Raw genomic sequence first — 144,179 nt, forward strand, 5'->3', positions numbered from 1 at the left:
TTGCATTGGCTTTAAAATATTTGCTTTTTGAAGGCTTGGGAACTTTATTTTTTGGATAATTCGGATGTACCTAGAACCAAAGACCTTCCAGTTATGCCATTCTTGATATCCCGAGCTCCGGTAAGATATTTGCTTTTTGAAGACTTGGAAACTGTGTTATTTAACATGAATTTATAAACCAGCTACAGGAAGCATATCCACTGAATCGTTGTCCGGCAAAGCTTCTACAAACATCATCTGCAAATTGTTTCCATCGCCAATTTGTTACCTGCTCTGCCGCATCTATCGAACCGGTAGCTTGCAGGTAGGTCGTTTATTTTCCTTTGGTTCTTTGGCGTGGATTTTGCTTTAGTTTGGATGATGAATCTTTGTTTGAGATCATGATTGTGTTTACATTCAGAGACTTCACCCAAATTTCATCTCCCCACATTGCCAATAATCATCATCGTCATACATCGTTGGGTATGTGTTGTTGTGACAAGCCGATAGCGTCGTATGGCTGTGGAGGCTTCTGATCGTCGATGTAGTGGCGGGAGTGTATAACCGTCGTGGCCGACCTACAACCTTTTTGGTGTGGCTGCTATGCGCCCGTCCAGAGGTAAACAACAACTTCAATATCTCCGGTAATAGGTTTGATGTTGATGTTTTCATCAGATTCATGTTTTTTCGTCTCTCTTGATCTCTCTAAAAACTTATACATCTATATTTATGTGAATTAATATTTGGTACTAATGTTATATAACTTATAGATAGAACCTGGGCGTCAAGAAAGTGACGCTTCTCTATCAAATGCAACTGGAAAAGGTAAGTTTGGAATGGTAGAAATGTGAAATGGTTGTGGGTCTAGGGTTGTGAACAATGGAGGTTAAGGGTGGATTAAAACTGAGATACTTGCTTAAGGACAAGGACCCAGTTTAGATGATGTGTTCTATGAGTTGTTTATTTTTTAATCATGAATATATGGTTTGTAATGAAATGTGCATCACAATGTAGAAAATTTTCACCTCCTTTGATGATTTAGGTAATCTGCTATAAGGGATGAGGCTCTCTATAAGTTCATATCACTAACTATACATATCAAAATGGGTCGTGACTCTTACTGATGTAGCATTACTCCACCCAAAAGTCACCATGGCCTCATAAGTAAAGTTTATAGATCTGTCACTAGAGGTGCACAAAAAAGGGGCTGGGAACCGAACCTGGTTGTGAAGCCGGTTTGAACTCGAACCTAATCGTAGGGTTACAATCGGTTTTAACTCTATATAGTGGAACTGGTCAACCCAAATTCTTTGGGCATGAGAGAATGAACAAAACAACACTAGATTTTGAGCACTATGTTTGTTTTGATATAGTGGTTTGCTTTAAAATAAAGTTGCTTTAGTAACTGTAGTGTTACTTTCTCACCTAATATATTATATGATATGTGACTACATAAAAGTAAGATGATAAAACATATGTTTGTTAAAATCAGTTGTCTTTCTTATATGTTGTGCTATAATCTTTGTCTTTGTTGGATGTTAGTAAAAAAAAAAAAAACAAATTCTAAAGTTTGTTTATTATATAGGCCTGTACTTAATTGAAGACTTAGATCCACCATCAAAAAAGCCTGGTAAAGGCGGATTGGCGGAGTAGACCACGATGCGTAGAAGAAAGCTCTTTTGTCCACCGATAAGAAGCAGCCAAGGTGGGATAGCAGTGAAGAACCAGAATCGCTAAAGCGTTCCTTTTATTCAGACCATCCTTCAAAGAACAACACATCTGCGTAGATAACCAGCCCGATGTATTAGCTAGGGAAACTTGAAATTGAGTGTCAACTGTAGACTAACGACAACAAGGTATATGCCTAGGCATACGGCATACCTGATTTTGTTCACTACATATACAAAATGCAGCATGATAAACTAATGACAAGTCGTTATTAACGTATATACGAATCTAACGTGTAATGTCGTGCGACGCGCGACAGCGAATACCCCTAGCTTGACTTAAATTGTATGAGGCTATGACTGTATTTTTTTTGGTGCATGTTGGTTTTCTTGGTGACTTTCTGTTAACAGTTGGTTAACAGAAGTTTATGTAATAAAATTTGTTGACCTTTCAAAAAAAATGTCAACTTGTCGAAGGTATGAACTATAGCTAATTACCAAGATTTATTACATAGGGGTGGGCCACGTGTACTCGAAGCTAAGAACCTAATTTTGATGAATTACCATCAAAACTGCCAATATGAGAGGAATACCTATGGTCATTAGATATGGCGTAAAAAAGAAGACTAGTGAGGTAATATTGATTGTGTTTATGAAGACACTTTGGAAGATTTGGCACCGGAACGACAAGGTTTTCCAAGGCAAGTTCACCTCTGTTTGTACAGTGGTGGAAGGGATAAAAGAGGTTACGTACCGATGGGCAAAAAGAATGTATAGATAGATTATATGAAATAGGCAATATCTATTTGTTAATTATATATAAGTTTGTCAAATATTATTTTAGGTAGTATCTAATTTCATACGTGTTTTGATAATTTTAGAGTGAAATTATATATGTAATCGAAGATTTCGCTCATTTCAAAATATTTTACGTAAACACTTATAGATAATATAATTTACTTTGAGTGACCCATATAAGACACGGGTGCTTAAACTAGTAGACATATATTTTAAACCCTTCCAAAGTAGACATATTTTAAAACATTCTAAAGAAGTCAACCCCATTTCCACTTATCATAGGCTTGTCATATTAGCTTCGTTAGCTAAAACGACTAAGATTTAGCCTACACTTTAAACAGGATGACTAAGACGATAAGAATTCAACTTACACGTTTTTTGAGGCTACAAAAACAATTATATATATATATGGAACCCATTAAGTCTAACCACCTTCCAAATCGATATCCACCGTTAGATCTTGCTGAAATGAAATCTGGACCGTTTAAACTCACTAAAATAACCACACTTGTGGCAGTTCCAAGAGGTTATGGTTGGTTTTTGTATCAGGTGGTTACCTCCACCTTTTGCTGCCCACTATCTCCATAAATCAACCACCTAAATGTCACCTTTAACCGTTTTGAGTATTGACACCATATCTTGTACAATCTATGGTGGCAGTTAAGGGAAGTTCTTTGCAGTTTCCTCAGTTGGTGGTTACTACATCTTTTCCTGCCCATTATCTCCACAAATCAAAACTCCTACAAATCTGGGTAGTTTTCTTAATTCAGTTGAGAAGTATTGTTATATAATCTACATGCAAATAGCAATTCGTATTTTCCATTTCAATTGAATCATTCTTATGATGGAGCAAAGTACAGGTGTTCAATGTAATTCTTGCAAAGGTCTTTACATGGTACTTTTTTTTTTCTTAAATTCACTATTTTTGCTCACAGTTTTGTTGTTCTTCATGTAAAACTACTACAGGTTGAAAACAAAATTCCTTCTGCAACAAAATCAAGCACTTCGTTAGTAATATATAGAAAACATTGACTGACTGTTGAGGCGTCTTATCAGAATCTCATTGCCATGGCTGGGTGGGTAATTCTAGCCTTTAATCATCATCTTTTTAACAATTTTGTTCGTGGTTCGTTAATTCGATAATTTAATTTTTTGTAAATTGGGAGAACTGATTTGGAGTTTTAGTTTTGGATTTTAGTCCAGAGCTTCGTTTCATGGCGTCACTTGCTACCAGCTATATATGAATCTCTTCAATTTAAAAATTACAAATTAACATGATCTGATACTTTGTTTCCATCCCTCAATTATTGAAATTACAATTCGATTATAATGTTTCTAAACAGAGTTTTTGAGAAATATGTGCTTGCTCTTCTGATAGATCTGCTACTTATGAATGATGGGTGATTCCATTGCAATTTCAAAAGGCATTTCCTACGATGTTTGAATGCATTTCGATTTCATATGTAATCCTTTCGGATTTTGGGTTTGCGTTTGCGTTTCAGTTATGGCGAATTTGGGGTTTTGGTAACAAACGGAAAATTTTATTTCATGATTTTCTTGTCAATGTTTAGATAAAAGGTTATTGTCAATGTATCTTTGGTTTCTGTTTTCATGACTAACTCTTCTGATTGCAAAATTGTTTTTACTTTTTAGATTCCTCCTTGTGATTTTAACAATTTGTGAATTCTGATGAAAATTTTGGGGGATTTCTTTTTTGATATGTTGGAACATTGTGGGGGACTCAGTAACATGCTTGACGGTTTTATAAATAGTCATTCTACCTTCCTTGAAGAACACCAGTCACAATATGAGCTTCAACTATTTGAAAAATGTTAGCAGGCATAACAATTAGTTTGTTATTTTGCAGACCTAATGACATTTAGCAATTCTCTATAAGAGAGTCGGGCTTGCGTGTGTTGCAACGTTAATCGCCACTGTTTTATCTATAGTTATAACAATCCTGTTTGCAAGAGTTGAAGAACTTTATCAAGATAAATTAATGGTCTAGAGGTGACAGAATGAGAAAGACTTTTGAGTGTCTTAGAAATATGAGGATTTTGAAACCACAAGCATGGGAAGATAAGTATAAAATAAGATTGGAAGAAATGAGAAGTGTGGAGTTTAAATGGCTCAAAAAGAGATTATATTCACAAGCATTTATCACTTCTAATTTTGGAGCTCACCTATCATCGTGGCGGTGGTTACTTTTGGGCTTTAATCTTGATTGGTGGTCAACTTACAGCGGGAGGGATGCTTTCGGCGTTAGCCACTTTCAGGATTCTTCAAGAACCGTTAAGGAATTTTCCTGATTTGGTTTCAGTGATGGCTTAAACAAAAGCTTCTCTTGATAGAATCATGGGTTTTCTGCAAGAGGAAGAGTTGCTAGAAGATGCAACGATTGTGTCACCACACGGGATGTCTAAGGTGGCAATTGAACTTAAAGATGGTGACTTTCAGTGGGACCCAAGGCCGACATTGTCTAATATCTAGATGAAAGTTGAGAAAGGGATGCGTATGGCGGTTTGTTGCAGTGTGGGTCCGGAGGATAGAGTTTTCTTTCTTGTATTCTTGGTGAAATTCTGAAAATCTATGGTGAAGTAAGTCTTAACTTCATATGTGAAATTAACTTTTTAAGTCTTTAAGGGGTGTTTGAACTTTGGATTTGCATTTTGAAACTGTCAAACATTCAATAATGCCCTTTATGGTCATTTAACTTTATTACTTTACACCTCTTATTAATTTAATTGATTCTTACAAAACAGCAGAAGCACACCCAAACACTAATTTGACAACCAATGTTACTCAACTTATTTTTTAATATCAAATATTCAACATCTCGCAATCACTTTAAAAGTATGTATCCAGTTAGTTCCTTTTTTGGTGCTTTGAAGGCATATTAACTTCACTTCTTTTGGTTTCAGTTATGGTTTAGTTTCGAATATGTGGGTTTGCAGCTTACCTATCCCAGTAAGCATGGATACAATCAGGAAATAATGAAGAAAATATCTTATTCAATAATCCAATGGATAAGGCTAAATACAAAAAAAAAAAAAAAAAAAAAAAACAATTCAAGCATGTTCAATGAAAACAAATTTGGAGCTTTTTTACATGGAGATCAAAATATTCAAAACCATTATTGGTGATCTAGGTATAAACTTGAGTGGGGGCCAAAAACAAAGGATAGCAAGGGCTCTTTATCAAGATGCTGATATCTATATACTTAATGATCCATTTAGTGTTGTGGATGCACACACTGATATAACCGAAATATTTAAGTCATCATAAAAAAGCAGAACCCATTTCACCATTATGCTGCTGTGACCATATATGTTATCTTTTTTTCTCAAGTTTAGTTTTGTGTACCGTTCTTTGTGTTTATAGGTTCATTCAAGTTATTAATATATAGTACATTAACATAACCCGTCCACCGGACGGGTATTAAACTAGTTGAATGTCAGAGACGGCTAAGTCTACACTTTTTACGAGATAGTTGAGATGCTAAACCCTATCTTTCACTACTTTTGAAAATGTTAAATATGACGTCTATATTAGAAAATTTTTTTTCAACATATCTATTTCTTTTATTATCTTTTTAATAATAAAACTTGAAACACCTTAGAAAATAATTCGAAGCTTCAACAATACGTTATATCGTCTACAAGACTACAACTCTACATCCATAGGACTGTAGAGAAACATTCTAAAGCAGCGGCCTGCAGCATGTCGCCACTGAACCACCGTCGCTCCATCCATCCTGTCTCGCCGTTCAAGGCGGCGTAGCTCCTTCACTACATGTACAGCGTAAGACTCTCCCCCTAAACCAGATTTAAGGTTTTTTGTTTTATAATTTCGGGTTCGATTTTAATTTTGAGTTTGACACATTTGATCACGCTCACCTTTTATGAACCAAAAGCTTCTAGCATAAATCTGTACTTTAAGGTATGATGAACTGTCTTGTTTTCAGTCGATTGTTTTTGGCAAAATGATAAAAGTTTTTAGTTAGAAAGAGTGAACTTTTCTTCAATTGTTTGTTGCTGAAGAGTAGGATTCCAGATTATAAGACTGGTTTGTTGCAGACTGTTAAGCTGCAGCAGCGATTCTTCATCTTGAGGCGTCCTTTTCCAGTTCCAACTAAACTAAACTGAATTTCCATTTTAGTCAAAATACTTTCAAACATGCCATTTTAGTCTACTGGGTTTGAAATCTTGCCATTTTAGTCAAAATACTTTCAAACATGCCATTTTAGTCTACTGGGTTAACTATATCCATTTTTTTTTGTATGAGAAGGACAATTCGGTCATTTTACATGTAATTTTGTTAACTAAAAGGGTAATTCGGCCATATAAAATGACCGAATTGATGACACATATTAATTTTTTTCTGATTAAGGGTAAATAATTTAATTAAGAGAAAATTACTAAAATGATCATTTTGTTCCAAATTCCCCCTTCTCGTTAACAGAAAAAATAGATTAAGTTAACTCAGTGGACTAAAATGACAACGGTGAAACTTTTGGAACCACAAGTGAAAAATGAAACCTTCGAACTAAACTGACAAAATGACCAAACCACATGGACTAAAATCGCATTTAACTCATAATAAAACTTGAAACACTTCATAAAATAATTCGAAGCTTCAACAATACGTGATAGTTACATTATGTGGGTGTTTGGATTAACTTATTTTGGGGCTACTTTTGACTTATGAACTTCTTAGAAGTTAAAAGAATGCCAAACATCCCATGAGAAGGACTTTTAGGGTTAAAAGGAATCACTAACACCTTCACAGAAGGACTTTTATGCCTTGAATTTGCCTTAAAAAGTAGAAATTGAGAAGTTAGAAATTGTGTTTGTTTTTGCTTAAAACATCTGCAAGGAGCATATGTCTTCAGGCGGCCAGACATAAGACGTTGAAGACTGTTTGTTTTTTTTTTAAAGAAGATCTGAAAAGTGCTTTTATTAGCTTAAAAAAAGCTTATGTCTATCATCTTCACAAAGTCTCAGATCTTCAAAACCCACATCTTCCTTCTCTCTGTCTCCCTCTTTAAAACCCAGCACCACCACCACCTCCACCTCCAACCCACCTCCACCATCACCTTCAACCCACCTCCACCTCCACCTTCAACCCACCTCCACCGTCACCTTCAACCCACCACCACATCCACAATTACACTGCCACCACCACCTCCACCTCTTTCTCTCCGGCTTCTCTCTCGACGACCATCTGATCTTCTCCGTTTCGTCGTCACGCCACCACGAGACGGTGGTGGTGGTGGTCGGCCGATTACACAGATCGAAGGAAGGGGGGTTTGAGATGTTCGGTGTCTCGCTGCCGCCAGTGTTATACGCCGGAAACCATAGAGTCAGGGGGTGTGTATCGGCGGTGAAGAGGAGTGAGTGTGGCCGTCGGCTCGCCGGTGGGAAACCCGGCCGTCGGTCAGAGCATCGAGAGGGAGAGGGGCAGAGAAATGAGAGGGTGTTTTGGCTTTGTGGTTGAATATATTTGAGGAAGATGATGTTCATATTTGATGTGGGCTTTGTGTGTGTATCTGCAGTATGATTCGAGACAGAGGGAGAGCAGTATGTGTGTGTGCTTTGTTTGGATAGTTTATGTAGAGAAGATAAGGTGGGGAGGTGGTGGTTGTATTATGTTTTTTTTTTTATATGTTATACAGACGATATCCAGTTTATAAAACAAACAGTATTATATTTTCAGTTTGCAGACCTTCAGACCATATCCTCAGTTGCAGACATAAAATCAGCTAAAATCAGACTGCAGACAGTTTTTGTCTGCAAAAACAAACAACACCTAACTTCTCACTTTTGAGAAGGACTTTCTATAAGTTAGAAGTTAAAAAGGAATCCCAAACACCCCCTATATCGTCTACATCCATAGGTACACTGTAGAGAAACATTCTAAAGCAGCGGCCTGCAGCACGCCGCCACTGAACCACCGTCGCTCCGTCCATCCTGTTTCGCCGTTCAAGGCGGCGCAGCCCCTTCACTACCTGTACAGCGTAAGACTCTCCCCATAAACCAGATTTAGGGTTTTGTTTTTTTTTGTTTTATAATTTCTGTTCGATTTTGATTTTGAGTTTGACACATTTGATCACGCTCACCTTGTATGAACCAAAAGCTTCTAGCATAAATCTGTACTTTAAGGTATGATGATCTATTACCCCAAATTGTTAAAATCAAATTATTATTATTCATAGTTTAACATTGCAATTTTCATAAATTTGTTTTGTTGTTCTACTAGTCCTTGGTTGATCTGTTTCACTACTGTAAATGTGTTTCCAGTCATTTGGTTTTTTGGCAATATGATAAAAGTTTTTAGTTAGAAAGAGTGAACTTTTCTTCAGTTGTTTGTTTCTGAAGAGTAGGATTCCAGATTATAAGGTTGGTTATTGTAAATTCATCCCAAGATTATGTAGAACAATGTTTTTATTTGTTGTTAGACACCATTTATTTGAATTATGCAAGCGCTTGTATCTTGAGTGTTTGGTTTGTCCTAACTGTTGCACGTAACCAAATTGCAGCTTTGGGCTCGAAAGGATGCTGGTGGTATAGCGAACAGAACTACTGAATAAATGGAAATTCGAACAAAGGCATAAGAGATCTTATTTCTGTAAAGGTAGGATTATTAGGAGAATGGATTCTCGGTGTGGTAAAATTAGAATGAATGTCGAAGGTGATAGATTAAGCAGCTTGCCAGACGATCTTATTCTTAAGACCCTCTCTTTTATTGACACTAAACATGCAATCAGAACAAGTGTTTTGTCATCTAGATGGAAGTATATCTGGACTTCAACGCCCCGTCTCGATTTCTCAACTCGGGATTTTCGTACGTTGGCCAAGTTCTCCAAATTTGTTACAGGTGTACTATCTATCTGGCCGAAAGAATCAAATAGACGTGTCTTCTCTCGAGCTCACTTTACTTGGAAGGGCTAGCCAGTTGTTTACCAAAAGAATTTCGAACAAAATATTGAACTATGCATTATCCCATACTGTCCAACAACTGAATATTACTTGCAGCCAGGGATGCGAATCCCTTCTTTCTCGCTTTAGTTCTCAGTCTCTCAAACATCTCACTTTGATGGGGCTTACTTTCAAAAATTCCATTACGACCCAACATACTTGGGACATGCTAGCTTTAACAACATTAAATCTCTATGGCATCACATTGTATGCTGATAATTTTAGCGATTCTGGTTGTGCAAGCTTGAAGAATCTCACCTTAAATTCCTGCAGAATGGGATGGGGTCGTTTCAATATCTATCATCCTAGACTATCTAATCTAACACTTGAATATAGTCATGAGGGTGGTGATGTGGTTGCCCCTCAACTCAAGAATCTCACTATAAGGAATTGGAAAGGGATACATCTAATTTTTGTACCTAACCTTGCCACCTTGCGGTATGAAGGTCTTTTTCCTTTGAAGGTTTCTGCATTTGGAGATGGTGGATATATGTCTTTTGCATCCCGGTGATAGTAGGGCAGATGCTCATGATATTGTTTGCCTGCTTCAAAAGCTTCATAATGTCAAATTTCTTAAACTCAATCCGGAAATTATCAGGGTAGGCTTATATTAAGAAAAGACTTTCAGCATAAACAATGGGGATACTTTTATGATTATGAAAAAACAATTAAATAACTATTAAGAAACACATATTCAGGTAAATAGACCTTTATATCTTTACTTATCATTCCAAGATTGCATTATATTTTGTATTTTTGCAGATTCTTTGTTTGCATGTGGAACTAATCTCACATCAATCTTCTCCATTTGCCAACTTAAAGAGTTTGAAAATTCATCCAGGTTATTATGTTCCTCTTCCTCATGAAGAACAAACACAACCAAAAGTAACTATGGTAGTGTTTGTTTTTTCAGAGGTAAAACGTCTGCAGTCTGTGGACCACATATGCACACATCTATAGCTGAAGAGGTGGACCAAACCTCTGCAGTTTGCAAGAAGAAGACTGTTTGTTTTATAACTTCTGCAAGCTATTAATCAACTTATTAACATAATCAAAAATTCAGAATTTCAACACCTAGAATCAAGTTATTAACATAATCAAAACCCATATAATCAAATCAAAATAAGTTAACATTAAAATTAAAGAAACAGATAACCCAAATCAAATCAAAATAAGTTAACATTAAATTAAATAAAGGTTGTCATCAAAAAACACACCAACCCAAATCTAATCCAATCATCATTCCCCCAATTTCTTCTTCAAATCCATTTCATTTGATCAAATCGATTGTTCTGTTTTAGATAATGGCGGCCTGTATTCAGCTGCGGTCCGTCCAGGCCTTCACTTCATCGGTTTATTAACAACTCCCCTTTGTTTCCAATCCATCTTCTTATCAGAGCTTTAGCAGATTTGATTGTAGGCAGATCTCTCAAATTGTTCAATCTAACACGGGGGTGTGGGAGGAGAGGTGGTGGCGGCGGCGGTTTGGGGGAGGAGTGGTGGTGGCGGCAGCACGACGGGGTTGTGGGAGGAGAGGTGGTGGCGGTGGCAGGGAAGAAGAAAGGAGGTGGAAGAGGGGTTAGGGTTCTGTGTGTTTTGAAGAAGAAGGGAGGTGGAGGAGGGGTTAGGGTTCTGTGAGTTTTGTGAAGAGGTTAGAAGAGTTGAAAAGATGGTAGTCCATGTCTGCACCAAAAAGTGGTCAGGCATAGCTTTTTGAATGATTTGTCTTCTAAAAAACAAACACACTTCAGACCTCTACGTCTGCGCGTGGTCTGCATGGGGAAGACAAAAGAGGTTCTGAAGTACTTTTCTTAAAAAACAAACACCACCTATGTGTACCGAAGTTAAAAACTATTTTTCTGGATGGGTCTCCGGGTGCCACCTTCAAAATGGTTTCACATGAGGTTTGTACACCATGAAGTATATATTTGTCTTCTACGTATTGTATTTATTCAAGTATAGTATATGCATTAAATATATAAAGTGAACCATCTACTATGCTCTTAAGTGAACCATCGACTATGCTCTTAAGTGAACCGTCGACTATGCTCTTAAGTGAACCATCGATTTCTACTAGGAAAAGTATTTAATACAGGAGCTTATGATGATAATGGAGAGCATTTAATATACGATGCTTATCATATTTTTGCAGTTAACTTATCTTTAATTTTGATGATATTATATTGCTGCCAAAAGCCTTTTTTGTTTTAAACAAAAATCACAACTTTATATGTTTGCCTTTGGGTGAATTTTGTAGTAAAAACTTGTATAGATATATATCTTTAAGCTGAGAAACTCACTATGCCTTAATGTTTATCGCAACTTTAATGTATATATAGAAAACGATATGCATTAATTTGGAAAGATCTGTGACAAATGGTAAGTAATATTTTAGTTTCTAAAATCTTTTAATATCATGGAAACACCGCAGGATATTAGAGCTATGAAGAAGACCATGTTGGGCCAAAACCTTATTACAGAGTTACGGGCGCTGCTAGAGCATGAGAAAGCTAGTATAGAGACCAAAACGGTAAAGATGCATGAACAAGAGAAGGCGCATATTGATGATATTGATGGTTGTTGGAAATATATGAGTGGGCAGATTAAGAAAGCCAAAGAAAAGACTTCTGACATCATTTCAAAGTTGAAAGAGATTAAAGAATTACTTGGAGAACTGCCTGCATCGAACAGGGATATCATTCAACCATCTTTTTCTACTATGTGCGCAGAGGCCGACATTGTTATCAATAAATAACAGATTAAGATGCAATTGTTTTCCGGCTTTCGATCAGGATTTTGGGTAGGATAGACTCGAGTTCCAACATCGGTCAATCAAAAATAAACTAGAAGCAAAATCTTTTTGGATTTTATAAAGTTTATATTAAAACACACCTAAAATCTTTTTCGTATTTTTCATTTTTCAAATGTAAAGACGGAAAACAATAAATAAATATATACAGAGATGCTGAAACTAAAAGAAGTAAATAAATATTTACAGACATTCTTTTTGCGAGTTTCGAGGGAAAGAGAACCATATCAGTGTACGGTCATGCGAAAACGTTCTTGTTCTTCAATTAGTTAACATTAAGATAAGCATCCTATAACAATTATCGGTATTGCTGTCAACTTAAGCTCAAGTTATCAGATGTAATCATGGCGAGGGGATACGATTAGTGTATGATTTATACTTACCGACCGGTGTTCATCCACACACGACACATTCCCGTATCAAGGTATGCACGAGGGTTCATCTTACCGGTGAGTATACCGATTATCATCTGTATCTGTTTGACCGTATATGAGAATGTGAGAAACTCACTTATTTTGATTGAAAACAAGCCTATGTGATAGAATCACTTATTGATGAGGAACTTGATTTTCGATGCATGAGGGCACAGGAGCAAGTCGTGAACAGGTCAGTACTTTCGTACATCAGAGAGACGAACTTGACTCCCGGATAAATGTGATATTTTATCACTTATTTGTTGGACATGTGATTGTTGATCACTTATTGAGGTCGAATGCAATATGTACACGTATGTATAGTATCATGGAAGATCTAGACTTCGTCCCCGTGTTTTTCCGGTAAAAGATACAACCATGATACCCAGATGATAAAACAGCATAAAGACCGAATATCTCAGAACCTCGGCAATCTCTCAAACGAAATTTCGGTACTAAGACCATATGCCAATGAATGGTTCCCACCCAAGTTTTTCTAGAGTAGTCGTCAATGAAGGTGATAAAGTACCTGCATCCACCGATGGACTCCGTTCTCATCGGACCACATATATCTGAGTGAATAAGTTGAAGTGGTTTAGTTGCTTGCCACTTGGCTTTATTCGGAAAAACTTTCCTTGCTTGCTTGCCTGATACACATCCTTCACATATACTTATATCTCTCGAAATCTTGGGCAACCCATATACTGAGCCTTTATTTCCCATTTCTGCTAAAGTATCTAGATTTACATGTCCATACCGTTTGTGCCAGAGTGTAGAGGTGTCCTTAGTTGTCATGGTCATTGCTAGTGTTAAATCTCTTTCAGGATTGAGAGGAAACATCTTGTTGTTTGTCATTCTTATGATACCCAAGGTTTCATTGCTAGCATCCTTTATAATGCATTTATCCTTTTGAAACTTAACTATGTAGCCCTTTTTTATGAGTTGTCCCACGCTCAGAAGATTGTGTCTTAAACCTTTGACATAAAACACGTTTAGTATCCTTTTGCTTCGTCCCTGTATTGTAATCATGACTTTCCTACTGCCTAATACTTCTAACTTCTTGTCATCACCCGTTCGTACTTCCTTTTTTAATAACTCGTCCAATTTTATGAACAAGTCTCTGTTTCCTGTCATGTGATTGCTACAACCACTGTCTAAATACCAGTAATCATCTTTAACTGTCTCTTCTACATTAAAAATCATAAACATTGAGTCATCCGTTTCCTTTCCTTCCGGTTCATCTTCTCGATGAATCGACATATTATCAGAACTTTCATTCTCATCTTTCTGTTTGCAAAAGTTGGCGGTGTGGCCAAGTTTTTGGCAATTGTAGCATCTAATGGAACTTAAATATCGATCTTTATATTTACCACGTCCTCTTCCTCCTGCACTGTTTTGATTTTGTCGAAACCTATCTTGACTTGCATTTTGAATTTGGAATGCATGTTCAATCGGAGGATCTTCATGTCTTTTCATTCGTAACTCATGGGCTTGCAGAATTCCCATCAACTCTTCAGTGGAAACATCCTCTAGATTCTTAGTTTCCTCTACAGCGATTACAACAGACTCAAAATTTCAAGTCATACTACGTAAAATCTTTTCTACAATTCGTTGTTCACTGACCTTTTCTTCATTCATCCTTAATTGATTCACTATTAGGGTTATTCTATTGAAATATTCTTCAACAGGTTCCCCATCTTTCATATTCAACGCATCAAATTCACATCTAAGAGTTTGGAGTCTTACAGTTTTTACCCGATTTTCTCCTCTGTACGATTTGTGAAGAATATTCCAAGCCTCCTTTGATGAATTGGCCATGGCGATCCTCTCGAAAACGGTATCATTTACGGATTGAAATAATATGTGCAGTGCACGTTTATCCTTTTTAATTGACTCACGATATGCTGCAGTGGCTTCATTAGTAGGATTATTTCCTTACTCTTGATATCCGTCTTCAACAATGCTCCATAATTCTTGTGATTCGAGTAACACTTTCATTTGAATATGCCAGTGGTAATAATTCTGTCCTGTAAGTTTAGGAATTTGGGTTTAAATCCCTTGTGTTTGATTCATCTTCGCTTGATTCTACGTGAATACAGTCGTTTGTATTGAAACGATATCGGATCGTTGTGGCTCTGATACCACTATGTTGGAATTCCTTGAATTATACGAATTGGATTAGGGTTTCTACCAGATTTGTTTTGTTCATAAAATGAATTGATAAAACGTAAATGATACATCTGAATGTATATATATATATATATATATATATATATATATATATATATATATATATATATATATCCGGGGGTTCACATACGATAACCGCCCCAACTTATGCTAAATGAATAATAAATAATAATAAGACATATAACCCTAACTAATATATAATCTAATATGTAACATAATCTTGCATTATATCTAGCTTATATAATTAACTATACTTGTCTAACAAGAACAACACATCTGCGTAGATAACCAGCCCGATGTATTAGCTAGGGAAACTTGAAATTGAGTGTCAACTGTAGACTAACGACAACAAGGTATATGCCTAGGCATACGGCATACCTGATTTTGTTCACTACATATACAAAATGCACCATGATAAATTAATGACAAGTCGTTATTAACGTATATACGAATCTAACGTGTAATGTCGTGCAACGCGCGATAGCGAATACCCCTAGCTTGACTTAAATTGTATGAGGCTATGACTGTATTTTTTTTTGGTGCATGTTGGTTTTCTTGGTGACTTTCTGTTAACAGTTGGTTAACAGAAGTTTATGTAATAAAATTTGTTGACCTTTTAAAAAAAATGTCAACTTGTCGAAGGTATGAACTATAGCTAATTACCAAGATTTATTACATAGGGGTTGGCCACGTGTACTCGAAGCTAAGAACCTAATTTTGATGAATTACCATCAAAACTGCCAATATGAGAGGAATACCTATGGTCATTAGATATGGCGTAAAAAAGAAGACTAGTGAGGTAATATTGATTGTGTTTATGAAGACGCTTTGGAAGATTTGGCACCGGAACGACAAGGTTTTCCAAGGCAAGTTCACCTTGCTTTGTACAGTGGTGGAAGGGATAAAAAAGGTTACGTACAAATGGGCAAAAAGAATGTATAGATAGATTATATGAAATAGGCAATATCTATTTATTAATTATATATAAGTTTGTCAAATATTATTTTAGGTAGTATCTAATTTCATACGTGTTTTGATAATTTTAGAGTGAAATTATATATGTAATCGAAGATTTCGCTCATTTCAAAATATTTTACGTAAACACTTATAGATAATATAATTTACTTTGAGTGACCCATATAAGACACGGGTGCTTAAATTAGTAGACATATATTTTAAACCCTTCCAAAGTAGACATATTTTAAACCATTCTAAAGAAGTCAACCCCATTTCCACTTATCATAGGCTTGTCATATTAGCTTCGTTAGCTAAAACGACTAAGATTTAGCCTACACTTTAAACAGGATGACTAAGACGATAAGAATTCAACTTACACGTTTTTTGAGGCAACAAAAACAATTGAATGTCGGAGACGGCTAAGTCTACACTTTTTACGAGATAGTTGAGATGCTAAACCCTATCTTTCACTACTTTTGAAAATGTTAAATATGACGTCTATATTAGAAAATTTTTGTTCAACATTTCTATTTCTTTTATTATCTTTTTAATAATAAAACTTGAAACACCTTAGAAAATAATTCGAAGCTTCAACAATACGTTATATCGTCTACAAGACTACAACTCTACATCCATAGGACTGTAGAGAAACATTCTAAAGCAGCGGCCTGCAGCATGTCGCCACTGAACCACCGTCGCTCCATCCATCCTGTCTCGCCGTTCAAGGCGGCGTAGCTCCTTCACTACATGTACAGCGTAAGACTCTCCCCCTAAACCAGATTTAGGGTTTTTTGTTTTATAATTTCGGGTTCGATTTTAATTTTGAGTTTTACACATTTGATCACGCTCACCTTTTATGAACCAAAAGCTTCTAGCATAAATCTGTACTTTAAGGTATGATGATCTGTCTTGTTTTCAGTCGATTGTTTTTGGCAAAATGATAAAAGTTTTTAGTTAGAAAGAGTGAACTTTTCTTCAATTGTTTGTTGCTGAAGAGTAGGATTCCAGATTATAAGACTGGTTATTGTAAATCCATCCCAACATTATGTAGAACAATGTTTTTATTTGTTATGAAACATCATTTATTTGAATTATGCAAGTGCTTGTATCTTGAGTGTGTGGTTTGTCCTATGTCCTAACTGTTGCACGTAATCAAATTGCAGCTTCGGGCTCGAAAGGAGAAGACATAACTTGGTGGTTTTGCAAACAGAATTACCAAAGCAACGGAAATTCAAAGAAAAAAATCAACGCATATGTGAATTCTTATATTTTTATAAAGGTAGGATTAGGAGAATGGATTCTGGGCGTGGTAAAATTAGAATGAATGTGGAAGGTGATAGATTAAGTAGCTTGCCAGACGATCTTATTCTTAAGATTCTGTCATTTATTGGCACTAAACAAGCAATCAGAACAAGTGTTTTGTCATCTGGATGGAGGTATATCTGGACTTCAACGCCTTGTCTCGATTTCTCAATTCAGGATTTTCGTACGTTGGACAAGTTCTCCAAATTTGTTACAGGTGTACTATCTGGCCGAAAGAACCAAATAGACGTGTCTTCTCTCGAGCTTGATTTACTTAGAAAGGCTAGCCAGTGGTTTTTCAAAAGAAGTTTGAACAAAATTTTGAACTATGCATTATCCCATAATGTCCAACAGCTGAATATTAGTTGCTGGAAAGGATGCGAATCCCGTCTTTCTCGCTTTAGTTCTCAGTCTCTCAAACATCTCACTTTGATAGGGCTTAGTTACAAAAATTCCATTACGACACCACCTACTTGGGACATGCAAGCTTTAACAACATTGACTCTCTTTGGTGTCACATTGTATGCTGATAATACTGGTGAGTCTGCTGGTCTTTTCTCCAACTGTGCAAACTTGAAGAATCCATAGTCACCTAATTCGCGGTTCGCTCCGGTTCGGGTACGCGGTTCGGGTACGCGATTCGCTAGATAGGACGAATTCGGTACGGAGGGGGGTAGGTTCATTTCGGTACGATCCGGTACGGTGAATCATTGAGTCCGGTTCGAAATACACAAATCAAAACAGAAATTACAAATCCAAATAACCAAAATCCAATATTCATATTACCAGATAGAAAACATAAACATATAGTTCGAAAAACACACATTAATTTTTTTATTTGATTTATTGAAAATCCCTTGTCAATTTTTCCACGAATAAGAAAAAACAAAACCTAAAACCCTAGAAATGCTTTAACAGCCGCACACACGAACTATTTCTCTTTTTAGTTCTTTTTCTTCACTAAACAACACAAAAACCCTAATATTTCTACCAGCCGCTCCTTTCTCACATTACCAGCCCGCTACACCTTTTCTTCTTCTTCTTTTTCTTTGTTTCAATCAGACACAAACAACAACAATCAAACATATTCGAATTGCAGACCAAGATCAATGAGCAAATTGAACCACATACGTACCAAATTGAACCTGGTACGCCTAGATTTTTAATCAAATTCGCAGTACCTGATCGAGTTGGAGCGCTGTACCTGATCGATTTGGACCACCGTACCTGATCGAATTGGATCGCCGTACCATGGCGTTTTGGATCGCTAGCGACTGGCGATTGGGTACACCACGATCCAATACGTGGATCGTGGCTACCCTGGCGATTTAGGTAACTATGGAAGAATCTCAGCTTAAGTTTCTGCAAAATGGGATCGGGTCGTTTCAATATATGTCATCCTAGACTATGTAATTTAACACTTGAACGTAGTAACGAGGGTGAGAAAGGTGATGTTGTTGCACCTCAACTCATGAATCTCACTATAAAATATTGGACAGGGATACATCTTATTTCCTCACCTAACCTCACCTCCTTGCAGTATGAAGATTATTTGTTTCCTTTGGAGGTATCTGCTGACCTTCCTCATTTGGAGAAGGTGGATATATGTATTCACCACTGTAATGTTGGGGCAGATGCTCATGAAATTGTTTGCATGCTTCAAAAGCTTCATAGTGTCAAATTTCTTACACTCAACTTGGAAATTATCAAGGTATGTCGGTAGTATTGCCGTATTGGTCCTTAATGTTATCATTTGCATGATTGCATCCAACAAAGATTTTCAGCATAAACAATGGAGATGCTCTTGTTGTTGCGAAAAAAAATATATTAATTAGTACAAACATGGTTAATTCTTTTTTGACAAAAGAGGTATATCGAGTCATTGCATGTGCTCGCTTACATGTCTATTAAGAAACATATATTCAAGAAAATAGTCCTTAATATCTTTACGTATGATTATGAGATTGCATTATTTTTTTTTTTTTTTCTATCTTTGCAGATTCTTTGTTCATATGTGGAACTAATTTCACATCAACCTTCTCCATTTGCCAACTTAAAGTGTTTAGAGATTTATCCAAAGATTCATCCAGATTCAGAGCAAACACAACCAAAAGTAACTACCGAAGTTAAAAACTATTTTGTAGACGGTTCTCCGGGTGCCACCTTCACAATGTTTTCACATGAGGTATGTACACCATGTAGTATATTTTTAGGTTTTTACCCAACGTTCTTATTCAAGTATAGCCACTGCAGTCTGCACTAAATTTGTGAAGTGAACCATCTGCTATGCTCTTAAGTGAACCATCGATTTCTACTAGGAAAAGCATTTAATTTTTTTTTTTTTTTTGAAAAGAGAACTTCATTAACACCAAACGCGAAACCCTCCAACTCTCCAAAGCGGAGAGAAGAGGCCGCCACAAAACTTTACATCAAATACAATTTACACCAATTCTCCCGGTCCAAACCTTTACTATTGTTACTATTACTATACCATAAATATGTTAGCGCCTTGATGTCCGCCACTATCTCCACGACTTTAACCACTTTGTTCTCAAATATCAACTCATTTCTAGCTTTCCATAACCTCCAACAAGACGCTATAATCACCCCTCTAACAATCTCTTTGTGTGTTGTCGACATACCTTGCACGTTATGAAGCTCCATGACATCTTTAAGGCGAAAAGTGAAATAATTAGGAATACCACACCATTTAGATACAATATCCCACACCCCGGTTGAGATACCACATCCAGAAAATACATGGTCTACCGTAGCTCCCCTTCCTCACACAGCACACAACGGATATCTTCTGTAAAAATATTCCTCTTTGTAAGGGCGACTTTAGTTGGAATCCGATCCATCAAGGCGCGCCACATGAAGATATTACATTTGTTATGTAACCATTTGCACCATTCAAATACATTTTGCCGTGTAACCTCTAGATCCCCAACCAACCAATTCCGCACAGCAGCCGTCGAGAAACAACCATCTTTATCACCGCTCCATCGCCAATCATCCTGCCCCAACCGAACCGAAATCTGCTGCAGAAGTTGTTGCAGACTGTTAAGCTGCAGCAGCGATTCTTCATCTTGAGGCGTCCTTTTCCAGTTCCAACTAAACTGAATCTCCATGTTCTCCATCGAAACCACATCCGATACAAAGCATCTTTTCTTATTTTCTAGCCGAAACAAAGCACGAAACTTATCTTTTAACACACTATCGTCAAGCCATCTGTCCAACCAAAATCGAACCGTCGTCCCCCTTCCAATTTTGCAGCCAATTAAGCTGCAGAAATCAGCACCGTTTCTGTTCAGCGACGACACTTCCTTTATCACATTCGACCACACGCTAACCATATTCTTCCTCACCGGATACACGTCCCATGTTCTATTAGTTGCATGTATGGCGTTAACTACTCTCGCCCATAAAGAATCCGGATTAATACGATATCGCCAAGGCCATTTAGCAATCAACGCCTTATTACAATGAAACAGATTCGATAACCCCAAACCACCCTTCTTCTTAGGTTTAGTGACGGTTTCCCATGATATCGCCAATGCCATTTTGTCAGTTTAGTCTAAAGGTTTGAAACCTTGCCATTTTAGTCAAAATACTTTCAAACATGCCATTTTAGTCTAATGGGTTAACTATATCCATTTTTTTTCGTATGAGAAGGACAATTCGGTTATTTTACATGTAATTTTGTTAACTAAAAGGGTAATTCGGCCATATAAAATGACCGAATTGATGACACATATTAATTTTTTTCTGATTAAGGGTAAATAATTTAATTAAGAGAAAATTACTAAAATGATCATTTTGTTCCAAATTCCCCCTTCTCGTTAACAGAAAAAATAGATTAAGTTAACTCAGTGGACTAAAATGCTAAAATGACAACGGTGAAACTTTTGGAAGCACAAGTGAAAAATGAAACCTTCGAACTAAACTGACAAAATGACCAAACCACAGGGACTAAAATCGCATTTAACTCATAATAAAACTCGAAACACATCAGAAAATAATTCGCAGCTTCAACAATACGTGATAGTTACATTATGTGGGTGTTTGGATTAACTTATTTTGGGGCTACTTTTGACTTATGAACTTCTTAGAAGTTAAAAGGAATGCCAAACATCCCATGAGAAGGACTTTTAGGGTTAAAAGGAATCACTAACACCTTCACAGAAGGACTTTTATGCCTTGAATTAGCCTTAAAAAGTAGAAATTGAGAAGTTAGAAATTCTGTTTGTTTTTGCTTAAAACATCTGCAAGGAGCATATGTCTTCAGGCGGGCAGACATAAGACGTTGAAGACTGTTTGTTTTTTTTTTTAAAGAAGATCTGAAAAGTGCTTTTATTAGCTTAAAAAAAGCTTATGTCTATCATCTTCACAAAGTCTCAGATCTTCAAAACCCACATCTTCCTTCTCTCTGTCTCCCTCTTTAAAACCCAGCACCACCACCACCTCCACCTCCAACCCACCTCCACCGTCACCTTCAACCCACCTCCACCTCCACCTTCAACCCACCTCCACCGTCACCTTCAACCCACCACCACATCCACAATTACACTGCCACCACCACTTCCACCTCCACCTCTTTCTCTCCGGCTTCTCTCTCGTCGACCATCTGATCTTCTCCGTTTCGTCGTCACGCCACCACCAGACGGCGGTGGTGGTGGTCGGCCGATTACACAGATCGAAGGAAGGGGGGTTTGAGATGTTCGGTGTCTGGCCGCCGCCAGTGTTATACGCTGGAAACCATAGAGTCAGGGGGTGTGTATCGGCGGTGAAGAGGATTGAGTGTGGCCGTCGGCTCGCCGGTGGGAAACCCGGCCGTCGGTCAGAGCATCGAGAGGGAGAGGGGCAGAGAAATGAGAGGGTGTTTTGGCTTTGTGGTTGAATATATTTGAGGAAGATGGTGTTCATATTTGATGTGGGCTTTGTGTGTGTATCTGCAGTATGATTCGAGAGAGAGGGAGAGCAGTATGTGTGCGTGGTTTGTTTGGATAGTTTATGTAGAGAAGATAAGGTTGGGAGGTGGTGGTTGTATTATGTTTTTTTTATATGTTATACAGACGATATCCAGTTTATAAAACAAACAGTATTATATTTTCAGTTTGCAGACCTTCAGACCATATCTTCAGTTGCAGACATAAAATCAGCTAAAATCAGACTGCAGACAGTTTTTATCTGCAAAAACAAACAACACCTAACTTCTCACTTTTGAGAAGGACTTTCGATAAGTTAGAAGTTAAAAAGGAATCCCAAACACCCCCTATATCGTCTACATCCATAGGTACACTGTAGAGAAACATTCTAAAGCAGCGGCCTGCAGCACGCCGCCACTGAACCACCGTCGCTCCGTCCATCCTGTTTCGCCGTTCAAGGCGGCGCAGCCCCTTCACTTCCAGATTATAAGGTTGGTTATTGTAAATTCATCCCAAGATTATGTAGAACAATGTTTTTATTTGTTGTTAGACACCATTTATTTGAATTATGCAAGCGCTTGTATCTTGAGTGTTTGGTTTGTCCTAACTGTTGCACGTAACCAAATTGCAGCTTTGGGCTCGAAAGGATGCTGGTGGTATAGCGAACAGAACCACTGAATAAATGGAAATTCGAACAAAGGCATAAGAGATCTTATTTCTGTAAAGGTAGGGGGGGGGGGTAGTTGCACGGACCTCCCATCCGCCGGAGTATTTCTGTAAAGGTAGGATTATTAGGAGAATGGATTCTCGGTGTGGTAAAATTAGAATGAATGTCGAAGGTGATAGATTAAGCAGCTTGCCAGACGATCTTATTCTTAAGACCCTCTCTTTTATTGACACTAAACATGCAATCAGAACAAGTGTTTTGTCATCTAGATGGAGGTATATCTGGACTTCAACGCCCCGTCTCGATTTCTCAACTCGGGATTTTCGTACGTTGGCCAAGTTCTCCAAATTTGTTACAGGTGTACTATCTATCTGGCCGAAAGAATAAAATAGACGTGTCTTCTCTCGAGCTCACTTTACTTGGAAGGGCTAGCCAGTTGTTTATCAAAAGAATTTTGAACAAAATATTGAACTATGCATTATCCCATAATTAATGTCCAACAACTGAATATTACTTGCAGCCAGGGATGCGAATCCCTTCTTTCTCGCTTTAGTTCTCAGTCTCTCAAACATCTCACTTTGATGGGGCTTACTTTCAAAAATTCCATTACGACCCCACATACTTGGGACATGCTAGCTTTAACAACATTAAATCTCTATGGCATCACTTTGTATGCTGATAATTTTAGCGATTCTCGAACTGTGCAAACTTGAAGAATCTCACCTTCAATTCCTGCAGAATGGGATGGGGTGGTTTCAATATCTATCATCCTAGACTATCTAATCTAACACTTGAATATAGTCATGAGGGTGGTGATGTGGTTGCACCTCAACTCAAGAATCTTACTATAAGGAATTGGAGAGGGATACATCTAATTTTTGTACCTAACCTTGCCACCTTGCAGTATGAAGGTCTTTTTCCTTTGAAGGTTTCTGCATTTGGAGATGGTGGATATATGTCTTTTGCATCCCGGTGATAGTAGGGCAGATGCTCATGATATTGTTTGCCTGCTTCAAAAGCTTCATAATGTCAAATTTCTTAAACTCAATCCGGAAATTATCAGGGTAGGCTTATATTAAGAAAAGACTTTCAGCATAAACAATGGGGATACTTTTATGATTACGAAAAAACAATTAAATAACTATTAAGAAACACATATTCAGGTAAATAGACCTTTATATCTTTACTTATCATTCCGAGATTGCATTATATTTTGTATTTTTGCAGATTCTTTGTTTGCATGTGGAACTAATCTCACATCAATCTTCTCCATTTGCCAACTTAAAGAGTTCGAAAATTCATCCAGGTTATTATGTTCCTCTTTCTCATGAAGAACAAACACAACCAAAAGTAACTATGGTAGTGTTTGTTTTTTGAGAGGTAAAACGTTTGCAGTCTGTGGACCACATCTGCAGACATCTATAGCTGAAGAGGTGGACCAAACCTCTGCAGTTTGCAAGAAGAAGATTGTTTGTTTTATAACTTCTGCAAGCTATTAATCAACTTATTAACATAATCAAAAATTCAGAATTTCAACACCTAGAATCAAGTTATTAACAAAATCAAAACCCATATAATCAAATCAAAATAAGTTAACATTAAAATTAAAGAAACAGAGAACCCAAATCAAATCAAAATAAGTTAACATTAAATTAAATAAAGGTTGTCATCAAAAAACACACCAACCCAAATCTAATCTAATCATCATTCCCCCAATTTCTTCTTCAAATCCATTTCATTTGATCAAATCGATTGTTCTGTTTTAGATAATGGCGGCCTGTATTCAGCTGCGGTCCGTCCAGGCCTTCACTTCATCGGTTTATAAACAACTCCCCTTTGTTTCCAATCCATCTTCTTATCAGAGCTTTAGCAGATTTGATTGTAGGCAGATCTCTCAACTTGTTCAATCCAACACGGGGGTGTGGGAGGAGAGGTGGTGGCGGCGGCGGTTTGGGGGAGGAGTGGTGGTGGCGGCAGCACGACGGGGCTGTGGGAGGAGAGGTGGTGGCGGTGGCAGGGAAGAAGAAAGGAGGTGGAAGAGGGGTTAGGGTTCTGTGTGTTTTGAAGAAGAAGGGAGGTGGAGGAGGGGTTAGGGTTCTGTGAGTTTTGTGAAGAGGTTAGAAGAGTTGAGAAGATGGTAGTCCATGTCTGCACCAAAAAGTGGTCAGGCAGAGCTTTTTGAATGATTTGTCTTCTAAAAAACAAACACACTTTAGACCTCTACATCTGCGTGTGGTCTGCGTGGGGAAGACAAAAGAGGTTCTGAAGTACTTTTCTTAAAAAACAAACACCACCTATGTGTACCGAAGTTAAAAACTATTTTCTGGATGGGTCTCCGGGTGCCACCTTCAAAATGGTTTCACATGAGGTTTGTACACCATGAAGTATATATTTGTCTTCTACGTATTGTATTTATTCAAGTATAGTATATGCATTAAATATATAAAGTGAACCATCTACTATGCTCTTAAGTGAACCATCGACTATGCTCTTAAGTGAACCGTCGACTATGCTCTTAAGTGAACCATCGATTTCTACTAGGAAAAGCATTTAATACAGGAGCTTATGATGATAATGGAGAGCATTTAATATACGATGCTTATCATATTTTTGCAGTTAACTTATCTTTAATTTTGATGATATTATATTGCTGCCAAAAGCCTTTTTTGTTTTAAACAAAAATCACAACTTTATATGTTTGCCTTTGGGTGAATTTTGTAGTAAAAACTTGTATATATATATATATATATATATAGGGCATGGTTAGATAAGAAACCCCTTCTTTTTAAGAAAACTATGGAAACCCATTCTGAACCATTGATTAGCTTACATCTAAGTTGATCAAAGGCCATGATTATTTTGGTGTTAATAAAAATAAAAGGAAATACAAAAGACTGCCAACTTGTACCATCCAAGGGCATTTTCGGTAGGTAACATAAGCATTGGGAAGACAGAAACCACTGCCATGCAGTAGCAGTCTAATCAAAGAAGTGTAACAAAATTCAAAAATCTCTCTTCTTTTCCATTTTACTCATTTCTCCACTCCTGTTCATATTTCTCTCTCGTCCTTAACCCTAACACAATTCAAAAGGTTTTCTTCTTTACCATTCATAAGAATCAGTGAAAAGCTACTCCCCCCAAACCCTAACACAGAAGCCGATACTGTCCAGCTTGAAGAATGAGGAAGTCGTTCATAATCTTGTCGTCGTCGTTGAAGCTGAAACGCTTACGGAAGATTCAGAGTTCAAACAAAAGGTTAGTTTGTTGTTATCCGTCATGTCCAAGTTGGTTTCTTCAACGGATTATAGGAAAAAGGCACCTGAGTTAGTTTTTTTTTTTAAATATGTAGGACTTCCAAACACAAGTTAGGGCAAAAAAGTTCTGGTAGCCCTAGCGTTGTGATTTTATCCGAGGAACCCAAGCCCGGTCCTTCCAAACAACGATCGGACTTTGGTCCGACCCAACGGGAGTTAGGTTAGAATTTTTATGTTTCTGAACTCTTAACATACTTCAAGGTGATTTGTATGTTGATAGTGTGTTGGATATGAAATTGGGCATAACTGAATTGTGTCGGATGCCTTGCAGTTTATGATGATGCCGATAGTGTGTCAGCAAGCCATGGGAATAGACAGAAAACAGGTAACGATTAAGCAGTAATATTGTTTATAATTTGTATAAAGTATAGTTGCGGTTAATCGTCTAACTTACGAATGTATCGGTGCTAAATGAAGGTTGTGTGGAAAGCAGGCGGGGACATAACAAAAAGAACATGGGTAAGTTCCTTTTTGTTGCAATAGAGGCTAGTTGCGTATCCAGATAAAACTCATTAACATGTTTAAACTATAGGGACAAAAAGCATTGTCGGGGATATTTCCGGGTGCGGAAATAAAAGAAAACGTGGTTAGTTACATACTGTTGGCTTCTGTTAACATGTGTTAGTTGCGCTTGATCCTGAAAACGCATTAACATGTGTTAGTTGTGCTTGATTATGAAAACGCAGTAACATGTGTTAGTTATTTTTTAAGCCCTTCAAAAATGTGGATGTTATGAATGCAAAAATCTTACATGTTATCATCGGATGTTGCAAATTAGACTAATTGTTTGTAATGTTGTTGTTTCGTATAAAATGGTATTTTAGTAAGTAGGGCAGACGTGACGGCTTCATCGAAGGGCGGAGCGTTAAAGACCAAAAAGAACAAGGGTTCTTCTGAAAATGGGAAAGGTAGAGCAGGGAAACCGAAGGTAGTTGGTAAGAAACAGGAAAAGGTTCAGAAAACCCGCAAGCGAGCAAAAAAGGATGAATTTCCAGGCATAAGGACAAGATCTGCGCCATTGCAGTTTTATAAGTGTGTACGAGCATTGACAGAACAACAACGTGACGCAGTCAGGGAAATGGGATTTGGACGCATGCTAACTTTCAGCGTTGATGGTTTGCCGGCTAAGTTAGCTTATTTTGTTGTGGACAATTTTAATCCAGATAAAATGTTGATATGTACGCCTGCCGGTGATATCAAGGTGAACAGGAAAGCCCTGCATAAGTTGTTAGGGATTCCGACTGGTGGACAAAAGTTTAGTTCGATTGGTAAGCTGCCGATGCTGAGTGATGCCATTACGGAATGGAGGGCGAGATACCCGGGGGCAATGGTGCCGCCGACAAAGATGGTGAAAATGATTGATGAGTCCGATGGCGAAGACAGTTTCGATTTCAGGATGGATTTTGTAATGTGTTTTGTGGCAGTGCTGGTGGATTGTCATAAACAAAGTTGTTTACGGGAAGAAATATTGGAGTATCTGGATGAAGAGATGGACTTTGCAACAATAGACTAGTGTGACTTTGTTGTAGAAAAGCTGAGAACTTGCAAGGATACATGGAATCGGCTTGACCCACAGAGTTTCTTTGTTGGTCCTCTAGCGATTCTGATGGTAAACAACTTTAAATAACTTAGATAATTAACATGTGTTAGAATAGTTGATTATTCCCTTGCTGAATGTGTCGTTGTTTCTTGTAGTTGTTGTATGTTGATAGCATTGAGTGCACGGGGATGGAGGTGGACAGTGCGGTGTGTCCTTTAGCCTTTTGGAACTTGAAAAGATTGAGAGAGAGAGAAAGGCTTGAAATCCTTGCGGGTGGGTTTGGAACTGGACGGTTTAAAGGATTAACACGTCCCAGAAACTATAACGTGGAACAATGGGCAACTAAAGAGGTAAAGTTGGATGATCTAACATGTGTTTTTTGCAATTAGTATATGTTCATAGTGTGCAAAAAAATGTTAAAAAACTATTCTCAACAGGAGAGGTTGACGATAGTACGACAGTTAATAAACGTGACAAAGAAGAACAAAGTCAAAATTGAGGGTATGTTAGATTCGCTATTGGTGGAGAGCCATGAAGACGAAGAAGTACAAGAGTTGAAGGCAAGGTTTGATAGTTTGTTTGAGAAGAAAGATAGTGAAAGGGAGGATCACGATGATGCGGTAGATTTAGCGTCACACAAGATCAATTCGGTCTTGGAAGATTTGAGAGATGATGAAAAGAATCACATCAACGAAGGAGAGAACGCTGGTTAGTAACTGTTATTGTTTGTGTTATTTAGTTAAATTTTTTGAAATCCATTGATCGTTGTGGGAACGTTTTCGTAGGGGATGGCATCGATGATGATTTTTCGGATGGGTCACCAATAGCGAGCTTGTACAGGAAGTCGCTTATCCGGCAAAACAAAAAAATCAGTAAAAGTAGGCTGAAAGCAGTAGGATCTTCAGCGATAAACTTCGATGACCAAGAAGGTGTGCTGACGATGTTTATGAAATGAACACGGAACCACGTGTTAAATGTTATACATTTTTTGTTGGTTATCATTGTTAATTGTGTCACTGTAACACATTTTGCCGGTGCTTCAGCCTGTAATGATTGACAATTTTTTTTGGGATGTGCAGCTGATGTGCCGGGGCAATCATTCGTAAATGATGGTGTTGAAAATTATGCTGAAAAGATGGAAGATGGTGGAAACTCTGGTGAGGTGCGGAGATTAGCAAGACTTGAGAACTTAAAGCATGCTAGGGAGACAGAAGAAGGGTTTGTGACGCCAAAAAGGAGAAAGACAACTATGCAGATTGGTGGACAAGGCACGGAAGGTGGCAAAGAAAAAGGTAGATTGTTACATGTTATACCCATTTTAAGAGTACGTTTAAACCGAAAAAGAGTTTATGTACCTTTACTTTACTGTATGTTATGGAATGATATGTCTACTGTAACACACGTCAAGGTGTTAGTTATCGTATAGTATAACCTTCCCTTGTGGTTGCAGCAGATGGGGCGGGGGAATCATGCGTATTTGCTGATGGAAACGAGTGTACCGGAGCGCTGGAAGGAGTTATGTCGGCGCAGGTAAGGAGATCTCCCCGTCTGAATAAGTTGAAGGATGCTCCCGAAACAAAAGCAAGCTTTGTGACCCCGAATTGCCAGAAGTCGAAAATAAAGATTGATCGTGGAAAAACGGATGGTGGCAACGAATCAGGTAATATGTAACATGTGTTAGCAGTATCAACATACATATAGATTTTGAATTAAACGCGTAGTTTGTTGCTTGTTAACCTGTAGTACCGTCTAATATGGGTACGTTACTGAAACCCATTTAATATTCATGTGATGTTATAGGGTTAAGCAAGACTAAGAAGCAGCTGGAAGAGAGAGAACTGAGCTTTAGTGAAGTTGGGCAAAAAACAAATGAAGTCGGGGAAGGTGATAAGAGTGTTCATGATGCTGGTAATTCAAGTGGCGGTGACTGTAGTGTTGGTGGGGCCGAAGAAAATAAAGGAGCAGGAGGGGTGGATAAAAATGATGCTGAAGAAGTGCATAAGCCGCTGGGTTTAATGCGTGCAATACTGCGCATTAAAGCAGCAGAAGCGCAGGGTGCACGTGGTAGTTCCCGTACCACTTTAATAATGATTGACTCTAAAAGTGTGCTTTGTTACTTTATTTTCTTTAACATAGGTCATCTTGTCTGCACAGATTACCATGGTCTGGACATGCAGTTTGTTACACGTGCTGAACATAGAGTGAATACAGACAATAAAGTGGCTGCGAATGACAATGATGAACAGAACACCAATCTTGAAGCGAATGACGTCAAAAAGGATGAGATTTACGAAGAAAGGTTTGTTTGTGATCAAGAGGTGGCCAAAATGGTAGAGATGGAGGCCAAGGATAGGAAACATGATGAATGGAATGAGAAGGAAGGTAAGCTTCGGAAACCGTGTTATTTGTTTAGCCAGGCTTAGCTTTGTGTTAACTCGAAAAATGTTTATGCAAGTACAGATCCTAAGATTGAGAATGAAGTTAGGGCTGCATCTGATGGAAAAAAAGAAGATAGTGGTGGCGTCGTTTTTTCAGCTGCGGAAGGTGCTGTTGATGATAAGGACGAACAGGGGGTTCTGGATGGCGAAGTCAAGGGGGCTGTTGATGAGACTGACCGTGTTTTTTACGGTAAGTGTTTAAGGTTTTTCTGGTAGTAAGTTGTGCATGTGATGTAACAGCATTGTGTTATGCAGCTGCAGAAGGTAAGATTGAGCATGATGGTATGCGTGCTACTATTCTAAATATGCAAGGGTGCAGTAGCGCGGGGGTAGATTTAGTTTCGGGCGACAGTATTGAGAGGGCCCATGTTGTCGATGGAAAAGGGAAAGCGGATGAAGAGGTCCCTCATGCGGAGAATGACGGTAAGGACTATCATGCTCTAACATGTGTTAAATGGTTTCCCCCATCTATCATTTAGTGAGTTAACACGTGTTAGGTATACATACAGTGTGCGCAGGCGAGACCGTTTTTTATGAACGAAATTTAGATGGCCCGAATTGGAGCCTTGGGATGACACAAATTGGGAGCCAAGGCGACGTGTCACAGGAAATTGGTACGATATAGCATTAAGCAAACTTAGTGTGGATGGGTTAGTTCGAGTCATGTATAATATACTTATTTGCATTAAACGTGCAGGTTGCACAAGTGGGAAGATGGATGACATCCCTCGGACAGAAACCGAACGTTCCGGTGAGCTGAAGCACATTCATTTATTGAATCAAATGTGTTGTAATTGTTTATGCGTTACATCAGCTATTTATTTTATATGTGATAGGCGATATGGAGGCTACCACAGACTTGAGCATGGTTATAATGGTAGACCCAGTTAGCTCCTATGACCCGGCCATTGCAATCCACAAAGGTCAAACTGGGCTGGGATCTTGTGGGGGTGATATGTATGTGGTGGAGGACAATATTCCGCTTGCAAACCGTGTTCGTATGTTGGCTGAGTTGGGGGCACAAAAAAGGAAACTCCCCTTCAGAGAGAAGGTGGCAGCGGAGCCAAACAGATCACCTTACTATATAAGGACTGTTGACATGGGCCAGCCAATTAGTAAGAAGGAGACTAATCTGTGGGAGTACATATACGCTGATGAAAGCCCAATGCACCTTTTAAGTGGGTTTTGTCGGAGGAAGCGGGCAATGGAGGCAAACGTGTAAGTAGAACTGCAACGTGGTTTCTTGTTTTATAGGAATAGGGTAAACCATCAACAAAGTTCCACACTATATAATTGTTTTTTTTTTTTTTTTTACCGCAGGAGGGAACAGGGTTCGTCGTCGGGGGCTGATGTAGATAGTCCGATACACATGTCTGTGTAAGTAGGGGCGTCACCGTACTAAATTTTAGTAACACAGTAAATTACATATGTTAACGTATGAAATTTAATTTATGATTTGTACACCTGACACCAGGGAGTTGCTGTTTAGAAGCCCTACCCATGTACAAGCGTCTCGGTCTATGTTCAAGAGTTTAAATATTGGCAATGAGGTCTCGGATGGTATCATTGACTGTTAGGCGGAGGTGCTAAACTTCAAAGAGAAAAGAAAATCACGGGAGGCTTACAGTAGGCAATTCTTTGGTACTAAAGTTGTGGTAAGTATCATGTATATATAGATTACAGTGTGTCATAGTTTTGACCTTATTAATTTCTCTGTTATGCTTAAAGTTTCCATGGATGCTCACATCTGAGGAAGGCGGAGTAGAGGCGCGGATGCACAAGTTTCGGCTTGGGATAAAAGGTGCGGTTAACAGAGTTGATTACGTGCCTGATTTCCGAAATCAAGACATTGTTTTCTTCCCTATATTGGAGCACAAACACTTTTACTTGCTAGTGTTTGAGTTACGTGACCCCGGGATTTATGTCGTTGATAATGACAAAGCCCGACAAGGTCAGTTGATAGAAGATAGTGTCTACTACCTACACAAGGACACAGCGTATAAGATCGTAAGTTACAAAGCTAGCATGTATAAAAAATAAGTGTGATAACACTGGCAAGACTGCTTTTTTTTTTTTTTTTAGAATTACCGACCATGTCTTGTGTATGCGTATGCAGAAAGATATGTTTGTGCAATATCTGCGGGAGGTTGGGAATCCACGAGCCGATGACATAGAGTACTGCAACATCCAGCGTATGCCGGTTCCTTGGGCGACCACCGCAAACACAACTGATTGTGGGGTCTTCTTGATGCGGCACATGGAGTGCTATATGGGGAAAAACCAAAGTTTTAACTGTGGGTTCAGCACGAGTGGGGCGAGGAAGATGGCGGAGGTGAGAAAGTTGAGAAAGAGGTATGCGGCGCACATATTATCTTCGGAGGTGAATGTGCTGCTGCCCAAAATCAAGGAAGATTGCCGGATAGAGTAACACGTGTTAGGGTGGCTAACACATGTTAATGTAGAACAATTGTGCATTAATTTGGCCAGCTATGTTTTTTGGAAACATGTAATGAACTTTGATGGATTTGGGTATTTTGCTTTAAACGTAATGCGGGGTAGGTGTTTTGTTGGGTATGGCATCGTCACGATGTCTTTTTGGGGATACACTATATTTATTCAATATGATGTTTAGTTAGTTGGTAATTCTAAACTCTGAAGATTATTGATGTGTTGTTAAATGGCGTAGAATAGTATTAATCTAGTTTATTGACGTAGTTTATAATGTTATATTAGAAATTGTTTTTTAACCTTATAGAAAAAAAAAATGCTGCTTCAAAGGGGAACAGGATTTCTAAACAGGTAGTACAAATATGGGAAATTGGGGAAAGTTGTTGACAGAATAGTACAAGCATATGGGTTGGGGTCTATAAAAGCAACTTTATTGGGAAAAGGAACAATTGCTTTTTATCACCTTTTGGTCACATCAAAAGTCAAGTCACAAAAGACTATATGAAATGTAGACAGGGAACTCCTCTATAAGTATTGGAGGGAAGAACCAAATTAATATTCTGTAATACTTTACCACTTCAGTTAACCATAAACTGGAAGATGTCCCAAAAGTCTTTTAATGTGATGGACCCGTGTGAAGGTAAGGTCGCGGCTAGCCAACCAAGCATGGAGAAGCTCAAACAAAAGGGGAAGGAAGCATGTGAGGGCCGGTGCGGGGAGGTTAACGAAAGAAAAGGCTCTAACCAGAAAGGAGAGGACGGGAAAACTGGAGTAGCTTCAGGTGAAGATGCTTCAGAAAGCGGAACCAAAAACGTAACTGATGTAGATGGTGTGTCGCAAGATCCATCAGGCCGAAGGGAGCACGTTGTTCCAGATGATGAAAAGTTGAAGGGGCTACCAGATGAGTTGGTTAGGTTGCTGACGGATCCAGACCATGAAATGTGTGGCTGCCCGATGTGTCCATACTCACCAGAAACAATCCAGTCCTGGTGTTACCATGACCCATGGGAGGGTGAGCGCAGCCCGTCTCCTGTGTACTTTCATGATGAGGAATTTCCCACACCATGATTAAAAGCTTGTTACAAATGGAGGATACCCATGGGTAGTTAGTATGCTGAAAATGGTTGAAAATGTGTTAACCTGATGACCTTATGTTGTAACAAAACGACATACGAATGTCGTCTTGTTTGTGTTTTATTATGTTTTTTTTCTTTTCATGTAACCTAGTAGTAGAATGTTTGTTTAAGTTGCTTGAAGTCTATTTCTATAACCTGACGTGGTTTAATATATATGTTGGTTTTATGTGGTTAACACATATTGTTTTGAAACTTTCAAGATTACAGACCCAAAGCATTACGTGAACTAACATGTGTTAACCATGTGTTTTTATTCCAGATTGGGTGGTTAGCAAAGATTGTTTTGATGCTTTCAAGTTCACAGACCCAAGCTGCTTTTTTTATTCCAGGTTGTGTGGTAACAAAGATTGTTTTGATCCCTTCAAGTTAAAAAGAGCAAATCATTATGGGAAAATTAACATGTGTTAAGCATCTGTTTTTTTTTTTTTTTGCCATCGAAAAAAAAATAAAACGCAGAAAAACAGATATCAAAATGCAGATAATCTTAAGATAAACCGCTTAATAGACCACAGCGGTCCACGAATGATCTTCGGGCTAAGATCACAAAAGTGGCCAAAGGCCATAGAGTTTCTTACAATCCTAGTTATAGTTATTGGGACGAAAATAGTTCCACCTTCTTACACACGTAACAGAGAATAGCAGGATGATGTCAAAAGACTATTACATGTGTGTAAGAAGGCCAAAATGAAGAGTCTCCCATGACATAGTACTACATAAAAGATTTTAATCAGATGATCAGTCGACAGTGGCGGACTGCCTTTGTTGTTCAGCAGCTGCCTTTGCTGCTTTCATTGCAGCCACCTTAAGGCAGTTGCGTGAGTCGTGGTCGTCGACATACAGACCACAACGCTTGCATAAGCGAAGCTGCTTTGGACGTTTTGGTGGTTTTGCTTTGGCCTTCTCACCGGGCCCAGAAATGCGAGTATGAGTACCACATCCTTTATTGCGTGCAACTTCTGGATTAGCAACTTCGACTGGAATGTTGATTGGCTGCCCAACTATTTCTTCCATTTGAGACTCATTTGATTCATTTTCAGTTGTTGACAACGGTTGCCTGGAAAGAACATTGATCTTGAAATCCCTGAGTTGGTCAACCAATTTTGCCAACGCATCCTCATCGGTTCTAGCAACCTCAACGCATTCAGTAACGAGGTCGAGGATTTCATTCCGCATAACGGACGGTGCGTGTGGGTTGACTCCGTATCGACTGGAAATTGAAAAAACATGTTTGGGGAGGGCATCTCGGCGCCACCTGTCGTTTATGTATTGTGGTGGAATCCTTTCAACAATTTTCAAGCGATAGACACAAAAGACATGGCGACACAGATATCCAATACGTATGAAATTCCTGCATGAGCAACTGGCCGATTGATCCACATTGTTATACGTAACCTGAATTGAACCTAGACAAAAAAAAAACCCTTTAGATGCAAAATATGTTAGAGGATGGGGAATAATGAAATTGCCTAACATGTGTTACCTGATAGACGTTTGTGATGTTGTTCCTTTTATCCAAATGAGTGACGTCTATCAGAAGGCTGGAATCGCTGGTCTCGCTTTGGTTTGTGATGTAGCATAAAAACTTCCCTTTAATTATTTCTTTTTGAACTTGGGCGAAAACAGCGTTTGTGTAAATGGCGAACGCGTGTTGTTCTATCGCTAAATCAGTACTGCCAGTGAACATTGTGGAAGAGGTTTTGAACTCCGAAACACGTTGACGATATCGTTGGCTGTCTACCCTATTTTCAAAGCACATCATAAATTGTACAAGGGTGTTTGCGCTTGTTGAGTTAACCTTGAAGGCAGCGTTAGAGCTTTCGCAGCGGGAGGTGGTCTTCATCAAGCAACACATGGGCAGTTCTCTAAAGTAGGCTGGTACCCAGAGATGTTTGATGTTGTACATGTCGTTCAACCAGCTGTGGTCTTGAAGCCCAAATGTTTGTAGGAGGTCATTCCAGCGGGACTCAAACGTTTCAGGTTTGATATAAACATTCCAAACCAAACGATGAATGCAGGACCGAAGATCAGTGTTATCGAGCACATCGGCAGAGATCTGAAAAATTTAATAGTTATAACACGAGTTAGATTAAAATAGTTTGAGAAGACATATAAAATTAGTGTTATGTTGAATAACACATGTTAAAGGTTAACAAACTTATGTATACCTTGGAGGGTAGTTTTTTCATTATATGCCACATGCATAGACGGTGTCGTGATTCGGTAAAGACCATAGGAACAGCTTGTAGCATGGATGGGTCTTGATCACTCAGCACGAGAGTTGGTTGAGTACCGTGTGCCTTCAAGAAAGCCTTAAGCAACCACACGTAAGATTCAATTGATTCGGTTGATATCAAACTCGCTCCAAATGTAACACATTGGAAATGATGATCCACACCCGTGAATGGCACAAAAACCATCTTGTACCTGTGAACAAAAAAATTGATTTGATGTTAACAATATGAAGAACATTTTTGGGGATAATATTGGATACTTGGGGATCAGGCCTAACATATGTTAGAGAGGGGGGGGGGGGACTAACCTGTTTGTGCTGTAAGTTGCGTCAAACGCTAGGACATCGCCAAAAGCTTTGTAGTTAAGCTTTGAAATCTCATCTGCCCAGAATACAGAGGACAACTTTCCGTTTGATACAGTGTAATCAAAAAAGAAGTTGGGTAGGTTGTCATAACGCTCACGCAAGCGTTCAAGGAAAACTTGCGCGTCGCGTTCACCAATAAAAATTCGCAGCTGGTGGCTAAAGTTTTTAAAATCGACCGGTGTCCCATTGACATTGTGATGCCCTCCTTTTAAAGCTACAAGACATCTATAAGACCTCATTGGTCCGATGCGGTTTAGACTCATGTTATGAATGAATTGTTTCGTGGAGAATGACAGTTTCCGTGATATCTTGCTAAGATCACGGTTGTAACTCTCAACAAGTTCATGATTATGAATATCATTGAAACTCAGAACTGTGTATGAATCGTTCGAGATCGAGACTAGTATGCTTGCCTTACAGTCACACCATGTGAAGGTGGTCCTCCGGTGCTTAACAGAAGATTCATCTAGGGTGTCAAAAGTCCTCTTTGGTTGGGGTTTTCCATATTTTGAGCATCGGAGATACTTGTGTGTGGGAATTCCATTCCAGACTTTAGTTTGCCCTTTTTTTACAGAAAAACCTGCTTCAAGCGCATAAAGTTCATACATGGAAAGAACATCCTGAAAGGTTGGATAAGTTTTGCCACACACTGGTATGAACTTATCAGCGACATTAGGAATCCAGTAACGGGTTCCCTGAGGGGTATCAAAAACAAAGTATGGATTCGAAGGACCTGTACCATAAAACGAAAACAGTTATAAATCTGCAATAAATGGCATGACAAAAAAGGTTATAAATATGTGATATGAGAATAAAGTGGGCTCCCATTGTCCATTGTACAACCGTCTAACTGGCCGCGTGATGATTCAGCAAACATAGAAGGACCATGAGATGATCCAGAAACAGCAAGAGTCATGGCCTCCATCTGGGAATCTTGGGATGCTACATGTGAACATTATGGAATATGTTTGAACAATGACATATCTGGTGAAGAAATAAAACAAGAAAAGTGTATAGAAAAAACAAACCTTCTTCAGTATCCATAACCTGGTCATCATTAAACGCGTTGTTCATGAAATTGTTGGATACCACAACATCCGGGGATCTAACAGGCGCTTCAGATGACCGAGAACAATCAACATTCATATAAGTGTATGCAGAAGCTTCGAATGCAACAGGTGAACATGGCCATGCAGAATAGGTTGGATTATTAGATTAAAAAGTTGTAAAAGACAAAAAAAAAAAAACAGATCTTCTAGAACAGTTAATTGACATATATGGACAAACCTGGAGCATTAAATTCCTCATCGTTTTGGAAGTCGCTGCAAAAAAACCGGTTTGGGAAACTACGGACCGGCGACAGTTGGTGGATTTGTCTCCATTGATATTAATGGAGATGCTTGCTACTTTGGTGTAAATATGAAGTTTGGTGTTTCTCTGGTGAGTGATGAAGAAGAGATAAAAGGAAAATATGAAAAAGAAATATGGGGGAGAGTGAATGTACGATTTGATGGGTTTGATGGGCAATTAATGAAAAGGTCACCTCATAATTCTTGGGGGTTAAAGAAATTTACTAATATAACCTTGATGTAAAAGTTAAGATAAAGAGATCAGTGCAACGTGGCAACATGCTAGCCACATATATAGTTTGCTAAGTTTCCTAAAAAAATGGGGTTTTTTACCAAGCATTATCCTATATATATATATATATATATATATATATATATATATATATATATATATATATATATATATATAGGGAGGAGCTCATGCGAGAACCACCCTTATTGTGAGAACCTTGAGAACCAATGTGAACACAACCTAAAATAGCTAAAAAACCTAAAAAAAACCTAAAAAAACCTAACCCCCAACCCCCCCCCCCCCCAAAACCTAACCCCCCCCCAAGCTAAAAAAACCTAAAAAAAACCTAAAAAAACCTAAAAAAACCTAACCCCCACCCCCCCCCCCAAAAAAACCTAAACCCCCCCCCAAAAAAACCTAACCCCCCCCCCCCCAAAAAACCTAAACCCCCCCCCCAAGCTAAAAAAACCTAAAAAAACCTAAAAAAAACTAAAAAAAACCTAACCCCCACCCCCCCCCCCCCCAAAAAACCTAAACCCCCCTCCCCCACCCCCCAAAAACCTAACCCCCCCCCCCACCCAAGCTAAAATGCTAAAAACTAAACCCCCAAAAAACCTAAAAAAATCTAAAAAAAATCTAAAAAAATCTAAAAAAATCAAAAAAAAATCTAAAAAATTTTTTTGATTTTTTTAATATTTTTTAGGTTAAAATCGCTACTTTTCGAAGCAAAAAAAAAAATGTTTTTTTTAAAAAAAAAAAAAATTAAAAAAAAAAAATTTTTTTTTTTGATTCGAAAAGTAGCGATTTTAACCTAAAAAATATTAAAAAAATCAAAAAAAAATTTTTTATGTGATTTTTAGCTATTTTTAGGCATTTTTGGTGTGTTCACATTGGTTCTCGCGGTTCTCACAATAAGAGGTGGTTCTCGCATGATCTTCTCCCTATATATATATATATATATATATATATATATATATATATATATCGTTAAGCTGAGAAACTCACTATGCCTTAATGTTTATCGCAACTTTAATGTATATATAGAAAACGATATGCATTAATTTGGAAAGATCTGTGACAAATGGTAAGTAATATTTTGGTTTCTAAAATCTTTTAATATCATGGAAACACCGCAGGATATTAGAGCTATGAAGAAGACCATGTTGGGCCAAAACCTTATTACAGAGTTACGGGCGCTGCTAGAGCATGAGAAAGCTAGTATAGAGACCAAAACGGTAAAGATGCATGAACAAGAGAAGGCGCATATTGATGATATTGATGGTTGTTGGAAATATATGAATGGGCAGATTAAGAAAGCGAAAGAAAAGACTTCTGACATCATTTCAAAGTTGAAAGAGATTAAAGAATTACTTGGAGAACTGCCTGCATCGAACAGGGATATCATTCAACCATCTTTTTCTACTCTGTGCGCAGAGGCCGACATTGTTATCAATAAAATAACAGATTGTACGAAGATGCAATGCGATGAGAATCAAAGACGTTTAAGTGTGTGCGTTCATGAACTTGCTACAACATTGCAGCCGTCTTCTTGATTTACGTTGCACTCACAAGTGATGACTACAATCAAAATGCCAACTCTAAGTGCCATTGTAATCGTACTATCTCTATGTTCAATGCTTCCCTAGTTAAAATGGATTGTGAATGGGACTGGAAAAGATTTATTGCACCATCTTTGTATCTATTTTTTAGATTTTTATTAATTTGGTTTACAAATTTGGAGTTTTGGACACATGATGTGACACCTTAGTTATTTGGTGTATTAACACAAAAGCATATAAAAAATGTTGTCTAGCAAAACACGAGTCATGTTCATGTCCAAGATAGTCGAGCAGTAAAACTTTTAAGTGATATCTTTGTGTTATTGATGGTGTTCTTGCTTGGTTGTGTGTAAACTTGGATTCCGCACTTGTTTTTACATACAACAGGGAATAGGTGTTTATATCGATCTTATAAGGACTTACACTAGCATTCACAAAAGGAACAAAAGTTAAAGCAAGTGGAAGACGGTGGTCTACCTGGTTGCTCAAACTACACTTTAGGTGATCTGGATACACCGAAACGAGGCAGTGTTTAATGCGGACAGATTAACATGACGCGGGTAAAGGAGGATATCAGGCTTTATGGGTTCATGTGGCTGAAAATTAAGGGAAAGCGGTGACGCTTACCTGGTAGAATTGGTGCGCATTATACATATATTAAAAACTAAACGTAATGAACAGTAGTCACGCGTGTAAAGAAGCAGCCCCACACACAAATGACAAAACCACACACAGAAAAGTTGGAGTTAGAGAGACATGGGGAATGAGGGAGAAACCGTTTTAGAGTGAGGGAGACAGAGAATCAGAGAAGAAGAAGGCCGACCATGGTTTCCGACCGGCCGGCCATTCTGTTCTGGTTATGGTGACAAAACCACACACAGAAAAGTTGGAGTTAGAAAGACAAGGGGAATGAGGGAGAAACCGTTTTAGAGTGAGGGAGACAGAGAATCAGAGAAGAAGAAGGCCGACCATGGTTTCCGACCGGCCGGCCATTCTGTTCTGGTTATGGTGGTTGCGGAGGTGGTTATCGGCGACGGTGATATTGAGGGTTCCGTCGGGTGCCGTTGGTGGTTGTGATCGACAATGTTTCTAATTAATGGTGTAACACCCCAAAACCCGAATGTTTATATTGTTGTACGTCCCTTTAGGATATATCATGAAATAAGTAACTAGGTTAATTAACCTAGTTAAGGGAAAGGTAAAAAGCTAAGGAAATAAGAATGAAGTGCAAATTATGTTTTATTATCAAACTTGAGGGACTATTTTGGGCATTATGAAAGATGAAATAAATAAAAATCAATTAAAACACAAAACTCACACACTGATGTGTGTGAGTGTGTCGCCCAGACAAAAGAAGAACAAGGGGAAAACCCTAGTTCATGATGATCAGCCAATTGATGAGGAAATTGAAGATGTATAGGATGCATGTATCAAGATTTTCGATCTCTTATGTGTTCTTCACAATCAAGTAAGTTAAATTTTGTGATTTGTTGATCTTGCATGAAGTGGGTTATTGATTAATCCACGAAGTAGTATGGAATTAAGCATGATTAGGTGTTAGAATCGCTATATAAAACATATATTATGTATGATTTCGGCTAATTGGATGTTCTAAGATGAACCCATTTGTGATGGTGAAGATGGCGACATTGATATATCATCCATGTCCAATTCTTGTTCAATAATGATGTACTATGTTGCGTATGATAAATTCTTGTTAGATGAATTAAAAGAAATGTGGCGCTTGATATGTTTGATGTTTATGTATGAATGATACTTGTTGATTAGTAAGAAAATTTGATTAATTATGAATAAGCTTGGATGAATATACATAAATTAGTTGTACATTGTGCATTAAAGGGTGTACGCACACCAAGTGTTTGATGAAATGCTTAGTATAAGCTAACATGTGAAATTATACGCTATATAATGGATGAACATGTGTAGAGTTGGATAATAACGTGATTGATGATAATTAAACATGAGAAGATATATTTAAGAAGGATTTTGTAAGATGGGATTGTTGGTGGTATGAATTGGGTTGAATTATGAATTAAGAATTTGCACTCTATGCTTGAATGGTGATGGGCATATCATATGTCGGATTAGTGACTAAATGGTAATTTGGATATGGATGTGCACTAAACGGGTAGTTTATGGGCTTACTAGTGAAGAATGATGTAGGGATTATGCTAACTACTAGCTTTGAATGTGGATGACAATTGTAGGATCATGAGACCTTTAGTTTATATTGATTTGGTTGTATATGAGCATGATGTAACTTGATGAATCATTTGCTTAAAAACATATTGCATGATGAATATGAAATGTATATAGTGCCATTAGTATAGCTTAACATGATACGAGTATGAGAAGATGTGATCTTGGGTATATGCCTTATGCTAGTTAGATTTGACTAATGAAAGTCAATGTTAGTAATAGTTGGTAAATGTGTGTCAAATTGAATGGGCATGAATACTAACATTATTATGGCATGACGACATGAAAGAATAGGAACCAAACTAGCATGGACCAAGCATGGAAGGCAAACGGATCAAGATGAGGCAAGGAAGTGGCTACGAACACGGATGCACAAGGTAAGTGATTTCCGAATCACTTCTTAGTTTGTTAAGTAAGGTTATGTTCTAGGTAATTAAGCATAATGGTTGAGACAAATAATGGATGGGTTGTATGAAACCAACGATTTCGCTAAGTAGATGTAATGGGTCAAAAATGAGGTCTTGATGTTATAATGAAATGAAGAATAAGAAATGTCTACGGAATGGTAACCGGGTAAAGGGTAGGATTGGGCATAAGCACGTTAATGGGTGAGTGGAAGTACGGATAATGTAAAGGTTTTATAGCTATAACGTTCTTGTAAGTTTTGGGCTAAATCGAATGTGTTGTTTGATGAAAATATGAACGGGTCAAACAAGTCATAAATGAATAATAAGTCGATAGTTCATAAGTTAAGAATTTCCTTAATTCGGATATGGGATTTGAAGTCCATATGATAGAATGTGAATTTACAAGAATGTAGGAAGAAACGGGAGGTTAAACGGGTAAACGGTTCAAAAGTTATGCGCGTTTTAGTGCGTACGGACGACGAAACGAAGCTGCAGAAAAATGTATTTTCTAGAGGGCGTCGCCGACGGGCATGGGGGCGTCGCCGACGGGCCCTGGAAAGTCAGTTTTTGGCTGACGGGCTATTTGACTGTCTACGGGAGTTTTGGGCTACGGGTATTTGCAAGGGCCGTCGCCGACGGCCTCCCCATGTTCAAAAACCTGAAAAATGTTATCTAAGTTGATTTGGGTATAGTAGGCTTCGGTTTATCATTCGTGGACCACGACGGGCCTCCCAAACATGATTTTGATCGTTCCTTAGACGTCTAGGGGCTATGAATCTAAGTCTAAGTACCATGTAATTAATGTATGGATATATAGGAGGTATGTAGGATCTTGAACGAGTACATAAGGGTATAAGTACATATGTATGACGTAGTAATGTATGTAAGTATGTTGACGTGTATTTATGTATATGTGAATATACGTATGTGTGTATGTACGTATGTAGAGGCGTAGTGATGTGTGTGCGTATGTAGATGTGTATATGGTATGTATGAATGTATACATGTATGTAGGGATATAGGAGGGTATGTACGTATGTAGATGTGTATGTATGCATGTAAGAAAGTATGTATGCATGATTTATATACGTCGAGTATTACATTATTAATAGTGTGCTTTGAGGATGAAAAGTAATGCAGGTACGTTATTGAAGCCTCACCAGGATATGGATACACAGATAAAATGCTTAAAGTTGGGAAAGATAACGAAATGGGAAGTGTACGAGATTGAACCTTGTTTATGTTTTGGTGTACTAATGTTATGAATGTATGTGGTGAATGCAGGTTGTACGAATCCCGGGCGGTTATCACAAAGAATAGAGATCGAAGACCGAGTCACAAGATAGATTGTACGGGAAACATAGAGTATGTGCTTTAGCAAATAGGACTTATACCTTATTTTGTAAAAGATACATATTAAAACAAACTTTCAAGTAGGTCAAGATGTTTGTAATGAAAGAAATTTTATGGTACGAATTTCCGCTGCGTCTTTTCAGTTAAAACGTGTTAGGGCGTTACAAGTTGGTATCAGAGCCCTGGTTTGAGAGAATCAAGTACGAGAAGGTAAGTACTTGAACTCAAACTTGTGTGCTCTTGAGATAAGAAATCCGTACAATCTAAGACTCGATCAAGATCTAAAGGTAAAGGCTAATGTAAGTATGTACTTATGTATACGTATAAAGAAACTAACGGTTTTGTATGTGCAAGGTAAACATAAGTGTCGGAGGAGGATGATCCGTGAATGCAGAATAGGATGAATGCTAAGGCAGGCAAAGATGCAAATAGGCAAATTAACCCCAGGTACACGTTGCTAATATGTATGGGTACCAACGTTAAAAGGAAAAGGAAGAGATCTCCTTGGGAGGGTAATTATTAAAAGAAAGACAATGATGTGGTCTTGGGGAAGTTTTGGAAATATGCACGAAAGTGAAACCCATTTCTCGGACATAAGGTGATGATTACACGAAGGCACGAAACTAGTGTGTGGATTGCGCACCTGGCCAGTACGCAAGAAGCATATGACGTTCGTGAGACCGTGGTAATTGTCGCAGGTATGTCCGGTAGAACTGGGTAGCAGGTGGGCGTGCGGGTGAAATGGGTAATAAGACTCTCGGAAAAATTGAGGATACTACGTAAGAATAAGAAGTAAAAGTGATAAGATTAAAGAATATTGAATCCATAAGAAAGTACGGATCAATAAGATATGAATGCAAAATTTGAATCCGCGAGACGGATTCAAGGAATGAAAGATACGAATGATGCAAATCCTTTGCGGATTTGGTTATGATAGCGAATGCTATAATAAGCTATGCAAGTCGACCGGTTCAAGTTGAACAAGTCGAGTAAGGATAAGGTACCATCCGTTTGGAACGGGTGGTCGTGAATGCAATAACGAATGTATGAATTTCAATCCGTTATACGGATAGAACGAAAGATTATGTTGAAAGCAATTAACCCGAAGTGACCGGGTCATAATTGGTATGCTTGAATCTCATTATGAGAGTATATGTCATTACCCCTTTAATTGAGTAATCAAATGTGTAAAGGAAATGAAAGTATATGAGCGAATGGAACTAACATGTTGGTATTGTAAGCGAAGTGAGTATTATGACTAACTTTTAAAACAGGAAGGGCAAGTGTTTGCAAGAAAACACTGGAACAGTGAAGCGATGAGATCGTAAGCATGTCTGAATCGAAAAGGAGTACAAACATGTACTTCGATATGTATGTATATATATATATATATAATAAGAAATAAGTGGCAGTTTGACCTTGAAAAGTCAAACTGCAGAAGCTGAGAAATAATTTAGTTTCGAACCGTGGGAGCGCTAGAGAAGAGAGGAAAAATGTAGTGTAGTACACCAAATGAGTTAAAGAATTACAAAATAATGGTTATGTATTTATCCATTAAGAACGGGTCAAATAATAAGAATGATATATTAAGAAATGGCCATGTATTGACCCGTTATGAATAGGTCTAACACACTAATGTCTTAAGAAGGAATTGAGAAAGTATTAATATATAAATGAGGTGATGTGATAAACATCATGTCTGAATGAAATCGAATAAAATGTGTAAACCCCTAAATTTTATAATGAGATTGGCAGTAATCATAATGCAATAAATCTACCTAGGACGGTGAAAGAATGCTCATGAATGAGAGCTCATGATACCATATGGACAAGATCAACCCTGTTAAGATACGGATTCGTGAAGAAGCGGGTAGACCTGGTTGCGGACCATCGAATTATGCAACGAAATCGAGGTTAGTAAAAGGTGTAATTTATATTGGATATGTATGATATGGTATGGAAAGCTTAAATTTTAACAATTGGCATAAGAAGAGAGTATGTCAATAAAAGTGAATTTCAAAATGTTTGTAATGATCGTCGGGTGGTATTGAACTTAAGTGCTCATAACTGTGGAAATTCTGATAGAATATAAAAGACGACAAGTGTCATTAAGAAATGCTAATTTTGATGCTCGGCTTGTTGGCCATGTTCATTTGAACAAGACGTTGTAGAAAAGATACGCATGGCGTAAATAACAATAGTAACTATGGAAATAATGCTTAGTCTTCGTGATTTAAGTATGGATAAATAAGTTAAGAAGGGTGAATTTTAGCTATAATAATAAGTCCTCGAATGATTATAGTATGCGTATGGTAATATATCGACCCCTCCTATGAGCTTAAAGGTAAACGGAAGTAATGATAGTAATGGAATGCTTAGGACGGCTCATAGCGGACAAAATGAAAGATAGCATATGATGTATGAGTAGTATGAAATAAATCGATTTATTTCGATTAGCTAATACATGAATGTAATATGCTTAAATAGGAAGTTAGAAACAAACCACAGACTAAGGTTTGTATAATTAATAATTGTATACAATTAGAATAAAGTCGATGAAAGAAACGTTAGTGATGATATGTGTTAAGAGCTAGTATTATAAAGTAAAAGACACTAATAAGAGCTCTGGAGCAGAGTCTGACATAAGTATAATTATGAAAGTAATTTACGTAATATGAGGGCATAGGAACGATGTGTAGAATTACGTTCATGCATGAATAACACCCTTGCCAAAATCCCGAATGCGTTTAGGTGGTAGTAAGTATTGTGAATGAACAACCTGAAAGGGGTAAGAGTAGAAATGGTCTAGCTTTGAATGTGAAAGGTTTCGAGGACGAAACCTCATTTAAGGGGGGTAGACTTGTAACACCCCAAAACCCGAATGTTTATATTGTTGTACGTCCCTTTAGGATATATCATGAAATAAGTAACTAGGTTAATTAACCTAGTTAAGGGAAATGTAAAAAGCTAAGGAAATAAGAATGAAGTGCAAATTATGTTTTATTATCAAACTTGAGGGACTATTTTGGGCATTATGAAAGATGAAATAAATAAAAATCAATTAAAACACAAAACTCACACACTGATGTGTGTGAGTGTGTCGCCCAGACAAAAGAAGAACAAGGGGAAAACCCTAGTTCATGATGATCAGCCAATTGATGAGGAAATTGAAGATGTATAGGATGCATGTATCAAGATTTTCGATCTCTTATGAGTTCTTCACAATCAAGTAAGTTAAATTTTGTGATTTGTTGATCTTGCATGAAGTGGGTTATTGATTAATCCACGAAGTAGTATGGAATTAAGCATGATTAGGTGTTAGAATCGCTATATAAAACATATATTATGTATGATTTCGGCTAATTTGATGTTCTAAGATGAAACCCATTTGTGATGGTGAAGATGGCGACATTGATATATCATCCATGTCCAATTCTTGTTCAATAATGATGTACTATGTTGTGTATGATAAATTCTTGTTAGATGAATTAAAAGAAATGTGGCGCTTGATATGTTTGATGTTTATGTATGAATGATACTTGTTGATTAGTAAGAAAATTTGATTAATTATGAATAAGCTTGGATGAATATACATAAATTAGTTGTACATTGTGCATTAAAGGGTGTACGCACACCAAGTGTTTGATGAAATGCTTAGTATAAGCTAACATGTGAAATTATACGCTATATAATGGATGAACATGTGTAGAGTTGGATAATAACGTGATTGATGATAATTAAACATGAGAATGTATATTTAAGAAGGATTTTGTAAGATGGGATAGTTGGTGGTATGAATTGGGTTGAATTATGAATTAAGAATTTGCACTCTATGCTTTAATGGTGATGTGCATATCATATGTCGGATTAGTGACTAAATGGTAATTTGGATATGGATGTGCACTAAACGGGTAGTTTATGGGCTTACTAGTGAAGAATGATGTAGGGATTATGCTAACTACTAGCTTTGAATGTGGATGACAATTGTAGGATCATGAGACCTTTAGTTTATATTGATTTGGTTGTATATGAGCATGATGTAACTTGATGAATCATTTGCTTAAAAACATATTGCATGATGAATATGAAATGTATATAGTGCCATTAGTATAGCTTAACATGATACGAGTATGAGAAGATGTGATCTTGGGTATATGCCTTATGCTAGTTAGATTTGACTAATGAAAGTCAATGTTAGTAATAGTTGGTAAATGTGTGTCAAATTGAATGGGCATGAATACTAACATTATTATGGCATGACGACATGAAAGAATAGGAACCAAACTAGCATGGACCAAGCATGGAAGGCAAACGGATCAAGATGAGGCAAGGAAGTGGCTACGAACACGGATGCACAAGGTAAGTGATTTCCGAATCACTTCTTAGTTTGTTAAGTAAGGTTATGTTCTAGTTAATTAAGCATAATGGTTGAGACAAATAATGGATGGGTTGTATGAAACCAACGATTTCGCTAAGTAGATGTAATGGGTCAAAAATGAGGTCTTGATGTTATAATGAAATGAAGAATAAGAAATGTCTACGGAATGGTAACCGGGTAAAGGGTAGGATTGGGCATAAGCACGTTAATGGGTGAGTGGAAGTACGGATAATGTAAAGGTTTTATAGCTATAACGTTCTTGTAAGTTTTGGGCTAAATCGAATGTGTTGTTTGATGAAAATATGAACGGGTCAAACAAGTCATAAATGAATAATAAGTCGATAGTTCATAAGTTAAGAATTTCCTTAATTCGGATATGGGATTTGAAGTCCATATGATAGAATGTGAATTTACAAGCATGTAGGAAGAAACGGGAGGTTAAACGGGTAAACGGTTCAAAAGTTATGCGCGTTTTAGTGCGTACGGACGACGAAACGAAGCTGCAGAAAAATGCATTTTCTAGAGGGCGTCGCCGACGGGCATGGGGGCATCGCCGACGGGCCCTGGAAAGTCAGTTTTTGGCTGACGGGCTATTTGACTGTCTACGGGAGTTTTGGGCTACGGGTATTTGCAAGGGCCGTCGCCGACGCCCCTAGGGCCGTCGCCGACGGCCTCCCCATGTTCAAAAACCTGAAAAATGTTATCTAAGTTGATTTGGGTATAGTAGGCTTCGGTTTATCATTCGTGGACCACGACGGGCCTCCCAAACATGATTTTGATCGTTCCTTAGACGTCTAGGGGCTATGAATCTAAGTCTAAGTACCATGTAATTAATGTATGGATATAGGTATGTAGGATCTTGAACGAGTACATAAGGGTATAAGTACATATGTATGACGTAGTAATGTATGTAAGTATGTTGACGTGTATTTATGTATATGTGAATATACGTATGTGTGTATGTACGTATGTAGAGGCGTAGTGATGTGTGTGCGTATGTAGATGTGTATATGGTATGTATGAATGTATACATGTATGTAGGGATATAGGAGGGTATGTACGTATGTAGATGTGTATGTATGCATGTAAGAAAGTATGTATGCATGATTTATATACGTCGAGTATTACATTATTAATAGTGTGCTTTGAGGATGAAAAGTAATGCAGGTACGTTATTGAAGCCTCACCAGGATATGGATACACAGATAAAATGCTTAAAGTTGGGAAAGATAACGAAATGGGAAGTGTACGAGATTGAACCTTGTTTATGTTTTGGTGTACTAATGTTATGAATGTATGTGGTGAATGCAGGTTGTACGAATCCCGGGCGGTTATCACAAAGAATAGAGATCGAAGACCGAGTCACAAGATAGATTGTACGGGAAACATAGAGTATGTGCTTTAGCAAATAGGACTTATACCTTATTTTGTAAAAGATACATATTAAAACAAACTTTCAAGTAGGTCAAGATGTTTGTAATGAAAGAAATTTTATGGTACGAATTTCCGCTGCGTCTTTTCAGTTAAAACGTGTTAGGGCGTTACAAGTTGGTATCAGAGCCCTGGTTTGAGAGAATCAAGTACGAGAAGGTAAGTACTTGAACTCAAACTTGTGTGCTCTTGAGATAAGAAATCCGTACAATCTAAGACTCGATCAAGATCTAAAGGTAAAGGCTAATGTAAGTATGTACTTATGTATACGTATAAAGAAACTGACGGTTTTGTATGTGCAAGGTAAACATAAGTGTCGGAGGAGGATGATCCGTGAATGCAGAATAGGATGAATGCTAAGGCAGGCAAAGATGCAAATAGGCAAATTAACCCCAGGTACACGTTGCTAATATGTATGGGTACCAACGTTAAAAGGAAAAGGAAGAGATCTCCTTGGGAGGGTAATTATTAAAAGAAAGACAATGATGTGGTCTTGGGGAAGTTTTGGAAATATGCACGAAACTGAAACCCATTTCTCGGACATAAGGTGATGATTACACGAAGGCACGAAACTAGTGTGTGGATTGCGCACCTGGCCAGTACGCAAGAAGCATATGACGTTCGTGAGACCGTGGTAATTGTCGCAGGTATGTCCGGTAGAACTGGGTAGCAGGTGGGCGTGCGGGTGAAATGGGTAATAAGACTCTCGGAAAAATTGAGGATACTACGTAAGAATAAGAAGTAAAAGTGATAAGATTAAAGAATATTGAATCCATAAGAAAGTACGGATCAATAAGATATGAATGCAAAATTTGAATCCGCGAGACGGATTCAAGGAATGAAAGATACGAATGATGCAAATCCTTTGCGGATTTGGTTATGATAGCGAATGCTATAATAAGCTATGCAAGTCGACCGGTTCAAGTTGAACAAGTCGAGTAAGGATAAGGTACCATCCGTTTGGAACGGGTGGTCGTGAATGCAATAACGAATGTATGAATTTCAATCCGTTATACGGATAGAACGAAAGATTATGTTGAAAGCAATTAACCCGAAGTGACCGGGTCATAATTGGTATGCTTGAATCTCATTATGAGAGTATATGTCATTACCCCTTTAATTGAGTAATCAAATGTGTAAAGGAAATGAAAGTATATGAGCGAATGGAACTAACATGTTGGTATTGTAAGCGAAGTGAGTATTATGACTAACTTTTAAAACAGGAAGGGCAAGTGTTTGCAAGAAAACACTGGAACAGTGAAGCGATGAGATCGTAAGCATGTCTGAATCGAAAAGGAGTACAAACATGTACTTCGATATGTATGTATATATATATATATATATATATATATATATATAATAAGAAATAAGTGGCAGTTTGACCTTGAAAAGTCAAACTGCAGAAGCTGAGAAATAATTTAGTTTCGAACCGTGGGAGCGCTAGAGAAGAGAGGAAAAATGTAGTGTAGTACACCAAATGAGTTAAAGAATTACAAAATAATGGTTATGTATTTATCCATTAAGAACGGGTCAAATAATAAGAATGATATATTAAGAAATGGCCATGTATTGACCCGTTATGAATAGGTCTAACACACTAATGTCTTAAGAAGGAATTGAGAAAGTATTAATATATAAATGAGGTGATGTGATAAACATCATGTCTGAATGAAATCGAATAAAATGTGTAAACCCCTAAATTTTATAATGAGATTGGCAGTAATCATAATGCAATAAATCTACCTAGGACGGTGAAAGAATGCTCATGAATGAGAGCTCATGATACCATATGGACAAGATCAACCCTGTTAAGATACGGATTCGTGAAGAAGCGGGTAGACCTGGTTGCGGACCATCGAATTATGCAACGAAATCGAGGTTAGTAAAAGGTGTAATTTATATTGGATATGTATGATATGGTATGGAAAGCTTAAATTTTAACAATTGGCATAAGAAGAGAGTATGTCAATAAAAGTGAATTTCAAAATGTTTGTAATGATCGTCAGGTGGTATTGAACTTAAGTGCTCATAACTGTGGAAATTCTGATAGAATATAAAAGACGACAAGTGTCATTAAGAAATGCTAATTTTGATGCTCGGCTTGTTGGCCATGTTCATTTGAACAAGACGTTGTAGAAAAGATACGCATGGCGTAAATAACAATAGTAACTATGGAAATAATGCTTAGTCTTCGTGATTTAAGTATGGATAAATAAGTTAAGAAGGGTGAATTTTAGCTATAATAATAAGTCCTCGAATGATTATAGTATGCGTATGGTAATATATCGACCCCTCCTATGAGCTTAAAGGTAAACGGAAGTAATGATAGTAATGGAATGCTTAGGACGGCTCATAGCGGACAAAATGAAAGATAGCATATGATGTATGAGTAGTATGAAATAAATCGATTTATTTCGATTAGCTAATACATGAATGTAATATGCTTAAATAGGAAGTTAGAAACAAACCACAGACTAAGGTTTGTATAATTAATAATTGTATACAATTAGAATAAAGTCGATGAAAGAAACGTTAGTGATGATATGTGTTAAGAGCTAGTATTATAAAGTAAAAGACACTAATAAGAGCTCTGGAGCAGAGTCTGACATAAGTATAATTATGAAAGTAATTTACGTAATATGAGGGCATAGGAACGATGTGTAGAATTACGTTCATGCATGAATAACACCCTTGCCAAAATCCCGAATGCGTTTAGGTGGTAGTAAGTATTGTGAATGAACAACCTGAAAGGGGTAAGAGTAGAAATGGTCTAGCTTTGAATGTGAAAGGTTTCGAGGACGAAACCTCATTTAAGGGGGGTAGACTTGTAACACCCCAAAACCCGAATGTTTATATTGTTGTACGTCCCTTTAGGATATATCATGAAATAAGTAACTAGGTTAATTAACCTAGTTAAGGGAAAGGTAAAAAGCTAAGAAATAAGAATGAAGTGCAAATTATGTTTTATTATCAAACTTGAGGGACTATTTTGGGCATTATGAAAGATGAAATAAATAAAAATCAATTAAAACACAAAACTCACACACTGATGTGTGTGAGTGTGTCGCCCAGACAAAAGAAGAACAAGGGGAAAACCCTAGTTCATGATGATCAGCCAATTGATGAGGAAATTGAAGATGTATAGGATGCATGTATCAAGATTTTCGATCTCTTATGTGTTCTTCACAATCAAGTAAGTTAAATTTTGTGATTTGTTGATCTTGCATGAAGTGGGTTATTGATTAATCCACGAAGTAGTATGGAATTAAGCATGATTAGGTGTTAGAATCGCTATATAAAACATATATTATGTATGATTTCGGCTAATTTGATGTTCTAAGATGAAACCCATTTGTGATGGTGAAGATGGCGACATTGATATATCATCCATGTCCAATTCTTGTTCAATAATGATGTACTATGTTGTGTATGATAAATTCTTGTTAGATGAATTAAAAGAAATGTGGCGCTTGATATGTTTGATGTTTATGTATGAATGATACTTGTTGATTAGTAAGAAAATTTGATTAATTATGAATAAGCTTGGATGAATATACATAAATTAGTTGTACATTGTGCATTAAAGGGTGTACGCACACCAAGTGTTTGATGAAATGCTTAGTATAAGCTAACATGTGAAATTATACGCTATATAATGGATGAACATGTGTAGAGTTGGATAATAACGTGATTGATGATAATTAAACATGAGAATGTATATTTAAGAAGGATTTTGTAAGATGGGATAGTTGGTGGTATGAATTGGGTTGAATTATGAATTAAGAATTTGCACTCTATGCTTGAATGGTGATGTGCATATCATATGTCGGATTAGTGACTAAATGGTAATTTGGATATGGATGTGCACTAAACGGGTAGTTTATGGGCTTACTAGTGAAGAATGATGTAGGGATTATGCTAACTACTAGCTTTGAATGTGGATGACAATTGTAGGATCATGAGACCTTTAGTTTATATTGATTTGGTTGTATATGAGCATGATGTAACTTGATGAATCATTTGCTTAAAAACATATTGCATGATGAATATGAAATGTATATAGTGCCATTAGTATAGCTTAACATGATACGAGTATGAGAAGATGTGATCTTGGGTATATGCCTTATGCTAGTTAGATTTGACTAATGAAAGTCAATGTTAGTAATAGTTGGTAAATGTGTGTCAAATTGAATGGGCATGAATACTAACATTATTATGGCATGACGACATGAAAGAATAGGAACCAAACTAGCATGGACCAAGCATGGAAGGCAAACGGATCAAGATGAGGCAAGGAAGTGGCTACGAACACGGATGCACAAGGTAAGTGATTTCCGAATCACTTCTTAGTTTGTTAAGTAAGGTTATGTTCTAGTTAATTAAGCATAATGGTTGAGACAAATAATGGATGGGTTGTATGAAACCAACGATTTCGCTAAGTAGATGTAATGGGTCAAAAATGAGGTCTTGATGTTATAATGAAATGAAGAATAAGAAATGTCTACGGAATGGTAACCGGGTAAAGGGTAGGATTGGGCATAAGCACGTTAATGGGTGAGTGGAAGTACGGATAATGTAAAGGTTTTATAGCTATAACGTTCTTGTAAGTTTTGGGCTAAATCGAATGTGTTGTTTGATGAAAATATGAACGGGTCAAACAAGTCATAAATGAATAATAAGTCGATAGTTCATAAGTTAAGAATTTCCTTAATTCGGATATGGGATTTCAAGTCCATATGATAGAATGTGAATTTACAAGCATGTAGGAAGAAACGGGAGGTTAAACGGGTAAACGGTTCAAAAGTTATGCGCGTTTTAGTGCGTACGGACGACGAAACGAAGCTGCAGAAAAATGCATTTTCTAGAGGGCGTCGCCGACGGGCATGGGGGCGTCGCCGACGGGCCCTGGAAAGTCAGTTTTTGGCTGACGGGCTATTTGACTGTCTACGGGAGTTTTGGGCTACGGGTATTTGCAAGGGCCGTCGCCGACGGCCTCCCCATGTTCAAAAACCTGAAAAATGTTATCTAAGTTGATTTGGGTATAGTAGGCTTCGGTTTATCATTCGTGGACCACGACGGGCCTCCCAAACATGATTTTGATCGTTCCTTAGACGTCTAGGGGCTATGAATCTAAGTCTAAGTACCATGTAATTAATGTATGGATATATAGGAGGTATGTAGGATCTTGAACGAGTACATAAGGGTATAAGTACATATGTATGACGTAGTAATGTATGTAAGTATGTTGACGTGTATTTATGTATATGTGAATATACGTACGTGTGTATGTACGTATGTAGAGGCGTAGTGATGTGTGTGCGTATGTAGATGTGTATATGGTATGTATGAATGTATACATGTATGTAGGGATATAGGAGGGTATGTACGTATGTAGATGTGTATGTATGCATGTAAGAAAGTATGTACGCATGATTTATATACGTCGAGTATTACATTATTAATAGTGTGCTTTGAGGATGAAAAGTAATGCAGGTACGTTATTGAAGCCTCACCAGGATATGGATACACAGATAAAATGCTTAAAGTTGGGAAAGATAACGAAATGGGAAGTGTACGAGATTGAACCTTGTTTATGTTTTGGTGTACTAATGTTATGAATGTATGTGGTGAATGCAGGTTGTACGAATCCCGGGCGGTTATCACAAAGAATAGAGATCGAAGACCGAGTCACAAGATAGATTGTACGGGAAACATAGAGTATGTGCTTTAGCAAATAGGACTTATACCTTATTTTGTAAAAGATACATATTAAAACAAACTTTCAAGTAGGTCAAGATGTTTGTAATGAAAGAAATTTTATGGTACGAATTTCCGCTGCGTCTTTTCAGTTAAACGTGTTAGGGCGTTACAAATGGTGATGATGGCGGTGGTTCCGAATAAGGGATGTGGTGGTTATCGACGGTGAGCAGCGTCAGTGGTGGATGTAGTCGGAGACGGTGACAATGGTTAGGGTTGAAGTCGAAACAGAGACGGAGACGGAGTGGGTAAAGACTTCAAGCAGGTTTTATTGGCGGCGGCGGTTCCATAAGCCTCAAGGGCGGCGGCGAACACAGCGTCAGATCCACGTAACCAACGGTCACTGGATAAAATTGGTTCGATGAGCATTCCGACGGGAAAAGAACTAGGGTTTCGGTGATGCTGGACGACGATTTCTGGTATGACTTAAGGTTGCATGAAACTCTTCCATATAGATCTGATTTCTATTACTGCCATTGATTCTGGTTGGATAGGCATACAAGGGATTGCATTCGCTTTAAAATATTTGCTTTTTGAAGGCTTGGGAACTGTATTGTTTGGATAATTCTGATGTACCTAGAACCAAAGACCTTCCAGTTTTGCCATTCTTGATATCCCGAGCTCCGGTAAGATATTTGCTTTTTGAAGACTTGGAAACTGTATTATTTAACATGAATTTATAAACCAGCTACAGGAAGCATACCCACTGAATCGTTGTCCGGCAAAGCTTCTACAAACATCATCTGCAAATTGTTTCCATCGCCAATTTGTTACTTGCTCTGCCGCATCTATCGAACCGGTAGCTTGCAGGTAGGTCGTTTATTTTCCTTTGGTTCTTTGGCATGGATTTTGCTTTAGTTTGGATGATGAATCTTTGTTTGAGATCATGATTGTGTTTACATTAAGAGACTTCACCCAAAAATTCATCTCCCCACATTCCCAGTAATCATCATCGTCATACATCGTTGGGTATGTGTTGTTGTGACAAGCCGATACCGTCGAATGGCTATGGAGGCTTCTGATCGTCGATGTAGTGGCGGGTGTGTATGATGTGGAAAAAGTAGTTCAACTAAATAAACTAAAATTACCCTAAATTAAGACTCAAGTAATAAAAATCTAGACTCTCTAACCTGACTAAACTACTCACCGGCAAGTGAACCGGTCGACTCTAGCACAGAAAAGTAAGTCCGGATGTCGAACCCACAAGGACTCTAATGAATTACGTTAACGACTCTATTTAGACTAGACACTGACACGACTAAACAATTGTTGTGTTTTAAGGGGGGTTTTTTACTAAAATCCTAAAATTGCAATTAAAATGAAATTTAAACTAAGACACGAACGAAGACTAGGGTTTGATTCAGATGAGATTAACGACTACCTAGACTTGAATCCAGTTTAGCTATTAATGGACTTCTAACGGTATTATTGTTGTATGGAGCCGGGATCGTAAAATACTAAACCTTAAGGTATTTCAATGCTAAGACTTCCCGACCCTTCTCAGGAAGAAACCTAGGAAACCCTACAAGGCTGTTGTGTATACCGACTGTTAGACTTCCTCTCAGTCCTCTAACGACTCTAAAAGTGCCCTAATACGACTATCTACCTCTCAGCACGACAATCTAAGGCAATTCTAGGTTCTGACTTGGTTTACTAGACACAAATGCAATTAGGGAACTAAAACCGACTTCTCTCAAAATCTATTTTAGATATATACTGCACCGAGACCTAATAACTAACTCGAGCCTCTCAGCGACAAGTTAAGCAGAATATTTACTTCTAATTGTATTTTAATTACTGTTTCTAAGGCTATCGGCTGATTTACCCAAAGATCCCCGAACCCGCATGGATGCAAATAATCAACACAAATTTATTATGTGAAAGACATTCACCAAAATCTATGTGAAACAGTAAACAATCAACAACCAAAAGTAAATACGCACACGCACCAAATCAGAAATACTAGAACACTTTACTTTCAGAAACCAATCCATAATCAAACAATAAACCGTTAAAAGATCCAAACGTTAATCAAAATATCATCTTGTCTAGGTAGTATCTAGGTTTAGCCAAGAAACATGATGTTCAAAATAAACAAAGCAAGTTCAAAACAAGAATTCATCAGAAAATATTAAAAACACGAAATTAAAGAACACCGAGAGATAAAACCTGAATAATCTTCACTTTCACGCTCCAAGCTTCAACCGAATGATTCCCGTGAGCTAAAGCACTCCAAAATACTCAAAATCTCCTCTCCAAAGTCGCCTAGGGTTTTTTAATTCGTAATTAGAGTTCTATTTTAAGTTTCTTGGAAAATTCTCCTCAAAACCCTAGCTGGGAAACACTGTTTCACGGAGACCAAGGCCGCGCGTGACGCCAAGGGGGTGTCGCGTCACGCGGCGCCTCCTTGAACTGATTTTATTAATTTTTTATTCAATTTCGATTTCCAGCTTCTCCGACGCGCGTACGAATCCCGGTTTTCTTCCAAACTGCTCATTTTTTACTCATTTTTCATCACTTTAAGCTACGAGACCTGAAATCAAAGCTTAACGTCAGTAGTATCGAAATTCTAACCTAAACTATACTCAAAACGACTGAAAACTAACCAAAATATACACTATAAACATATGTACTTTGCAGTACATCAAATATCCCCACACTTACTCTTTTTTCGTCCTCGAAAAAGAATTATGCAACGGAATCATAGACAAATAATCACTCGGACCGAAAACATAGATATACTTAATTAAAACCAAGGCTTTCGTTAGCTGCGATTGCAAATATACTTATCCCTTTAAACCCGAACCCAATCCTAAGCCCTTATCATGTGATTTTAATTTAAGTGTGGTCAATCAACCTAGGGGCTCACGGGCTCACACTAGAATCAATAGTCCACCTACTCCCGCCTCAAGCTTATAGGACTAAAAGAACGATCACTTGACCAATTCCCAACCGTTTTATATCAAAACCAAGAGAGTTTACAATCAGATTTTTTTTCTTTTTTTTTCTCTTTTTTTTCTTTCGTGAGTCTAGACGGTGCTTTCCCTAGCCAAGAGGCAATCCGGCTGTAGAGTTGTTATCCCCAACCACAGATTACTTAGGTTTCGGTACTTATTTATTCATTTTTTTCGTTTTAACACGGTCGATTTCACACACCCTAGCGGTAATCTTGCTGTAGAGTCGCTATCCCCAGCTCCAATTACATATGAGTGCATTACTTTCATTCAGTTTCTAGCCCACTTTTTATTCTATTTTTTTCGTGATCACAAACTCTAACAGTTTTAACTTATAACGGTCCCCTTATACTATTATTAGCGGTTTTAGTTTCCCATATCTCCCAGGCGAAAACCCACTAGTAGACCGACAATTAAGGTATATTAATTCAAAGGGACTTAAAACCAAACCCGTGCCTATCCACATATCCCTAACTAGACGCAAGCTCGATTTACTTAACTCTCATATTATTATTATTCGAACCCGAGCAAAAATTTGTCTTTTCTATCATTTTCCGTTTCAAATATGCAAACTTCTTTTTAATCGAAAGACATTTTCTGTTTTTTTCAATTTTTTTGGATTTTTTCAATTTTTAATTTTTTTGTATTTTTAATAATAAAGACTCGATTATTTACATGTATCCCATCCCCACACTTAGAGATTGCATTGTCCCCAATGCAAGAACGAAAATAAGACTAGACAACCACCTAAAAATAAAAACTACCAACGAAATAAATAAAAATATACAACAACAACAAAAAGGAAAACGACATAACTGAATATGTGAGACTGTCAAAGTGCCAGTCGTTTCCACATAACCGCATTCCAAAACCGAACGTGCTCAGCAAACAATACCAAAACTCTCTCTCACACGAACGGAAAGCGGCTCCACATCATCAACCTAAAGCATAAATACCATACCAAACATACGAGTACCACGTGTTCAACATGCCATCATCCAGAGTTTAAATGAAAAATAAAATATATGTCCTACGGATACAACCACATCGAACTACTGAAACAGCATAAATAAAATAAAACATGAAAGGATATATATGTTGCTGCAGTCTGCTACATCACTCGTCCTCTGAATCTTCCTCCATCTGCTAGGTCCCCGAACCTCCAGCCTGCTGCCACCCGAACTGACCACTATACGCATAACCACTTTGCCCCCCCCCCACTGGTCATACCCCGAATACTGACCATAAACATATGAGGTCTGCTGCTCACCTCCATAAACGGGTGGAGGTAATAATCCCGCAAAGGGTGGAGGTATCTGAGCATCTAGTGACATACCCGACATCATGTACCTGAGCATGTCATCCTGTCGGTGGTGGCTCTGCATCGTCCACTGGTGGTCAACCCGCATCCTATCTTCACTCTGAGCAAACCTCTGCTGTGTGTAATCAAAAGCAGCCTCAGGAGTGAACGGGTCGGGTCTCAGCTGTCTAACTGGCTGCTGTGGCGCTGGGACTGCATGCCTCTGTCGAGGTGCCGGCTGTCGTTGCGGAGGCGCGCCATGCATGAAGTTCCACTCTGGCGGGTCTGAATGAGTTAGAATACCCGCTGACTGTAGATCCGCAACATCCCAATGAACCGTTGGCATACCCTCATGCATCTGCTCAAGCTTATATTTTGTGAGATCCCGAATATTCCCTGCCAATCTAGCTATGTAAGGCCCAAGATCCATAGCAGCCCGTTTTCCTCCCCGACGAGGCCTATTGCATGACCATGATAAGAAAGTTGCCAAGTTCCAATTCCTCTTTTCAACCATACACATCAATGCAAAAATCTCCAACCAATTTGATTTATTCTCACCCGACTTCCTCGCCACAATCGTAGTCGCTAATGACTTCAGGATATACCTATATATCGGATCACGAACCGATGTGATAAGGTTCGTTTGGGCGAACGGCTGAGTCGCAATTGCGTCCCAAAATCTTTCCAAATCCGCTGGATACAAACACTTCGGCCGAGGATGATTGTACACACCCCTTAAACCATTGACAAACTCCTCTATCTGCACCTATTCCGGCGTGTAAAAACCCAAAGCCACTCCAAACTGAGCAATACTCATTTCATACAGATTCCTGCCCAATGAGAATGAAACCGCGTCTTTTTCAGCAAAAGTACCCTCTTTATGACGAAAGGTACAATCGAACTCAATTGTAAGTTCAGTATACTGCGGCCAATCACAATCCATTGCCGCTCGCAGCCTCGGCCCCAACAATTCCGCCACACGCTCACTCGCTCCCATACCTTGTAACCACTCCCAATCAATAGTACGATGCTCCAATGTTTGAGTTACCATATATTTCTTGAGCTTTACCCTCTCTTCGGTATCCTCTTCAAAATCCAAAACCGGGTGATCGACCAACCTCTCAATTCGGGAATACACTCTCCTATCGTTCCCGCGATACTTGATCTTCCTTTTTCTTGGGTTTGACGATGAACCTTCACCCGACATGTTCTGCAAAACAAGAAAGATTTGACAAGAAAAACAATGCAGACTGTTAGTAATCACAAGCTATTTTTGGTGTTCTTAATTTTTTAATTTTTTTTAACATGAAATAGCCGTATAGCATTTCATTCGTGGCTAATCTCGAAAACATGGGTTACCGTTTACAAAATCTTAAGTTACACATCATTCTACCCGAATGGAGATTGAGTACGGGCAAAATGTTGTGAACTAGTACATGCATATAAGTAAACCCGACACTAAACTCGAAATACTACTCTAAAGAAACTACTAGACTCAATGACTCGAACGACTTAAGACTCAATGTACACTATCTCCTCCCGGCACTTTAATTGTCCTCAATTAAGCATAAGTGCCAAAATATCCCCACACTTGAGGCGAAACACGTGAGAGTTTGACTTTTTAAACCTTAACGCAATGTTTGTGGCAACAAAATCCGTTTAGAAAACTAATCACGTTTGCAAAAATCAGTTCAAAAACCTATTATTTTTTTTAGCAAAAATTCTTTAGTTATAGCCAAACAAATCCGTAAAGCTCAAACATGTTGTCTAGTTGTCCAAACATACCCCACAAGTCTCAAACAACCTCAAGCAAACCAATCCGAACCATCCGCAAGCTCCATTGTATGTAAACATCCCAAACATAACCACCCGCATACCACTAACATGACTAAAAGCTTAAAAATCCTAACTTTATCAAGCGACACAAACCCTAGATCTAAAAGATGACTGACCCGACACTACAACTAAGCAATAAAGTTACCTACTAGCAAGAAATCACAGAAATCATACCTTGGATTCGGATTTAGCAAGAAAAATGAAGCCTTGAACTTGTGGTGCACGAATTTGTCCAAAAACGCGAGAATGGAGCGCGAATTCGGGTGAAATTGATGGTTAAGATTGTGGGGAATGTGATTGTGGTGATTTAGGAAGAAGAACGGAGTGATTTGGTGGAAAAACGAGTGAGTTATGGTGATTTGTGTGAAATTTGCGACTTAGGGTTTGTAGATGTGAAAAGGAAAGCATTTCAGCAACAGGTTCACATTAAAACGCTTTAAGCCGGTCCATGAGGGCCTCGCGTAACGCCACGGGTCAGGTGGAGGGCCTCGCGTTACGCGGCGGGTCGGATTTTCATTCTTTTTGAACCTTTGGGCATCGCGTGACGCGAAGGCCCTTGGCGTCACGCCAAGGGCCATTTTTCACAGAAGGTTTCGTGGAATTTGTATTTTCATGCGTTGGAAAATTTTTCAACTTTTTCCCAAACCATCCAAAACCCATAAAAATTTTTCTAAGTGTCTAAGAAACATACCTGGGACCTCTTTTCTCATGCTTTTTCCGTTCCGTAGCGGTGATGAAACCTGCAAAATTCTCAACGACACAAAACAAACACCGAAAAACTACGAAAAATACGAAAAATTAAGAAATTTACAAATGGTACATACTCTACACACGAAGCTTTTCGCACTCACTGGTTGATGAAGGTGGGTGGGTCCTCTAGAGGAATTTCTTCCTCTTCGGTGGTATCAATGGGACCTCCCAAGTAATGTTTCAATCTATGACCGTTTACCTTCCATACTCCTTTGTCGACTTCGTCGTATAATTCAACCGTGCCGTACGGAAACACTTCTTTCACCACATACGGTCCACTCCATCTTGATTTTAGCTTCCCTGCTATCAATTTCAACCTCGAATTGAATAGGAGCACCTTATCACCTACCTTAAACTCTTTCAAACCTCGCAACCTCCTATCATGCAACGCCTTAGTTTTTTCCTTGATACTCCAAGATCGTTCATAAGCGGCATCCCTCAATGCTTCCAACTCGTGAATTTGGAAGAACCTCCTTCTAGCGGCCTCGGTAAGGTCAAGATTAACGGTTTTAAATGCCCACAAAGCTCTATGCTCTAACTCTACCGGAAGATGGCAAGCTTTGCCATACACAATCATAAAGGGTGTTGTTCCTAACGGTGTCTTATGGGCGGTGCGGAAAGCCCACAAAGCGTCGTCAAGCTTTTCCGACCAATCCTTTCTACTTTTTCCTACCGTTTTCTCTAAGATTCTCTTCACCCCTCGGTTAGCACTCTCTACTTGGCCACTAGTTTGCGGGTGGTACGCGGTGGAAAGACGGTGAGTGACACCGTAGCGTGCAAGTGCCTTTTCCATGGCGGAATTGCAAAAATGCGTACCACGGTCACTTATGATAGCTTTAGGGACTCCGAAACACGTGAATAACTTTTTAAGGAATCTCACCACCACTCGGGCATCATTAGTGGGCAAAGCTTGAGCTTCGACCCACTTTGAAACGTAATCAATGGCCACGAGGATGTACCTATTCCCACTTGAAGATAGGAAAGGTCCCATGAAGTCAATGCCCCACACGTCAAAGATTTCCAAAACTTGGATGGGATTTTGGGGCATTTCATCCTTGGATGAGATGTTGCCGGTACGTTGGCAACGGTCACATTTCCTAACAAACTCTATGGCATCCTTCACTACCGTTGGCCAATAGAACCCACTATCAAATACCTTTTGTGCCGTCACATTCGCTCCGTGATGGCCTCCCGTTAAACCCTCGTGCACATGTCTAAGGATGTCTAAACCATCCTCCTTTGAAACGCATCTCCTAAGCACTCTATCTCCACCTATCCTAAATAGGTACGGGTCGTCCCAAATATACTTCCTAGCTTCCCTAAGAAGCTTTTTCTTCTGTTGATAAGACATGCCCCTCACAAGATCTCCGGTTGCTAAATAATTCGCCAAATCAGAGAACCATAGCAAACCCTCTACCTCGGCGCTAGCAAAGTCTATTGTTTCATGCGGAAAAGTATCCCCTATGGAATCCTCACGAACTTCTTCTCTCTTTGGATCCTCTAAACGTGACAAGTGGTCGGCGGCCACGTTTTCCGCTCCCTTTTTATCCTTAATTTCTATATCGAACTCGGAGAGCAAAAGAATCCATCTAATGAGACGCGGCTTCGCGTCTTTCTTTTGGAACAGAAAACGCAAAGCGGCGTGGTCGGTGAACACGGTGGTTTTGGAAAGCACGAGATATGAGCGAAACTTATCAAACGCAAACACTACGGCTAAGAGTTCCTTTTCCGTGGTGGTATAGTTCTCTTGAGCATCATTTAGAGTTTTGCTCGCGTAGTAGATTGGATGAAAGTGTTTATCGACTCTTTGACCTAAGACCGCACCTACGGCATAATCGCTTGCATCACACATGAGCTCAAAAGGTAAGGTCCAATTGGGCGAAACAAGTATCGGGGCACTCACGAGTTTTTCCTTCAAGAAGTCAAACACTTTGATGCACTCATCGTCGAAGACGAAAGGTACATCTTTCTCTAAAAGTCTAGTCATCGGGCGTGTGATTTTGGAAAAATCCTTTATGAAACGCCTATAAAAACCCGCATGACCTAGGAAGCTCCTAACGGACTTGACACTAGCGGGTGGAGGTAATCTACTTATGGTATCTATCTTGGCCCTATCCACCTCTATACCCTCTCTCGACACCTTGTGTCCTAAAACTATCCCCTCCGTCACCATAAAGTGACACTTCTCCCAATTCAACATAAGATTTGTCTCTATGCACCTCTTAAGCATCCTATCAAGATTTAAAAGACATTGTTCAAAAGTGGTGCCATAAACCGAGAAGTCATCCATGAAAACCTCCATGGAAGTCTCAAGCATGTCTTGGAATATAGCAACCATGCATCTTTGGAAAGTAGCCGGAGCGTTGCATAACCCGAAAGGCATGCGGCGATACGCATAAGTGCCGTAGGGGCATGTGAACGTCGTTTTATCTTGATCCTCCGGGGTGATGGGGATCTGAAAATAACCCGAAAATCCATCGAGAAAACAATAGAATTGTTGACCCGCTAGACGCTCCAACATTTGGTCAATGAATGGCAATGGGAAGTGGTCTTTCCGGGTGGCGTCGTTTAACTTTCGGTAGTCTATGCATACACGCCAACCGGCAACGGTACGGGAAGGGATTAACTCGTTCTTTTCGTTCATGATCACCGTCATCCCACCCTTCTTTGGGACGACTTGGGTCGGGCTAACCCATGGTAAATCGGAAATAGGGTAGAGCACCCCGGCATCTAATAACTTAAGCACTTCTTTCTTAACAACCTCTTGCATGTTCGGATTGAGCCGCCGTTGAGGTTGCACCACCGGCTTATAGTCATCTTCCATGAGTATTCGATGGGTACAATAGGTGGGCTTATGCCCTTGATATCCGAAAGACGCCATGCAATGGCTTCCCTATTTTCTCTCAACACCTCTAACAACCTACCCTTCTCTCCCTCCTCTAACTTAGATGAAATAATGATGGGAAACTCGGAACCCTCACCTAAGAAAGCATATTCTAAGTGGGACGGGAGAACTTTGAATTCTAATGGGGCGGGCTTCTCTATAGGTGTACTCTCACTCTCACTTTTGATCTCACTCAATTCTAACACTTCGGGGAGCCACTCGTCCTCTTCTACTCCCTCGCTCTCACTCACAACCTCCTCTACCTTGTCAACTACCTCATCTATCCTACTCTCAACTAGGTCGGCTCCACTAATATAGTCAAAGCAATGGTCGACACAAGATAAAAACGATTCTATGAAATAGACCGAATGACAAGGAATACTAAGATCATCGGAACCACTAGGGTGTTCCATGGAGCGTGCTATCTCGAAAGTAACTCTCTCCTCACCGACTTGAAGTGTGATTTTCCCGTCAAAGAGATCAATGATGGCCTTGGCGGTACACAAGAACGGGCGTCCTAGAATGATAGGAACCTTCTCGTGGGCTTCCATATCAAGAACGACAAAGTCTACGGGAAAGACGAATTTATCCACTTTGACTAGAAGGTTTTCGATAATGCCACGTGGATACTTAACGGATCTATCGGCTAGAGACAAAGACATGCGTGTAGGGGACAACTCTCCTAAACCTAACCTCTCATACAAGGAATATGGCATTAAGTTTATACTCGCTCCTAGATCGGCTAAGGCCCTACACTCGGTATCACTCCCAAACAAGCACGGGATGGTAAAAAGGCCCGAATCCGTCAATTTTTCTGGGACCTTGTTCAACACTACGGCGGAACACCCTCCACTAAGGGGGATGTTAGAAACTCCTAACCTATCCTTTCATTTTAGAAGATCTTTTAAAAATTTTGCATATTTCAGCATTGATTGAAGGGCTTCTATAAAAGAAAGGTTGATTCTAAGTTGCTTAAAGATTTCTAAAAATTTCCCGTACTCTTTGGAATAAGTTTGATTTTTAAGGCGGGAGGGAAACGGAGCACGGGAAATATCAACATTGGGTGATGGAACAACTTGAATGGGCTTTTTACCTACGCTTTTCTCACTTGAAGGCCCCCCGGTGTGTGCGGTACTTACTGGGATTAACCTAGGTTGCACTTTACCGGGCGCCTCCATTTCAATCTCTTCATCTACAGGCTCCTCGTCTTCTATCTCAACACTCTCGGGTCTCACTACCTCTCCTAGAGTCCTACCACTACGGGTCGAAATTGCCTTCAAACTACCAGATGGGTTGGGCTTTGTGTTGCCCGAAAATTGACCGGGAGGTCGTTCTTGCAACTGGCGTGCAATATCCCCAACTTGCCGTTGAAGGTCTAAGAAACTTGAATGATTATTCTTTAGGAGCGTAGCGTGGTCCTCTAAAGTACGTTGGGTAGCCTGATCCTTAACCAATAATTGGGAAAGAAGGTCCTCTATCCTAGACAAACTACCATTTGACCCCTTATTCTTAGGTTGAACCTCTTGGCCTGACCCCTTACCTCTGAACTGCCCGCCTGAACCTGAACTAGCAAATGGACCTGTTTGACCCGACCCCCCACTAGAATAAAAACCTGGCCCCCTGCTTTGATATTGACCTGATGAAAAACCAGGGGGTTTCCTGATGAGCGATAAGTGTTAGCACGCCAACTAGGGTTACTATTGTTGAATGGGTTAGTTGGACCCCTATTTTGACCTGCTGTATACTCGACCTGTTCTAGGGTAAGTGTTGGGCATTCTATGGTGTCATGTTTACCTCTACAAACTTCGCATCTATCTACCTTCTTAATTTCTAGCAACTCTTTGGTGATATAATCAAGCTGAGATACTACCTTTGAGTCTGAAACGACTTGGTTCACTCCTCGAGAAGATGAGGAAGTAATCACAGGATTGGAATTCCTGCCGGTAGCACTATGATCTATATCAGCATGAGCAAAACTCTCAAAGAGGTCATTGCAGTCAGCCATAGTTTTCATTCCCATTAGGTGGCCTCCTACAGATGTATCGAATCGGGCTTTGCACTCAGGGGTAAGACCGTTATAAAATTTTTCTACTAAGGCCCAATCCGACAGTCCATGTTGGGAGCAACGTGAGAGCAATGTTTGAAACCTCTCCCATGCTAAGTGATAAGGTTCGTCAGGCTCCATTCTGAAGGAATGGATCTGATCTCGAAGGCGAGAGGCCTTCGCGGGTGGAAAATACTTAGCAAGGAATGCATCTCTAAGTCCATCCCAAGTAGTGTAAGTACCTGCTGGCTGCGAGTCGAGCCATGTGGCTGCGCGGCCAGCAAGCGAAAAGGGGAAGACTTGGAGATAGCGGGTATCAAGATTAACACCTTCGATGCCGAAGGTGCTACACAGACGGGTGAGACATTCACCAAAATCTATGTGAAACAGTAAACAATCAACAACCAAAAGTAAATAGCACACGCACCAAATCAGAAATACTAGAACACTTTACTTTCAGAAATCAATCCATAATCAAACAATAAACCGTTAAAAGATCCAAACGTTAATCAAACTATCATCTTGTCTAGGTAGTATCTAGGGTTTAGCCAAGAAACATGATGTTCAAAATAACAAAGCAAGTTCAAAACAAGAATTCATCGGAAGATATTAAAAACACGAAATTAAAGAACACCGGGAGATAAAACCCGAACAATCTTCACTTTCACGCTCCAAGCTTCAACCGAATGATTCCCGTGAGCTAAAGCACTCCAAAATACTCAAAATCTCCTCTCCAAAGTCGCCTAGGGTTTTTTAATTCGTAATTAGAGTTCTATTTTAAGTTTCTTGGAAAATTATCCTCAAAACCCTAGCTGGGAAACACTGTTTCACGAAGACTAAGGCCTCGCGTGACGCCAAGGGGGTGTCGCGTCACGCGGCGCCTCCTTGAACTGATTTTATTATTTTTTTTATTCAATTTCGATTTCCAGCTTCTCCGACGCGCGTACGAATCCCGGTTTTCTTCTAAACTGCTCGTTTTTACTCGTTTTTCATCACTTTAAGCTACGGGACCTGAAATCAAAGCTTAACGTCAGCAGTATTGAAATTCTAACCTAAACTATACTCAAAACGACTGAAAACTGACCAAAATATACACTATAAACATATGGTGATGATGGCGGTGGTTCCGAATAAGGGATGTGGTGGTTATCGACGGTGAGCAGCGTCAGTGGTGGATGTAGTCGGAAACGGTGACGATGGTTAGGGTTGAAGTCGAAACAGAGACCGGAGACGGGGTGGGTAAAGACTTCAAGCAGGTTTTGTTGGCGGCGGCGGTTCCATAAGCCTCAAGGGCGGCGGCGAACACAGCGTCAGATCCACGTAACCAACGGTCACTGGATAAAAAGGGTTCGATGAGAATTCCGACGGGAAAAGAACTAGGGTTCCGGTGATGCTGGACGACGATTTCAGGTATGACTTAAGGTTGCATGAAACTCTTCCATATAGATCTGATTTCTATTACTGCCATTAATTCTGGTTGGATAGGCATACAAGGGATTGCATTGGCTTTAAAATATTTGCTTTTTGAAGGCTTGGGAACTTTATTTTTTGGATAATTCTGATGTACCTAGAACCAAAGACCTTCCAGTTATGCCATTCTTGATATCCCGAGCTCCGGTAAGATATTTGCTTTTTGAAGACTTGGAAACTGTATTATTTAACATGAATTTATAAACCAGCTACAGGAAGCATACCCACTGAATCGTTGTCCGGCAAAGCTTCTACAAACATCATCTGCAAATTGTTTCCATCGCCAATTTGTTACTTGCTCTGCCGCATCTATCGAACCGGTAGCTTGCAGGTAGGTCGTTTATTTTCCTTTGGTTCTTTGGCGTGGATTTTGCTTTAGTTTGGATGATGAATCTTTGTTTGAGATCATGATTGTGTTTACATTCAGAGACTTCACCCAAATTTCATCTCCCCACATTGCCAATAATCATCATCGTCATACATTGTTGGGTATGTATTGTTGTGACAAGCCGATAGCGTCGTATGGCTATGGAGGCTTCTGATCGTCGATGTAGTGGCGGGTGTGTATAACTATCGTGGCCGACCTACAACCTTTTTGGTGTGGCTGCTATGCGCCCATCCAGAGGTAAACAACAACTTCAATATCTCTGGTAATAGGTTTGATGTTGATGTTTTCATCAGATTCATGGTTTTTTCGTCTCTCTTGATCTCTCTAAAAACTTATACATCTATATTTATGTGAATTAATATTTGGTACTAATGTTATGTAACTTATAGATAGAACCTGGGCGTCAAGAAAGTGACGCTTCTCTATCAAATGCAACTGGAAAAGGTAAGTTTGGAATGGTAGAAATGTGAAATGGTTGTGGGTCTAGGGTTGTGAACAATGGAGGTTAAGGGTGGATTAAAACTGAGATACTTGCTTAAGGACAAGGACCCAGTTTAGATGATGTGTTCTATGAGTTGGTATATTTTTAATCATGAATATATGGTTTGTAATGAAATGTGCATCACAATGTAGAAAATTTTCACCTCCTTTGATGATTTAGGTAATCTGCTATAAGGGATGAGGCTCTCTATAAGTTCATATCACTAACTATACATATCAAAATGGGTCGTGACCCTTACTGATGTAGCATTACTCCACCCAAAAGTCACCATGGCCTCATAAGTAAAGTTTATAGATCTGTCACTAGAGGTGCACAAAAAAGGGGCTGGGAACCGAACCTGGTTGTGAAGCCGGTTTGAACTCGAACCTAATCGTAGGGTTACAATCGGTTTTAACTCTATATAGTGGAACTGGTCAACCCAAATTCTTTGGGCATGAGAAATGAACAAAATAACACTAGATTTTGAGCACTATGTTTGTTTTGATATAGTGGTTTGCTTTAAAATAAAGTTGCTTTAGTAACTGTAGTGTCACTTTCGCACCTAATATATTATATGATATGTGACTACATAAAAGTAAGATGATAAAACATATGTTTGTTAAAATCAGTTGTCTTTCTTATATGTTGTGCTATAATCTTTGTCTTTGTTGGATGTTAGTAAAAAAAAAAACAAATTCTAAAGTTTGTTTATTATATAGGCATGTACTTAATTGAAGACTTAGATCCACCATCAAAAAAAGCCTGGTAAAGGCGGATTGGCGGAGTAGACCACGATGCGTAGAAGAAAGCTCTTTTGTCCACCGATAAGAAGCAGCCAAGGTGGGATAGCAGTGAAGAACCAGAATCGCTAAAGCGTTCCTTTTATTCAGACCATCCTTCAAAGAACAACACATCTGCGTAGATAACCAGCCCGATGTATTAGCTAGGGAAACTTGAAATTGAGTGTCAACTGTAGACTAACGACAACAAGGTATATGCCTAGGCATACGGCATACCTGATTTTGTTCACTACATATACAAAATGCAGCATGATAAATTAATGACAAGTCGTTATTAACGTATATACGAATCTAACGTGTAATGTCGTGCAACGCGCGACAGCGAATACCCCTAGCTTGACTTAAATTGTATGAGGCTATGACTGTATTTTTTTTGGTGCATGTTGGTTTTCTTGGTGACTTTCTGTTAACAGTTGGTTAACAGAAGTTTATGTAATAAAATTTGTTGACCTTTCAAAAAAAATGTCAACTTGTCGAAGGTATGAACTATAGCTAATTACCAAGATTTATTACATAGGGGTGGGCCACGTGTACTCGAAGCTAAGAACCTAATTTTGATGAATTACCATCAAAACTGCCAATATGAGAGGAATACCTATGGTCATTAGATATGGCGTAAAAAAGAAGACTAGTGAGGTAATATTGATTGTGTTTATGAAGACACTTTGGAAGATTTGGCACCGGAACGACAAGGTTTTCCAAGGCAAGTTCACCTCTGTTTGTACAGTGGTGGAAGGGATAAAAGAGGTTACGTACCGATGGGCAAAAAGAATGTATAGATAGATTATATGAAATAGGCAATATCTATTTGTTAATTATATATAAGTTTGTCAAATATTATTTTAGGTAGTATCTAATTTCATACGTGTTTCGATAATTTTAGAGTGAAATTATATATGTAATCGAAGATTTCGCTCATTTCAAAATATTTTACGTAAACACTTATAGATAATATAATTTACTTTGAGTGACCCATATAAGACACGAGTGCTTAAACTAGTAGACATATATTTTAAACCCTTCCAAAGTACACATATTTTAAACCATTCTAAAGAAGTCAACCCCATTTCCACTTATCATAGGCTTGTCATATTAGCTTCGTTAGCTAAAACGACTAAGATTTAGCCTACACTTTAAACAGGATGACTAAGACCATAAGAATTCAACTTACACGTTTTTTGAGGCAACAAAAACAATTATATATATATATATGGAACCCATTAAGTCTAACCACCTTCCAAATCGATATCCACCGTTAGATCTTGCTGAAATGAAATCTGGACCGTTTAAACTCACTAAAATAACCGCTCTTGTGGCGGTTCCAAGAGGTTATGGTTGGTTTTTGTATCAGGTGGTTACCTCCACCTTTTGCTGCCCACTATCTCCATAAATCAACCACCTAAATGTCACCTTTAACCGTTTTGAGTATTGACACCATATCTTGTACAATCTATGGTGGCAGTTAAGGGAAGTTCTTTGCAGTTTCCTCAGTTGGTGGTTACTACATCTTTTCCTGCCCATTATCTCCACAAATCAAAACTCCTACAAATCTGGGTAGTTTTCTTAATTCAGTTGAGAAGTATTGTTATATAATCTACATGCAAACAGCAATTCGTATTTTCCATTTCAATTGAATTATTCTTATGATGGAGCAATATTCTTATGATGGAGCAAAGTACAGGTGTTCAATGTAATTCTTGCAAAGGTCTTTACATGGTACTTTTTTTTTCTTAAATTCACTATTTTTGCTCACAGTTTTGTTGTTCTTCATGTAAAACTACTACAGGTTGAAAACAAAATTCCTTCTGCAACAAAATCAAGCACTTCGTTAGTAATATATAGAAAACATTGACTGACTGTTGAGGCGTCTTATCAGAATCTCATCGCCATGGCTGGATGGGTAATTCTAGCCTTTAATCATCATCTTTTTACCAATTTTGTTCGTGGTTCGTTAATTCGATAATTTAATTTTTTGTCAGACTGATTGAATAAAATTGGGAGAACTGATTTGGAGTTTTAGTTTTGGATTTTAGTCCAGAGCTTCGTTTCATGGCGTCACTTGCTACCAGCTATATATGAATCTCTTCAATTTAAAAATTACAAATTAACATGATCTGATACTTTGTTTCCATCCCTCAATTATTGAAATTACAATTCGATTATAATGTTTCTAAACAGAGTTTTTGAGAAATATGTGCTTGCTCTTCTGATAGATCTGCTGCTTATGAATGATGGGGTGATTCCATTGCAATTTCAAAAGGCATTTCCTACGATGTTTGAATGCATTTCGATTTCATATGTAATCCTTTCGTATTTTGGGTTTGCGTTTGCGTTTCAGTTATGGCGAATTTGGGGTTTTGGTAACAAACGGAAAATTTTATTTCATGATTTTCTTGTCAATGTTTAGATAAAAGGTTATTGTCAATGTATCTTTGGTTTCTGTTTTCATGACTAACTCTTCTGATTGCAAAATTGTTTTTGCTTTTTAGATTCCTCCTTGTGATTTTAACAATTTGTGAATTCTGATGAAAATTTTGGGGGATTTCTTTTTTGATATGTTGGAACATTGTGGGGGACTCAGTAACATGCTTGACGGTTTTATAAATAGTCATTCTACCTTCCTTGAAGAACACCAGTCACAATATGAGCTTCAACTATTTGAAAAATGTTAGCAGGCATAACAATTAGTTTGTTATTTTGCAGACCTAATGACATTTAGCAATTCTCTATAAGAGAGGTCGGGCTTGCGTGTGTTGCAACGTTAATCGCCACTGTTTTATCTATAGTTATAACAATCCTGTTTGCAAGAGTTGAAGAACTTTATCAATATAAATTAATGGTCTAGAGGTGACAGAATGAGAAAGACTTTTGAGTGTCTTAGAAATATGAGGATTTTGAAACCACAAGCATGGGAAGATAAGTATAAAATAAGATTGGAAGAAATGAGAAGTGTGGAGTTTAAATGGCTCAAAAAGAGATTATATTCACAAGCATTTATCACTTCTAATTTTGGAGCTCACCTATCTTCGTGGCGGCGGTTACTTTTGGGCTTTAATCTAGATTGGTGGTCAACTTACAGCGGGAGGGATGCTTTCGGCGTTAGCCACTTTCAGGATTCTTCAAGAACCGTTAAGGAATTTTCCTGATTTGGTTTCAGTGATGGCTTAAACAAAAGCTTCTCTTGATAGAATCATGGGTTTTCTGCAAGAGGAAGAGTTGCTAGAAGATGCAACGATTGTGTCACCACACGGGATGTCTAAGGTGGCAATTGAACTTAAAGATGGTGACTTTCAGTGGGACCCAAGATTGTGTCACCAATTAAATTAATCGGTCTGTAGTCGGTCAACGAAGTCGAATCTTTAACTTTCGGGACAAATGTAATAAACGACGATCCCATCCCTTTACTAATGGTGCCCTGCTGGTGAAAAACCTCCATAATTTTTCGAAAATCACCTGCAAAATAGTTCCAAAAGCGTTTGATAAAACGAAAGTTAAAACCATCTGGGCCTGGTGCTTTGTCATCCCCATAGTCAAAAATAGCATTTTTAATTTCCTCATCAGAAAAGTTTTTCACCAGCGCTATACAATCCTCTTCCGAAATATTCTTCAAACCGTATCCCTTCCAACTCGGCCACGTATACATTTGCTCTTTGAACTTGTCTCTAAAGAACCGAAAAACCTCCTTCTTAACTTCTGTTGGCTTCTGTAAGGCCTCCTAATCCAAGATCTCACTCAGCTAATGCAACCAACAGGTGTGCGGAATCCACCTGATGATCAACCACTGTAGATGAAACACTAGAATGCAAAGATTTGTGAGAGAAATCAAGAATACATAGAGTATTCTTGATGAGGAAGATGAATGACGTCACACACAGTAGCCGCCAGACAAAACACACACACAATAATTAGGGTTAGAAAGGTGCACAAAATTCCACAAAGAATCGCCATCTTGTCTATTCCACATAAAGGTATATATACAAGACAAACCACGGACTCCAAGACATACTAGAAGCCCGGACAACAACCACACTACCTAAAACCCAGACTTTTGCCTAAACACAAACCCCTGACAAAAGTCTAGACCAAAACTTGGACAAATTGTCCAAGGATAAACCTTGGACTAAGTTTCAAGACAAAAACTTGGACAAATTGTCCAAGGATAAACCTTGGACTAAGTTTCAAGACATGTACAATAAAGACCCTAACAATTGGAAGGCATGCACTTATCACCCAAAGTGCATTAACAAACTCCCCCTTGATTAGTGCATGGTCTTCATGTGGTCTTGAATTCTTTATCCTTGCTTCGAGTACTCGCTTCCTGCCCATACCTTGTTCTTCACACAGAATTGAACTACCTTGATGAACTGATCAGCTAGCTCACGATCTTCTTTAAGGTATTTCAGAGGCAGGCGTCGAAGCTTCTTCAGATGTGCTTCCCTTAGGTTGACAAGCCAAATCGGATCCAGAATTCTTGCAATCTCAACTGTCACTTTCTTCTCAGTAATCACCGCTTCCCCAGTCTTGCCATCGAGATACCAATACCCTAAGCTGTCAAATTTATCGAGATCAAATTTGCGCATAGGGATTTTACGGAGGCATCTCGCTGGAGGATAGACCATCTTCCATTCTTCCTTGCCAGTAAACTTATTGAAGTACTTAACTCCCCGACCAACTGCTGGCTTGAAAGTCTTCCATTTACTTGCTCGACTCTCAGCAACGAGATGAGGAATTAATCCTCTGATGCTAGCAACATTCGTATCGTTGTTGAGATTCAGTTAAGCAATGTGATGGAGATCACGAGCTGGAAGAGTCTGAAGGAACTTGGCCATGGCCTGAAATACTGTACCCCATCGGTCCTTTTGATCATCACCAAGCTGTGTTGTTTATCAAAATCCCAACTTCGAATCTGACCCGAATACTCACCTTTTGTGTTTATATACCTCTTCCTTTGAGTTTCGTCAGGAAGAGGTTTAAACCATTTGCGAGCTGCCAAACTAACTTCCTCGGGAACTCGAATAGGATTATAGATTTCATCACTGTTAACCGGTAGGGACTCGTACTCGATCCTTTTCCCTTGCGCAGTCTCAATGAATTTGAACTTACCAGCTAGTTCATCATCAGTTCGCCAGTCTTCAACCAGTTCCTCAACCACTTCACCATCTCCTAAAACTAAATCAACAGCAGGATCTAATTCAGAATCAGATAGGGCACCTGTATCAGCATCTACAGGACCTTTATCTCCCCCTGCGGCTGCACCCGAGGACTCCCCCTCAACTTGAGCCGAGGTTGCAGCTTCAGGAGCACGTGCGCTCCTTGACTGCTCCCCCCTGCTTCGCTGTGTTGGGATCCTTGTCCTTGTCCTTGTCGAGATCATCTCTGATTTTCATTAGCTCATCTATCTTACATTGAGCCTGAATCTGAAAATCCGAATTCTCCCCCTGAGCAGCAAGGAGTGACACGAGATCCGTCACAATACCGAGAAGTCGATCCGTTGTCCTAGCCAAAGTCTTCTGTCGGGCTGAAGTCGAGGCATCTTGCGTTATGAACTTTCCCAACTGAATACTTTGGTCTTTGGTTAGACGAAAGAGCTGCGTCATCTGCTGATCTCGAACCGCTTCCTTTTTCTTCAAGTAAACAATTTCTTTCTGCTGCTTCGCGATCTGATTCTTATGTTGCACCATGACCTTAGCAGCATCCTGAAATTTTCCACGAACAAACTCTTGAAAATTGCTCTTGACCAGAACTTGACGGTCTCGAGGCAGAAGCCGTTGAAGGTCTAGGAGCAGGAGGTCTAGAAACAGACGGTTGTGCACCGGATGGCCTAGGACCTGAAGACGGCAAAACTGGAGGTCTCTAAGATCCTTTCTTCAATCACACTGACGGACTTGGACCGAAAGAAACCTTCGGACGGACTTTTCGTGTCTTTGGCGCTCGCATATCGGTGAAAGCACTAGGCCGCGATGGCAAGGAAGAACTTCCTGATAAGGCAAACAAATTGCCCGTACCCATTGGAGAAGATAACGACCCAAAAAGCGGTACTGTAGGAATCTGAGAAGAAATCATCGGCGTTAACGGATGAACAGAAGTAGTCATGCTGGTAGCTTCCACAAAGGAAGAGAACGGAAGTGAAGAAGACAGTGACAGAAGAGCGATAGATAACTCCAAATTTAGGAGACCTCTGGAATCTGATGGAGCAGCGCTTGATGTAACCATAACTGAAGCAACTATCGGACTCGAAGACTGAATATCCGAAACAGTAACCCGTCGTCGCTTATACGTCTAGAGAGGAGCTGATACACGGACACTATCAGTATCAGGACGACAACGGTCTTCATCCTCATCATCGGAAGAAGAAGAACTAAAAGCGATTGAATCCAAATCGTTTGCTCTATCATTCCAACTCGCTAAGCGTATACTCCAGTCGGAAGAGGGACCGAAAGAAGCAACCTTTGCTCGAAATAACTCAAGTTTTTCCCTTTCAGAAGGTGTGATACGATTTTGAAGGTCCTTCATAACTAACAGGAGGTATTGCTTTTCAGTTAGCATATCATTAACAGACTCATCCACAGAAACTTCTTCGATAGGACGCTTCCCTTTATCAACTGCAAGGGAAGACGGACCCGCTTCTAGAGCCGCATCAAGCTCTAGGATCACCTCATCAGTTTCTACAGCAACTCGCGTTGCCGAAGACGTAGAAACTGGAGCCTGAACAAAACATTTTCCTGAATAGAAGCATCAACAATTGGTTCAACAATAACCGGTTCTTCAATGGGTTCAGGTTCCGGAGTATTAACCGGTGGTTGTTGAAGATCAACCTGAGGTTGAACAACCACGGGTTCGTGAACATTATCCTCAACTGCCCGCATTCCTCCACTAAAGATTTGATCAACACCATTCCGAATGTTTAACCAAATTGGATCATTTTCCGGATTGTAGTTCTCTTGAACAATTGCACCAAGCAAAGGAGTCGTACCAGGACGAGCATCAGTCCTTTTGGACACATTAACCTTGGCACAATCGGTAAAAATACGAGTATGCATGGGCGCTTGAGCGTGCGCAGGTAGAGATCATCAGTGAGAAATTGTATGGCCGGTTGTAAGTTAACCCAATCATTGTAGAAAGAAGATCATGAGCCATGCTATCCATTCCTGATTTTCGTGCAGCTAAACACTGCATCATTACATGAAAGAAATATCTCCACTGCCCAAGAATCAATCCTTTGGCGATCTCCTTCCTGGTAAAACAACCCACGTAACCGAAAGATCTAGCCCCACGTTCACGAAATTGCTTAACATAACACGTGTTTCCATAATCTAAGTCACCAAACCGCAAATCCGCACGAATAACAGCTTCTGTGATAACAATAGGGCTTCCATGAATAGTAGCTTCGATAGAATCATCCACAATCTGAGCCGTACGCCAAAATTCTTCAATATACTCTTGTACTTGGTGAATATTTTCTGAAATCGCGAAACAAATTCTTGAATTTTGAAGAAAACGTATAATATCAGAATATTCGGCTCCACCACGAACGTTTCGTTTAACAATGCAATCTGATTGTGATGACGATGAAATTTTCGAAGAGGTGGATCTGCCATATCTGTTGGAAATCAAAACAAAAACGAAACACATGCATCAGAATAATGTCTAAGGAATACTAACAGAAGTAAACATATTGTGAAACACAACAGTTCTCAGTGAGCTATTTTCATCCGGATTAGAACAACAGTATGCAGTTTACACATAGTCAACTCCAACCATAAACTTTGGCAGCATTTCTATCTCATAACAGACCAAAACAGATTTGAACCACTGAACACAGACCAAAACAGATTTTATTTTAAAACAAACAAGACTGAACACCCAAACTCGGAATTTTAAAACTCGAAATCGGAACAAATCCAACAGTTTCAACCGTCTTTAAAACACGGAATTTTAAAAAACGAAACTTGTTAAAACTCGGAACTGGAAGTAAAACTCGGAACAGGAATTTTTAAAACTTGAAAGTTGTTAAAACTCGGAATCTTAAACCTTATGAAAACTCGGAGCTTAGAATATGAAATCTCGGAGCTTAAAACTCGGAACTGAACATGAAAACTCGGAACTGAATATCGGAACTGAACCATATGAAAACTCGGAACTGAAACATATCGGAACTGAAAGTTGTTAAAACTCAGAACTATTTAACAGATTGAAATTCGGAGGCTTCTAATACTCGGACTTTAAAAGCTCAGAACAAAACTTGGAACCAAGATTTAATAACACAGACCTTTGAAAAACAAGGTCTTAGAATTGCTAAAACTTGAAAGTTGAAACCTCAGAATTGTTAACCTCGGAACAAATCCAAAACAGTTTCAAAACTGTTAATAACTCCAAATTTTTTAAAACTCGGAACCACTTGATATCGGAACTGAAACATATCAGAACTGAGATAAGACTTTAAAACTCGGAACTCGGAAGACTTTTAAAACTGTTTAAACAAATTTTTAACATGTTTTAAAAACTGAAACATATCAGAACTGAGATAAGACTTTAAAACTCGGAACTCGGAACTCTTTTAAAACTCGGAGCTGCTGTTGTTCTAAAACTCGTTCTGAGAAGATTTTAAAACTCGGAGTTGCTGTTGTTTTAGAAACTCGGAACTGAGAATTGAACATTGAAGATCAAACCTCGGAACTGTTTTTAACTCAAAAGCTCGGAACAATAACATTACCTCGGAACACATCTAATATCATTGAAAAGAAAACTCGGATATTCAAACAATAAAAACTCGCAAACTTTTGAAGATCAAAAAGCTATATTTCAAATTTCTTTCATCTTCTTCCTTATACCCAAGAATACCCGCCAAGGACATCACAAAATTCCACTAAAACTTCACTCAAATAAGCAACATTTTTACCTAATCAAACATATTCAAAAACACAACCAATTAAGCAAGAATTTAACCAACAAAGCTCAAAAATTAACTCAATCATTCAACTTTCTTCAAGATTCAAAACCCCCAACCTCAAGAACACCAAGTTCTTGAAGCCAACACAAAACCCCCAAAATTTCTCACAAAACCCTAACTTCAAGATGTTCAATAGCATCAAATATCATCATCATTCAGCAAGAAAGAAACATTCAAGCAAGAATTAACAAGAAATAAGAACACTAAGTTCAACCAAGATGGAAATCTAAGCCCTAGAAACCAAGGTTCTTACCTAATTTGAGACAATGGAGATGTTATGAGTGTAGAAACACATACCTTGAAGAAGACTTAAGGTTCTAATCAGAAGTAAAGAGATTTGTAAGAAGAATGGAGTGAAAAGGGAGGGGCGACACTGAATTTGTTCTCCTGAGTCTTGTTTTGAATGAGAGAAGAAGAAGAAGTTTTTGAACCAAACCCTTATACACCTACAAAACTCGGACTAGAGGGTGTAAAAAAAAATTCGGTCTGGTTAAAACTCGGACCATGATAACGACATTATTATTATTATTATTATTATTTTTTAAGTTAAAAAAAAATTGGACCAAAGGGGTTTATTAAAAACTCGGACATTAACCCATTAAAACCTCGGTCCACTTAAAGCTCGGACTTGAACTCCTAATTTCAAACCCGAAATTTTTGCTTTCCTAACTTTGATCGATAATTTTTTAAATAAAAAATAAATAAATAAAAATTGGTAAAACTTTCAAAGAACAATCCTTTCACTTCCGAACCTAAAGATTTCGAAACGGAAAAATATCACTACTCGGAACAAAAATTTTATCGAACCCTTTAAAATGACGAAGTTTCCCACACACACTTAGATGTATCTTGCACGACCAATTTTCCATGAGAAAGAATTATTTTAAGTAACCGAACTTGATGTTTAATATCTTATTAAAAAAAAGTTCACAACCCTTAGAGTATTTTTCAGAAAGATAACTCGCAAATAGAAACAAGAAAGCAAAATCTTTATGTTGTTTTTCAATTTTTTACTGAAAAAGAGGTTAAACCTACGAACGTATTCACACTAACTATCTTTTTGTGAAATCGGAGCAAAGGGGTCATATCGGTTTTTCTGTCAGTACCGACACATGAACCAGGGTATTTTAGTTTAAGCCTTTAGAATGATATTAACAGTTCAAGACGTTCAACGGTATTGTGGTCCACTTAAGTTTTAGCACGCTTTCGAACACTGTTTTCGAGATATGTGATTAAGTATATTAATAACTGATTGTAACTATGTTTACCCACCTCAGAATATACTCCCGTATCAAGGTATGCACGAGAGATCATCTTACTGGTGAGTATACCATTTATCATCTGTTTTAACGTATAAACTGATGTGAGATACTCACTTATTTTAGATTGAAAACAAGCCCTATGTGATAGAATCACTTATTGATGAGGAACTTGATTTTCAGATGCATGAGGGCACAAGAGCAAGTCCGTGAACAGGTTAGTACCATCGTACAGACAAAGAGACGAACTTGACTCCCGCATAAGAGTTGTGATATATTATCACATATTTTGTGGGACATGTGATTGTTTATCACTTATTGAGGTCGAACACATCATGTATTATATACATGATTGAATGATATTTACACGTATGTATGGAATCATGGAAGATCTAGACTTGCGTCCCCGTTGTTTTCAGTAAAAGAAACAACCATGATACCCAGATGATAAACAGCATGAAGACCACGTATCTCAGAAACTCGGCAATCTATCAAACGAAATTACGGTACCAAGACCATATATCCGAGAGATGTACCACACAAGTTACGCAGTTCATTATGTTTATATACCAAAAACAGGTTCTTATTGACGCGTAAAACCTACCGAAGCAACGTATAATGAAGCTGCTACAGTTAACGGTTAATTTTATATATGACCATAGTCCTGCACCAGATACGACTAACCGATGTACTATCATTTCCCTTATATCTCAACACGACTTCTTTTTATATTTTTCAAATGTTTTTGTATTTTTTTTTTAAATTTATCCTACAAACTAAGTAAAATATTTTTTTTGAAGTTTTTCAATTTTTGGAAAGCGGTAAGAACTGTACAGAAACCATAAAATAAAGTTTCTATGCGAGTTTTGAAAAGCATTTTACTCGGGGTTGATCATGCCAATCATTCGGACCAGATTTTCAAATCTAGCCCGATCGAATTTCTTTGTAAACAGGTCGGCAAGATTATCCAAGGTGTCTACCCTAACCACTTCTATTAAACCCTTCTCAGCACAGTCGCGAATGAAGTGATGCCTAACATCTATGTGCTTAGTGCGTGAGTGATTAACTGGATTGTTAGTTATGGAAATGGCAGAGTTGTTATCGACAAGAATAGGAGTTCGAGTAAAATTCAAACCGTAGTCCCTCATTTGCTGCTGAATCCACAAGACCTGAGCACAACAGCTTGATGCAGCAATGTAATCGGCCTCGCACGTGGATAGAGAAACGGCAACTTGCTTTTTGCATTGCCAAGAGACAAGACGGTTCCCAAGAAGTTGTGCGCCGCCAGAGGTTGACTTTCTGTTCATCGGGCACCCTCCGAAGTCTGCGTCTGCATACGCCAGCAAATCCAGACCACCTTCAGCTGGATACCACAATCCAAGCTTAGGTGTTCCTTTCAGATACAGATATCTGAAGATACGCTTGACCGCTTTCAAGTGAGACTCCTTCGGAGTTGATTGGAACCTGGCACACAAACAAACAGAAAACATAATATCTGGTCATGAAGCAGTAAGATACATTAGCGAACCTATAATTGCTCGATATAGAGTCGGATCCACTTCAGGATCTTTCTCCTTATCGGGTGAAAGCTTGTGATTTGTCGGGAGAGGCATGTCATAAGGTAAGCTATCTTCCAATCCAAATCTTTTGAGAATCTCGTGGACATACTTTGTCTGATGCACGTATGTCCCGGTTTTTTCTTGACTCACTTGAAGACCTAGAAAGAACGATAACTCGCCCATCGCGCTCATTTCAAATTTTGACTTCATCACCGCCTCGAACTCACGACACAATTCTTCATTTGAAGAACCAAAAATTATGTCATCAACGTAAATTTGCACGATCAGAAAATCTCCCCCTTTCTTCAATATGAACAGTGTGGAGTTAATCGCGCCACGCGAGAACCCGTGCTCCAATAGATGTCTTGATAAAGTCTCGTACCACGCCCGAGGAGCCTGATGGAGACTGTAGAGAGCTTTGTCCAACAAATAGACTTTGTTGTCAGACCCTGGAGCTTCGAAACCTGGTGGTTGGGATACATACACAGTTTCATGCAATTTCCCGTAAAGGAACGCGCTTTTCACATCCAACTAATAGACTTTGAAACGCATGTGTGCAGCAAAAGCTAGAAACAAACGAATGGCTTCCAGTCTTGCCACCGGTGCATAAACTTCTGTATAATCAATCCCTTCCTCTTGATTGAAGCCTTGAACAACCAACCGTGCGTTGTTTCTGATGACAACACCCTTATCGTCTTTCTTGCACTTGAAAACCCATTTCGTGTTGATTGCATGTTGGCCCTTTGTAAGATCGACCAAATTCCACACCTTTAACTTGTCGAACTGAGCTAACTCTTCTTGCATCGCCTCACACCAAGAATTATCCTTTAGAGCCATCTGATAGTTCTTCCGCTCTATCTGAGAGATAAAACATTCATGTAGGCTAAGATTGTAGATTTCTTTCTTCTTGATAGCAGAGAACAGACACTGCATCTCTGAAATACTCCTTCGCGTTTGCACTCCTGCATTTGGATTCCCAATAATATTATCAACAGGATGATGAATATTTGTTCTTGAAACTAGGATTGCTGGAGCTTGAAGATTGTTTCCCAAATTCGATTGAATCTCCCCCTCAGCATTTGCATTACTACTAGAAGCTTGATCATTTCCAGAAGATGCATTAACATTTGGATATGCTGAAAAATCAACGTAAAGATCACCACTTGTAGTTTGAGCAGCTGCATTGGGGATCTGCTCAGCAACAACTTCGTTTACAATCGAAGAATCAGCGACTGGAACATTCGAAGACACATTAGTAGGAATACTTGCTCTCCAGCTCGCATCCACTTCATTTTTGTTCACAAGATGTGTGTATACAACCTCCGAATCTTCTTCTGAAACATCAGGAAGATCAAATGAATCAAATAATTTATCATAATCATAACCGCTTTTAGGACCGAATTCGGACGGTGGAGGATCGTAACTCAAAGGAGTTATATCAAACACGATCTCCACTGTACGCTTCTTAATGTTATAAACGCGTTTGTTTGGAGTTCCATTGGCATATCCCAAAAAGAACCCAACTTCTCCAACTTCCCCCATTTTAGGAGTATCTTTGGTGCGTTTGATAACACACTTGATCCCAAAAGGTTGAAAACCAGATAAGTTCGGTTTCCTGTTTTCAAGCAATTCATAACACGTTTTATCTTCTCTTTTGACCGTAAGCACATGATTTAACACATAACATGCAGTGTTTACCGCCTCGGCCCAGAAGAAAATTGGCAACTTTGATTCAGAAAGCATAGTTCGGGCCGCCTCAATTAGGGTACGATTCTTCCGTTCTACAACTCCGTTCTGTTGAGGAACATATGGAGCGCTGAACTGATGAACTATTCCCATTTCCCGACATAACTCATCCATATAATGATTTTTAAACTCAGTGCCGTTGTCACTTCGGATTTTCTTAATATGAAGTGAATAATTTTTCTCAAGTTGTTTGAACAAGTCTCTTAAAATACCAGCAGTTTGGTCCTTTGTTTTTAAGAAAAATACCCACAAGTATCGTGAGAAATCGTCCGTGACAACTAGGCAATAAGACATCCCACCAATGCTAGCAACATGGATCGGGCCGAAAAGATCCATGTGAAGCAATTCAAGTGGTTTTTGGATTGAGTTAACAGTTTTCGGTTGGTGAGGCTTTCGTTTGATTTTTCCTTTTTCACATGATTCACATTTGTTGTGCATATTGAAACTACGTAAAGGAACCCCCAACACTAAGTTGTTTTTCACTAAGTGGTTCATTTTTCGTAGATGCACGTGGCCCATTCTCCTATGCCAGAGATACGATTGATCTTCAGTCGCCTTCGAAAGTAGACATGTCACTGGAGCAGACGAGTTAACCAACGGGCGCATGTCCATGACATATGTGTTATTCACCCTTGGAGCCCTCATTACGATCCAATCTTCAGGAACAACAAATCCCGGACGCAAAACGAAGCAAGCTTTATCAGTGAACAACATCGTGTACTTGTTATCACAAATTTGAGAAACCGACATCAAGTTATGCTTCAGTTCTTCAACGTAGTTCACTTTATGCAGCGTAATTTTTCCATTTGACACCGAACCTTCACCGATTATGTATCCACCCTTCTCACCGGCAAAGTTCACATAACCACCACGAATTTGTTTAAAGTTGTTCAATAACTCTTTATTTCCTGTCATGTGTCTGGAACATCCACTATCGATATACCAAATATAGATAGCCCTCTTCAGTTGCTCCTACACTTCCCAACAAGAAAATTTAGTTAGAATGTGGGACCCAAGCCATGATGGTCTTGGGTCGTCCCGATTCGTCAACATAAGAAAACTCTTTGAAATAACCATCATCTCCTCTGTGTCCTCCATTTCCATTTCGGAAATTGTTGGAATGACTCCCTGCAAATCGTGGATTATACGGAGTTGACGATCTGTTGGTATAACCAGAGTTTCCATAACCTCGGCTTCCATAGTTTTGGTAACTGTAATTTTGATTCCTGGATGGCTCAAAATTCCTACCAAATCTAGGAACATCATCGTGTCTTGAGAATGATCGTGGATGATTATCCGAATGCTGTCTTTGATTTGGAAATCGAGGGGTGACGCATTTCAATCATTCACGAATTTGTTCTGTGCATGAGGTCTAACATAGTTGTTGTTCGAACCTCCAGAATGTTGGTCATTCTCAAATGTTTGGAAAGTAACATGATTTTGTCGTCTGTGAGGGGTTTTCTCACGAGTATCATGTCTTTGAGATGAACTTTCCGATCTTTCATCACGATTAATAACAACTGGTTTCTCCCCATGATCCTGATTTTGTTGTGATTTAACATTTGTTTTGACAACCGGTTTTACTTCTTGTTTAAGTACATTGTTTTTCTCAACCTTCTGATTTTTACCGTTTTTCTTTTCAACATTAACTGCTTCATTTTGTGGTTTTTCAACAAAAGGTTTCTTTTGATCAGGATCAACAAGGGATTTACCCTTGTCATCTGGACAATCTGCTGCTAAGTGTCCTTTCCCACGACACTTATAACATTTGCGAACTTTCGCAGTATTCTTTGGACGTTCCTCATGACTGGTCGAAGATGATGATGCGTTAGTGGGATTTTTCAAAATTTGGTTGACAAATTGAGAGTTTAAATCTGTTTCGATCTTCTCTTCTTCTTTGATAAAATCTTCCCCTTTAACAAACTCAGTTTTAGGGATATTTTTCAAATTCTTTTTAGGTTTCCCACGTGACTTTGGTTTTGACTTCGCATTTTGAACTTGATTAAAAATTTCCAAAATTTTATTGCTTATCAAATTCTCAATGTTATCAAAATTTAGCTCATTTTTCTTTGTAACTTCACTCACCTTCGACTGTTCTGAGTCAGAAGCCTCATCTGGCTCAGATTCCGACTCACTTTGCGGTTCAACCGTCAGAGGGATTTTTGGCACAAAATTTGCCAATTCAGGATCAATGCTTGGCATCGATGTATAATTATGGTTTACCGGTGGAGGCACTTTCTTATAACCGATGCCAAACATTTCTTCCTCGGATTCTTTGAGACGTTGGCTGTTAATACAGAAATTCATCACTTCAGATGAATCCCCGAACTTTTCAATTTTTCGTTGCAAATCTAAAATCAGATTATCTTTTTCCAAAATGATTTTGTTCTTTTCCATAACACAATTTTGGTTCATTTCAAGTTCAAATTTTAATTCCTGATTTTTAAGAGTTCCCTGTGCCACAAGTCTCTCAAATTCAGAGATATCATTTTTCAACGCTTTTATCTTAATTCGGTGTTCTTTATCCGAATTAGACAAAACAGCAATGAGTTCTCTGGATTTTTCTAAATCTGCAATCAGATTTGTGTTGTGAAGTGCATATCTGTCAATCTTAGTGACAAACTCTACACATCTTGCACATCGCTTATCTCCAGAAGATGATTTTACCTCAATGCCAGCCATGAATGCACATGCTTCATTTTCTACGGAGTTTTCTTCCAACCTTTTAGCTTCTGCATCCGCAAATTGCTGCATTTCGGCTGTAGAGATGATGAACTCAAAGCATTCTCCCTTTTCTCCATCTTCTGTTTTGTTAGATTTTTTCAATAGGCTCTTCATTCAAGTTATCTTAATTCTCAGCAACATTCCCCGAATCCAACTCTTCCCTAAAAAGCTCAGCTACAACCACAAGTTCCTCAATGCTAGCCTCTTCGATAACCTCTTCACACACTTCTTCGTTCACAATTTCAGCTGTAAAGGCTTGTGACACAATAGCTCCTGAAATGTCTTCCAATGCACAACCCCAGTCGTAAGGCTCAGTCACATTTTGTAGAGGTTGAGCCACCATAGCATTGTTTGTTGAAGGTGTAAGATTTTCAGAACCACTTGGACGAGCACTTGAGTTTGAAATAGTTGATGCATTTTTATGAGGTCTTGAATTGTTTCCTTGAGAGTTGCTTTCTCTGTCAGATCTTTCCATTTTCGGCTTCCGACAATCACGTGCGAAATGCCCGTAGATGCCACAGCTATAACATTTCACCTTTGACATGTCGACTCCCATTCGAGTCTTCGTCTGACCTCCTATGAACTTCCTACCCATTCTTAACAGAAATTTCTTCGCTCTACGGACTAAGAGTGCCATATTGAGCTGTAGATCAAGTTCTTCCATTTCGTCTTGGTCTATCTGGTCAAAGTCCTCATCGAGACTTGACGGTTCAACGAGCTTTCCGAGACAGAAGTTCTCGTAGGCAGTCATGAAAGACGCCAAAAGGCTCATGTTTTCTTCTATCAACTTTATGCAGCTTGCATCTAACTTTGGAATGTTCAAGTTTGTTGCTTGAGATTTCTGAGCTCCACTGGAAGAGTACATTCCTTGATTGGAATTTGTTGTTTCACTTGAACTGACATTGTTGCTTATAAAGGCATGTTCACTTGCAGGAACTTCATTCTCTGAATATAGGGCAACACCGGTTACTCCATTACTACCCTTATTCGTCGGTTTTGAAGCTTTATATAACTAAGGATCTTGGATCTTCCCGAAATCAGATGCTTGATCTTCCATATTCCAAGCATAACTCTTCAGTTTTTGTACAACTTCTTCCAATGAGAGCTCCTTGTAGAGAACATCTTCTCTAATCAATGCGGTGTACATATTCCATTCTCTGGGAAGGCAATTCAGAAACTTCTCAACTTTCTCAAATTCAGTGTAGATGCCTTCTTGACTTCGATCAAGTTCGCTCAACAGATGATAAAATCGATTCACCGTGTCATCGAATGACTCATTCCTTAAAGCTTTAAACACAACGAATTGAGTCTTCAATCGTTCGAGACGTCGTTTCTTGTACATTGCATTTCCCTTATAGCGCTCGATCATGCTATCCCACAACTCCTTCGAGTTACTTCTCTTGTGGAAAGTATGAAGTATAGACTGCGTCATAGCCATCGTAATCATTGACATAGCTTTCCCTTCACAATCATAATACTTTCTTTGGTCGTCGGTGAGTGCCAAGTAAGTATCAATCGTTAACGTTCTTACTAGAGTAGCTCCACATCCTTTAACGATGCACAACCAGATCTTGATGTCTTTCGCTCTTACATACCTTTCGAAACGCTCCTTCCACTCAGGAAAATCAAGCTCGTTTATCAACAAAGGAGGTTTGTCGTTACTCCCTACCTCAGCATTGTGCTTGAGGTTTTGCACCATTGTAGTCAGATTGTTGTTTGCCACTTCGAGATAGTTGTGGAAGAAACAGTGAGTTTAAACAGAAATTAACAGTAGGTTTCCAAGCAAGAACTGACACTGGGAAGGTTTTCTAAGTCCAAACCTGGAGAGAAAACACGGAGTGAAATGTCTGAGGTTTTAACAGAGAGCAAACCCAGATAACAACCTGAAATAGAACACCAACAAAAACTCCACACTACACTGTTAAGGAATTAGACTCGGGCCACTCTACTCTATGCTAAAACACGGACTTGTTGAACTTTATAAGAAACTCATATCAAAAGAAAGCCTAAAACTCGGATAAATTGTTATATAAACTCGGACAATTTAAAAACTCGGACACCTTAAAATGAATTTCGGACTACAATGAACCTTTAAAAACTCGGACCCACAAAGGTTATGGAAACTCGGACACAATACTAATGATCAAACAAACTCGGACTTAATTTTAACTAGAAACTCAGATAAACTAGAGAAGGTAAACTCGGAATAAAAGGCACATACTCAAAACTCGGACCTCTCAAGTTATGAAACTCGGACCTTCAAGAAATAGATTTAAAACTCAGACTTAATTTGAAACTAACAAGGAGACTCCACTAAAACTCGGACCTAATGGAGGTTCTAAAACTCGGACCTAAGGAAGGTTCTAAAACTCGGACCTACAAACCCTGACCAAGTAAAGGTGTAAAGAAAAACTCGGACAAAGCTCAGAAACAAGCTTCTGGATTATTTCCCCAGTGTGACTTCACACTACTTCACACTGGTTCATCAATACCCCAGAAACGCAAACACAAACTTTAAAGCACGGACAATCCTTCCAAAGATCAAACTAAGAATCTTTTTCAACCTTCAACACACTGTATGAACAAAAACCAAAACCTCTGTAAAACCCAGATGAAGATCAACACTAAGAATCACTAAACTACTCAAAATCCATCACCAAATCACTAGAAATGAATGATGAATCAAGAATAAATCACAAAAACTCAATAAACACTCACTAAACCCTATCAAAGTTTGAAATTTTCTCACAAAAACCTTCAAACTAAGAAACACCTACAGTAGTATGAGCACACTGCTCTGATACCACTTGTAAGGCCTCCTAATCCAAGATCTCACTCAACTAATGCAACCAACAGGTGTGCGGAATCCACCTGATGATCAACCACTGTAGATGAAACACTAGAATGCAAAGATTTGTGAGAGAAATCAAGAATACACAGAGTATTCTTGATGAGGAAGATGAATGACGTCACACACAGTAGCCGCCAGACAAAACACACACACAATAATTAGGGTTAGAAAGGTGCACAGAATTTCACAAAGAATCGCCATCTTGTCTATTCCACATAAAGGTATATATACAAGACATACTAGAAGCCCCGACAACAACCACACTACCTAAAAACCTTACTTTTGCCTATACACAAACCCCTGACAAAAGTCTAGACCAAAACTTGGACAAATTGTCCAAGGATAAACCTTGGACTAAGTTTCAAGACAAAAACTTGGACAAATTGTCCAAGGATAAACCTTGGACTAAGTTTCAAGACATGTACAATAAAGACCCTAACAATTGGAAGGCATGCACTTATCACCCAAAGTGCATTAACAGCTTCGTCTTCCATTGCCCATCTATAATCAATCCCGGTATGCAGTTCGCAACCCTCCTACAGTTAATCGAAGCATGAAAAAATTTTGAGTTAGTGTCCCCTTCTTTAGCCCATTATTCCTAGCTCGCTGTTTCAAATCCCGAGCTCTAAACAAATCCAACTGAGCAAGCCTCCTGCGTCCTTCTTCCCAAGTCCACAACTCTTCCTCCACCAAGTCTCGTATTTCCAACTCTTTCTCTAACTTGCACAACTCAGTAATAGGAAAAGCATTTAATACAGGAGCTTATGATGATATATGGGTTATGGAGAGGATTTAATATACGTTGCATGCTTATTATATTTTTGGCTTTAAATTCTCTTTATTTTTTATGATATTATATTGCTGCCAAATTGTTCAAACAAAATCACAACTATATATTTCTATTTTAACCATTTGCCTTTGAGTTGAATTTTATAGTATAAACTTGTATAGATATATCTTTAAGCTGAGAAACTCACTATGCCTTAAATATGTTTATAAAAACGATGCATTTCTACACGCAATTACTTTGGCTATGCATTAATTTGGAGAGATCTGTGACAAATGATAAGTAATATTTTGGTTTCTAATATCTTTTAATATCATGGAAACACTGCAGGATATTAGAGCTACGAAGAAGACCAAGTTGGCCCAAGACCTTATTACAACTTTACAGGCGCTGCTAGAGCAGGAGAAAGCTCATATAGAGACCAAAATGGTAAACATGCATGAACAAGAGAAGGCTCAGATTGATTTTGATAGTTGTTGGAAATATACGAGTGTGCAGATTGAGAAAGGAAAAGAAAAGACTTCTGACATCATTTCAAAGTTGAAGGAGATCAAAGATTTAATGACAGAATTGCCTGCATCAAACCGGGCTACCATTCAACCATCTTTTTCTACCTTGTGTGTAGAGGCCGACATTGTCATGAATAAGATAACAGATTGTACGAAGATGCAATGCGATGAGAATCTAAGGCGTGCAAGTGTGTGCTTTCATGAACTTGCTACAACATTGCGGACGTCACCTTAGCCAAATTGTAAGTTCTTGTCTTCTTAATTTACTATGTACTCACAAGTGACGACTATAATCCAAATGCCAACTCTTGGTACCAGTGTAATCGTACTATTACTATGTTTAATGCTTCCCTAGCTGAAAATGGATTGTGAATGGGATTCGAAAAGGTTTATTGCACCATCTTTGTATCTATTTTTAGATTTTTACAATTTGTTTTCCGTATTTGGAGTTTCAGACACATTTTTACAATTCGTTTTCCGTATTTGGCGTATCAACACAAAGGCATATCAAATATGTCATCTGGTGAAGCATGAATCATGTTGAAGATTCAAGATGAATTTACAACGCCCATGTGATAAGTGCATCTGCATTGCAAGGTTTTTGGATCCAAGATCCGTTTATATGGAAGAGAGATTAGGCGTGTTTGATCCTTTGCCAGTTACTAGGTTTTGGCGTGAATTCAAATAATTAAAAGCTTCATGAATTTTCTCTCTATGGGACCAAAACCTACAACATGAATGAGGCCTTTAATTATTTGCATTGATATATTTCGATAGAAGGGGAGACTAAAATAAAGCAGTGTCCAAAAGCAACTGAGCATTGCGTATGATACGCTCATGTTTTCTAAGAATCGTGAGAACTTGGTAAAAAAAAATAATCAACATCACTTTTTTACATAAAATATTTTATTTATTTTTTTTAAGTTAGTCACAATATTTTATAGAATTCTCAAGATAACCTTTCCTTAAAAAGCATTGAAGTCCTAGAATCATGTCGTCATTTCCTGATAAATTAAGGCTATAGGGTGTGGTTATGACTGTCATGACCACCATGACTTTTCACGTCAGTGCCATGTCACCTACCTCTAATCTATCATCCAAAACCAATATCATAAGCGTGTGGTCATGACCCAAACATTATTCTTTTATTTATTTTAATTTATCTAAAGAAAAAGGAAATGATTTCTTGAAAATGGAAAGGAGGACTATGGTTGCCATGATTTAATCCATGCCAAACCATGGTGGATCATGCAACGAGGTGGTGTAGTCTTCCATTCATGTTCCTATGTGACGAATCATGTCTCAACCATGACCCCACACCCTTTAGCCTAACAGTATCATCATGTCTGTTTCGTTACTGTAGGTCCACTTGGAGGATCAAGATTAAACCTACTTCCTTGTTTGTTAACACACTAACGAGTGCGAAATCCACGTAAGTATGCAAACCAAAGCAAAAAGGAACAAACACAAAGTAACCAAAGATTCACAAAGCTTTGATTAAGTGAAGAGAATCAGAACACATACACAAAGTGTTACAAACTCACAGGACTCTCTTGAACTATGGAACAAGTCTCTGTTTATATAGGCCCCAATATCCAGTAACACTACGAAGAGTGTTACTGGGCCACGAACACTTAGCTGGAGTCTTCGTGGTCAACATCAACGAACACCCATGGACCACGAACATTGAAGTATGGACGAACCCTTCATTCTTTGTTGAGACTCTTCGTAGACTTCATGTTTCAAGATCTACTATTACTTCATGCAAGCATATTTTAATTATACACATGTGACATCATCATGACATCATCATGATGATGTCAAGGTGATGTGAGCTTGTGACGCTTCGTGCTTCGCGTGTCGAACTATAGGGCGCACGATAGAGGAATGTCGTGATATTGGGCTTGAACGGAACCGAACCGAGTCAAACCGAACCAAGCCGCATCCACAAAGTGCATCAACAGTTACATTTACACATTCAAGATTAGTTGGCCACTCCTTGACCAGTAAGGCCCAACGATTCATTTATAGTACCTTTGACATTTCCCTATCGTGATATTCAGTACTCAAGATGAGATGAGTAAAAAGTTTGAACAAGCTCGAGATTAATCATCAAGTAAAACCCTTAAATGATCCTGAGCTTGAAGTAGGGTTGTTCATGAGCCAAGCCGAGCCGAGTTAGGGCAAGCTCGAGCTCAGCTCGGATTTGAAACCGATCTGGCTCGGCTTGATTTGGTACGATTTTAAAAAGAAAAATTAATGCATAACTCTCAAATTTAGTAGTCTAAAATATTATTCCATAGTTCAAAAAACATATCCAAACTAAGTTCAACCAAATAACAATACTAGTTTATTAACCTTCAAATATGTCATAGATATCAAATTACACACATAAATACATGTAAATAATAATTAGTTTTTTTTGTAAAATATTAATCTATATAAAAATAAAATATATTACAAGTAAAATAATGCGAGCTACCAAGCGAGCCAAACCGAGTAAAATAATAAAATATGTCATTACGAGTCGAGCCGAGCTAGTCTCACTTTTTAACCGAGCCGAGCTGGCTCCGCTCAGGTTCAAACCAAGCCATATCGAGCAAACTTTTTCCAAGCTAAATCCAAGTGAGCTTCGAACGAGGTACAAGCCGTGAGCTTTTTAAACAACCCTAAACGTGTAACTTTATTTAAAATGTTAAATATGTAAGCATGATCATGTTTCTTATAAAGCTTGAGCTTTGAGTATGCTTGAGAGTGAATGTAACCTTTCGGTCTAGGAATGGTAATGGGCCGGGCTTGGGCCGGGTATTGGTAATCCCAGGCCCGTACCCAGTTGTAATTCTTTGTCCCATACTCGGTCCGTTATCCGTCGGGTATTTTTCGGGTAATTAACCGTCAGGTATTAGGCATACCCACGGGTATCTGGTATACCCGTTAATTTCTTAAAAATACCCGTTGGGATAAATGTGCAATTTTTACTTTGATGTTTATATAATTTACTATTTTAATGACAATAACAAATGAAAATATGATTAATAACTTACATTTCATATTCAGACCACATGTACTAAACTAAATTAAAACGATTACTTAATTAAGTAATTGTATCAAGACCACCTAATTGCATAAAAAATCCACATAATAAAGGGTTAAAGGGTGATAGCTTCCATATCCAATATACATGCTCAAAAATAAGTTATATGTTCGCTACACACTTGGCAGATACATATCCACATATGACTATAAAGAAGGTAATACGTACATATACTAAGTTTATATATATGAAAATCTATAATATGATATTTTCGGGTATTATTCGGGTAAATGAGCCGGGTATCGACCGGGTATCACTAAATCCCATACCCGTACCCATACCCGATTTTTTATATTTTTATGCCCGTACCCGGCTCATACCCATTGGGCTTCAGGTGTACCCGACCATATGTTTCGAGTTTTGGATATACCCATCGGGCTTGGGCTTTTTTGCCATCCCTATTTCCCGCCCTTTTCCCCACCCCTTTCCCTCTCATATCATAAACCTAACAGCTATCGGCCTTTTCCACTCCCCCTTCTCTCTCGCATATCGACGATTGTGATTCATCATTCTCTTCTCAAATTAATATCACATAAAAGTGGAATCTTGGCGTTTTTCATCAAAACCTGCCAAGTTTCTGAGTTTGATCAAGGTGGTTCATATAAGTGGAATCTTGGCGTTTTTCATCAAAACCTGCCCAAGTTTCTGAGTTTGATCAAGGTGGTTCATATGATTTGATTTGTTTTATTATATGTTATAGATTTTGTTGCTTTCTGTGATAAGTATGATATTGTTTCATGGAGAATTGTGAATTTATAGTAGCAAAAGACTTATAAGTAGAACAATATTATCACTAGGGATTCCTGATCTTTCTTAATCGAGTGTATAGAATCTCACATCTTATAACATTTGTTGGTTTTGATGAACTGAATGGATGTTTGAAGTATGAGGTTCTCTCCATATTAACTTGCAGATGAACAAAGAAACATTTATTTAGTAACATGATTAGGTTATTACAGGTTGCATCTTTTTTATTAGTCAAATTGAATACTCTTTTTTGGGATCAACTTTAGTTACTGCATAAGCTCCTTCTCCCTCTTCCTCAAAACCAGATATAGGGTTTTTAACGCCCCGCTGGCGGTATGCGCATATAATGTATATATGTGTGGGCGCTCTGGGGCAAAAGTGAAACTGCACTAATTTTAACGTTATTTTACTAATTTCGTGAAAATAACGTTAAAAGAGGGGGATGGTTAATCATGCATTATGTGGTGGCGTTGATAGCCGAAAGACAAGGGAGTACATGCACTAATCGGCCTTTGTCTTAACTGCTGAGTGTTATGTGCCTTATGTCCAAGGCTTGATGCAAAACTACTATCGAGCCGGGGGGTCTCACTGGAAGCAGCCTCTCTATTCCTAACGGGTAGAGGTAAGACTGTCTACATCTTACCTTCCTCAGACCCTACCTTAGCTTTGCTATTGGTGGGATTTACTGAGTATGATGATGAAATTGGATTTGATTTTGACCCATCCTCTCACGCGCCTCTCGTATGGACCGACGATAGTATAAACTTATAATCTTTCGATTTCTCATGCTCACACTCATCCGAACTAAAAGCTTCTAATAGACGGTGAATATTTTAGTAGTGTGTTTTAATTTATGATTGAAGAAGAAATTAACAAAGTTGCAACCTGTACTCGAAGGATCCGTGAGTTTCGGTCATTCTTTACAGCGTGTTAAATTAAGACTTTGGCGACCAATCAAGTAGTTAATCAAATTTGATATTTTAATTTCAGTTAATTGTTTTGTTGCTCTACTAGTCATTGGTTGATTGTCTCACTACTGTAACTGTATAATCTGATAAAAGGTTGTTAGTCAACACATGAGATTATGAGGTAGATTCATCCCAAAATTCTGGATAATGATGTTGTTAGTCAGGTGGCATTTGTCTCTTACATTTATTCCACAAATTTACCAAAATTAGAGGTGTATAGTTCGGAAACTGAAAGTAGACTTTCTGTAACGGGGTATTATTTGAAATTTTATTTATGTAACTACTTGTGTAGGTATTATAATTTGAAATATGGTAACCACTTGTATATTGAGTGTTTAGTTTGTCCTTTGTCCTAATTGTTGCATACAATTAAATTGCAGCTTCTGGATCCAAAAAGAAGACACGTTCGTAGTAGTTTAGCATACAGAACGACAAAAGCAACCGGCAGACTAACAATGACACAAGAATCCTGAAATTCTGGCCTAATCAGTAGATAACCAACATATATGGATTCCAGGCAGGGGCGGACCCACATAGAGTGGGTCGGGGTCCACGGACCCCAATCTTTTTTAAAAAATTAGTAGATTCGGTATATTAATTTTTTAACGGACCCCATAAGAATATTCAGTTGGACCCCATAGTATCAAAAGCAAAGCTGTTGTGGGGGTTAATCCCTTGTTTGCTAACAAAGAGGTCATGGGTTCAAGTCTAATACCAGCCGATTTTTTGTTAAAATACACTTTTAAAATGTTAAAATGAATGAAAATTTACTCAATTTATGCCTTTGTGCTTAGAAATGTGTTGTTTTGTTATTTATTTATCTTTTTTAAAGGTTCCAAGCTCAATAATTCACCCCGACCCGACCCGACCCAAACGACGACCGACCCGAAAATTCTATCGTTTGGGTGTAAAAAATCCAAGTATCAAAAAACTGGACCCCATTGGAAAAAAATCCTGGGTCCGCCACTGATTCCAGGCATGATAAAGTTAGAATGAATGTAGAAGGTGATCGACTAAGCAACTTGCCAGACGATCTTATCCGTAAAATCCTCTCTTTTATTGACGTTAAACATGCAATTCAAACAAGTGCTTTGTCATCTAGATGGAGGTATATCTGGACTTCAATGCCCTGTATCGATTTCTCAAGTGAGGGTTACTATATGCTGTCTAATTTCTCCAAATTTGTTACACATCTTCTGCCTAGCCGAAATAATCAAATAGATGTGTCTTCCGTTAAACTCACTTTTCATGGAAACGATGGCCATGCCCATGGAAATGATATCCACGTGCCGGTCAAAAAACTTTTGGACTATGCATTCTCCCACAATGTCCAACAACTGAATATTTCTTGCTTGCGTGTAAAGAATATCGAATTTCCTCTTTCTCTTTTTAGTTCTCAGTCTCTCAAACATCTCACTTTGACTGGGTATAGTCATGGTTGTAAAACAAGGTTTCCAAGGCCGAGTACTCTCCGAGTAGTCGCTACAAGGTAGGCTGCCGTGGCGACTTTCTTCGACTCCGCCTAATTACTCGGAGTCGGTCAAACGCGGTCAACCTCGGCCAGAATTGGATCTAGTAGGTCAACTCGGGCCTAGTTTGACTTAAATAATAATAAAACATAATTTCTATGCCCATCATATTAATGAATGAATATCATCTTCACGTATTTTGTTATAAATATTTGTAAATTTATGCTGTTTGACATATATTTAACCTCCAAAAAGTAATTTCTTTATAATTTAACATATCCGAGTACTCCCTGAGTACTCTCCGCCTAGACCGAGTACTCTCAACTCCCTGCTCGACCGACTAGGGAGCGCCTAACGACTTTTGCAACCATGGGTATAGTTACAAACATTTCATCATGACCCCACCCACTTGGGAGTTGCCAGCTTTAGCAACATTAAATCTCTGTTGTGTCACATTCTATGATGACTGTAGTGACAAGTGTGTTGGTCTTTTCTCCAACTGTGCGAACTTGAAGAATCTCACCTTAAAGAATGTTACACTGGTGGGCTTGAATGAATTCGTTATATGCCATCCTGGACTATCAAGTCTAACACTTGAAGATGGATCTGAGCATGTCAATGTGGTTACACCTCAACTCAAGAATCTCGTTATAAAATATTGTCAACGGATACATCTGATTTCTGCGCCCAACCTTTCCTCCTCGCATTTTGAACATCATTATTATATCTTGGACATTTCTGCAGACCTTCCCCATTTGGAGAAGGTGGATATACGTATTCTTAATCTCGATGTAGATTTGGCAAATTATCATAAAATGGTGCCTCTCCTTCAACGGGTTCATAGTGTCAAATTTCTTACACTGAACTCGGAAATTATCGAGGTATGTTGGTATTTGTCCTTAATCTTATCTTTCGACTTTCACATCTAAAAAGATTTTCAATATAAAAACGGAAATACTCTTCGGATATATTGTGAACATTTACACGTGTCAACCATTTCCATTTGACTGCTCTACTTACATGACTGTTAAGTAAAATCTACTCAGAAAAATAGACTTACGATCATGAGATTGCCTTAATGTCTTGTATGTTTTTTTCAGTTTCTTTCTTCATCCGTGGAACTAATCTCAAATCAACCTTCTCCATATGCCAACTTAAAGAGTGTAAAGATTTATCCTTTTAGTGTTAGCGAGGAGGATCAACCAGAACCAAATGGAACTATGTCTACTGAAGTAAAAAACTATTTTCTAGATAGTTCTCCAGGTGCGACCCTCACAATATATGGTTTCACATGAGGTATGTATGTACACCATGAAGTATTCTCTCATCTTCCCATACATGTTACTTGTTGACCTGATTACCCTAAGTTCTTTTTCAAGTAGAGTCTATATGCTCTAAAGTGAACCATCATTTGATAGTTTTCTGCAGGAGATTATAGCTGCGATGAATGTTGTATCAGCACACAAGCTTATGAGAAAATTGCAGGTGGTGTTAGATCAGCTGAAAGAAAATAGTGAAACAGACACGACTAATATGGAGCAAGTGGAAGTTGAGAACCATAGGGCACACCAAGACATGAAAGTGAAATGGCAATTTGGGGTAAGAATGGCACATATCAAGAGCTATTGGAAAGATCTGAATGAGCAGATGGAGAACGGTTATAAAACTACTGGTTGCATATGTTCAATGTTGCATAGGATTAAAGGTAGGGCTGTTTAAATCGCTCGCCGCTCATCGCTCGCTCGACGCTCGTTCGAAAATTGCTCGGAAAATGCTCGTTCGATTTGACGCTCGGTTGTAAACGAGCCGCTCTGCTCGGTTCGGTTTGTAAACGAGCCAAGCATGAGCAAAGGTCCGCTCGGCTCGGTTCGGCTCGAATTATTACGTTAATTAATATATATATATACACACATATATATATACACACATACATCTATAAACATGTATATACACACATATATATACATAAATATAAATTATACATATATATATACACACACTTACACATATATATACTTAAATATAAATTAAATTTATAGTTTTATATGTACCAATCCATTAGATTTTGGTGAACTATATACAAATTTACAATTATATCTATACGTACTAGCCCAACCACGCCAATAAAAAATTAAAATCAAAACTAAACGTAATTGTTCGTGCAATATGATCCTCGACTCACCTCAATGTTTCATGTCGTTACCCTAAGTCGATCGTCTCCTGCTCTCAACGTAATTGTTCGTGCAATATGATCATCGACTCGTCAGCCACAACATTGTTATTCATAAGAAAAAATATGATGCCATAAAATGTGCATGTTTTTAAAGACATAAAAACTTGAGACCCAACATTGTTACTATCTCTCTCAGCAAATTTAAATTGGGCAACACGGTTCCCAAATCGCTCGAACTTCGCTCGACGCTCGCTTGGAATTTTTGCTGCTCGAAAAATGCTCGCTTGATTTGATGCTCGGTTTTAAATGAGCCGCTCCACTCGGTTCGGTTTGTAAACGAGCTAAGCACGAGCAAAGGTCCGCTCGGTTCGGCTCGGCTCGTGAACAGCCCTAATTAAAGGAGTACTGAGAAAGCTGCCTGCATCAGATCGTGCTAAGCTGCAAACAAGGTTTTCTGGTTTGTGTCTAGAGGCTGACACCCTCATGGATTATATGATGGATCGTATGAAGGATCAATGTGATAACAAACCGAGATGTTTGAATGTCTACTCTCATTAACTTGCTACAACATCACAACAGCCTTACTGGCAAATTGTAATTTCTTAATTTTGCATATACTCGCATCTGAATCTCATAATTCTCGCAAAGCTGTAAGTATTTGAAAATTAAAAATGTTAAGTATAACCAAAAGGCTTGGTTGGTTGGATGCTAAGTGCATTATCTGATTTTTAGATTCAAATCTCACCTTCAGTTTTCCTATATTAAGTTGCCAGTTTACGTATCGGACCCTTGAACTTTAAGCTTCTGATAATGGCCAAACAACCTCTTAAGTTATGTAACACTTGTGTTTTAATCATTATATAATTTTCAAGTTTTCAAATATCCATTTTTTTTTTGTTTCTATAAAATACTACCATCCTTAAAGGGAATATCCATTATTATTATTGTTATTTATTAGCATAAACTGTGCTTACTGTTGCTATATATTAATTGGAATTTTATAGGAGTTATTTTAGTTAGTTTTAACTTTAAATAAAGCGTCCCTAGGCGTGAGGTGGTTCAACGCTTCTAACCACATGAGGCGACATGCGTACATGAGGTGCACGACTCAGGAGCGCCTCCTATACAAGACTAGAATATGTGCTTTTAGGTTGTACATATAGCTTTTTAAGTTGTATATAGTGCGTATTTATATATTTAATGCATATAGAGATTTTACTATCCGAATTTTACGTACATGAATATATAATGTATTATACAAGTATCTTGTGCCATGCCGTCCTTGCGTGCTTTATGCATCCTTCTTGCACTTCGGCTTTGGAGACCCAATCTCCTGACTTACGAATAATGAAATGATTACTATTTTGTAAAAGTTGTACTTTTAATCCGCTCATGGTATTTTATTTTCAGGCTCATGGTATTTTATTTTCAGGCTCCATCTCCTTTTGGGACGCTGAAGTTTATATTTCTTGTGCTTATGGATGGTTCAAGAATATGTTTATTTTGTACTTCGAATGTCTTTGTCGTGTAATATCGCCAAGTATGTTGAAAGGCTTAAATGATTTTTGTAACTATGTTTGCATTTCACGCTCCAGACGTTGCGTTAAATTTTCAACACCCTGATTTTGCATGGTTCCATTGGAACCACTTTTTTTTTGTCTTTTGGATGGTTATTAGATATCCCCCCATTATGTATTTTTAGTTTCATCAATCACTACATTATCCCTCAATTATCTTTGGATAGTTCTTTACAACTCACATGATTCATTGATTATGTTATGTGTTACAGTTAGTATGCGGTCATATATTTAAGATAACATGTGACCATATCAAAACCGTTTTGGACAGAATTTTGTATACTGGTGACACCTTACTTTTGGATATCCTTTTTTTATAGAAAAAGTTATTAAATATATTGCTTAGACCTTACTTTTGGATATCATTTTTAAGTCTATTCATCAATGGAGGAGCCAATTTGAATTAATTATGTGAAAGGATTATTAGATCTAATTTTTGAATGGTTTATTTGTTTCATTCTTGATCTTAAATCCAGAATCTTTTTTCTGGATATTTATTAGTTTATTAATGAAATTGATCATTTTGTTAAATCTGTTTTTCTGGAACCTTCAATCAAATTTAATTTTTGATAAAGGAAACAAATAATGGTTCAAATTTAACTTGAATTTACATAACCTTGTTAAGCATTCCAAACGGTGTGAGTGATATTAATGGACAATTAAGGTGGTGCGGGGAGAGGGCACGGTGAGTGGAGTCCCCATGCGGGTACGCCGCCGCCGACTCCCTTGCGTGCGGTGATTGAATGAAATCGGTGACCGTGTGTTTGAGTGCATTGTTTATTTGTTTATTGACCGTTGGAAGTTAAACGGATATAAAGCCGTTGTATTTATTAATAAAAAAAGAGTAAATTGCCAAAATTGTTCCTGATGTTTGGACATGTTTGCTATTTTCAATCAAAACAACTTTTTTATACAATATAGTCCTTCACTTTTGGGATTTGCTTTATTTTTTCTATCAAACATTTGGATGAAAATGGCAAAAAGCCCCAAATCTCAGGGACGGTTTTGGCAAAAAAAAAAAAAAAGTCAGACATTTGGATGAAAATGGCAAAAAAATCCCAAACGTGAAGAACTATATGGTACAAAAAAGTTGTTTTTAATGAAAATGACAAACATGCCCAAACCTTAGGGATAATTTTGGCAATTTACTCTAAAGAAAAATACCATTTTCTTATATTTAACCATACCATCCATAAACCATTTCTCTCACAATCCAAAACTAATCTTAACCAAACTATTTCTTTTCTCATACCCCTATTTTTTAAAATGATGTAACATACCGTTATTTATTCCACTCGACATTAGTGACAAAGATCTATTCTCAAATGATAGAAGCTTAATTATTAATGCATAATTAGTAGAAATGAAAAAAGAAAAAAAAGATATGGACTCCTCACGAGCGAAGCACCCCTCATGTTTTAGTGTAAAACAAGAAGTACAGAGGACAGTTGAATGACATAAGGTGATTACTGAGGTGAAGAATTTACCACTTCCCATAAGAACTACTTAGGGATGGGATTGGTACCGTACCCGTACTCGTACCGGTGCCGAAAATACCGGTACCAAATTTGAACAAAATTGGGTACCAAATATTGTACCGAATATATTGGTATGATACGGGTATCGGTATTTCGATACGGTACCCGTTTGGTACCATTTTGTGTGTAGTTTTATTTTTTTGAGCACTTTACAAGTACTAAATAGGTAAAATCAGCATAAGTACCACACAATACGAGTACCAAATAGGTAAAATCGGTAAGAATATCTATATGATACGAGTACCAAATATGTAAAATCGGTACGGGTACCATAAATACAATAATACGAAGTAAAACATAATATAAAAAAAAACTTTTAAAGTTCTATATATAAAATTTGGTACCAGGACCCGTACTAATACCGAAAGTGCTGAATACCAAAATCAATAAAACTGTGTACCGATACATGTACGGAATACTTAAATTCGGTACGAGTACAGGTAAGGATACATGAACAATATGGGTATGAATACGGGTATTTGGGAAAAAAAAGTTCATTCCTAGAACTACCCCGATACCCTAACATCTATTATTACAATATTTACATATCTTTTCTAGTAATTGTATCGGTATTTCGATACGGTACCCGTTTGGTACCATTTTGTGTGTAGTTTTATTTTTTTGAGCACTTTACAAGTACTAAATAGGTAAAATCAGCATAAGTACCACACAATACGAGTACCAAATAGGTAAAATCGGTAAGAATATCTATATGATACGAGTACCAAATATGTAAAATCGGTACGGGTACCATAAATACAATAATACGAAGTAAAACATAATATAAAAAAAAACTTTTAAAGTTCTATATATAAAATTTGGTACCAGGACCCGTACTAATACCGAAAGTGCTGAATACCAAAATCAATAAAACTGTGTACCGATACATGTACGGAATACTTAAATTCGGTACGAGTACAGGTAAGGATACATGAACAATATGGGTATGAATACGGGTATTTGGGAAAAAAAAGTTCATTCCTAGAACTACCCCGATACCCTAACATCTATTATTACAATATTTACATATCTTTTCTAGTAATTTAACTAGTTATTAAATCTTTTTATACTAATAAATGAAAATCTTTTTTTTTTTTTTTGACACATGTCAATCTTTGATGCCTTCTTATCTTATTTTTCAATTTTTTTTCTTATCAAACAACTAGGTTATAGACCCGCGTATTACACGACTTTACACAATATAAACGATATAATTATATAATCTTTAAAAATAACTTTATATCATGAGTTTATACAATCTAAATGATATATTTAAATAATCTTTAAATATAACTTTATACATTTAACGGCCTATGTTAATTAGTAATGAAACTTTATACAAACGAATTTTCATTACCATATGACAGTTCACACAACTAACTTGAATTTATCACAAAAACGACATATGTTAATTAGCAACACAACACTGAAATACCATGATAACCCGTGTATTACATAAGTTGAATACTGAAAAACATGTACAACACACACACACACACACACACACACATATATATATATAGGGTTGGGCTCTATAAAAAACCCCATCTTTTTTAGAAAAACCTTGGAAACCCAACCTCATCCATTGATTGTGTTTGATCAATGGCTCTACTTTTTTGGGTAATTACTATATTTAAAAATAATTCTTATATATTGTCTAGAACCACTGAAAGGGCAATTTGGGTAGTGAAAAAGTGGCTTTTTGACCATTGACAATAACCCACTCCACTTCCCCATGCATTACCATCAAATCACCAACTCTTTCTCTTACCTCTTTCTCTTTCCTCCCCACCCCACAAACGTGAAGAAGAACAAGAAGATGATGATCTCATTTAAGAATTCAAATATCTACCTTCAAGATTCCAAGAAACACTAATCCCAGATCTTTTAGAGAGAGAATGATAGTAGGACACAAGTTTTTAGAGAGGTTAATTTTTTGTTTTAGAGAGAGAAACAACAATCTTCATCATGTTCATCTATAACACCAAGAACACACATACAAGTGTGTGTGAGAGAAGAAGTTTGAAGTATGTTGTTTTAGAGAGAGAACGATGACAAGATGAATGTTTTTAGAGAGAGAAAGTTGATGTTTAGATAGAGAAACAACAATCTTTATCACAAAGACACACGCACGAGTGTGTGTGTGAGAAGAAGGTTTGAAGATCTTCTTCGTGTTCATCGGACGGGTATAGATCCGGTAAGTGTTCTTGAAATATCATTTCATACTTGATTTTTTGTTGAAATGGTTGTTAATATGTTTTTGTGTGCTAAAAGTGTTTTAGTAATGCTTAATATTCATGTATTTTAAATAAATCAAAAACTTTAGGATGTTATGCATGAACGGGTTTTTTGTTGGTTTGGTTGCTTGTTAGGGGCTTTTGATCTTAACAGTAGCTGTTTTTTTGTTGGTTTGGGTTTTTTGATCTGAACAATAAGTGTTTTTTTGTTGGGTTGCTTGATTCACAGACTCAGGCCCATAACATGTGTTAAGCGCCCCTGTTAGAATGTTATATAACGTGTGTTGATTTACAGTAACAAACCCATAAAGATATTCAATTGACAAGCTGGATGGATGTAGGCGAAGTTAATGCGTGTTCTAGTAATGGTTAATGTTCATGTTTTTTAAATAAATCCAAAACTTTAGGATGAGATTTTGAACGAGTTTTTTTGTTGGTTTGGTTGCTTGTTTGGGGCTTTTGATCTTAACAATAATTGTTTTTTTGTTGGGTTGCTTGATTTACAGAGACAGACCCATAACATGTGTTAAGCACCTGTTAGAATGATATATAACGTGTGTTGATTTACAGAAACAGATCCATAAAAGATATTCAATTAACAAGCTGGATGGATATAGGCGACGTTAATGCGGGACATTGAATAAGTCACATCCTTTGGGAAAGAAGTCTTCGTTCATTTATAACATGTGTTGGTAGTTCATGCTGTAACAGAACACCATGATGTAACCTGACATGTGTTCATGTATAACATATGTTAAGCCCCTGTTAGAATGATATATAACGTGTGTTAAACTTTTGTTAATTAAAAAAAAACAAGTAATATCTATTTTATTTTTGTTGATGTTTAAAATATCCGATAATGTGGATACTGAGCGTAAAACTTGTACAAGTAATAAATATACAAGTTAGTATGTAACGTGTAATATGAAACGAGCCATTTATGGTAACACATGTACCGGTAATTTTGGAATATATAATATGAAACGGGTCATTTGTTTTGCACGTTTTGGAATGTATAACATGTGTTAAGCCACTGTTATAATCTTTTTGTAACCTGACATGTATTCATGTATAAGCTAGTGGTTTACAATGTGTTAAGCCTCTGTTATAATCTTGGTTTAACCTAACATGGTGTCATGTATACCTGGGATAAAATGTGTTAAGCTTCTGTTATAATCTTGGTTTAACCTAACATGGTGTCATGTATAAGCTAGTGGTTTCCAAAACACCATGATGTGTATATACATACTGTAACATGTATTAAGTGACTGAAATATATATCGTCTGTTAAGCATCTTTTATAACATGCGTTAAGACTTCCATAATGGATGCATAAACTCCAATAGTAACTTAATAACAACAGAGTAAACCTGATATAACGTGTGTTAAGCCTCTATTATAACATGTGTTAAGACTTCCAAAATGGATACATAGACTTCAATAGTAACTGTAACAGCAGAGGTACAAATACGGGCACCTCCAACAGAAAATGTGTTAAGTCTAGACCGTTTTAACATCGTGTACTAGAGAAAACAATAAGAGTCTCACATTACATATTACTAGTAAACGAAAATACATAGCACCATTGTTGTAAAAATGCCGACTAGTCTCCGAATAGTCCCCGATTAATCACTAATCGGTTGTTCACCGATTAACGACCGATTAATTGCTAGGCGGTCAATGACGATCATATTCTGGCCAAATTTTGGCCATATGTCGGCTATTTTTTTGACCAAACCTTATAAATTTATGGCAATTACTTATAAACAATTGGTTAATAAGGTGTTAAAGCATGTCTACTTTAAAAACCACGTATAAAAATGGGTGTGCATATATATAATTAAAAATTACATGTAAATATCTCAATCCGACTAATCCCGATTAATCGCTAGTCGGTACTCCACCGCCCGACTAGCGCCTACTTCAATAGTAACTGTAACAACAGAGGTACAAATACGGGTGCCTCCAACAGAAAATGTGTTAAGTCTAGACCGATTTAACATCGTGTACTAGAGAAAATAATAAGAGCCTCACATTACATATTACTAGTAAACGAAAATACATAGCACTAAGAAAATGGTGGGCCATTTACTATACCCATACCCGTATACCTGATATAATGTGTGTCAAGCCTCTATTATAACGTGTGTTAAGACTTTCAGAATGGATGCATAAACTCTAGTAGTAACTTATTAACAGCAGAGTATACCTGCTATAACGTGTGTTAAGCGTCTTTTATAACGTGTGTTAAGACACCCGTTTTTGGTGAATGTTACAGCAATAGTAACTTAGTAATAGCAGAAGTACCAACACGGCCGACTCCAACACAAAATGTGTTAAGTCGATACCGTTTTAACATCATGTACTACACAAAATAATAAGAGTCTCACATTACATATTACTAGTAAACGAAAATACACAGCACTAAGAAAATGGTGGAGCTTCCTTTGACGGTCTGCCTTAGCTTTTCAGCGGCTACCTTTGCTGCCTTAGCTTTTCAGCGGCTACCCTTGCTTTATTGTTTGGGTCGGTCTTGAAACAGTTTGTAAACATGTGGGTGTGCGTATGCCACGGAAGTTATAAAAATATGTTTTCATGTCACACGTAACACGTGTTATGTTGTACATGGGTTTCATGTCACATGTAACACATGCATGTCCAGAAGTTCAAACTATAACACGTGTTAGTTGTGTTGTGCTGTAACATAAACATGGTCATGATCCTTAAGCATCTGATCCACGTTTGACGAAACCAATGGTCCCGAGAATTGGATCTTGTTTCCCTTGTATCCATAACTATTAACACATTCATAACCATGGTTTTTTCATTCAGCAAGTGTAACGGCTGAAAATGAGGAAACAACATCAAATAAGGACACAAATGAAGATAATGACATAAACATTAAAGATCCAAAATACGAAACATTAACGGTCTATAATTTGTAATCTATACGAACATTAACGGTTGTTCGTGTTTCACAATAACGGTAGGAATTATACAAACTGTAATCTGTAATCTATAAGACACATTAACGGTCTAATTACAAACATTAACTATTATACTTGGTGTTCGTGTTTCAAAACCCATATTCTATAACCGGCTGAAAAGAAAAAAAACTACTGAAGCAAACAAGCAAGATAAAAACGTGAACATTAATAGACTTGTTGTTCGTGGTTCACATTAACGAGATCCCCCTAAATCATCATATCTAAACAACAAACAAAAACCCACAATGCAATAATCAAATCAAGAAACTAAATCAAGATTACCTCATCGCAAATATCACCACAAATATTGGACCCAAATCGAATCAAATAATAAAAAAGGAAGAAACTTTATTCACACCCCTGTTCACCACAAGATCTGGACGAACATTGGAAGGTGAGAGAAGAAGAAGAAGAAAAGCGAACCAAAGCCCACTAGCCCAGATCGTAGTAAAGATCTTGTTTTGGAATATGAATACTCCACGGTACATTAATGGTGCTCCATAGATCTACCATTGTTGATGGATGCTCCATAGTTCATTAATGGTGGATCTAGTTTGAAATAAGTGGTTTAAGAAGATTAAGAAATTATGAAAAAACAACCTTTCTAATTTGAATTTGGTTCATCGAAAATGGAGGAGGATGAAAGAGAATGATGTGATGTTAGATATTAATGAGTGTGTCAAATCACTTTGGACAAGATAACTTTTTGAGTGGGCTAGGAATATGTAGAATACCAATGTGCCCTCAAGATTAAAAAGGATATTATGGAAACTGGGACATGTGGCCAAATGTAGGCCATTAGATGGGTTTGCAAAGTTTTCTAAAAATATAAGGTTTTCTATGGAGCATTACCATATATACATATATATATATATATATCATATGAATGAAGTTACAAATTACGTTACATATAATAGTGTATAAAAATAATATTAATTTTTATTATAGTGTATCTTTTAAATATAACTTTTATTTAAAATAAATCTTTAAAGCCTCAATTTTATTTATAAAATTCATTATTTAAGTTGTTCTTTTTCTCTTTACCGGTAAAAAGCCAAATTTATTGATATAACATAAATTATATTTGTTATTCTTACTAATAATTCTTATACGGATTTAATTAATAATTATTTATTGTAATATGTACGGTAAACATTTATATATGATGAATAAAATCTTTTCATTATTAAAGGTTAACTTACTATGTTTATAAATGGGTAAAAAAGAAAATTAATAATATTAAAGATGATTAAGTTATGTTTTTCTACTTTATAAACATTCCTTTATTTAGGGTTACAAAGGGATTTGAGCGCGGGGGGGGGGGGGAGGATTGATGTTATTATATATATATATATATATTTGTTGTGTCTGTAACCATGTAGGTGTGTATGAGCCAATGTCAGTCTTACCCACTTGGTATAAAAACATATGCCTCTTAGAGATGAGATCTCAGATTCAAACATGAGCAAAATGAGTATTTTCGTATAATTAGTATGAAACAGAGTAGAAGTACCATTTGCCATTAACATAGGTACCTCAAAAAATTATAGAGAATGTTAATGTATTATAGTACCTTTTTTGCATATTTGGTGTAAAATAGAGTAGGAGTATCATTTACCCGTTAAAAAAAGTTGGAAACATATTGCATATTTTTTAACTGTATATATTAAACTGAAAAGACATTTATTTATCACAAATCGGTGTAGTTAAAAAAACTTAATATTCTCTCATCTATAAATTGAAAGATCTCACATATCTATAACTTCAAAACATTAAATTATCTCCCTCTATGACTTTAAAACATATTTCAATAAATTTTAGACTTGCTCTTTTTAGCTTTTAATCATTTGTTAGATAAAATCAAATATCGATTTTATATATAATCTCATAAGCTTTTTTGTAATTTAAACTATTTTATTTTAAAAAGTATTAAAATAATAGGTTTTAACTATAGATCATTCATGTATTTATTTAATCATAAATTATAATTAGATATTATATTATATAAATAATATATTATATTAAAGAATTAAATGAACTTATAAAATATGAGAATGCCATGTGGCATTTATTGGATTTTATAAAATAAGAGAATGCTAAGTGGCATTTATTGGATTCTTTTATTAGTATTAGATAATAATTTAACTAAATATAATTTAGATAAGGATAATAACACTTTTTTATCAAACTGTGAATTAATAATCTCCCTATCTTATTTTTCAATTTCTTTTTCCTATAAAACAATAGTTTAACTAAATATATTTAGATAAGGATAATAACTTTTTTTTATCAAACTTTGAATTAATAATAATAATATGTAATTTGTATTTTCTTCTTCTCCATAGGAGATAAAAGAAGTTTTTTTAGAACCAGACAAATATATAAATTTTTACTCTCATTTAAATTAGATTTAGTTAAATACTATTTTTAATACTATTATTATTTAATATTTAACTAGGATTGCGACCCGCCGCAATATGGCGGGGATTCTTTAGTTATAACTAAGTCGATCTACGACCCGCACGTTATGATAAACCTGTCAAACAGGAAAAAAAATAGACGACGTAAAAACGTTCACCCACACACGCACGTTGCATCGTGTTAACTCACAAAATTTAGAATGAAACGTAAAAACGTTAAACCAAAGACGCATGTTGCGATGTTTTAAGTCACAAAATTTAGAAGCAAGCATAAAGCGAAAAAATTGCGGAAAATGAAAACTATAAATGACCAAAGTTGAAAGTAAAAAAAGTTGTGAGGATAGATTGCAAAAGATAAAAAGTTTTGAGGTAAAAGTAAAAAAAACAAATAGCTTTTGGTTAAAAGTAATTTATGAAATACTTTGGGTGAAGTGTATGTAGGGTTTTGCAAACAATAAAAACATTTGGATTAAAAGTAAAAAAAATCAAGTTTTTTTTTTAAATCCCAAAGCACAAGCTACAAGTTGTATTGCATATTTTTATTGCTTAGTTATAGTAATAAAATATTTAATAGCATACAAAAATAAGAAAATGATATTAAATCAGAAACTTTATGGAACTCTCTTAATTATTTATTATTTCTTTCATTTATTAATAATCATCTAATATTTCATTGGTTCTACCATATGTAATACACATGTTTTTAACATATTAATAAATAAATAAAATTTCTAAATTTTAATAAATATATAGTACATCGAATTTATCATTCAAATACATATCTTTAAGACTATATGTGTTAATCGATTACATACAACTTTTTTTAACACGTGCAATACACGAGGTATTTTAAAGATATAATCATATTACTTATTATATAAAATTAAATTTATCCAACTAATGTAAAACAAGAGGTTCTAAACTAGTTAAACAATATTAAAAAATTCAAACAAGCCAACCAGGTGATGAGTGCATTGGGTTTTTGTAATAACTCTCATCAAAATCCATAATTAGGATGATAATTAGTCAATAAGAAAACCCTAATTGAGACACCCAAGTAATTCTGCACTAACCCTAAAATTTTCAGAATAATCGGAATCAGGATCAGGGCCCCTAAAACTCAAGGGGGATTAAACCCTATTGATAATTATCCTTATGTCTCGTTGTACAGATTGAAATTAGAATTTAGAGTGAGTCATGCAAGCTAGTCCCGAACCCAGCTAGCCTAGGTAATTAGACTGCACCCTTTACGGACCGTAAAGGGAAATGCCATACGGTCCGTAAGCCTGTCCAAAAATCAGTATAAATAGCAGACATTGGCAATTGAATTATGTGTTGAAAACGACGTACAAATTCTCTGTAGACGTCAAGATATAGCAAGAACAGTCACAAAACACACACCTTAGTATCAAATTACTGCCGCAAAACAGGGTAATCACTCGATCGCTATTACGATTCATTTTCCGACTGATCAATATATCCAATGAATGTTTAAGTGCCGCCCACACCAGGGTGATACTTTGTCGTTCGTCGTTAAATCGATGGATGTTTAAGTATCGCACTTTGTCGTTCGTTGTGAGAATTTGATCTCGTGAGTTATCGTAATTGCTGTATTGATCACTAACCCGGTTTTGTGTGCATTATTATTTAATTAGGTTAAACAAGGCTAAATCATATTCTGCCAGTGTTAAATCTGCAATGTGAGTCATTCTCTTTTTATCAAATGTTTTACAATACTCCAAATTATTTTCAGAATTATAAATTACAGTGATTAAGTTTATGTAATCACCAAATTACAGCCAGTATGTGGGGTATTGTGCACAACACTACTGTTTAATCACATTAGGTGGGCGAACCTAAAATTAAGTGATATACGTCATTCATTGGGGCAGCCAATGGTGATATGACCACAGTCACAGATACGGTCGAGTGACAAATACTGTGGGTAGTTGGTTGATATCTGAAACATATGTAAAAACTCTTAATACTGTAAATTATAACAAATGTGTCGTTTTAGTAAAATGAATGATTCATTCAGTATTTCCCCGCTGACAAAACCTTTTTCAAACATGTTTCAGGTGATCTATTGTAATTCAGGAAAAGTGCTGGGAAGCAGTGCAGGCTTAAAGTAGTGGCTCATTACAAATAAAGAAATATGTTTTGTAAAAATAAAGATTTCTCAGTAAAACCTTATTTATGTAAATTATCGGGGTTTTATCCCGAATTGTGAAATAAAATAATCGGGAAAAGTTTTTAGCTTTAAAACGATCCTGACGATAATAAACTTCCGCTGCTAAATAAAATCACATAATTAAATATCACGGGATTTCTGTCCCGCGGCTCCTGAAACGGGTCAAACCGGGTCGGGGGCCGTGACAGAAATGAGGTGGTATCAGAGCCACTGAGTTAAGCTAATTAAGTATTTAGAGATACTTAATTTTTCCTGATTACTATTATATTATTATGTATTTTATTTAAACTGATTATTTGTTAGTTATAGTATGGGTAAGAAAAAGCTGCAAGATATCTATCTTAAATTAGATAGGCCAGTCTATGAAGAGGGAAGTTCATCTTCAAAACTCCCTACAATTCCTGAAGAAGGAATATTTGTGCGAAAAGCACAATATGAGAAACCGCTTTCTCCTAGAAAAAGGAGTATGATTATTAAGAAAAGTAAAGAGCAAATCCGAGAAAAGAGGATTAAAAAGGAAACCCAGGAGTTAATCAATAAATCACCTTGGGAAGACAAACTAGATGAGAAATGGGCAAATTTGTACATGCTAGCTACAGTAGCAGAACATGCAAATCTTTAAAAACCCTAAGTCTAGTAATAGCACTTCCCAGTAAATAAATAAATAAATCCGAGTGTGTTCTTTCCTGTTATTTTGTACAAATAGTGTGCAATAAAACTTTGATGTTTATTGTTAAACTTTGTTCCAAAGTTTTAACTTAGTATTTTTGTGCATTTTGCATATATGCTACACAGTATGAATGAGATATCTGAAGCCTTTCAGAACCTCGATCTTTACCCGGTGAATGTAGAAGTTTCCCAAGATTTCACTGGATACTTTGCTGATGTGGAACAACCTGTAGAATTCAAGGCTCCACCCTTGACAAAGCCAAAACGAAAGAAAAGAAAGAATTATGTATGGGGTAGTCGTATCCGTAGGAAAAAGCCAGTTCCGAAACTTCCTAAAATAAACAACCTTTAGGAAAAGGAAAAGAAATTGTAATCAAAGAAAGTACTAAACAGCAAGAGATGGAAACTGAAGTCAAGAAAGAGTCTAGGCAAATGGAAAAACAGTTTGAGGAATATTCTAAAGATATAGAAATGGAAGTAGGACAAGGTTCTAGACCAACTCAGATAGAGATCAGAGAGAGCTCCAACCGAAACCAGGGAACAACTTTTCAAGATGAAATAGATTTTCTATTGGAAAGTTGTGAGACTATTCAACCTGTCAATACTAATATTTTTACCTATCCTGCTGAAAATCCACTCCCTATGAATTTTGAACCAGCAATCCCAGAACCAATAGTTCACTCCCAACCTGTAGAAATGGACGAATGGTGGACAAATGATTGGCAATTTCAAAATATTGTCAACGACCCTTATTCCTTTTTTCCACAATTCGATCCAGAACCCCTACCTAATCCACCAATGAGTAACGAGAATATGGCTGAACTTCGCCATTACGGTGAAGAATTGATGGATGCAGGAAATAGAATCAGGGAGATAGGGGGACAAATTGCCTGGAAATATGATGAAAGGGAAATGCGTTTCTAGAACGACAAGTGACGAGAGATAGGAGGATGGTAAAACTATAGTTGTGTAATAGTAAAAGTAAATAGTGAAATCAGTCTGTAACATAACTCTGAATAAATCCTTGTAAAATATTGGTGTGTATTGATGCATACTATAACCAATATAAAATGAAATCGAGAAATCGATAGTTTTGACCATACGTGTATTGTAAATTGTGTGATTGTTTGTGTATAATTGATATTTATCAGATACTAATAAAAATTATATATATTATCAGATGGCAAATATTGGTAATGAACCAGTAAATGGGGTTAATCAGTCAGAGCAACATCCAGGGGATCAATATATGACTAGACAAGATATTGAAAATATTGTTGCTCAAGGGATAGCCAATGCTATTCCAGCATTCGTTGCTGCTGTAAAAAGTCCAATCGAACCGCAACATATCATTCCTAGTAAACGTACTTCTGAAGATAACTTCAGTAATAGTATAAACGGGGGCAATAATCATGTTAATCATGATAATGAATCTCAGCACACGCCGTTCCCTAAGAAACTGAAAGCTGCAACACCTGGTTGCACTTTCAAAGAATTCCTTGCTTGTAAACCCACTGAATTTGCAGGCAACGAAGGGGCAACTGCATCACTGCGTTGGTTAGAGAAAACCGAAGCAGTAATTGCAATCAGTAAGTGTGCCAAAGATGATCAGGTCATGTACGCATCAAATCTGTTTAAAGAAGGAGCACTGGAATGGTGGAACACTGTGTTACAAGCTAAAGGAAGAAATAGGGCTTATGCTATGACTTGGGAAGAATTTAAGAATCTCATAGAAAGAAAATTCTGTCCTGAGTATGAAAAAGAACAAATGGCAAATAAGTTCCTAACTCATCGGATGTTAGGTGTGGATTGTCGTGGTTATACTTCGACATTCTTTGAATATGCTAGAGTGGTACCAACACTGGCCTCGCTAGAACCAGTACTCATTTCTCGCTATATTTGGGGATTAATTAGCAAAATTCGAAATATCGTTAAGGCTGCGAGACCTCGCACTATTGACGATGCAGTAGAATTAGCTAACACCCTAACTGATGAATTGATACGCACAAGAGATGAAGACAGGAAAAAGGAACTAGCTTAGAAAATTACCCAAGGATTTAGGGTGGGTAATAATAGTAGTTTCAAGAAAAGAGGAGCAGGGCAATCTTCAACTCAGCCATTCTGCAAAATTTGCAAAAAGAAACATTTTGGAAAATGTAACAAACTTTGCAATTTTTGCAAAATGATAGGACATCATGAAGAAAACTGCAGAAAGAAATCCATAATTTGTTACAATTGTGGAGAAGTCGGACATTTCAAAACAGAATGTCCTAAGTTAGTCAAACCAGTAGACAACAAACCCAAAGCGACCGAAGGAGCTACTAAGAAGAATGCCAGAGCATTCCAGCTAACCACTCAAGAAGCAGAGCTCATCCCAGATGTGATAGCCGGTACGTTTCTAGTTCACGACATTTATGCAAAAGTATTATTTGACTCTGGTGCAAACCAAAGTTTTATAAATACTTCATTCTGCCAAGCTCTTAAGTTACCCTTAACTACCATTAGGCAGATTTTTACAGTCGAAACCGCAGATGGGAATTCAGTAAAAATCAATCAGGTTTTGCAAAAAGTAGGAATAGAACTTTCAGGTCATAAATTTGCTGCAAACCTATTACCTATGAAATTAGCTGAATTTGATGTTGTGTTAGGAATGGATTGGTTAATAGCCAACCATGCTCAAATCGTTTGTGATAAAAACTCTATAGAAATTCAATCACCTACTGAAGAAGTAATCATGATTACAGGAGATAAACCTCGAAAGCCACTGAAGTTCATATCAGTAATGAAAGTTGCTAATTATGAACGAAAACAAGGAATAGTATATATAATTTCAGTAATCATTAATACTAAAGGTAAGAAACTTAAGGAAATTCCTGTAGTCTCAGAATACCCAGATATATTCCCGGAAGATTTACCTGGGTTACCACCAGATAGGGAGGTAGAATTTAGGATTCATCTAATTCCAGGAACTACACCGATAGCCAAGGCACCCTATCGATTAGCTCCTACCGAAATGCTAGAATTGAAGAAGCAATTAGATGAATTACTAAGCAAAAGATTTATACAACCTAGTTCATCCCCTTGGGTGCACCGGTATTATTTGTGAAAAAGAAAGATGGGTCGATGAGAATGTGTATCGATTATAGAGATTTAAATAAGATTACAATTAAGAATCGATACCCATTACCTAGGATTGATGATCTTTTTGATCAATTACAAGGCGCTAAATATTTTTCTAAGATAGATTTGCGCTCCGGATATCATCAATTAAAGGTTCAAGAAGAAGACATACCTAAAACTGCTTTTAGAACTAGGTATGGACACTATGAGTTTACAGTCATGTCCTTTGGGTTAACTAATGCACCTGCAGCATTCATGGACATGATGAACAGGATCTGTAAACCATATTTAGATAAATTTGTAATTGTTTTCATAGACGATATACTTATTTATTCAAAAAGTCAGGACGAACATTGCCAGCATTTGCATGCACTCTTAACTTTGTTAAGAAAAGAAAAGTTGTACGCCAAATTTTCGAAGTGTGAATTTTGGCTACAAGAAGTGCAATTCTTAGGACACATGGTGAATCATGAAGGTATTCACGTGGATCCTGCTAAGATAGAAGCAATTACTAATTGGAAGGTTCCGCAAACCGCAATGGAAATTAGAAGTTTTATAGGTTTAGCCGGATATTATAGACGGTTTATTAAGGATTTTTCCAAGATAGTTGTACCATTAACTAAGCTAACCTGTAAAGCCATTAAGTTTGAATGGGGACCTAAACAAGAAGAAGCCTTCAAAATTTTAAAGCAGAAATTAACCAATGCACCAATCTTAGCCTCACCAGAAGGAACAGAAGATTTTGAAATATATTGTGATGCTTCAAAATTAGGATTCGGATGTGTGTTGATGCAACGCAAGAAGGTAATTGCGTATGCTTCCAGACAATTGAAAAAGCGCGAGGAAAACTATACGACTCATGATTTAGAATTAGGAGCCATAGTTTTTGCCCTTAAGATATGGAGACATTATCTGTATGGAAGTAAGTTTACTGTTTATACAGATCATAAAAGTTTAAAGTATATATTTGGGCAAAAAGAGTTAAATATGAGACAAAGGAGATGGATGGAAATCCTGAGTGATTACGACTGTGATATTCAATATCACGAAGGAAAGGCAAACGTAGTCGCAGATGCTTTAAGTCGTAAGGATCATGAGAAGCAAAGGCGAGTCCGTGCTCTTAGAATAAATCTACAAGTAGATTTAATGGAACATTTGAAGGAAATTCAAGAAACGGCAATCAAGGACGATGCTGAAGGTATGAAAGGTTACCTAAAAGAATTGGAACAAGGAAATGATGGAATTTGGAAATTCCACAAAAACAGAATTTGGGTACCTAAACAGGGAAATTTAAGATCAAAGATTTTAGAGGAAGCTCATAAATCTAGGTATACCATACATCCAGGAAACAATAAGATGTACCAAGATTTAAGAAAGAATTTCTGGTGGATAGGAATGAAAAAGGATATAGCCGAATACGTATCTAAGTGTCTAACTTGTTCACAAGTTAAAGCCGAACATCAGAAACCTTCAGGACTACTACAACAGTTAGAAATGTCTGTATGGAAATGGGAACTCATAACAATGGACTTTGTTACTAAGTTACCCAAAACCAGAAAAGGTAATGATGCGATTTGGGTAATTGTGGATCGATTAACCAAATCTGCTCATTTTCTACCCATGAGAGAAACCTTTAGCATGGAAAGGTTAGCCAAGTTATATGTGGATGAAGTAGTATCCTTACATGGAGTCCCACTCTCCATTGTATCGGATAGAGATAGTCGTTTCACTTCCCGTTTCTGGACAAGTTTCCAAGAAGCAATGGGAACCCGACTCAATCTAAGTACTGCATATCATCCACAAACAGACGGACAAAGTGAAAGGACGATCCAAACTCTAGAAGACATGCTTCGAGCATGTGTAATTGACTTTGGTGGTAATTGGGATAACCATTTACCATTAATTGAATTCTCCTATAACAATAGTTATCACTCAAGCATCGAAGCCGCTCCATTCGAAGCACTGTATGGACGCAAGTGCAGAACTCCCGTATGTTGGGCAGAAATAGGAGAAAGTCAATTATCAGGTCCAGAGATCGTACAAGAAACCACAGACAAGATAACTCAAATTAAGGAAAGATTGAAAACAGCCAAAGATCGTCAGAAAAGCTATGCAGACAATCGCCGCAAGCCACTAGAATTTCAGATAGGAGACAAAGTACTATTGAAAGTATCTCCTTGGAAAGGAGTAGTACGATTCGGTAAGAAAGGAAAACTGAGTCCAAGGTATGTTGGACCATTCCCAGTGATCCAACAAATAGGACCAGTAGCTTATCGCTTACAACTACCAAAAGAACTAGCTGGAGTACATGACGTATTTCATGTATCCAATCTCAAGAAATGTCTATCAGACGAATCCCTGGTAATACCTCTTCAAGATGTGGAGGTAAATGAAAAGCTGAAATTCATAGAGAAACCTTTACAAATAGAAGATCGAAAAGTCAAGTTTCTCAAGCACAAACGATTAGTACTAGTGAAAGTCAAGTGGAATTCAAAGAGGGGACCAGAATATACTTGGGAACTGGAGTCAGAAATGAAGCAGAAATACCCTCATCTATTTCAATGAATCTCGAGGACGAGATTTTTCTTAAGGTGGGGAGGATGTAATAACTCTCATCAAAATCCATAATTAGGATGATAATTAGTCAATAAGAAAACCCTAATTGGGACACCCAAGTAATTCTGCACTAACCCTAAAATTTTCAGAATAATCGGAATTAGGATCAGGGCCCCTAAAACTCAAGGGGGATTAAACCCTATTGATAATTATCCTTATGTCTCGTTGTACACATTGAAATTAGAATTTAGAGTGAGTCATGCAAGCTAGTCCCGAACCCAGCTAGCCTAGGTAATTAGACTGCACCCTTTACGGACCGTAAAGGGAAATGCCATACGGTCCGTAAGCCTGTCCAAAAATCAGTATAAATAGCAGACATTGGCAATTGAATTCTGTGTTGAAAACGACGTACAAATTCTCTGTATACGTCAAGATATAGCAAGAACAGTTACAAAACACACACCTTAGTATCAAATTACTGCCGCAAAACAGGGTAATCACTCGATCGCTATTACGATTCATTTTCCGACTGATCAATATATCCAATGAATGTTTAAGTGCCGCCCACACCAGGGTGATACTTTGTCGTTCGTCGTTAAATCGATGGATGTTTAAGTATCGCACTTTGTCGTTCGTTGTGAGAATTTGATCTCGTGAGTTATCGTAATTGCTGTATTGATCACTAACCCGGTTTTGTGTGCATTATTATTTAATTAGGTTAAACAAGGCTAAATCATATTCTGCCAGTGTTAAATCTGCAATGTGAGTCATTCTCTTTTTATCAAATGTTTTACAATACTCCAAATTATTTTCAGAATTATAAATTACAGTGATTAAGTTTATGTAATCACCAAATTACAGCCAGTATGTGGGGTATTGTGCACATTACTACTGTTTAATCACATTAGGTGGGCGAACCTAAAATTAAGTGATATACGTCATTCATTGGGGCAGCCAATGGTGATATGACCACAGTCACAGATACGGTCGAGTGACAAATACTGTGGGTAGTTGGTTGATATCTGAAACATATGTAAAAACTCTTAATACTGTAAATTATAACAAATGTGTCGTTTTAGTAAAATGAATGATTCACTCAGTATTTCCCCGCTGACAAAACCTTTTTCAAACATGTTTCAGGTGATCTATTGTAATTCAGGAAAAGTGCTGGGAAGCAGTGCAGGCTTAAAGTAGTGGCTCATTACAAATAAAGAAATATGTTTTGTAAAAATAAAGATTTCTCAGTAAAACCTTATTTATGTAAATTATCGGGGTTTTATCTCGTATTGTGAAATAAAATAATCGGGAAAAGTTTTTAGCTTTAAAACGATCCTGACGATAATAAACTTCCGCTGCTAAATAAAATCACATAATTAAATATCACGGGATTTCTGTCCCGCGGCTCCTGAAACGGGTCAAACCAGGTCGGGGGCCGTGACAGTTTTTTTTTGGCGGTGACGGGATTTGATCATTACTCATTAGGCCTTGACATGACACAAAGTTAAGCCATCAAACTTTGAATTATAGACGAAAAGTATCTTATAGTTTATGATTAAATCCTATAAAATGGTTACTTATTAAAATCCTAGTTACAATATTTTTACAAAAATAATTTAATAGAGAAGTCATTGAATGTTCGTCAGTGATACCAAATGTGTACAGTACTGTTAACCAGAAGATCTTCACCTTCTAAATGTTTCATCTTCTTTGCAGAAAAAGGTAACTTTTCACATGAGCCTTTCTTTTTCTTCCTTGCAATTGTTGACTGCCGTTTGTTTTTGTTTGACAGATGTCGATTGTTGAAAGTTTGAACTGATTGTTTGTTATTAGGTGAGTTTCTATTAATCGTTGTTTCTCTGCACTTGTATATTTGATCTGATTACGTGAAGTTAAACAATATGAATTTATGAAAACGTGTCTCGATATAAGGTTTTAAAGGTAGAAGAGTAACGGAGAGTGATACTTCCAATATCGTGTATGTATTTTTTTTAATAAAATCCTTGGTATCGTCTAGCGTTACTAAGGGGCTATTTGTCTAGCGTTTAATGGAGCTCTTAATGGTTCAGACCTCTTGATGTTCAGCACTTAATGATTCAGACTGTTTGTTTCGTGAGCAGATGTCTGAATGGTTCAAACATTTGTCTCTGAATGGTTAGTATTATACTAAGTCTGAATGGTTAAGACCTCTAATCTGAATTGGTCAGACGTTTGCCTCTGAACGTTTAAGCATTATGCTGGTTCTTAATATTGGCTGATATAGAGAACAATAGATGTTGGAACCCGAAGGTTTATTCATGTAGGTTAGCATAGTTTAAGGGTTGATTATGTATTTGTTTAGCTTTTATGTTTTGGGTCGATAATGTAAGGTTTGGGCTAGTCCTCTTGGTGTCGCATGGGCTTAGGTTAATGGCCCAGTTGTTTTGTATTTAAGCACATCTCTACCTCTTGTTTGAGGTTGTTGATTTTGTGAGCTGTGGGTTGCGACACAAGGGGTATAGGAACCGAGTTCCTGTTGGAGTCTTGTATCAGTCATTGCCAGTCATTGAATGCAAGATTTCGGTTTGTGTTTTGTTTATTGTTTTCATCTTGATTATCAGTATATGTTCTTGAATCGATTTGTGATTGTTTTCCGCACTTTCACAAGTTAAAGTTTGATATCATTGAGAGATCCTAACGGGTTTTACAATTGGTATCAGAGCCATTGAAGCCATTCAAGGGCTCGGTTTTGATATCATTCGGATTCAAGAATTGTTTGTGCTACTGATCCAGTTTGTTGCTTGTTTTTGCAGTGAAAACCATTGAAATAATTAGTCTATTCCTGATCGATTCATTAAAAATTTACTGATTTTGGTTTGTTGATCTTTGAAAAGGTGTTTGCTGATTTTACGGGAAGTTGGTGGTCAACAAATTCAAAGATTACAATATCTTTGAATTTTGGAAGTGCTGAAAAATAGGGATTGCGAGTCAACAGATCTTATCTTTTATTCTTTTGCAGGTTTCGACTCGCAACCATCACCGTTGCGGTTCATCACGTTTGGTTTCGACTCGCAACCATCACCGTTGCGGTTCATCACGTTTGGTTTCGACTCGCATCCATCACGGTTTCGGTTCATCCTGTTTCAGTTACGACTCGCAACCATCAGTCAGTCTCCACTCGCAACCAAAGCTGTTTCGACTCGCAACCACAGTTTCGGCTCATCCTGTTTTAGTTACGACTCGCAACCATCAGTCAGTCTCCACTCGCAACCACAGCTGATTTCGACTCGCAACGACACTGATTTCGACTCGCAACGACACTGATTTACGGACCTTTGAACTGTTGACTTTTTGGACTTAAAAATATATTTAATTAATTAATTAACTGATTAATTAAACATGTCGACAAACAACAGTGAATTGACTGCCCTTAATCAACAACAAGAATTGGATTCAAAGCTTGGAACCACAACACGCATTCCTAGGTTAACCGATGCTAATGATTTTCCCGAGTGGAAGTGGCGCTTTGAACAGCACTTGAAGGTTAAGGATTATAAACTGTGGCGAAGCATTTTGAGAGGTCCTAGGGAGATTATGATGGAAAGCTCCACTGAACCAGGTCTTAAGGTAAAGAAACCTAGAGATCAGTAAACTGAAGATGATTTGCTTATTGTTGAAGAAGATGATCGAGCTCTTTCTTACTTAACCATGGGTTTGGGTCCTGATATTGCTATTGGATTTCGCACCTGCAAATCTGCCAAAGAATTGTGGGATTCTCTGATCGAAGTATATGAAGGAAACGAAGATATGAAAGAGAGCCGAAGAAATCTGCTGCAACAAAACTTCAACAATTTCAACCATATTTATGGTGAAACGATAGATAATCAGATTCAGAGATTTGTGAAGCTGATCACCCAAATGCAAATGGAAGAAATTCATACAACAAATGCATCCACAAACCGACAACTTCTTAATGCACTACCAAAGAGTTGGGATCATCATGTTGCTATGATCAAGAAGACTAAAGATCTCGCTAGATGCACTCTGTCAGAGATGATCTCTCATATTAAGGCATGCGAACTGGATGATAAGCAAAGAGAAACAAATTACAAGAACAGTATGCTAGCTGCTGGTTTCTCCATTGCTCCCGCTTCCTCTAACAACAGCAACACAGCCTTATTGTCTCAAGGAGGTTTTCAGATGTTTCGCAATACTTCATCCGCTACTCCAACTTCAGCAAAGGTGCACTCATCTGGATCCTCTAATCAAGTCGTTTCTCCAGCTTCTCCTGCTTCAATTCCAAATGCTGGAAATGTCTCTGCTGTTGCTCCTACTCCTGCCTCCGCTGCAAACAACGAAATGATGGCCTTCTTCGCAAATCAATCGAAGGAAAAACTGGATATAGCAGCTTCAGTGATCAACTGTTTGAATGCTTTTATTGCAGGAAAACTTGATCCACCAAAGTGGAGTCCTGATGATCTGACACAGATTCATCCAGATGATGTTGAAGAAATGGACATCACCTGGCAGATGGCAATGGCAGCTTTCAGAGCCCAAAAGTTTGTGAAAAGAACAGGTAAAAACAGGTGGGGAAATGCATGGAATGGAGCTGCTAAAGTGCCCTTTAATCTTCGTTGTTTCAATTGTCATGAGGAAGGACACTATGCTCGAAACTGCCCGAAGCCACTTATAAACAGAGATCAAACTCCTGCAACTCCTGCCCAACCTGCAACTCCTAATCGAGAAAGAGCTCTTGTGACCACTACAAGTATAGCAGATGCTGCTGCTTCTGGAAGTCCACAGCCGCAAGGATTAGCACAAGCACTGGTGGTTCAGCCCAACCTCAATTTTGATTGGACTTCAGAAATTGAACGTCTGAACATATCAGCTCCAGAGAATCAAACTGCTACATCCAACATTGCATTCATGACTTCAAGCGAACATAGCCCAAAGCCAGAGGAAGAGACTGCGGCTGATGATTTTGCATTCATGACTCAAATTCTTTCAGCTCCTGTTAAAAGTCTCACCAAAGAAGAGGTAATTTCTGTTTTCTGTACTCCTGAGTGTAGGGATGTGACAACCCTCACAAAACCAGGTATCTGTACGACTTAATTAGCTATTAACTGTTGCCTAATTACTGTGCTTAACTGAGAATTCTGATAAACTGCTACTTGATTGTTGGTACTTGTACATATCTGCATCATACTTTGATTCCCGTCACTACATTATTTATTTACTGAACCCTAGTGACAAACTTGATGCACAAGAAGCACAGTAGCACTAAACGGATACACAGTGAACATGCTGATATAACCAGCATCAGGCAAACACTGCCTCTAAAGGCCTGTATGAGCCAGAATTATTTTACTACACCCGTAGTGTGTGTAGAGATACAAGGGTTGTATGATTACGTCTCTAGGAATAAGATATAGAGACTGGATGTGCCTAAAACGTACTCTAAGCACGAAACACAGCACTTTTATCAACATACTAGCTTCTAGCTAATTAATAAAGTGCCAAAACATGAGGAATTGTTCCTGACACTTTGCAGAATAGATTGTGTCGCTAAAAATATTAATTTTGACGCTTAAAGGATTACTTAAGCACTTTAACGGATTACTATCCAACCGAACAACCGGACAATACCCGGAACATAAAAATATTGCCAAGAATAATATTGATACTTTTCTGAGCCAGTTAGGGTCCCTGATTACCCTAACACTCGCATTATAACGCATTAAACAACCAACGGGGTTAATCCCTAAACCTAACCTATTTAACTAAACTAAACTGTAACTGAACAATCGAGATTAAACCGGATGCCATTGCACCCTAATGGGATCGGCCAACTAGTAAGGACAAGGGGAGTACAACTTTATTATATTATATTAGATTTCGTGGATATCTAGAGCATGAAACTGTTGGACGATAACGCATAAATCCTCTATAAGTACCCCTCTTTCTCTCACACACACAAACACACACACAAGATCACAACTCTCTCTCCCTCTTGTGCTCCTCACGGCCGTAGCCACCCACCACCATCCATCCATTGCTCGGTTCTTGTCTCTCCATTCCAAGTCCATACTAGTGTCGGGGATCACGTACAACGAAGCTTGGAACAAACGGAAGTTGAAGGACCTCGCCACTTGCTTTTATCCACGCCGTTTTCGACTAGATTCTTCCCTAGCCTCGAGCTAGAGGTATATTGTTTAAAACTCATTTTTAGTCATGTCTAAAGTGGTTAAAAGAATTTTTGACGGTTAAAAGTCGGTAACCCACTTCATGAATCTTTAAAGTCTACAAAAAAAAAAAAGTGAAAATCGTTGGATAAAAGCACATAACGCGTGTAAATGTCGTAGTATTTGAATATGTTGATTGTTAAGGCCCGATCTATGATGTGGTGGCTCTTATCATCGTTTAACCCGACTTTGTTAAGATCCCGTATCTTAACATAAGCTTGTTTCTAGCGGTCCGAGGGTTAAAAGGTGAAACTCCACCACACGGGAAACATGAACTTGTGTAAAAGTGTTTTAACATGAAAAATAGTATTTAAAACGAGCCGATCTACGTATGTACAAGTGGTATATTCGTAGGACCGGGTGTTGAGAAAATCATGTTTTTATAAAAGCTGGTTAACATGATAACAAATATGATTTTTATAGCTTACAAGTGTATAAACACACGTGAAACGAAAGATCCGACAAAATAACCATTTTTACAAAAGTTGTCGGGAAGTTGTAAAGAAAGAACTGTTATAAAAACTGGGTTTTTACAATACTAAATCACTTTACACATAGATCCATCAAATATAACGAGATCTACACCGTAGTTTTTGGAAAAACTACAAGTTTATGAAACGATGCGATTTTTACATACTAGTCTACAAAGTAAAGTGTTGAAACTTGTTTATTATGTTGGAAATTGATTGATTGAAATAAAAGAAGTGATTTTGTAAAAGAAAATGATACGCTTGAAAGCGTGGCCACCACCAGTTACAAGGGAAACTCTGGCGAAATTTTTCTAAAATCTAACACTTAGAATTATTTACAAGTGTTAGAATTATTTTTTTTGGAAATATCTACGAACATATATTTTCTCCATAACTTTATTTATTAAATAATCGGAGGTGGGATTTTCACAAAACTAAACGTGATAAATACATATTCGGTAAATATATTTTGTCACAACACTGTTTATGATTATTTTGTGAAAATGCACAAATATTATTTTTAGAGTAAAAATAATATTTACTAACTTGTCAAACCCAAAATAATACAAACGCTTATACGACAACATATAAGTTACAACGGTAATTATCATTACCACTTAATCGCCAAAACGTAACTTACGCTTTATACGGAAATATTCATAAACGCATATGTTGTCAACGTATTATTTTGGAAAGTATTATGTAAAAAGAAAATATATTATTTTTGAGAAAAATAATTATATTTTGGAATGAGAAATAAAATATATTAAGTGAGACTTAATGTTATAAACACGCATGTATTAATTCCCCCATCCTTGGGAAGGAGATTTTCTACCAAGTATATACACGGAACGGTTGTCTAACCGTTTCCCGAAAAATTAAACTATAAAGCTAAAGCACGGCCATCCGTCTAATAGAATTAGCACATGTAGGTCGTTGCGCAGCAGTTGGATATTTGGATTACTTGGTGTTGTGACGCACTCACTGTGAGTTCATGTCCCCCTTTTCTCTAACTGTTTTCAGTTTACTTAACTGCGGGGGTGAAATACATGTTACTATGATTTACGAGTACTTTACAACGGTATGTTTAACGTAAGGAGGTGTTATACGATCATGTGAGTGGATAGGAACAACATGGGGCCATTAGTCCTCATGGAGGGACCGAGGGACAGGAGCGGTAGATCTATCTGGGTGTAGCGAGCCCAGCCCCCGGCCAAACTAGAAACGGACCGTGGGGTGACTTTGTCCACATACTTTGCCGTGGCATAAATCTGCTAGGTTTGAGTCTCCCTATTTGCACTTCACATATGTCAGTGGCCTTGCAAACCATTGATGATCACAAGTCCTCTTACACTGCTACATACCACAACTAATTTTCATACTCACAAAGGTTTTACATACTCACTTACACATGAACTCGCTCAACATTATTGTTGATTTTTCAACTCACATGTATTTCAGGAAATTAAACGGATCTGGCACGGTATGGAACGTTTTCCGCTGCACTGGTCATGAAGTCATCAGGGTTTAGGGTTGTGTCTCTTACCTGGACAAGACACAATCCCTAAATCACGTCTATGTTTTGTTATAAGTTGTTATGTTTCTGAACAAGGTTATGGTTGCATGTTAAAAACAATGGTATTGTATTATGTTTTCAAAAACTTAATGGATGACTTGCATGGTTTTTAAATTCATATAGCTTTGTTATGATTAAGCTATGGTATTAAGAAGTCACACAAATTAACCACGCTTCCGCAAAGCCAGGGTGTGACAGCTTGGTATCAGAGCTCTGATCATAGCGAACTAGGATTCTTTCTTGAGTCTAGACTATGATCACTAGGGCTCTCACGAAAACATTTTTACTGCATACCACTTAAGTCCAGATCCAAAACGTTTTTACAAACAAATGTTGAGCACATTTCATTCATTCATTATTAGGCTCAGTCCTGAAGACTGAGGCTCGGTCTTGGAGGCCGAGGCTCGATCTTAGAGATCGAGGTAGATGTTTGTTGTTTTAGGCTCAGTCTTGGAGGCTGAGGCTCGGTCTTGGAGGCCGAGGCTCGATCTAAGAGGTCGAGGTGGATGATAGAGCAGTCTTAGAGACTGGGAGGAATTTGGCTAGTGGGACTAGGAATGTCAGTCTAGGAGACTGGGAGGCTAGTGGGACTAGGAGAATTATTTGATTGTTTATTGTTGACTTACATGTTTATATGAATATATGATTGATTATTATACATATGTGTGTTTGTGTTACAAACGTCATGCCTTCATCATGTACTAGAAAGATGGACACTAAGAATCCCATGGCCATAGTATCAGACGACATAGTTTCATCGGAGCACGAGGTGTACATCTCCGATACTACCGGCACAGACAATGACGACTATCAGCCCTTTTGCGCTGCCTGAAGTCGTAGCAGAGCCTACTAATGGCCATCTTGTTGGGAGTTTGCCACTCGCGGTGATCCCTACTCCTGTGCCCTTGCCGCTTATTCTGTTGTTGATATGCCCCCCTCCAACGTGGCCTCTGACGACGATGACGACCTACTAGAGGAGGACCCATTCGAGGGCGAGGCCCTATTGCTGCTGGTATTGACCTACTGCATGCGGACGCTCCTGCAGGGGGGAACTCATGTCCATTCCCCTGTCTCAGACTCATTTGAGTTCCTGACATCTGCATTTTCGGGTATACAGGGAGTGCAGCACCATTCACTCGACGCCAACCTTGATACGGCATCATCAGCTGCACCGGTTCCCGCACACAGCTTTGAGTTTGATCACAGTATTGAGGGTGATCCTGTTCTTCCACCTGGTTTTGATCCAGAACATGACCTTGAGTTCATACACTTAGACTAGCCCTTGGAGGATCCTGTAACCCCCTGTGATGGTTGATCCAGCCGATTTTGAGATGGAGTTTGTTGATCCGGAGCCAGCCGTGGCCCCTGAGCCAGACGTGCTCCTAACACCGCATTGAAGCATGACCCTGTTCATGCCAACGCACCTGCTGTTGCTCCTTGATTGATCATCTGCTTGGAGGAGAGAAAATTTGGGGTAACTGTGCAAGACAATTTATTATTACGGGGGCCCACGTAATAACGACTTGTAGTGCACAGAAATCCTGATGGACTCTGCGGGCCAAGCTAATGAAAACCAATGTAGCAGGAAATAACTCGAACATGAATGACCAAGGCGATGAAGCCTCGACTTCATTCTATTTCAAGCAACAAGCCAAATTGGCAAGCCTATGTGAGGGCTCAGAAAATTTATTTTCCACACCCATACATTGAGTATATTTATGTGTAAAATTGGGTGAGTACATGATGGCTGACGGTGCTATGTATCTCATAAGACAATTGGAAAGTTGTCTAACCCACTTCATGTCATTCCGGCAGAAGAGAATGCCACCCAGGCGTGACACAAACACCAGTATGTTGCCAAGGATAGGAGCTGAGCTGCAAAAACACAACTCACAGGCAATTGCACGACATGAAGTCTCCACTTTTAGCACAACAATGACACTATTGGAAATAATCCCTAGTTGACCGCACCTATAAGCAGTTCCTAAACTGCAAGCCTTTGAACTTCGACGAAACAGAAAGCGCCATTGCATTTGTTCGCTGGCCCGAACAGATTGACTCCATTCTAAGAAAGACAAAATGTTCGCCCCAAATGGAGTGATACCTTTACCTCAAGGTTATTACTAGACGGCACACTCTCATGGTGGGACCATCAGGTTCAGGCCCTTAGCGCAGATGCTGCTTATGCACTGAGCTGGGACGAGCTCAAGGAAATGATTGAGAAGAAATGTTGTGCTAGGACTGGAATCCAGAAACTTAAGGTGAAGTTCTGGAATTTGAGAATGGACGAACCAGAGATTTCTTAACATGTCCAACAATCGCACGACTTGCCTAGGGTCGTCCCCTACTAAGTCATTGTTGTTGTATGATACAGTTATGTACGTATAAGCTTTACATTGTGATCTCTGATCTATTGTTTATGTTCTATGACATGAGATGTTGTGTGGCTGATTTATTGATAGCATGAGATGTTATGTGCTGATATTGTTGAATACATACGTACATTTAATCTGCTGCAACCTAACTTACGTGAAACATCTTTTAGAAGATGCCACCAAGACGCGAAATGCGCATGCCCACCTCAGAGGCGGAACTTCAAGAGATAATTGTTGCAGCTATATCACAGCATGAGGCCCTACGCGCCGAACCTAACAAAGGCACCTCAGAAAATGACGGTTGTTCCTACTGGCACTTCCTCAACTACAAGCCTCCGAAGTTCGACGGCACTGGGGGTGCCATAGCTTTTGTGAAATGGATTGAAAGTATGGAATCCATCTTTCGAATGAGTGGTTGTGCGCCAGAACAACAAGTCCCATACGTTACTGAGTTGTTTCAAGATGGAGCTCGATTATGGTGGAATCTTCAGGTTCGAATAATGGGCCTAACTACAGCATACGCGATAACTTGGGATGAGTTGAAAGGAATAATGCGTAAGAAGTATTGCACCCAAACAGAAACACAGTGGATGGAAGATGAATTCCAGAGTCTGATAATGGAAGGTCCAAAAATGTTGGAATACATGCAAAGACTTCATGATTTGGCACGAGTAGTTCCGTACTTGGTAGAACCAGAATTGAGGAAATTAGGACATTTCATTTGGGAATTGGCACCTCAAGTCCTGAGCTTAATGACAGCATCTACGCCACCAACAACTGTAGCTGCAAGTAAGATGGGCTTGGCACTCTTTACGGAAGCCACTAGACTAGAAAAACTTGCAAACCCTGACAGGGAGACTCACGTAGAGTCGTCCGGAAAGAACAAAAGGAAGCTTACCGAAGATACCCGAACGAATAATGATGAACAAAGATCTATTCGAGGTTGTTTTGACTGCGGAGACAAAGGGCATTTCAAGAAAGATTGCCCTAACAATAGACAGGCCAATGATAAGATTTACTTAGAAACTAAATCAGGACGTGCTGGGTGCAAGTATCACCATGAATGTGGATGTCGGAAGCCTAGGTGCGGGAGGAAAAGGCACAACAAGGATGGTTGTGGGATGAAGAGTCCCAGACAAGGAGAAAACCGTAACAACGCTCAAGGTGGAAGCAGGAAAGGAAATGGCCGAGTGCTAGGATGCTTCCATTGTGGGGACATTGGACATCTTAAGAGAGAATGCCCGGAGTTGAAACAAGACCGTGAGAGAACACCCAGCATCGGAGTTTGTGAAGCATGCCAGGATCCAGGCATGATTACTGGTACGTTCTTTAGCAACCAAAACTTTCGCATCTATCTTGTTTGATACTGGTGCCGATTATAGCTCCGTATCATTAGAATTTAAGAATATGCTTGGTTTAGCCGCTAGTAAGTTAGATACTCCGTACTCGATCGAATTAGTGAATGGGAAGTTAGTAGAAGCTAACGAGGTGATTCGAGGTTGCGTAATCGAGCTGGGAGAGCGTGAGTTTGCTCTCGATCTACTACCAGTCCAGTTGGAAAGCTTCGACGTGGTAGTAGGGATGGATTGGTTATCGAGTAACAAAGCAGAGATAGTTTGTCACGAGAAGATAATTCGTACCCCGACCGATGATGGCAAGACCATTGTTGTTCATGGGGAGGAGCGTGAGACGCCGTTAAGAATGATTAGCTGCCTGAGAGCAAGGACGTGTTTGTAGAAAGGATGTGTTGCTTTTCTGGCACACATTATGGATAAAAAGGCTGAAGAACCGAGGATCGAAGACATCCCTGTCGTGAGGGAATATCCAGAAGTCTTTCCAAAAGACTTGCCTGGCTTGCCACCTCAAAGGCAAGTGGAGTTTCGCATCGACTTAGTTCCAGGCGCCGCGCCTGTGGCTAAGGCACCTTACCGACTTGCTCCGTCTGAGATGCAAGAGCTGTCAACACAACTTCAAGAGTTGTTAGACAAGGGTTTTATCCGACCAAGCTTCTCGCCTTGGGGAGCTCTAGTTTTGTTCGTGAAAAAGGACAGTAGTTTCCGTATGTGCATTGATTACAGAGAGTTGAACAAGCTGACGATCAAGAATAGGTATCCCCTGCCAAGGATCGATGATCGGTTCGACCAGCTTCAAGGTTCGAGCTTCTATTCAAAGATCGATCTTCGATCTGGATACCATCAGCTACGGATACAGGAGGAGAGTATCCCGAAGACAGCCTTCAGAACTCGATATGGACACTACGAGTTTCTCGTTATGCCGTTTGGTTGACAAACGCTCCTGCAGTGTTCATGGATTTGATGAACCGAGTTTGTAAGCCGTACTTGGATAAGTTCGTGATCGTATTCATAGATGATATTTTGATTTACTCAAAGACAAAGGCTGAGCACGAGCAACATCTTAGAGCCATTCTGGAGCTGCTAAAGAAGGAACAGTTGTACGTCAAGTTCTCTAAGTGTGAGTTTTGGCTACGTGAGGTGCAATTTCTTGGGCACGTGGTGAATGGAGATGGAATCCACGTGGATCCAACCAAGATTGAAGCGATCAAAGATTGGGAAACGCCAAAGACGCCAACTGAGATTCGGCAATTCTTGGGTTTGGCTGGCTATTATCGAAGGTTCATCGAGAACTTTTCAAAGATCGCTCAACCGTTGACACTCCTCACGCAGAAAGATAAGAAGTTTGATTGGGGAATCAAACAGGATGAAGCATTTCAAGTGTTGAAGGATAAGCTTTGCAACGCGCCAATCTTAGCTCTACCGGGAGGTACCGACGATTTTGTGGTATACTGCGACGCATCGCGTCAAGGATTGGGTTGTGTGTTGATGCAACGCCAAAAGGTTATTGCCTATGCGTCACGCCAACTGAAAGTGCACGAAAAGAACTATACCACGCATGATTTGGAGCTAGGCGCAGTGGTTTTTGCCTTAAAGATCTGGAGACACTACCTTTACGGTACAAAGTGTACAATCTTCACAGATCACAAGAGCCTCCAGCATATATTCAACCAGAAGGAGTTGAATATGAGGCAAAGGCGATGGGTCGAGTTGTTGAACGATTACGACTGCGAGATCAAGTATCATCCAGGGAAGGCGAATGTGGTCGCTGATGCCCTAAGTCGTAAAGAGAGAATCAAGCCCATAAGGGTTAGGGCTATGGAAATGATAATTCAAACCGACCTTTCCTCACGCGTTCGTGCAGCACAGAAGGAAGCTCTCAAGGAGGGAAACCTTGAGGAAGAATATCTCCGTGGGATGGAGAAGATATTGGTGCCAGACAGGGAAGGAACGTTATGTTTTGAGAAAAGGATTTGGGTTCCTCTGTTTGGTGGTTTAAGAGAGGTTATTTGTGATGAAGCTCATAAGTCGCGGTACTCTATCCACCCTGGAGCGGATAAGATGTACCAGGATCTTAAAGATTATTACTGGTGGCCTAGGATGAAAGGCGATGTTGCTATTTACGTGAGCAAATGATTAACCTGTGCCAAAGTTAAGGCGGAATACCAGAAGCCTTCGGGACTTCTGCAGCAACCGAAAATTCCCCAGTGGAAATGGGAAGAAATATCCATGGATTTTATTACAAAGTTGCCAAGGACGCCAAAAGGCCATGACACTATCTGGGTGATAGTGGATCGTTTAACGAAGTCAGCACACTTCTTACCTATCCGCGAGAAGGATAATACAAGCAAATTGGCTAAAATCTACATGAGAGAGATTGTTACACGCCATGGAGTACCTCTCTCGATTATTTCTGATAGAGACGGGAGGTTCGTATCGAGGATATGGCAATCTTTCCAGGAAGCTTTTGGTTCAAAGCTGAATATGAGCACAGCTTTTCACCCGCAGACTGACGGGCAAAGTGAGCGAACGATTCAGACGTTGGAAGACATGCTGAGAGCATGTGTTATGGATTTAGGAGGTAGCTGGGATAAGCATTTACCCCTGGTTGAGTTTTCTTACAACAACAGCTACCACGCCAGTATTGGTGCCGCGCCGTTCGAAGCTTTATATGGGCGCAAGTGCAGGTCGCCGCTCTGTTGGTCTGACGCAGGTGACAGACAATTGGTAGGTCCCGATGTAGTTCAGGAAACTACAGATAAGTTCGCGCAAATCCGAGATCGCATTAGTGCGGCTCGTGATCGTCAAAAGACCTATGCAGATCAGAAAAGGAAACCTCAAGAGTTCGAGGTTGGAGATATGGTTTTATTGAAGGTATCACCCTGGAAGGGTGTGGCACGATTTGGGAAACGTGGAAAGTTAAATCCACGCTACATTGGTCCTTTCAGAATTCTGGAAAGAATTGGAACCGTAGCATACAAGTTGGGCCTACCTACTGAACTAAAGGGTGTTCACGATACATTTCATGTATCCAAATTAAAGAAAAGTCCAACTCAAGTTGACGTTGCCATTCCTATCGACGAGATTAATGTTGACGACACGCTCCACTTCGTAGAAGCACCTGTTGAGGTCACAGATTGGAAAGTTAACAGGACCCGCCGGAGCAGTGTCAAACTCGTCAAGGTTCGCTGGAATGCTAGACATGGTCCTGAATTCACCTGGGAGCGTGAAGACCGAATGAAAGAGAAATACCCCCACTTATTTCCTGAGAACCCTGCTTCTACAAACAGAATTTAAAATTTCGGGACGAAATTTATTTAACAGGGGGAGAATGTGACAACCCTCACAAAACCAGGTATCCGTACGACTTAATTAGCTATTAACTGTTGCCTAATTACTGTGCTTAACTGAGAATTCTGATAAACTGCTACTTGATTGTTGGTACTTGTACATATCTGCATCATACTTTGATTCCCGTCACTACATTATTTATTTACTGAACCCTAGTGACAAACTTGATGCACAAGAAGCACAGTAGCACTAAACGGATACACAGTGAACATGCTGATATAACCAGCATCAGGCAAACACTGCCTCTAAAGGCCTGTATGAGCCAGAATTATTTTACTACACCCGTAGTGTGTGTAGAGATACAAGGGTTGTATGATTACGTCTCTAGGAATAAGATATAGAGACTGGATGTGCCTAAAACGTACTCTAAGCACGAAACACAGCACTTTTATCAACATACTAGCTTCTAGCTAATTAATAAAGTGCCAAAACATGAGGAATTGTTCCTGACACTTTGCAGAATAGATTGTGTCGCTAAAAATATTAATTTTGACGCTTAAAGGATTACTTAAGCACTTTAACGGATTACTATCCAACCGAACAACCGGACAATACCCGGAACATAAAAATATTGCCAAGAATAATATTGATACTTTTCTGAGCCAGTTAGGGTCCCTGATTACCCTAACACTCGCATTATAACGCATTAAACAACCAACGGGGTTAATCCCTAAACCTAACCTATTTAACTAAACTAAACTGTAACTGAACAATCGAGATTAAACCGGATGCCATTGCACCCTAATGGGATCGGCCAACTAGTAAGGACAAGGGGAGTACAACTTTATTATATTATATTAGATTTCGTGGATATCTAGAGCATGAAACCGTTGGACGATAACGCATAAATCCTCTATAAGTACCCCTCTTTCTCTCACACACAAAAACACACACACAAGATCACAACTCTCTCTCCCTCTTGTGCTCCTCACGGCCGTAGCCACCCACCACCATCCATCCATTGCTCGGTTCTTGTCTCTCCATTCCAAGTCCATACTAGTGTCGGGGATCACGTACAACGAAGCTTGGAACAAACGGAAGTTGAAGGACCTCGCCACGTTGCTTTTATCCACGCCGTTTTCGACTAGATTCTTCCCTAGCCTCGAGCTAGAGGTATATTGTTTAAAACTCGTTTTTAGTCATGTCTAAAGTGGTTAAAAGAATTTTTGACGGTTAAAAGTCGGTAACCCACTTCATGAATCTTTAAAGTCTACAAAAAAAAAAAGTGAAAATCGTTGGATAAAAGCACATAACGCGTGTAAATGTCGTAGTATTTGAATATGTTGATTGTTAAGGCCCGATCTATGATGTGGTGGCTCTTATCATCGTTTAACCCGACTTTGTTAAGATCCCGTATCTTAACATAAGCTTGTTTCTAGCGGTCCGAGGGTTAAAAGGTGAAACTCCACCACACGGGAAACATGAACTTGTGTAAAAGTGTTTTAACATGAAAAATAGTATTTAAAACGAGCCGATCTACGTATGTACAAGTGGTATATTCGTAGGACCGGGTGTTGAGAAAATCATGTTTTTATAAAAGCTGGTTAACATGATAACAAATATGATTTTTATAGCTTACAAGTGTATAAACACACGTGAAACGAAAGATCCGACAAAATAACCATTTTTACAAAAGTTGTCGGGAAGTTGTAAAGAAAGAACTGTTATAAAAACTGGGTTTTTACAATACTAAATCACTTTACACATAGATCCATCAAATATAACGAGATCTACACCGTAGTTTTTGGAAAAACTACAAGTTTATGAAACGATGCGATTTTTACATACTAGTCTACAAAGTAAAGTGTTGAAACTTGTTTATTATGTTGGAAATTGATTGATTGAAATAAAATAAGTGATTTTGTAAAAGAAAATGATACGCTTGAAAGCGTGGCCACCACCAGTTACAAGGGAAACTCTGGCGAAATTTTTCTAAAATCTAACACTTAGAATTATTTACAAGTGTTAGAATTATTTTTTTTGGAAATATCTACGAACATATATTTTCGCCATAACTTTATTTATTAAATAATCGGAGGTGGGATTTTCACAAAACTAAACGTGATAAATACATATTCGGTAAATATATTTTGTCACAACACTGTTTATGATTATTTTGTGAAAATGCACAAATATTATTTTTAGAGTAAAAATAATATTTACTAACTTGTCAAACCCAAAATAATACAAACGCTTATACGACAACATATAAGTTACAACGGTAATTATCATTACCACTTAACCGCCAAAACGTAACTTACGCTTTATACGGAAATATTCATAAACGCATATGTTGTCAACGTATTATTTTGGAAAGTATTATGTAAAAAGAAAATATATTATTTTTGAGAAAAATAATTATATTTTGGAATGAGAAATAAAATATATTAAGTGAGACTTAATGTTATAAACACGCATGTATTAATTCCCCCATCCTTGGGAAGGAGATTTTCTACCAAGTATATACACGGAACGGTTGTCTAACCGTTTCCCGAAAAATTAAACTATAAAGCTAAAGCACGGCCATCCGTCTAATAGAATTAGCACATGTAGGTCGTTGCGCAGCAGTTGGATATTTGGATTACTTGGTGTTGTGACGCACTCACTGTGAGTTCATGTCCCCCTTTTCTCTAACTGTTTTCAGTTTACTTAACTGCGGGGGTGAAATACATGTTACTATGATTTACGAGTACTTTACAACGGTATGTTTAACGTAAGGAGGTGTTATACGATCATGTGAGTGGATAGGAACAACATGGGGCCATTAGTCCTCATGGAGGGACCGAGGGACAGGAGCGGTAGATCTATCTGGGTGTAGCGAGCCCAGCCCCCGGCCAAACTAGAAACGGACCGTGGGGTGACTTTGTCCACATACTTTGCCGTGGCATAAATCTGCTAGGTTTGAGTCTCCCTATTTGCACTTCACATATGTCAGTGGCCTTGCAAACCATTGATGATCACAAGTCCTCTTACACTGCTACATACCACAACTAATTTTCATACTCACAAAGGTTTTACATACTCACTTACACATGAACTCGCTCAACATTATTGTTGATTTTTCAACTCACATGTATTTCAGGAAATTAAACGGATCTGGCACGGTATGGAACGTTTTCCGCTGCACTGGTCATGAAGTCATCAGGGTTTAGGGTTGTGTCTCTTACCTGGACAAGACACAATCCCTAAATCACGTCTATGTTTTGTTATAAGTTGTTATGTTTCTGAACAAGGTTATGGTTGCATGTTAAAAACAATGGTATTGTATTATGTTTTCAAAAACTTAATGGATGACTTGCATGGTTTTTAAATTCATATAGCTTTGTTATGATTAAGCTATGGTATTAAGAAGTCACACAAATTAACCACGCTTCCGCAAAGCCAGGGTGTGACAAGGGAAAGGGTTGAGGCTTACAGAATACACAACGCTGAGCTCATTCAAGATTATAATGACATAAAAAATAAGAATTTTACTTTGTCTAAAAATGAGAAGCTTTATAAAGAAAAGATTGAAGCTCAGCGAAAGGACATCATCAAACTAAAGGATGATGTCAGTGTAAAAACAGCTCATTTCCTAGAAGCTCAAGAGAAGGTATGCATTTTGACTAAGGAACTGGAAGATATTCGAAACAAATATCAAATTAATGAACTAAATATCAAGAAGTTTGATTCTTCCAGTAAACTAGTTAAAAATCTATGTGATCAACAACTTGCATACAAGGAAAAGAAAGGGCGTGGTTTGGGTTATACTCAGACTCCTCCTCCATATAATGATAATTACACTTATTTACCAATGACTGAGGAGGAGATGCTGAACGAGAGTAAAATGACTTATGGTTCAAATAACAACAAATCGTCTGTTCATGACAGACATGTTGAGCCACAAAAGTCTATTCCATTGAATTTTGTTCCTAAAGGCACAATTGATCCTAATGTTTCATCGTCATGTGCAGATGATAGCTCTGAAGTAAAGTGTGGTGATGTTCATGGGAGTGAACCGGTCGTTATTTCAAATGTTTCTGAACCATATTTTGAACATTATTCTGAACCAACTGAGTCTGACATTGCTTTTACTAGTTCTTTGTTTGCGTCGTTTTCAGCTTATGTTTCGTCTTGTGAGCCTGCTGTTTTGGGCAAAACTGATAATGTTTGTGTTGATGATTTGAACAATGAGTGTGGTGATGATTGTTTTTCAGCTAATGTTTGTGATCCTAACATCTCTAATGTTTCAGCTTGTGAAAATGTTACAGGTGAGGTCCCTCAGGATGCATTCAGTGAAACCACTGAAACGACTTCTCAAGAAAATCAAGAGTATCCTGATTCTTCTTCTGAATCTGTCTCAGTGGGTGTCCCTAATGTTGAATCTAGTGGGACCCCATTGGAAACTGAATTAAACAATGAACCTGAAACTGTGTTGCATGATCAATGCTCTGAGGAAATGCACATTGATGAAACTTCTTCATGTTCAGAAAAGGAACCTGATTCAGTTTCACATGACAAATGCATTGAGGAAGAGCATATTGTTGAGACTTCTTCTTGTTCGGGAAGTGAACCTGAATCAGTTTCATATGATAAATGCCTTGATAAAACGCATTTGGATGAAACTCGTACATGTTCAACTTCTGAATCAAGATTAAGTGAAAATGAAAAGGATGCTGATCTAAGAGAGAAATCTTTAAAAGAAAATTTATCTAAAGAAAAACCACAAGTCAAATCATCTAAATCCTCAGAGCAATCACAAGTCAAACATGTTCAGAAAATTAAAACATCAAATCACACGAAATCAAGCAAACAGAGTCAAAATGTCAAGAATACTCAAAATGTGAAACGTCAAACATGTTTTAACTGTGGCATTGCAGGTCACATTGCCAGAAATTGTGGTAAAATCCCAAGGACATCGAACAAGAAAACATCAGGGCGAAATCAGAAGGTCACGTCTAACCGATATCACTGTTCGGAGTCCATGATGTCTGCAAGGACTAAGACAATGAAGAACAACTATCATAGGACTAGACCTTCTGATCAGGATTGGAATGCAGCCAAACGCTATAATCAATTTCAAAATAGACAAACAAATTTTCAGCGTAATCGAAGTAATTCTTTTGGTAATGCTTTTGAAAGTTTCAATTCTAACTGGTCAAGACAGTTTTGGAAACCTAAAGCTAATGGTATGCAATCCAATTCAATGAAATCATGTCATCAAAATGTCGCCAAAAGGGATGTTTCAAAATTTCTGAATAAAGATAATTTAGTGTGGCAGAGAGTGACGTATATTGATGCACAAGGAAAACCCAGATCCACTATGGGCTAGGTTCCTAAATCTAACTAATCCCGCTAATCGTGCAGGAACAGCTGTGGAGGACTACCGTGCGCCTCTGGTACATGGATAGTGGCTGTTCCAGGCACATGACAGGAGACTTATCCCAACTGGTAAATGTCAAAGAGTTTAATGGTGGATATGTCTCATTTGCGGGAGGAGAGTCAGGCAGAATCACGTTAAAAGGAACTGTTCGAAACGGCGTCTTAAACTTTGAGAATGTTAATTATGTTCCAGAACTGAAACACAATCTGTTAAGTATTTCGCAGATCTGTGATCGAGGGAATTCAGTTCATTTCACGAAGAAGGGGTGTCATGTTCTTAAGCCTGGAATTGTTATTCCAGAAGACTGGTTCTTGATGACAGCTGAGAGAAAGGGAAATGCTTACGTTATTGATATGAACAAGAAACCGTGTGAAGAGATCACTTGTCTATTTTCAAAGATTTCGGAGCATGATGGTCTGCTGTGGCATCGTCGACTTGGGCATGTGAATATGAAAAACCTGAACCGTCTAGCTAAAGGTCAACTGGTACGTGATCTTCCAATCAAGGACTTCATGTTGGTGGAGAAATGTGTTGCTTGTGCGAAAGGGAAAGCTCATCGAAAACCTCATAAGACTAAACCAGCACCTTCGACAAAAGCTGTACTCGAGCTACTTCACATGGATCTTTTTGGCCCAGTGAATGTGCTGAGTATTGGGAAGAAAGCTTATTGTCTGGTAATCGTCGATGATTACTCTCGCTACACTTGGGTGTATTTTCTCAGCCACAAAAATGAAACTGCTGTCTTGGTAAAACAATTCATCACTTTGGCTGAAAATCAAGCGAGCGCTAAGGTGAAGGTTATTCGATCAGACAATGGGACAGAATTCAAGAACGTTACTTTGGATACTTTCTGCATTGATAAGGGAATCGATCGTCAGTTCAGTGCGCCTCGAACTCCACAACAAAATGGAGTAGCTGAAAGAAGGAATCGTACTCTCATTGAGGCCGCGCGAACTATGCTGGCTGATTCAAAGTTTCCTAGTTTCTTTTGGGCCGAGGCTGTTAGCACGGCTTGTTATATCCAGAATCATGCTTTAGTAAACAAACGTCACATGAAAACCCCATATGAGATTCTGGAGGGACGTAAACCTTCGGTTTCACACTTTCGTATCTTTGGTTGTCCATGTGTATTATTACTTATGGACTCCAACGGAAAGTTTGAAGTCAAAGGTGACGAATGTTACTTTGTTGGATATGCTAAAGGCTCTGCTTATAGAGTATACAACAAAGTAACTAAAAAGGTCGTCGAGTCGTGCAACATTGAATGGCTTGAAGAGAATGCTACGGACGCTAGAGTTGGACCAGATTGGTTATACGATTATTCTGCATTTGTTTAAATCATTTAACATTTTGTCAAGTGATGTTTCAGTTGCAGGTGTGTCTATTCCCAAACAACCATTGTCATTTGAAGATACGGAAGACGTAGAACAGATGCAAGACAACGTGAGGCATCATACCATTGATCCACCGGGAATGGTGTTTACGCAGCATCCTACACCAACGCCGACGATCAATCGATCCCCTGAGGGTGCATCAACTAGTGACTCTGCATTGTTTCCTGAACCAATTCCTGAGGATTGTATTGTCACTTCTCCTGTAGTTCATACTACTACAGCACCTAATGAGGGGGAGTCTAGCAACACCACCACTGAAGAGGAGATTGTACCTGATTTGGCCATACCTACGAGCGTTCAACGCAATCACCCAATAGAGAATGTGATTGGTCCTGTAAATGCAGGAATTTTGACCAGGAGTCAATCAGGAACCATTAACACTTGCTTGTATTCTTGTTATCTTTCTCAAATCGAACCTAAAACTATTGATATAGCTTTGCAGGAACCAGGCTGGGTAGATGCTATGCACGAAGAGCTGAACCAGTTTGAAAAACTTGGAGTATGGAAACTCGTCAAGTTGCCAACAGGAAAACGTAAGCTTGGAACTAGATGGGTATTTCGAAACAAGCAGGATTCTGCAGGAGTCATTGTTCGAAACAAAGCAAGGCTGGTGGTTCAGGGATTTAGACAAATTGAAGGACTGGACTATGATGAAGTATATGCTCCGGTTGCACGACTTGAAGCCATCCGGATCTTTTTAGCTTACGCGTCATACATGGGATTCACTGTTTATCAAATGGATGTCAAGACCGCGTTTCTCTATGGAGATGTGAAGGAAGAAATTTTTGTCGAGCAGCCACCAGGGTTTGTGCATCCAGACCATCCTGAGTACGCTTACAAGCTAGACAAGGCGCTGTATGGGTTACACCAGGCTCCTCGAGCTTGGTATGCTACCTTAACAGAGCATCTTTTGGCTCATGGGTATACGCGTGGCACCATAGACCAGACTCTGTTTATCAAGAAGGTAGGAAGTGATCAAATCTTAGTTCAAATCTATGTTGATGATATCATTTTCGGATCTACAAGTGAGGATCTTTGCAAGGAGTTCGAGAGAGTTATGAAGAAGAAGTTTGAAATGAGTGCTCTGGGGGAAATGACACTGTTTTTGGGTCTACAAGTCAAGCAGAGTTCGCAAGGGATTCTTATTCATCAAGGGAAGTATGTGGATGATGTGCTGGCAAAATTCAGATTTACGGATGCAAAGCCTGCTGAAACACCAATGGCAGAGAGACCACTATTGACTGAAGATGAAGAAGGAGAGTCTGTAAATCAACGTCAATACAGGTCCATGATCGGGTCATTGATGTATCTCACAGCTAGCCGTCCGGACATCATGTTTGCTGTTTGCAACTGTGCACGCTATCAGGCTAATCCTAAAACTTCTCATCTTACTGCTGTTAAAAGAATCTTTCGGTATCTTAAAGGCCGACCTCGGTTTGGCCTGTGGTATCCGAGGGATTCCAATTTCGACTTGTTTGCTTTCTCTGACAGCAACTTTGGAGGTACTGACAGTGACAGGAAATCTACATCTGCGGGATGCCAATTTTTGGGTGATCGGCTCATTTCTTGGCAATGCAAGAAACAACAAACAGTGGCGATATCTACAGCTGAAGCCGAGTATGTTGCTGCTTCTGCTTCTTGCTCTCAAGTGGTGTGGATGCAACATCAATTGCAGGATTATGGTTTGACTTATCTTAACACTACTATTTACTGCGATAATGATGCTGCAATACAAATTGTTCGAAATCCTGTTTTTCACTCCAAAACCAAGCACATTGATATTAAAGTTCATTTTATTCGAGATTGTTTTGACAGAGGTCTTATTACTCTTGAACAAATCGACACAGATGCAAATGCTGCCGATTTGTTCACCAAACCTGTCAGCAGCTCGAAATTCAGAGTGCTTGTGGATTTTCTAAAAATGATCCGTTTTACTGATTGAGCATGTTTTTGTTTTTCGTAGGTAAATTTGTTCATAAAGTTTTCTATTCTTAGGTAGTTTTTTATTTATGCTCAAATTTAGGGGGAGAAATTTTGAAAAATACAAAAACATTAAAAAATCGAAAAATACAAAAACATTAAAAAATCGAATAATACTAAAAGAAGTGTGGCTGGACTGGGAAATGAAATGAATTTTCACATTATGGTCGAGGGCTGACTCATGTAAGACCAGTATCGAAATAGTTTAACTCTAGTATGATGTGTTGGTAGGCTCTATCCTTAAGATTGGAAACATTAGCTGTTTCTGTTCAGAACTAAACTAGTACATGACCTCAGAAAAGAAAATCACTTGGAATTAGCTCATGTCTATTTGAATGTCTGTATGTTGTCCCGATACACACAATTTTGGTCTGACTCTGAAATCTTATCTGAAAAAGTCGTGTACCTCCTCTGCTGCATCCAGATATATGCTGACCTGGAGGTGCTAGGCAACGTCAGCTTCTGCTGCATCCAGATACATGCTGACCTAGCTGTACGTTGTCGATCTGTAGATCAATTAACACCCGAAAGAGGCCCTCAAGTGCCCAAAAGAAACCCATGAAACCTATATCAAATTGAGAAAACTCATTTGATTTGTATATTACACCATCTCTGCTTAAGATCTATTCTGTTCTCTTCTCAATCTAATCCCAGTTAAGATTTCAGAAATTTGGATTGGACTTGTGAAATATGTGGTAGGGAAACTGCTTGCATGATAGAGTGAGCTGTGCATAATTCCAGGATTTGATTAGTATTTGTTTGGGTGTTCATTATTAAAATATCAAAACATGATAAAATGAGATACAGGCAGTGATATGGAAAAGGTCTAGGGAGATGAGTTTAAGAGGACAAATATACTGGCAGTTGTCTAGATCATCCTGTAGTAGATCAGTGTTGATAAGTGAAGTCAAGCCCGAAACCTTGTGATTTGATCCCTGAGTATCTATGCAAATTTCCTAATTTATTTTTGTAAATAATATTTTATTATTTAATTTTGTTTTAGGTTTTTATTTTGCCAACATTGCTCAGAAGGTTAACGGATAATTTTTAAAATTAAATCTGATTTTGAAATGGGGTTAAAGAGAATGTTTGATAAATCTGTTTGAGCCCAAGTTCTTAAGGCCCAAGCCCATAAGACATGGGCCCGTGATAAAAGTGGAGTATAAAAAGGTGGTTTCGAGTCATAACCTATGTTCACTCGCAACTAAATTTTATTCTCTCTCGAAATTCCGGTCATCATTGAAGATTCCGACCTGTCTCCGGTTGCGACTCGCAATCTGCTTATCGATAATCAAGGTATTATGATGTCATTATTCAAGTTTTTGCAGAAAATTATGAATGATTGAAGAAGCTCCGATGAAGATTTGAAGATTCCGATGAAGATTTGAAGATTCCGATGAAGTTTTGAAGATGTTGACTCGCAATCAAGAACATTTAGATGAAGTTTATGTGTTTATTTGGTTGCGACTCAAACAATACAAGGACTCGAAACCAGTGGTTACGAGTCGTATCATCAAGATTGCGACTCATGGTTGCGACTCAAAGTCTGTTAGTTGCGACTCATGATTGCGACTCGAAATCTGTTGGTTGCGACTCATGGTTGCGACTCGCAGACAAGTGGTTTCGACTCGAGACCTTTTAGTTTCGACTCATGGTCTCGAGTGAACAGTGACAGTGTTTATTTTATTTTATTTTTATCACTGTTACAACCAAGATTGGAAACTTATTTGATTTGTGTTGTGTGCAGAAAAATGGATTTAAAGTTTATATCTTCTCATAATCAAGTTGGATACTTAGCACCTCCACCAGAGAAACACAAGCAGCTGTATACGTCATTGATGAAAGGCCTAAATACATGCCGGATTGTTCATGCTCTTCGTGAGAATCCAGTTGTTTATGAAAGCCTTATCCGAGATTTTTGGAAGAGTGCTAAAGTCGAAATCGTTGAAGGAAAGGGAGCTATAGTTGCTGAGATTCAAGAGATGAAAGTTATAGTGACTGAGCAGATGATTAGAGAAGTGTTGAAGTTTAATGATCAGGAAACAGATCCTATAGAACTTCCTGCTGGAACAGTGGAAGCAATTCTACCTCGTTTAAGCTATGAAGGAAAGTTTCCTCCCCTGGTAAAGAAGTTTGTGCATCCTTACTGGCGTCTATTACTGCACATGTTCCTTTTGTGCATGACAGAAAATAGAGGGGGAATTGATCAGTTGAATAT

General features: G+C 38.2%; 3 protein-coding genes, 1 long non-coding RNA gene and 1 pseudogene across 4 annotated transcripts; all 5 read left to right on the plus strand.

Moving 5' to 3' along the window:
• The first annotated feature begins 4,320 nt into the window (after positions 1-4,320).
• LOC110887771 lies at positions 4,321-5,111 on the plus strand (annotated as a pseudogene).
• Positions 5,112-17,083: 11,972 nt separating this feature from the next.
• LOC110887770 (putative F-box/LRR-repeat protein At3g28410) lies at positions 17,084-17,680 on the plus strand. Its single transcript, XM_022135342.1, has one exon. The coding sequence runs from the start codon at positions 17,084-17,086 to the stop codon at positions 17,678-17,680; it is 597 nt and encodes a 198-aa protein (XP_021991034.1).
• A 536-nt stretch (positions 17,681-18,216) lies between these two features.
• On the plus strand, positions 18,217-90,384 carry LOC110891770. The gene is made up of 3 exons (XM_022139345.2): positions 18,217-18,803; positions 19,092-19,277; positions 89,959-90,384. The coding sequence occupies exons 1-3, from the start codon at positions 18,462-18,464 to the stop codon at positions 90,370-90,372; spliced, it is 942 nt and encodes a 313-aa protein (XP_021995037.2). The 5' UTR covers positions 18,217-18,461; the 3' UTR covers positions 90,373-90,384.
• Positions 30,488-30,927, plus strand: LOC118483945. Its single transcript, XR_004872509.1, has 3 exons — positions 30,488-30,593; positions 30,677-30,730; positions 30,816-30,927. It is a non-coding gene; the product is annotated as an uncharacterized LOC118483945 (long non-coding RNA).
• Positions 90,385-96,791: 6,407 nt separating the features above from the next.
• LOC110891802 lies at positions 96,792-99,332 on the plus strand. Its single transcript, XM_022139360.1, has 4 exons — positions 96,792-97,296; positions 97,516-97,711; positions 97,834-98,120; positions 98,989-99,332. Exons 2-4 carry the CDS (start codon positions 97,707-97,709, stop codon positions 99,144-99,146), a joined length of 450 nt encoding a protein of 149 aa, XP_021995052.1. The 5' UTR covers positions 96,792-97,296; positions 97,516-97,706; the 3' UTR covers positions 99,147-99,332.
• The last annotated feature ends 44,847 nt before the right edge of the window (positions 99,333-144,179 follow it).

Source organism: Helianthus annuus, chromosome 11 (genome assembly GCF_002127325.2).
Source record: "Helianthus annuus cultivar XRQ/B chromosome 11, HanXRQr2.0-SUNRISE, whole genome shotgun sequence".
NCBI classification, from domain to species: Eukaryota; Viridiplantae; Streptophyta; class Magnoliopsida; order Asterales; family Asteraceae; genus Helianthus; species Helianthus annuus.

Bases quoted from the DNA above. Each gene is read 5' to 3' on its own strand.
- LOC110887770 (XM_022135342.1), top strand. From the start codon at position 17,084: ATGGATTCTGGGCGTGGTAAAATTAGAATGAATGTGGAAGGTGATAGA.
- LOC110891770 (XM_022139345.2), top strand. From the start codon at position 18,462: ATGGGATCGGGTCGTTTCAATATATGTCATCCTAGACTATGTAATTTA. The intron at 18,804-19,091 runs GTATGTCGGTAG...CTATCTTTGCAG, and splicing joins TCAACTTGGAAATTATCAAG to ATTCTTTGTTCATATGTGGA. The intron at 19,278-89,958 runs GTATGTACACCA...GAAACACTGCAG, and splicing joins TCACAATGTTTTCACATGAG to GATATTAGAGCTACGAAGAA.
- LOC110891802 (XM_022139360.1), top strand. The intron at 98,121-98,988 runs GTAGGGCTGTTT...CCCTAATTAAAG, and splicing joins AATGTTGCATAGGATTAAAG to GAGTACTGAGAAAGCTGCCT.